Source organism: Sminthopsis crassicaudata, chromosome 1, assembly GCF_048593235.1.
Source record: "Sminthopsis crassicaudata isolate SCR6 chromosome 1, ASM4859323v1, whole genome shotgun sequence".
Classification (NCBI taxonomy): domain Eukaryota; kingdom Metazoa; phylum Chordata; class Mammalia; order Dasyuromorphia; family Dasyuridae; genus Sminthopsis; species Sminthopsis crassicaudata.
The window spans coordinates 755,418,325-755,562,503 of NC_133617.1; the positions used below are offsets into that span (position 1 = coordinate 755,418,325).

At 42.6% G+C, this 144,179-nt stretch overlaps 1 pseudogene; it reads left to right on the forward strand.

Annotated features, from left to right (window-relative positions):
• Window positions 1–37,713: 37,713 nt before the first annotated feature.
• LOC141551528 (heterogeneous nuclear ribonucleoprotein D-like) lies at window positions 37,714–101,123 on the forward strand (annotated as a pseudogene).
• The last annotated feature ends 43,056 nt before the right edge of the window (window positions 101,124–144,179 follow it).

The window sequence follows — 144,179 nt, forward strand, 5'->3', positions numbered from 1 at the left end:
TGAGGGCCCTTCCAGTTCTCTGATCATGAAGGTGAAAGGGCCAAGATGAGGATCTGAACCCTGATTTGAGAAGACTTCTCTAACTACTTCCCTACCTGAACTAGCTTTAATTATTTTCCTCTGTATTATCTCTAATAATGAACATTCTTATCAATAAATGAGATAATTTTTATCTGACATAAAATTACACACGCAATGCATTGTATACGCATGTTATATGCATATACAACATCGTGCTATTAACCAGGTAAAGTAATTAAACATATGTAAATGCAAACTCTTATTGGTTCTTGCTTTAAAAAGTTCCCTGGCAGTAGCAGAGCTCCTTTTCTGGCTTTCCTGGAGGTCAGGCTTCCACTTTCATCTCACCTAAGGAGCAGGAGCAGAAAATCGGAGCCATTGGAGAGTTGGGAGTCTTGACCATTGATGTCATGAACTAAAACCCCATCCAAATGAGTGCTGGTCCCACATAATTAGCACAGCCCTGGGTGACCACCTTGCTATGTATTCATTCGGGAGAGGGAGTGACCAAGGTCAGTTCAAAGCCCATTTGTCCTTGTTCGAATGCTGCCTTATCACTATCCACTAAATGTTTTGGCTTTTTCATCAGCAGCTGAAGCTGGGGCTGAGGCTTGATTTAGGTGAGTTCTGACAAGGGCGCCGTCGGGAGACAGCCTCAAAGAGCCCTGGTCCTCTCTGAAGATGCTGGGGGATCCATGGGAGCGAAGGAGAGGGACAATCGCATGACATTGTTGCTTCTTGAGACTTAAGGAGAGGTTTTCTTTTCCCTCAAGACAGTAAACATTTGTTTTCAAATGAGGGAGCCATTGGAAACAAGGACGATCTCAGGAGGACAGGGCTAGATGCAAGAGAATTTATGGAACAAAGGAGAGGACCCTGGGATTTTCAGCTGTGGGGGAATTTAATGATCTCTGTGTTCAACTTTTTAATTGGGCAGAAAGTATGAAGAAGTGCAATTGGAAAGACAGGGAAAAGACTGACTTTGAATGGTTTTTCATTTTCCTCTGAGATAGGAGGAAGGAAGAACAGCTGGTTATAGTGATATTTTGAGATGGAGCGGTTAATGTAGAGGACAATGCTATTTTGAGGTGCAGAGGAGGAAGGATGAAGGAATTCTCTCCAGATGGCCTCAGTTTTCCCAGAAAAGCAGGAGGTGGAGTTATTTTGAGCGCTCTCTCTCTCTCTCTCTCTCTCTCTCTCTCTCTCTCTCTCTCTCTCTCTCTCTCTCTCTCTCTATCTCTTTTTCTCCTCTCTCTGTCTCTCTCTCTCTGTCTCTGTCTCTGTCTATCTCTTTTTCTCCTCTCTCTGTCTGTGTCTCTCTGTGTCTCTTTTTCTGTCTCTCTCTCTGTGTCTTTCTGTTTCTGCCTCTGTCTCTCTATCTCCTTTTTTCCTCTCTGTCTGTCTCTCTCTTTTTCTTTTCTCTCTGTCTGTTTCTGCCTCTCTCTGTCTTTCTGTCTCTCTGTCTCTCTCTCTGTCTTTCATTCTCTCTCTCTCTCTTATACACACACACACACACACACACACACACACACACAATGTGTGGCATTTTAAGACACAGAAAGACTGATAAAAGGAGGAAAGGTGGGGTAGGTGAAGATGAGGGGATGAAGGCAGGTGAGTTTCAGACATGTAGAGAAGGTTTAGAGTGGTCAGGGAAGAGAGGGGCCAGCAGCCCTGAGCGAATGCCATGAGAGCCCAGCTGAGGACGAATCCCTTGGGGCACATAGCCAGCCCAGCTTGGACATCCTTGACTGTCTGTGGCCTTGGAGTAGGTACACAAAGGAGACGTGGGGGTGGACGTGGGATGCTCACGCCTGGGGTGGGACCACGGTAGACAGTCAAGGAAGTGAGGGGCTCACTGAAGGCTCAAGATGGGATATAGCCTTGGACATGCTAGGTGAGCATAAGAAACACAGTAGTTTCCTAGCAGTGAAGGAGGTCATGTTGGAACACAGCAGAGAGCGAGGGAAGAAAAAGCCTTGAGTTCAGCTGAGTTTGGGGAGAAGGAAGAAGACAGAGGTGGCAAGGTCAGAGAGCAGATCCTGAAAGGTGTCACCAGCAGAGGGTCAGGCCCGCTTCTGGCGCCAGGACCTGGGCAGATGTCCTAGAACCTCAGCTTCCCGCAGCAGCGGACATGGGCCTAACCTAGCGCCAGTCACCAGCCCTTTGGGGCAAATGGCTTCACCTCCTTTTATTTAATGTTAATACACCAAACTGAAGCAACAACAACAGGAAATGGGGCCCGGGAGCCTTGGCAAACTCTGCTTGAATCACATAAGAATTTGCAGAAAAATCGTGTGGGTTTTATTTTATTTCTTTGTTCAGGCATTTACAGTCATTCCTGACTCTGTGATTGCATTTTGGGCTTTCCTTGGTAGAGATATTGAAGCCATTGGCCATTTCCTTCTCCACCTCTCCCTATAGATGAGGAAACTGAGGCAATCAAGGTGAAGTGACTTGCCCAAGGACACACAGCTCGTAAGTGTTTGAGGTGAATCAGGAAGGTGAATCTTTCTGACTCTAGGCCTGATTCTCTCAGTTAAGACATCTAGCTGCTCTAAATGTTTTTTTTTTTTTAAATTGTATTATTGACTAGAATTTGAAAAGTGTCTATGTGAGGTTCTACCCATCCATTGGATACCACCCCTCCCACATTTATACCAGTCTATGATCTGGGACTAGAGACTTTGCTGTTCAGGCCCATTTTTAGCCTTTAAGGTCAGTTCCCTCTCCAAGATGTTCCAAGGGAAGTATGGGTGCTCCACAGGTAGGTTTTTGTTATCATAAGTTAGATCATTTAATCTATGAATATATATTAAATTAATATAATGACAATTGTAATGGTAGACTGATGGGAGTTCTAAACTTTCTAAGTTCATAAGGTTGTCACCTGGACAATCAATGGGACTGAGGGGAAAAGAAAGAGACAGTGACACAGGAACTGAGAAAAAGACACAGAGAGATTCAGAGACCGAGAGATGGTGTCCTTCATCCAAGGGCAATTCTGTTTCCTGAGTCCTTCCTAGATGGATTATTCTACCATTTGGATGACTGGCTCTGAAATAGCTTACTGTTTTTATCCATGTCTGTTTCCTTAGCCAATCATAATCTATTTTTGTTTAGTTTCTCTGTCTTTATCCAGTAATCAAAACATTTGATTTTTCTCCAATTGTTTGACTTGTTGGCACCTAGTTTATGCTTCTGATTGATTCAGTAGAGTTATCAGAGTCTTCTGGGATTAATTGGGGTGGAAGTGGGGCCCCACGCTTACACAGAAATAAACACAAATCAGATCTGTCAGAGCGGAAATGTCTCGATATTCTGTTAAAGTCCTAAGTTTTGATGTATTTCACCAAGAAATCTGCTACTTCTCTGGATTCCTAGTCTTCACACCGGTCATTGTTCAAGATTCTCTTTTGTTCTTCAGGATCTTTATGGTTCTTTCCAGCACCTCCCCTGGAAGGGTACTCCCTCATCCTTGCTCATACCACTTCCCACTCCCAATAGCTCTCATATGCAGGGCCATGCATCCAGCATATTGATATGGTAGACCTCTGTGGCAGAGCAAGTGCTTGGCCCTCAGGAAGACAGGAACAACTCGGCAGGCCCTGTTCTGTTCCTGTATGGAACTCCAGATAGAGAAGGGGGTAAAAGGTACATAGTCTTTGGGGTTAGAGTCAGGAGCAGTGTGGGGACCTAGTAGCCAGCTTCTGTGACCCATAGACTCTTCTTCTGGATAAGTTCCCTTCCTCATTGACCTCTCTTCAACAAGACTAAGATTTCCAATACTTTTTCTCCTCCTCTCCCAAGCCAATCCTAATTTCTGGAAAGATTATGAAGTCAGTCATATTTCATTGAGATCCAGTCATTCTCTTTCCAACAGAACAAATAAAATCAGACCAAAATCAAACCAGAAAGAAAGAAAGAAAAGAGGGAGGGAGGGAAAAAAAAGCAGGAAGGAAGGGAAGAAGGAAAAGAAAGGAAGGAAGGGGATAAAGAAGGAATAAAGGAAGGAAGAGAAAAGGAAGAAAGAAAAAAAGGAGAAGGAAGGGAGGGAGGAAAGGAGGAAGAGAGGAAGGAGGGAAAGAAGATATTTATGCCTTTGGAGAGTTCTGAAGTCTCCATGTGCTTGAAGCCCCTGCTTTTCTTCTGCTTTATCCTGGAAGAAGAGGGAGCAGAGGTCTCTTTTTTGCTTTCTGTTTTTCATTAATTGATTCCAATTTGCCCAGCTCTCAGAGGCCCCTGAAGATGCTGCCTGATTTTTCTCCAAATTGGGCCTTTTTTGAAGGGAATACATTTCTTGCATTTTGCAGCTAAGAACTCATTTCCTTCTCGCCTGTGGGTACCGAAGCTTCTTTGGCTCCTTTCTTGTTTGTTCTACAAAAGCTGACACACTCTCTTAGAACTAGGATTCTTGGGGCTGGAAAAGTTCTGATTCACCTTGAGAAACTAAATGGTAAAGACATTCAGAACCATGTTTTCACTAGCTTTGGACAAATCGTCCATAAGAGCTTAGTTTGCATGATGGGAATCTGGCCAAAGGTACCTGGAAAAGTCCCAATAGAACAAGGCCTTTCTCTGAGTACCCCCTGCAAAGTCAGACAAGGGGGAAGGGCTGACGAGCTCTGATCTTGACAGAAGGCTAGGCTTCTGCTTGGGTTCCCAAGGTAAAGGGGCCCACATTTCTTCTGTCCCTGTGAGGTCCTGGGCTGCCATGCTGCTCTTCTTCCTCTAGCCTTGGACTTCAGGGACATTCTCCTGTAGTGATGCCGACCTTCTGGCCTTGGCTCCAGGTGTGGCCATTGTTGGACTTGTGCAGAGCTGGATGTCCAATACCAAGAAACCATCCTCATGGACAAGGTGGAGTGGGCTGGCGTAGCCTTCGACCGTTGGGGTGTGGAGTAGAGAGGGCATCATAAATGCCCTTGGTGAGCTAGCCCAGTCATGATGAAGGAAAGTCACCCAAAAGGAGCTTCCTCAGAATACTCAATGAATCCCAGTGGTTCCTAAGGTTTGTCCTAATTAAGTTCTTGGTGCTTTATAGGTTGCTGCATTACCTCGCTTGAGTACATTGTCATGTGTAAGGATACTCTGACATCCAGCTGACCTGTTACTTTCAAATAGGGTCTTCATTTTAGGAATTCACTAGCCATATTTTATGAACTTACCTTGTATACCTATCTCCACAGCAGTGATCTCAACAAAGTGATGTGATCCTGGGAAGACAACTTAGCGAGATCTTGAAAGCTGTCCAAAGCCATGGGTCAATTCTACAACTTGTCCTACCTGACTTTAACATGTCTGCTAGGTCAAATTGGCTTTCTCGGCTAAGATCTTGAGTTAACCTTTTCTGTCTGCACTTTGTCCATTGGCACATGGATATCCAAGGCCTTTAGCTTGGCTCCTCTTGAAAAATGGGTTATCGGATACAGCAGTCCTCTCTAGTGATTGTTTTCTATATTATACCAGCTACTATCCTCTGTGGTATCTGGTTTGGAAGTTGTAAGGAAGAAGACCCCCTCCATCAAATGACCAATTCCTTTCTTTTTCTTTTTCATGTTATTGCTTCTGAGAACCCATCAGATATCCACTGACCACTTCATCACACCTGTGGGCACACCTCATCATGACATAATTCATGGACCCATTTCCTCAACTATTCCAACTTTCCTCACTCCTGTAATGCAAGAACTGCACAAGGATTGCAACCTGTACTAACTGAGAGGGTAAGTCATTATTGGGAGATGTCAGATCTCTTAGAGAATGATATTGGGTTGAGAAGATAGAACACAAATAACCATTGGGGAGTAGCTAGGTACTACAATGAATTTGTAAACAGAATCCTTGTTCACAAACTTAGTAACTATGTGGCTCTTGGTAAGTGATTTAACTTATGACTGCCTTGTTATTTCATCTGTAAATTTTTTTGTGTGGCTTTCCTTCTTTTACTTAAAGTAATTTTTTTTACAAATTACATTCATATATTTCAACATTCATCTTTGTAAGGTTTTGAATTTCAAATTTTTCTGCCTTCTTCCTTTCCCTCCATTGTCAATCTGATAGAGGTTTTATTTGTACAATCATATTATACATATTTCCAAATTATTCATGCTGTGAAAGAATACTCAGGACAAAAGGGAAAACCACAAGAAGGAAAACAAAAAAACAAAAAAATGAAAACACCATGCTACAATCTGCATTCAGACTCCATAGTTCTTTCTCTGGATGTGGTCAGCATTTTCCATCCTGAATCACTTGGAATTGCTTGGACAATCTCATTTTTGAGAAAAGCTAAGTCTATCATAGTTGATCATCATGCAATGTTGCTGTTAAAGTGTATAATGTTCTTCTGGTTCTGCTCCCTTCACCCACCATCAGTTCATGTAATTATTTCCAGGTTTTTCTGAAATCCACTTGCTCATCATTTCTTATAGCATAATAGTGTTTCATTCCATTCATACAGTACAACTTGTTCTGCCATTCTCCATTTTGATGGGTATCCCTTCAATTTCCAATTTTAAGTGACCACAAAAGAGCTCCTTTAAATATTTTTGTGCATATGGGTCCTTTTCCATTTTTAATGATCTCTTTGGGATACCAAATTAGTAGTGGTATTGCTGGATCAAAGGTTACACACAGTTTAATTGCTCTTAAGGCATAGTCCCAATTTGCCCTCTAGAGTAGTTGAATCTATTCACAATGCATTAGGGTCCTGACGTTCCCACATCTCTAATATATATAATTTTTCTTTTTTTGTCTAATATATCAAATTGGTAGTTATGGGATAGTACCTTAAGGTGGTTTTAATTTACATTTCTCTAATCAATAGTGATTTAGAGCATTTTTTTCCTTATCACTATAAATGGCTTAAATGTCTTCATCTGAAAACTACCTTATATATGCTTTGATCACTTATCAATTGGGGAATGACATATTCTTGTAAATTTGATTCAGATTTATATGCATGTATATATATATGTATATATATTTGAGAAATACTTTTATCAAAAACACTGGCTATAAAATTTGTTTCCCAGCTTTTTGCTTCTTTTCTAATGTTGGTTATATTGCTTTTGTTTGTGCAAAACCTTTTTCATTTAATGAAATCAAAATTTTGCATTATGCCTCTTGTTTGACTATAAATTCTTACCATTTCTAAAGATCTGACACATAAACTATTCCTTGTTTTCATAATTTGCTTATGTTATCACAACTTTATGTCTAAATTATGTAGTCATTCTGACCTTATTTTAGTATAAGGTGTGAGAAATTGGTCTATGCCTAGTTAATACTATGCTTTTTTCCAGCTTTCCCAGCTTTTTCAGTCAAATAGTGAGTTCTTATGCCAGAAGCTGGGATCTTTGGATTTTTATCTAACCTATTCCACTGATTCATCACTCTATTTCTTAGCTAGTGCCAAATGTTTTTGATGACTTTTGCTATATACTATAGTTTTAGATCTGGTAGTGGTAGGCATTTTCTTTTGCATTTTTTCATTACTTCCCATGATATTATTCCAGATGAATTTTGTGATGATTTTCTCTAGTTCTAAAAAGTAATTATGGTCATTTGATTGGTATGGAAATGAGTAAGTAGATTAATTTAGGTAGGATTATGATTTTTGATTATATTAGTTTGGCATTTTTCTAGTTTAGATCTAACTTTATTTGTGTAAAAAGCATTTTGTAATTTTGTTCATATGGTTTCAGGATTTTTCTTAGTAAGTAGACTCTGAAATATTTTATTTTGTGTGTGTGTGTGTATGTGTGTGTACATATATATTTTTTGGTTTTTGTTGTTGTTGAGGCAATTGGGATTAGGTGACTTGCCCAGGGTCACACAGTTAGGAATTATTAAGTGTCTGAGATAAGATTTGAACTCAGGTCCTCCTGACTTCAGGGCTGGTGCTCTATCCACTGCACCACCTAGCTGCTCTTTTTACATATCTTTTAAATAGAATTTCTCTTTCTATCTCTTGTAGCTAGGCTTTGTTGGTAATATATTGAAATGATGATTTATTTATGATGATTTGCATGATGATTATATTTATTAATTGCAAATTTGCTAAAGTTGTTGTTTCTAAAATTTTTAGTTAATTCTCTATGATGCTCTAAGTATATACTATCATTTCATTTGCAAAGAGTGATAATTTTTACCCTTATTGCCTATTTTAAGTAATTTGATTTCTTATTCTAATATTTCCAAAGCTTACATTTCTTATACAATATTGAATTGTAGTAATGATAATTGGCATCCTTACTTCTCTCCTTATCTTACTGATCACCCCTGATATTTCTATTTTATTCCTATTATATATATAATGTTTTCTACTTGTTTTGGAAAGATACTACATATTATTTTAAGGAAAACTCAATTTATTCCTATCTTCTCTATTGTTTTTTAATAGGAATGGATGCTATATTTTGTCAAAAAATTTCTCCATATCTATTGAAATAATTTGTTTTGTATTAATGTAATCCATTATGTTGATAGTTTTCCTAATATTGGACCAGCCCTACATTCTTGATATAAATCCCACCTAGTCATAGTGTAATCCTGGTAATAAATTGCTGTAATTTCTCTACTAATCTTTTATTTAAATCTTTTTGCATTGATATTCATTAAAGAAATTAATCTATAATTTTCTTTTTCTGTTTTGGCTATTCCTGGTTTAAAATTCAGCAACATATTTATGTCATAAAAAGAATTTGGTAGGACTCTTTCTTTATCTACTTTTCCAAATAGTTTATATAGTATTAGAATAAATTGTGTGTTTTTTAAATGCTTAGGAGAATTCATTTGTAAATCTATCTAGTCCTAAAGATTTTTTTTTTCCTAAGGGAGTTCATTGATGACTTATTTAATTTCTTTTTTTTTTTTTCTCCTAAGATTGGGTTAAGTATTTTATTTCTTTTTCTGTTAATCTGGAAAATTTATATTTTTGTAAATATTCATTCAATTCATTTAGATTGCCATATTTGTTAGCATACAGGTGGGTTATTATTATTTTAATTATTATTTAATTATTTTTTAAATTTCCCTTTCATTGCTGGTAAATTCACACTTTTTTTTCTGGATACTGATAATTTGGTTTCTTCATTCTTTTTTTAATATTCAAACTAACCAAAGTTCATCTATGTTATTAGTGGGTTTTTCTCACAAACTAAGTTAAAATATTCTTATTTTTAGTTTTATTAATTTCCCCTGTGATTTTCAGAATTTCTAATTTGGTATTTAATTTTTAATTTGTTCTTTTTCTAATACTTTTAGTTGCGTGCCCAATTCAGTGATCTCATCTTTCTTTATTTTATTCAAGGAAGCATTAAGTGTCATATAATTTTTCCTAAGTACTGCTTTGGTTGCATGTTATAAGGTTTGGTATGTTTTCTCATTATTGTCATTCTCTTGGATGAAATAATTGATTGCTTTTATGCTTTGTTGTTTGACCCACTCATCCTTTGAGATTTTTTATTTCCTCTTTGAGCCAAATAATGAGATTAAGGTTCCAAGAATGTTCATCTCCTCCATTCTTTATCTTTATTGTAATAGTCTTTTGTGCCTTTTCATATTATGTAACTTATTCTGCCTCCCTCTTTCCTCTTCTCCTACTATCATCCTTTTTTCCCCCATCCCTTAAGTTTTTTTTAAAATCATCACATCAATGTCATACCACACTCTCTGTTTATGCATTCTTCTTCTAACTGTCCTAATAGAGATACAGTTCTCAAAAGTTACAAGTATCTTCCTATATAGGAATGAAAACAGTTATACTTATTGAAAAACATGTTTGTTTTTTTCTTTCCTGTTTACCTTTTTATACTACTCTTGATTTTTGTATTTGAAGAGCAATTTTCTGTTCAGCTCTAGTCTTTTCATCAAGAAATGACATTTCATTGAATGTCCATTTTTTATCCAGAAAGATTATACTCAGTTTTGCTGGACAATTGATTCTTGGTTATAATCTGAGATCCTTTGGAGGAATTTGGATATAATATTCCAGAAGACAATCTTTTAAAGTAGAAGCTGCCAAATCCTGTGTTATCCTGACTATGGTGCCTTGATATTTGACTTATTTCTTTTTGACTGCTTGCAGTATTTTTTCATTGATCTGATGATTCCGGAATTTGGCTACAATGTTTGTAGTTTTTGTAGTTTTCATTTTGAGTTCTCTTTCAGGAGGTAATTGGTGGATTCTTTCAATGATTCTTTTACCCTCTAGTTCTAGAATATCAGGACAGTTTTCTTTGATAATTTCTTGAATGATGCTATTCAGGATCTTTTTTTTTTAATCACAGACTTCAGGTAGTCAAATGATTCTTAAAATATCTCTCCTGGATCTATTTTCCTTATTGATTTTTTATTTAATTATTTTACATTTTCTTCATTTTTTTTCATTCTTTTGATTTTGTTTGATTGATTCTTGATGTCTCAAATTCATTGTCTTTCACTTGCCTATTTCTAATTTTTAAGGAATTATTTTCTTTTATTAACATTTATGCCTCCTTTTTCAATTTGACCAATTCTACTTTTAAAGGACTTCATTTCTTCTGGGATTTAAAAAAACTGGCTTTTCTAGTTTTTGAGAAGTTGTTTCCTTCTGTCACTTTCTGTTTCCTTTTCCATGCTTTTTACATATTTGTCACAATTCTCCTGCATGACTCTCACTTCTTTTTCCAATTTTTCTTCTCTCTTACTGGATTCTTAAAATCCTTTTGAGCTCTTCTAAAGGAGTTTTTGGACTTGAGATCAATTCACATTCCTTTTTGAGGATTCACACATATGCATTTTGACAGTGTTGTCCTCTTTTGACTTTGTGTTTTGATTTTCCTTGTTGCCATGGTAGTTTTCTATGTTCAGGATTTTTCTGTATCTCATTCATTTTTAGCCTATTTCGTGACTTTTAAAATTGAGCTCTGTTCTTGGGGCATGTGGTACTCTGTCCCAAGCATCGCATGCTGGAGGAAAGGGGCTTGGTTACTGGCTTCCCATGGTGGGTCTTCACGTAGTTTTAGATTGGCCAAAGTCCTGGGCAGACCTGGCCTCTTGTTGCCTGGATTCCAAGGCTGGCAACTTGCTTTTTGCACTGGGGCTGAAAGCCTCACAGCTGGTCTATTATTGCTGCTGGCCTAAGATCCAGGATTGAATAGTCTAAGTTGTTGATGCTATATACTGTAGCTAAGAATGGTCCCACTGACTTACCCAAACAGGATGTTGGGATGCACTTCCCTTTTACTCAAGTAAGGCAGACTTTTCTTAAAGTCCTTTTATTTCAAGTTCAAAAATTACCTCACTCTACCTTTTTGTGGGTCCTGCTATTCCAAAATCCATTTAGAGGCTTGATTTAATGTTTTTGAGGAAAACTGGGGAAAGCTTGGGCATCTTCCTGATTTCTCTCTACTACCTTGATTTTTGATGTTCCTCATATGTAAAATTGAGATAATAATAGCACCCATATCCTAGGGTTGTTATTAGGGCAAAAATGAGATAATATCTGTAAAGTGCTTTGCAAATTTTAAAGCATTTCATAAATTCTGTCCATAATTGTTATTACTACTGTCACTATTGCTACCACCAATAGAGAAACAAGCAGACAAAAGTGATGCCAGGCCCCACCGAGATGATCTTCATCACTACAAGGACTGACAGATTTGATGTTCTATCACGGGGAATGAGTGGAGAAAAGGAGAGACTCCTCAGGTTTCAGGAAGGTTGGATGTTACCAAGACTGGCAGAAAGGGAAAGAATGTGATTAGAAACTGTTGGAAAACAGCCAAGAGGGCAGCCAGCATGACAAAGGGAACTTGATTTTATGCCTTAAGGCATCACTAAGGAAGAACTGGGGTTTTTGGTCAAGAGAAGAAAAAACTCAGAGAGATGTACCAAACATCTTCAAATGTCCAAATGAGCCACCATATGGAAAAGGGATTCTATTCATTTAATTGGCTCCAGCAGGCAGAATAAGAAAGGAGTAATGGGTTAATGGTGCAGAGAGAGAGAGAAAACCCAAAACAAACCTCCTCCAGTATCAGAACTAGACAACAACAGAACCAGATGGCCCATGTGCCAACCCTACTGTTGAGTATATTTTGCAGAGGGGGATGTTCTAAATGTTCAGAAAGGTCCTTTCCAACTCTGAAATACTCACCAATTGTCAATTATGTGCCCAAGAGCCCTGTCTTCTGGATTTTCAGCCTAGCTTCCACTACCATCCCCTAAGGGTCTAATTCCAATGGACAAAAGTGCCCACCATCCACATCTGCCACCAGCATCACCTGGCAACTAACTGACATCTTGGGACAGGTGGATCAGCCTGGCTAAAGCAGCTCAGCTGTGTCTTGAGGAAGAAACTGGAAGTGATCTCTGCCAAATGAGGAGCCCAGCTGTCAGCCCTGCATGGACCCCCACCTTCTCTGGAATCCTGGGAATGCAAAAAACCCTCCAGAAAAACTCCATTACCCATTCTGCTCGCTCTGCATCTGACCCAGCCACTCACAGCCACTCTTAGGGGCTTCACTCTCAGCAAAACAGGAGCCTGTCATTCCAGTTAACACCACGCTCATCTGATAATCAACTGCCCTTTCTAGGCAGACAAGCTCAGGCACCCCGGAACAGTAGCATCCCTTAGAACATACACTAGCTGACAACCTGTTAAGCAGCTTATCATACTGATAAAAATCCATCATTCTGCTTGTAAATATTGCCCAGGAAGTAATTTTTGTGGAAATAAGAGCTGACAACTGTATTTGTAGCCAATTTCTAGCTAAATTCTAAGTTAACAATGAGATTCAATAGCCAAAAAGGATCATATAGTATTTAATTTGAGAGACTCTAAAGGTACAGGACTAGCGAGACAACAGCTCTTCTCTGTATTAATCTCATATCATCTCTGGAGGAGGGCGATCACTCTAGGAACTATGCTGATCAATCAGAAAGCATCAAAGAAGGAGAATCTACTTGGAGAAGGGCCTTGATTTCATGCCCTGTGAAGACTGGCTGAAGAATTTAAAGATGCTTAGCTTGGAGAAGGGAATCTCAGGTGCGACAGGGACTTTAAGTATTCAGAGAGTCATCCAAAAGCAAAGGGGAGAGATTCATTTGGCTTGGCCCCAAGTGTAACTAGGAGTGATTGGTAGAGACTGTAAAGAAGGAAACCTTGGTGAGAGGTCATCAATCATTCAAAGGCATCTTTCCAAACACCTTGAATTGTGTAAGACTATAATGGAATGATTTAAATCTGAAAATTTCATCACTAAGGGCTTACCAAGAGACAGGACAGCCATTCATCAAGAGTGCTGCCAAGGAAATTCCTGATTGGGTACATGTAAATTGTGGACTCTCTGGGTCTATCCATGTCTGAGATCCCCCAAAATTATTGTATAGAGTTAGAAAAAATAAAATTCATCTGGAAGAACTAGAATTCTCCCCTCTGGGCTATGGTCATCCTCTTGTGAGAGGATCCAAGTCCTCGATAGCAATAAGATCTGCAGAGGGACAATAATTTGTTGTTAATTTTCTCCATTCTTTGGACATGGGATCTGTTTATGCATGACAATAGTAATAATAACTGCAGAATACATAAATTCTTTTCTCTGGGATCCCATTGCACTGAATTTAACAAATAATTATTCAATGGCAATAGCAAGAATGAAATTTAATTATATGAACAACAATAATTAGCAAAACAAAAACAAAAACAAAAAAAACAACCTCAGTAATTTAAATTAATTGTGGCAAAAGCTAACCTGAGGTCATAAAATTCCATCTAACATGTTTTGGACATACTTACATGTCTCTGTATATACACATCCATCTACCTACCTATCCATCACCTGTCATCTGTCTAGCCATCTTATTCATCTTCTTTATCTGTTCATTTATCTTCTTATTTACTTATGTATCTATTTTGTCTTTCTATCATTTTTCTATCTATATCTCCTTATCTGTCTATCCATATTACCACCTACCAATCCACTTTGTCTATATTTCTATTGCATATATATTTCATATTAAGCGAATCACTTAACCCCTCTGAACTTCAGATTTTCATTTTTAAACTGAGGATAATATCTGTCCCACCTACCTCCTATGGCAGATACATAGTTCATTGAAACAAGGATGTCCTTTATCACCATTATTATTCAACATTGTACTAGAAATGTTGGCTGTAGCAATAAGAAAAGAAAAAGAAATGAAAGGAATTAGAATAGGCAATGTGGATATAAAACAATCATTCTTTGCAGATGATATTATGATATACTTAAAGAACTCTAGAAAATTATCTAAAAACCTCCTTGAAACAATTAACAGCTTTATCAAAGCTGCAGAATACAAAATAAAACCACACAAATCATAAGTATTTACATATATTACTGACAAAGCCCACCAGTAAGAAATAGGAAGAGAAACACTGTTTAAAATAATTGTAGACAAAATAAAGTAGTTGGGGGGGTGGCTAGGTGGTGCAGTGGATAGAGCACCAGCCCTGAAGTCAGGAGGATTTGGGTTCAAATTTGATCTCAGATACTTAGCGCTTCCTAGCTGTGTGACCCTGAGCAATCCACTTAACCCCAATTGCCTCAGCAAAAACCAAAAACAAACAAACAAATAAAGTATTTGGGTATCTATTTGCCAAGACAAATACAGGAACTATATGAATTTGTACAGTTACAAAACACTTCTCACACAAATGAAGCCAGATTTAAACAATTGGAAAAATATCAATTGGTCCAGGTAAGCCAAGCTAATATAATAAAAATGACAATCTATCTAAGGTGATATTTGTTCAGTACCATACTAATCAAAATGCCAAAAATTATTTTATAGAGCTAGAAAAAATAAAATTGATCTGGAAGAACAAGAGGGCAAGGATATTAAAGGAATGAATGAAAAAAAAATACGAAGGAAGGTGGCCTACCTTACCAGACCTAAAATTGTATGATGAAGCAGCAATTATCAAAACCATTTGGTACTGGCTAAGAAATAGGGTGGTGGATCAGTGGAATAGGTTAAAGACTCATGACACAATACTCAATGACTATACTAATCTAGTAGTTGATAAATCCCAAAATGCCAACTTCTGAGATAAGAACTCACCATTTGACAAAAATTTCTGGAAAAACTGAAAAAAATATGTCAGAAATTTGGCATAGACCTACATCTCACACCCCATACCACAACAAGGTCAGAATGATTATATGATTTGAGCATAAAGAATGATACCACAGGTAAATTATCCCTTGCTCTCCTAATTTGCTTATCAGATCTTTGGAGAGGGAAGAATTTATGACTAAAAAAGAACTAGAGAACATTATAAAATGCAAAATGGACCACTTTGACATTAAATTAAAAAGGTTTTGCACAAACAAAACCAACACAAGCAAGATTAAAAGGGAAGTACAAAGAAAAGGGGAAAATTATGTAGCCAGTGTTTCTGATGAAGGTCTCATTTCTAAAATATATAAAGATCTTTGTCAAATTTATAAGAATGCGAGTCATTCTCCAATTGCTAATTGGCCAAAGGGATGTGAATAGACAATTTTCCGATGATGACATTCAAGCCATCTATACTCGTAAGAAAAAATGCTCTAGATCACTATTGATTAGAGAAATACAAATTAAACCCACAAACAAAACCAATGCCGGGATTAGAAGGGAAGCAGAAAATTGGGAAACAATTTTTACATCCAAGTTTTCTGATAAAAGCCATATTTCTAAAATAGAGAATTGACTCAAATTTATGAGAACATAAGCCATTCCCCAATTGATAAATAGTCAAAGGATATGAACAATTTCCACTTGAACAAATTAAAGTCATTTGTAGTGAAATGAAAAAAATACTCTAAAACACTATTGATTAAAGAAATACAAATTAAGACAATTCTGAGGTACCATTTTATAATTCTTAGATTGGATAAGATGATAGGAAAAGATAATGATGAATGTTGGAGGGATTGTGGAAGAACAGGAGTACTAATGCATTCTTGGCGGAGGTGTGAAATGATCCAACCATTCTGGAGAGCAATTTGAAACTATACCCACTGGGCTATCAAACTGTGCTTTCATTTTGACGCATCAGTGCCATTACTGGGTCTGTACCCAAAGGAAATCATAAAGGAGGGAAACGGACCCACAAGTACAAAAAATGTTCATAGCAGCTCTTTTTGTGGTAGCAAAGAAATGGAAAATGATAGATGCTCAACAATTGGGGAATGGCTGAATAAGTTATAGTATATGAAAGTAATGGAATATTGTTGCTCTATAAAAATGATGAACAAGTTGATTTTAGAAAGGCCTGGAAAGATTGAATGAACTGATGTTGAGTGAAACAAGCAGAATCAGGAATACAGTGTACACCATTAACAGCAAGATTGTGGGATGATCAACTATAAAAGACTGGTTCTTCTCAGCAGTTCAATGATCTAAAGCAATCCCAATAACATTTGGGTGGAAAATGCCAGCTGCATCCAGAGAGACAACTAAATGTAAATCATATGCTATGTTCACTTTTTTCCCTATTTTTTTCTTCTGTCATGGTTTTCCCTTTTGTTCTGATTGTCTTCCAACATGATTCATAAGGAAATGTGTAAAGAAATGAATTTATATATATAAAAATGAATTTACATATAGAACCAGAAAGATGCAAAAAATGTTTTACGTGTAACTGGGAAACAATAAAAACATTAAATAACAAAATAACAAAGAACATGTAGTTTACATCCACCCAATTAAGAATTTTTGACACTTGTTCACTGCAGTCTCTCCTAAGTATCTGTGAATGATACTGTAACAGAAGTATATTACTAGCATTTCTACACAAATCATGAGTATGATTGTTATTACTATTCTTTCCAGTGCTTACAGGAGCAAAAACCAGGCTGGCCCAACCCAGTGGATACAAATGCTTATTAGTAAATTGGCTCATCATTTTTGTTTTCTCTTTCCCCCAAATGCTTGAAAAACCATTTCATCTGTGAGCCAAACTCCCTTCTCCTCTCCACTAATAACAGTTGCATTTGGCTTATAGAACCTTTTTGTACAAGAGGACGTGAAGGTAAATCTCAGTCCTGCCATGATCATAAATTCCCAGGAGACATGACTGCAGCTTTCTTTCCTGTAGGGATTACTAAGTATTTTGAGCAGGTCTGTACTCTCCTCAAACCTGGTATAATATGAAGAGAATTGCAGCCCACTTTGAGAAATGGTAATGGGTTTCTGTGCCTGAGGTTTTGTGTGTAGCATGAATCATTTGATCAATATACTAAACCCCTCAGAATCTCAGATTGCTCACCTATAAAATGCCCAACTTGATCTACGTAGTCTTCAAGGACTCTTCCAATTTTCAACTTCTATCATTGTCTTATCCAAATTATTCCAAATTATATAGATTAGCAAATGGGGTGGAAGAAAAGCCAAAATTGCATTTAACTAACAGAACAATTCTCACCAAGAGAAGGGAGATACTACACAAATATAAAACAAAACCATTCCCATTTCATCCCAGCTGCATCCAGAAAAAGAACTATGGTGATTGAATGTAAATCAATACATGTTATGCTCACTTTTTTTCTTATTTTTTCTTCTGTCATGTTTTTTCCTTTTTGTTCTGATTTTTCTCTCACAACATGATTCATAAGGAAATGTGTAAAAAATGAATGTACATGCATAACCAGAAAAAATGCAAAAAAAGTTGTTTTACATGTAACTGGGAAACAATAAAAATATTAGATAAAATATAAAAAGAACATAATTCACAATCATTAAATAAGTCTACTTTACTATTTGTAAACACATAAAATTTCTTTACAGAATAAATTCCATAATTTAAAAAAATGTTTGGATTTCTGAGGTTTAACATGACTGAGCTGAATAAGTGCTTCCTTTAGTCCAAAATGCCCTTGTCCCATGGTAGAAAATACCGCCTCTGGTGGTGGTGGGACCTTCAAGCAGAGATTGGATGGCCACCTGTCAAGAGAGTTGTAGTGCTCATTCTCATGTGGATATGGGTGGCCCCAGATACCTGAGATTCCTTCTGAGATGCAATGATTCCCTGTTTCTGTAGTCTTTGTGAACAGACTTTTAAGGGAAACTCAGAAGGGTGATGAATGGAAACAAGAAGCCAGAAAGCAATATGGGAGATCTACTGGATTTGGGTAGTGCTAGCATTGGATCCTTAGAGTGCTGGGCAGGTCAGTGCTCCATTCTGCTTTAATCCTTTCCTTCCTAATTAGAAAGGGGAGAAAGGATGGGTTGCTTCTTTGTGTTTATACCCCTATTGCCTGACACAGTACCTAGGGAGGTATTTAATATGCTCTTTTTTACTCTATTGATTATAAGGATGTTAGGGAACTTTACTAAAGAAAACTAGTCCTCTAACATTTGGGACAATTCTTTATAAAATGGAATTGTTGACAATCCTAGCAGAAGAGGATTGGAAGGGCATAACTACAAGAGCTAGAGACATCTTTAGGGAATAATACTGGACTGGACTGGAATCAGGAATAGGTATAAGTGGCTTTCTTGTTATCTACAGAGATTTTTTTGTTTTTTTAAAAATAAACTTTTAAGAATCATGAAAGGCAAAATGGATAACTGCTTACATTAAATTAAAAAGGTTTTGCATAAACAAAATCAATAGAAATAAGATTAAAAGGGAAGTACAAAGTTGGGGAAAATCTTTACAGTCAGTGTTTCTGAAAAAGGTTTCATTTCTAAAATATATAAAGAACTGTGATAAATTTACAAGAATACACACTATTCCCCAATTGATAAGTGGTCAAAGGATATGAATAGACACTTTTCAGATGGCAAAATTAAAGCCATCCTGTAATGATATGAAAAAATGATCTAAATCACTATTGATTAGAGAAATCCAAAATAAAACAACTCTGAGCTACCATCTCACACCTCTTAGACTGGTTAAAATGACAGGAAAAAGAAAATGATAAATTTTGGAGGGGATGTGGGAAAAGTGGGACACTAATGCATTGTTGGTGGAGTTATAAAATGATCCAATCATTCTGGAAAGGAATCTGGAACTATGCCCAAAGGGCTACAAAACTGTGCAAACCTTTGATCCAGCAGTGTCACTACTGGGAGTATATTCCAAGGAAATCATAAAGAAGGGAAAAGGACTCATATGTACAAAAATGTTTGGAGCAGCTCTTGAGGCAACAACCAATTAGAAAAAGTGATCAAAAGTCTTACAGAAGAAAATGATTTTTGAAAATTAGAATTGGGTAAGGAGAAGCCAGTAAAGGTTTAAGAGACCAAGAAATAATAAAGAAAAATATAAAGAATGAAAAAATAGAAAAGAATATGAAACATTTTATAAGAAAAATGACAGCTCTAGAGAACAGATCAAAAAGAGGGAAAGGAGGAAAGGGGCAGCAGAAGTTAAGAGAGGTCAGGTTAAATAATAGCAAAGCAAATATAACTAAAGTAGAAGAATTAGCATGGATAGGAAATTCGATATATATATATATATATATATATATATATATATATATATATATATGTTTATGTATGCATGTATATATATATGTATATAAACACAATAAAATGACCAGGAATAGAATGTATTAGAAAGAAAGTAGATCTCAGACAAAACTCAAACTTAAAAATTCAATCAAGAAAGAAATCTACATTATATGTCAGCCATATTAATGTTACTTTATATGTATGTCTCTGCATGTATATGTACATATGTGTAGATGGATAGATATATTTCTCTATATATGTGTGTGCATGTATGGATGTATATATGTAGGTATCCGTATATATGTATATACATATGGGGGGAGTATATCTCTTTATATACACATGCATTCACACATATATGTATATGTGTATGCATACATAAATATATCTATGTTTAAATTGCTTGGGGGAGAGGGAAGGTATGAAAGGGGAGAAAAGACTAAAAGAAAAAAGTGCATAGCAGACAACAAAAGAAACTTACAAGGAAGCAAAGAAAAGATTAACAGTCGTGGATATATTGTTTTCTATTAAATATATGTGCTTTCCTGAAATAGAAATTTATTGTTACAAGTTTTGAATCTTTTCAGATGTTCTGCTGAACACATACTTTTTTCTGTCTTTTTTCCTTTTTTCTATTTTCTTTTTTGTTTTGTTTTATATTTGTTTAAATAAAATAGATAAATTAAATGACCAAGTATATGCAAAAGATCTTTTTCATGAGAAAAAAAAGGCTAAATGCTGGTGCTGATTCAGAGATTCATCAACAATGCACCAGCATGACTATCTTCCCACAATCTTTCCAACACTGATAATATCTATCTTTTGTCAGCATTATCAATTTGCCAAGTGTGAGGTGGGGCTTCAGAATTTTATTTGCACTTCTTTAATTCTTAGTGATTTAGAACATCCTTGCATGGAGCTGTTATTAATTTGCAATTCTGATTTTGGTAACTATTTGCTTATACGTTTGATCATTTTCATACTGAAGAATTTTTTTTGGTATTAAACATATCTACTAATTACTTCTGTATCTTTACACTAAACTCTTATCAGAGAAATTTTACATAAAGATTTTTCCCTTTAATCAACCGCTTCCCTCTTTATCTTAGGTGTATTGTTTTTCTGTGCAGAAGCTCTTCATATTCATTCAATCATAGTTATTCATTTTATCTTTTTAACTGTCTCTATCTCTTCTTTGGATAAGAATATATCTTCTACCCATAGCTAAGAGAATAAGATGATTCCTTTTCTTCTAATTTTTGTGGCATAGTCTTTAATACTAAGATTAAATTAATTTACTATTAAGATCAAATATCCACTTAGGATATATGATATATTACGGTGTAAAATGTTGGCCTAAGCCCATTTTCCCAGTTGTTTTTTTTAATCAAATATGAAAGTCTTTTCTAAGTCATTCATGTTTTCCAAGTTATCTAGCAATGGACTACTTGGTTTAATTATTTCCATTTCTCCCTTATCTAGTATGTTAAATTGATCTGCCTCTCTATTCTGTAACGACTACCAGATGTTTTTGATAAACACTTCTTTAGAATATAGTTTGAGACCTAGAAGTGCTATTTTCTTTGTTTCCCTATTTCTTTTCATCATTGTCCTTGATGTTCCAGAGCTTTTATTTTTCCAAATGAATTTTGTTCTTATCAAGTTCTATAAAATATCCTCTTGATAATTTAATTGGTCCAACATTAAAACTGTTCATTAAATTTGGTAGTATTTTCATTTACAACGTGTCATTGGCCCAACCAAGCCAAGAACATTGAAATTCTTCCAGCTATTTAAGTGGTTCTTTTTTCTTCAGAGGATATTTTGTATTTGAAACTATACAGATCTTTTGTATATGCTGGTAGACTTATTTTATATATTTTGTGGTTATTTGGAGGAGTAGATGGGATGTTTAGAAGGGACTAGCACTTCAGGTGTGAGGGCTGGCTGACTCCCTTTCAGGGCTGTTCATTCACTTTCGTTGTCCCCCTATCACCCAACTCTCACCTGTGGCTCCAGGTACATTTTTGAAGGTGTTCTATTTCTTCAATGTTCTCAATTTTGTTAGCTTATAATGGCCTAACAGCTAATGACTATTCTTTCTATTTTTTTGGCAAGGTTGCAATTATGCTTTGTTCATTTGCAATTTTATTGATTTTATTTTCTGTCATCTTTTGGATAATTACCAAAAGGTTTAACAAGTTAGTTAATCTTTTCAAAGAACCAACTTTTAATTTTAAATTTCATTTTTCTATATTTGCTTTTTGGTGGATGTCAAGTCAAGGTTTGTTGAGTATGGGGAGCATGTTTGTAGTCAGGATGATTGTGAGCTACTGAGCTGACGAGAGTTTCAAGATTGGTGATGGAGAGGGACGGCTAGAGCAGACTCTCTGGTAGAGGAGATGTGATGGAATGGGATTGTTTCTGAGGGTACATGGGTTTGCTTGAAGAAGAAAGACCAACTTTTTGATTGAATGGATGTAGGGGGAGTTGGGGACAAATGGCATCTGAGAGACATGAAATGAGAGGAGGAAGTCATGGGAAATGAATTCAAAATTTTGCTATAAACCATGAGTTGAGATTTTCTGCTGAGAGGGGAGGAGAAGAGTGAGTTGAAAGACTGCCTAGCAGCAGTGAGAGCCTAGGTAAGGTTCAGCAAAAATGAACGTGTATTGGACCCTATCTGAATGGTCATGTGATGTTTTTCTACCTCTGTTAAATAGTATATGTGAAAGAGTAAAGATGTAGAATGGTGTAAACACAAGGCTGAAGCTTGGTAGGGAGTAACTGGTGATGTGAGGCTATGTCCTCATGAGAAGGGGACAGTTAGAATTGAACTGCTTCGCAGAGGGTCCAGATGGGAAAAGAACACAGAGTGGCTAGCGCAGGAGTGATGGTGTGAGAGGAAGCAGAAGCGTTGGGGGAATGGAAGTCATGGTGTCGAGGGAGAGTTGGCTTTGGTAAGGGAAGGCAAAAGATTTGGAAGCACAATAGATTATGATCAGAAGAGGGAATTTGGGAGTTGTTGAGCATGCGTTGAGTGGTGAGCTAAGTGACATCATTCTGTTGTCTTTTATATCGTGACTATTCTCCAAAGACTGACTCTGGGAGCAAAAGTACAATAGCAGCTTTGACTGAATGTCCTAAGCCAACAGGACAGCATGGTGACAGATGGGAGGGACAGAAGTGGGAGTCTGTAAAATTCTCTTTGATTCTCTGCCACAGTGCAAATTCTCCAAGAACTTTTTCAAATGGTTTCCCTTTTGAAGCGCCCCTTTTGAGAGGTTGTTGATAAAGTCAGATGGTGTCTCCAACTTGGAGGGCGGGCTGATGAAGAGCTAAAGTTCCTGCCAAATGAGGACCAGTTAAAGGAACTGGAGACATTTAGCTTGTCAACACAAATCATGGAAGGCCAGGGTGCTTGTCCTCAATGGTGTCCTCGGCAAAAAGAATCAAATGTTTTCTGGGACTCGCACAAGAGAAAATATAAAAAAAATAAATAAATAGACAGGTAGGAAGAAAGAGAGATAGAGACAGAGACAGGCAGAGACAGAGATAGACACCGAGACAGAGGAAACAAAGATAGAGACAGACAGAAAGAAAGACAGAGACAGAAGGAGAGGGAGATAAAAAGAAACACCTAGAGACATAGACAGAAACTGAAAGACAGAAAAGACACACACACACACAGAAAGATAGAGATGGAGAGAGATAGAGAGAGATGAATAAACAAATGCATAAAAACCTATGAGTGAAAGGGAGAACTTGAAGAGGCAGAGTCTCCCAGTAGGAAACTTCCTACAATTGACTATGATTCCAAAGAGACTGTGCTGCCCCAAAGAAGCAAGTTCCTTCTACCTGGAGACCAAGAGGTGAAAGATGGATGAGTCCTTGTGGAGGATGTGACAAGGACCAGATGCACTCTGTGGTTTGTGAGAAGCCTTCTGGATAGGAAATCCAGTGATTCTTTCATACTAGAATATGTGGTTACATGGAGAGGGTCTTTGAGATTCCTGAGTCCTACTCCTATTTTATAGATGCATTGTCTTTGTTAGAGATGGGGTGTGTGTGTGTGTGTGTGTGTGTGTGTGTGTTTTCAAGCAGCTAGTTAGTGCAGGAGATAAGAGTGCAGAGCCTGGAGTTAAAAAGATTCTTTTTCCTGAGTTCAAATCTGGCTTCAGAGGCTTGCTAGCTGTATGACCCTGGGCAAGGCATTTAGCCATGCTAACCTCAGTTTCCTCGTCTGTAAAATGAGCTAGAGAAGGAAATAGCAAACCCATTGAGAAAACCCCAAATAAGGTCATAAAGAGTCAGACGTGCCCGAAACAACTGAACCACAGAATTTGTATATTCACACACATAAACACACATGTATATATGTATATATAGACAGATATATGTATATGTATACATAATTACATGTATACATATATGCATTTTTGCATACTCGCCTCTATTAATCCTTGTCTTTCTCAGCAACACCTACATATTTCTTTTTTGTTTTCCCTCAACTAGTCTCTAGTCACAAAAAGTTAGGTTAGATAACAAATCTATACTCCTTAGAGACTTTCTCAAATTTAGAAATGAATAAAATTCGGTATTTATTATTCTGGGAATAACAGTTTCCTTTTGAATAGGAAAGAAGTGGAAGTCTATTTAACTTCTCAAAAGCAATTCAATTTCCTTGTTGACTGTCAACCAAGCCAGGAATGAAATTGATCAATTCCCCCAAAATAATGAAAAGCATTGTCTAGGGATGCTCAAGGATCTATTTTAAGTTAAAGCCGGTGGGTAGACATATACTTCTCCCTAATGAAATTATAGCTAAATCCTGCTTTAGTGATCTTCCTGATTTTAATTTTATCTTCAGAAAAATATTTCAACATCTTCTCTCTATGATGTAATTGATATTCTACAAAGCCAACTCAGATCGGAAACTCCTGTATGGTCATTGGTCTCTTCCATCCTGACCAGGCAGCCAGATTGTGGGGGAAGGGAGACTAGAACTGCATTTATTTCCTCTCCTACCAAATCCATTGAGATAATTCAAGTTTTCTAGTTCTATTTACCACTCTCTTTCCTGAATACCACAAATATTGAAGTTTTTGCATTTGTGTGTTACCGATTTTTAAAAATATTCACACAGATACACATAATGGGGTCCCTAGCGATGTTTCTCCATTAACCATTTATTGGTTCTTAATTTTTTTAGAAGTAAAAGATCATAATACAGGAGCTGAACTTTCAGTGCTCTGTCTGGCTGCCATTTTGAGAAAGGAAGGGGGACGTTGTCCAGACAGGTGACACCTTAATGAGGGGGAGTAGAGAGGATTGTATATATTCATGACACGTATTAATATCACATGTACAAGAAATTACCATTCAAGTGTGGGTCATGATGGCATTGAGGGCTTCCTCCAAGCTGATATGCTATGATCTGGTGACTTTGAACCTCCATCTTCCGATGTTCAGCCCCAGGCTCTTCCGTTCAGGGGAGTCGGTTCCCAACTCTCTCCCCCAGTTTGTCACCTGTACCTTCCGGCTTGGGTTAATTTGATAAATGGGTCATTTACAAGTCTTTATTCAAATCACTGGTGGTCTAGATTGCATTTGTATACTTGAAATGCTTTTTCATCATTCTCAAGTTTCTCTCTGATTTAAAAAAATAAAGGTGTACTTTTGGGAAGAGAGGCAGTCATGAAGTCCAACCGATTCAGGTTCCAATCCTGTGTCTGACACCTTCCAGTTGTGGTTTCCCTTACAAAGTTATTAACCTGAGTGTCTCCAAGGAAATCTTATACTATAACTAACAGGCATTTGCCAGTTTACACCAAGAGATGTGGTTTCCACCCCAGGAATGCCTTATCCTAGAGAAATCTCGGATTTAGGATGTGCTACTCCCAGAAAGATATGTTCTTGGGGAAATGATAAGGAAATTATAATATTAGAAAAGGCAGAACTGGGTGGAGCTGAAAACCAAACATTGTAAATGGTGGCCCACCTGGGCTGTAGACACATGAGCACCAATGATGCCCCATTGAAATAAAACATAATATTGCACAAGTGTAAGACTGAGGGAAAAAAAAAAAAGGGTGACTCTAGTAGCAAGAATTGCTGACAAAATCTAAGCTGTTTGTGTGCAGCAGGTGGGCCCGTGGCTTGTCCAGAAACACAGTGGTTACCTGGGAGAATCTTCCTGCAGAATGTATGGGACAGAATAGACAAGAGGCACTGAGAGGAGCTGGGAAGGAACCACGATGCTCATTCATTCGGTAGCTCGAGGATTAACCAACAGTCATGCATTGACTGGACGTGTGGTACAAGACCAGAGTCAACCCCTTCTGCCCTCGGGGAATGTATGCAAGAAACCGTGCATGTAGACACGTGTGCAGGATGTAGGAGATGTGCTGGGGAGAGGAACAGTCAGCAGAGGGACACAAATAGCTCCATTTCTACAGTGTGCTTGGGGTGAGTTCATGGAAAATTGTTATTGAAAGTACTTACTTCTGAGGAACCTCAAAAGCTAATGTGTTGATGAGTCATCTCCCTTGATGCTGATAGGAGGATCAGTTTATACTAAATCTGCAAATCTCCCTGGGCCATAAACTTCACAGACACGTTAACTCAACGTGTCCCTATAGCCCCCTGTGTAACTCCCTCGGCTCTAAATCTCGGACACTCTGTAGCTTTGTCTGGTTGGCCACTACAATGAGTTTCAAGAAAAAAATAATAATGAGCTTTCCTTGGCTCTAATAATATTCTCCCGAGCCCCTTAGGAGGGTCCCTCCATTTGCTTTTAGACGTGTGGGCATATAAAAATGACGGGGGATTTTCTGAACTCTCTCTCCCTGGGGATTTTCTGACTGAGCTCTGCCCCATGTAGAGCCCAGAAAGATGTGCTCACTGGGACATTGATCTGTCTCCTGCCAGATGAACTGCTCCATCTCCCCAGTTAATGAGCTGTTCTCCCTCCCACCAAAGCATGGGGGAATTCAGTGAAGGAATGTTAAGCAGACAAATGAACATTAGCAGATTGTTTATGGTCATAATTGGATTCTTTCTCTTCCTCCACTTACTTTTCCTTGTCTTCACTCCTGTTTCTCTTTCCTTGTCTTAGCTGGGATTGTGAAGTCTAATTTGGTGGTACAGCCTTTAGTCTGTAACTAATAGAAATTAACTATGACTCCGAGGAGCTTTTCGAAGAGTGGATACAAAAATAGATTCCTGAACTTAGCCATGATCCGGGCTGGGAGAAAGGGAGAGATGGGATTTTAACCAACCTTTCCAATATCTCCTTTTTCAGCATATTTTAATCGTACATGTCCTTTCCACAAAGCGCACAGATGGTGCAATGAGGTTTTAATTAGATTTGGGGTTTGATGCAATTAGTTACAGTTGCAAATGGAAAGCCTAAAATTATTCCTCTCAACTCTCTGGACATCCGAAAAAGGGCTTCCCATCCAGTCGGCCCCATCGACCCACCCGTCCATCCTTCTAGCCACCCATTGGCAGCTCCAAGGTCAGGGGCCTCCTCCTGTTAGTTAGTGGAAGAGCTCAGCGCTTTGGTGGGGTGCATTTCCACCCAAGCATATGTCAGGAGCCCAGCAAGCAGCGTTTTCCAGCAGGTAACCTCTTCGAGCAGATGGTGTTGGAGGAAGAATTGACTGCCCCGAAAGGTAACTCAAAATCAGGGCTGTTTTCTGAGTTTGCCCTGAAGAAAGGGGGAGGTTCAGGCTGGCCACCCCCAGCCTCGCCTCTTTCCTAGGGACACCCCTGGGTTACCTTCTTCACTCTGAAATTTTCTATTCTGGCAACTAAAGCGCTCAGAACAAAGCTCTGAGGCTGAGGACTGAATGCCCATGGAGCAATAACCAAGGTGGGGGCATTGGGGCTCTGGCCCAGGCTCTGACAATTTAGGTGAGTTTCATGGCCACTGAGGAGCTTCTGGATAGTGATGGGAATGGAAGGAAGGCTTGAGATCAGTCCCAGGACAGGGAGCAGTGACCGAGGAGAAGATGGTCCCCCAAACTCCGTGTGTCCAGGCGCCTTCCTGGATCCCCGCTGGGCAGCTAAGTCTAGTTCCCTTGGCCGATGTCAGCATCCTCGGCCAAGGGAGAGGGCCATTTGGACCGCCTGGCATCCTAGGGAGCAGTTGGAGGAGATGCTGCTCCTCGATGTTGGCTGTAGAGACCCTCTGGGGGCAGAACTGTTTAGAGAAGGGGGCACCCCATTATCAGTACCAAGCTGGGCTTGTTTTCCAGATCCAAAATCCACTAAATCTTCCCCTTTCTCCCAGGCCTGGAGATTCTGGCTTCTCTGAGCTGAACTACCGAAATCTTCTTGGGCTGCAGACTTTGGCTGGTCCTCTCTTCTCTCTTGATTTTTATCTGACTGTCTCTAGAGCTCAGGAGGTGAGTTCTCCTCCTGGACTCTCTCAGGCCAAAGACATCTCCTGAAGGCCACAGCCTGCTCTGGGGCTGGCTCACCTCTCCCAGCCTCCTCCATTCCCATCTTCTCTCCTCACCTCTATTCCCTTGGGTCCCTTTTAGACTCTTAAGTCCTTGAGCTGCTGCTGGACCCTTCCCTGCCTGGAGGCTGTCCAGCAGTTGTAGCTGAGCTCTAAGATCAGGAGCTGCAGGGGTTGGGGTGGGAAGGGAGACCATGCTCCAGTCCCTGGACTGGGCAGAGGATCTCTCCAACTCATCTAGGAGCCTGGAAACGTTATTGGATGAATCCTGGTGTCAGTCAGGAAATTCACAGACCACAGTCCACTCCTCCATGGCTCTAACCCTCCTCCCCCCAACCAACCTGATTTAATTTTCAGTATCTCGGGCCCGATTGGCTCTTGGTGCTGAGCTTCAGGGAAATCTGTGAAGCTGGGAATGATGTTCTCCCAAGTGTCTGGAAGTAGAACGCCCAACGTCCATCTTTGTTTCCTAACCGCTCCAAGAACATGAGGTCGGCCTCCACTCCACGGGATCCAACAAATCCAATGGAAACGCGAGCGCCCATGACTCCTCAGCCAGTGGCTGGCGGACTGGCAGTACAATGGCCACACTTGTCCCGTTGTTTCCACGTGCCCAGGATGTGCCGCTGCCCCGTGCATGGGGGAGGAGCATTGGACGTGGGCAGCCAAGAGTTTGCCTAGCAAGGTTACAGCTGATTCAGGTGTTCCGTTGGCTAATGAACCGATTTGTAAAAGGGTCAGAGTTCCTTTGCACATCCAGCCTGGCATCTAACTCTTCCTTATTGGGCCCCAAGGACAAGAGGGATCCATCAGGTACAGAAAGCCAGATGTCTGCTCTGACACTTTGTCCTTCCCTACTACTTAGGAGGAAAGGTGTTAAATACCATTTTCCCTTATGCTAGCAGCACACCCCGACAGGATTTCTCTGGCAGAAAGGCCCTCCTTTTCCAAAGGCCTAGGTGCGGAATGTGAAATGGACTTTGAAAAGTAAGAGTACACGTGTTTCTGAGGCAAGCCCTACTTTGGCTGTTCAGACGAGTTCAGATGGTTACCTTCTCTCCGTGGGCCCAATGGCCTTCCCACAGATGGGGGCTTTTCTCTGTGGGCCCAACGGCCTTCCCACAGATGGGGGCTTTTCTCTGTGGCCTGAATGGCCTTCCCATGGATGGGGGCCTTCTCTCCGTGGGCCCAATGGCCTTCCCACGGATGGGGGCCTTCTCTCCGTGGGCCCAACGGCCTTCCCACAGATGGGGGCCTTCTCTCCGTGGGCCCAACGGCCTTCCCACAGATGGGGGCTTTTCTCTGTGGCCTGAATGGCCTTCCCATAGATGGGGGCCTTCTGTCTGTGGGCCGAATGGCCTTCCCACATGGGGCAAGCACAGTGCACACTGGGGTTTGGCCTCCCATACTGGCCTCCTCCTGGAGAGGATGCCTCTGCTGGACCAGCTCAGGGGCTGGAGTAGATGATACCAGAGAACAGAGGGAAAGGAGAAATGCCCAGGAAAAAGGGGCTGAAAAGGGGGCTCCCGGAGAGAAGCAGAGGGAAATGGGGGCAGTTAAGAAGGAAGAACAAAGAACAGAAGGACAAAAAGAGGAGAAGCAAGAGATGGAGCGAGAAGAGAAGCCCAGGATGGGAAGTGGGATGGAGCAGCAGCCGGGGTTACAGCCGAACATCTGGGCCAGAATAAAAGCTGACATTTCAAACTCCCCAAAGTGAATGGCTTTCTGCAGTGCCCAAGGTGGGTCCGTTCCAGGTCTGGGCGGTCCCACCTGGAGGATTCCCATTGGCCAGAGCTGGGGCTCGCCTCGGGTGTCTTTGGTGGGCAGAAGGGCTGATTCTGCTGCAGGAGACGGGACCCCCAGCCGGGAGAGGCCGCCCCTAACCCCCGGAGGAACAAGCTGCAGTGGACGGGTGTGGGACCTCCTCCCGGCACTCGGGATTGGCAGCCCCGGCCCAGGCCCATGCTCGGCCCCTGGACTGCCCCTTCCTCCTCCTTCCTGGCCCTTCTGCCCCCTTCCTGCGACGCTGGAGTTCCAAGACACTCCACTGACACCTGCTGGATTGCAGGGGTGTGTCAGTGGGCACCGATGGGGAGCCAGAGGCTGCTCAGGAGACCTTGGCGGCATCTGCTCCCTCCCTGCCCCCTTTACCGCCGAGGAAGAGATGGAGGGACTTGGCCAGGAGCTCGGGGGACCCCCTCGGTTACCTTTGGGCGCCCCTTGTCGGCCGCTGATTGCCCCTGGGGGTCCCCTCCCCCCCACCTCCGAGGCCGGACACCTTGTCGGGGAGCGAGCCTCCGGGTCCCCGCCAACCTCGGAGCACAACTGCTGCAGCTCAATTATTGGAGAATCTAAAAATAGCGGCGGCGGCGGCGGCGGCGGCGGGCGGACAGGAGGCGGCCACTCAGCCCAGGAGCGGCGGCCGTGCGCTCTTATTGCAGCCCGAACTCTTCCCGCTCCCCGCGCTTTCCGTGGACGCCAGCTTTCCCTTCCGCCACAACCGGCCGAGCGGCGGCTTCAAAAGGGCCCCGGCCCAACCCGCCCCGCGGGGACTCTCGGGGGCCGAGGGGTTTCCTGCTGGGAAATGCCGCCTCCGCCCTGTGGGCATCGTGCTGAAATGCGGCGCTCTGGGGGCGGAGCTGGCCGGGAGCGGCCCCCGGGGGGGGGCCCCAAGGAGGGGCTGCAGCCCGGGACCTCCGGCCCCCAGACCGCCGGCCGAACTCCCACTTCTCCAGCGTGCCCCCCGCCCGCCGGCCTGTCCCGGCCCCGCCCGCTGCCCGCTTGCCCACCTGCCCACCGTTGCTCCCGCCGCCCGCCGCCGCTGGGCTATTACTCCCGCCGCCACTAGGCTGCTGCTGCTCCCGCCAGCCGGCCGCCTCACGCTACAACTACCGCCCGCCGTCCCCGCTGGGCTGCTGCTCCCGCTGCCCACCCGCCTGCCTCCGCTGCTCGTGCCCGCCGCCCTCCTGCCGGCCGTCCCCGCCAGGCTGCTGCTCCCGCCCGCTGCCGGGCTACAATTACCGCCCGCCATCCCTGCCGGGCTGCTGCTCCTCCCCGCCACCCTCCTGCCAGCCACCGCTGCTCCCGCCTCCGCTGCTCCCGCCGCCCACCCGCCCTCCTCCGCTGCTCCCGCCCGCCACCCTCCCGGCCGCCACCAGGCTGCGGCTCCCGCCCGCTGCCGGGCTATAACTACCGCCCGTGTCCCTGCCGGGCTGCTGCTTTGGCCGCTGCCCGCCCGCCTCTGCTGCTCCCGCCCGCCACCCTCCTGCCGGCCGTCCCCGCCAGGCTGCTGCTCCCTCCTACTGCCAGGCTACAATTACCGCCCGCCGTCCCCGCCGGGCTGCTCCCGCCCGCCTCCGCTGCTTGTGCCCGCCACCCTCCCGGCCGCCACCAGGCTGCGGCTCCCGCCCGCTGCCGGGCTATAACTACCGCCCGCCGTCCCTGCCGGGCTGCTGCTTGTGGCCGCTGCCCTGCCGCCTCCGCTGCTCCCGCCCGGCGCCCGGCCGGTTCCAGCTCTCTTCTTTGGCGCAGGCCTAGGCAGGCAGGGCTCCTTCTTGGCAGGAGGGGACACTCAGAGTGGGGCCGCCGAGGCTCCGGCCGCCTCCCTGGGCCAGGGCTGACTGTGGAGGGAGATCTGGGGTCCGGATGCGCCCACGGCAGGGAAATCTGGCTTTCCAGGCTTCATAAGCAGACAAAGGGATGGGGGGGGGGGGTCACTGCGCCTGGTTTAATATCCACATCACAAAAAAGCCTCAACTATCCCACCGTTTTCCACAGACAACATGTAACGGGCAGCTGGGTGGTCCCGGAAAAGAGCGCTGAACCTAGAGCCAGGAAGGCCCGAGTTCAAATCCAGCCTCAGATATTTACTCACTGTGATTCTGGGCATGTGTTTACCTCCATTTCCTCATCTGTAAAATGGGCTGGAGAAAGGGCAGACCAGTATCTCAGCCACGAAAACCCCAAATGGCCCCACGAAGAGCTGTGCATGCCTGGAACATGACTTGACAACAAAACCCAAGGGAAGCCCAAGACCCCCCCACGCCAGGCCTGAGTCTCTGGTTCTGACCCAACCTGCTTCAAGCATCCTCTGGGGAAACAATTCCAGGCAAGAAGGGGCCCATCCCAACCGTTATTCAATCCACAAGAGTGTATTAGACATTTATAGCGTCCCAGGAACGCTCCTAAGCGTGGGACAAACGGAGAAAGAGCGAAGATAAGCCCTGACCTCAAATTGCTGATATGGTGAAGGAAGAAACACCGGCACAAGCACAAGTGTGCACGCTCATGCGGAGAGGAGAGAAAAGCAACGCTCCGAGGGGCGCCACAGAGTCATCATAGCACCAACCCCATGGAACGCTGGCAGAAGAGAAGGCTCTGGAGTGATCAAGTGTGGAGCACCAGGCAAGAGTGGGCTCTGCCAGGACAGATTCCCAAGGCGTCCAGAAGGCGCGCTTAACGGTGAAATGAAACAGGAGGGTCCGATTCAAGGGCTGCAACAAGAACTCAGAACTTGAGCTGACAAAAAGCAGCTTCCCCAAGTTGCTAAAAAGCCTTATTAACCAGCCAAGAAGTGCCAGGAAAAAGCACTCTGGGAAACAGAACTCAGGAAACCAAACACGAATTCAGTGCCACAAGGTTTAGAAACAGAGTCAAAAGACAGAAAATAGATGAAAACATGCCATAGGTATACATAATAATAACACGCATTTTGTAAAACCTTAATGCTAACAAAATGCTTTACATTTAGGATCTTATTTTATCTTCAGCCACATTGAGAAGGAGAAACTATGGCTATTCCCATTTTATTTTTCTGAAAGAGTTTTAAGAGGGGTCTGAGATTGACATTGAATTTGGGTTTCCCTGACTCAAAGTCCAGCACAAAATCCACTATACACCTAGCTACATGGAAGAAAGGAAGGTAGGAAGATTTATTAAGGGCATTCGCACTATTTGAAGAGCTTTACAAATATTATCGCACTTAAAACTCACACTTACAAGGCTCGCTCCATTAGGATCCTTTTACAGTTGAGGAAACTGAGGCAGACAAAAGTTAAATGACTTGCCCAAGGTCACCTAGATAGGACATATCTGAGACCTTATTGAACTCAGTTCTCTATCCACTGTCACCTAGATTCTATTTATATTTATCTATCTATATCTAAACATATAGAATTACAGCTATAGACATTATATATGTGTAGATAAATAGAAGTGTGTTTTGTTTCTATGTTGAAATATAATTTGTATTTATATTATATTTTAATATAATACTTATACCTATATTTCTACCTGGATATGTTGCTAAATCCAACTCTCTGTCTCTGTCATCTATCTCTGTCCTCTATCTCTCTCCATAATATAAAATAAAATGTGGAAGATCATGGAAAAGAGTATGAGGAAATAATAAAGATATTTAAGAATTATTTGGCTTTCCTTAAACTGTAATGAAAAAAGCAACTTCATGTTATGTTTCAAGAAATCATTGGAGAGAACTGTTTACAATGATTTGAACTGGAAGACCAAGTAAAAATAGATAGAATTCACAGGTCATCACCCAAAATAAACTACACATTTGACATGCCAAGAAAAGCAATCACCGAATTCCAGAGATTACAGGTCAAAAGAACAATATTACCGCTAACCAGAAATAGATCGATCATGTACTAATGGACCCTACTCAGAATCACACAGGATTATGCACAAATACCAAAAAAGAAAGACGGGAATAGAATATGATGTAACAAAGTACAAAAAGAGAATGACTACATCCAAGAATGACTTAGCCTGTGAAAAACTTACTTTTAGCATTGAAAAGAGGAAGCAACATTGTACCAATTTGAAAATGATGGAATGAGAATCCAGAGAAAAGTGAAAAAAAATTAAATGAATAACTTTAATAAAGGAGTAGAATAAAAAATAAGCCCCTAAAATGATCAGCATTTATATACATTGCTATCAAAACAACAAAGGGGAACAAGGATTTCCATTCATACTATTTATATAAAAAGTACAAAATGTTTGAAACTTGATCTACCAAGATATATTCAGGATTTATATGACTTTGCTTTTTATAAAAATAAAGACAAATAATTAGAAAGTCATTCATTATTTATCATTATCATCAATTTATCATGTTATGCACCAGCATAACAAAGATGGCAATACTATCTAAGGGAATTTACAAATTAGTGTCACAGCAATCACTTGGCTCAGAGATTACTTAAAAACTAGACAAATAATTACAGGATTCACCTTGGAGTTCAAAAACCTCAAAGGAATTTTTTAAAAAGTATGACAAAAACAGTTCAGAACATTTCAGAACTCAAACTCTAATCCAGAGCAGCAATCATCACAATTCCAAACAGAAAAGTTAGTTAACAGATCGATGTAAACAAGACTCAGGCATCCCTGAACAGAGTATCTTATTATTTGATAAACTCTAGAACACAAACTACTCAGAACTAAAGACTCCCTGCTTGACAATCATTTCTGGAAAACTGGAAAGTAATTTGGCAGAAAATAGGCTAAGAACAGCATCTCACACTGATACTACCATACACTTCAAATGGAAGTTTTCCTAAACGTAAAAGAAGGTCACAGAACTAAAGTGAGAGTGATACTATATTCAACTAAACAAGAAACTTGGTTGTCAATCAATAAGCATTTAGTAAGCACCTACTACATGCCAGGCATTGTGTCAAACACGGGAAATAAAAAGAAAGACAAAAGACAGTCTCTGACTTTGAGGAACGATCAATCTTAGAGCAACACGATATACAAACCACAAATAATATACAAACATAATAAATCTGAGATCAGCAACAAAGGAAAGACACCAGAATTAAGGGGAAATGGGAAGACATTCCTATAAAAGTGAAATTTGAGCTGGAACCTCAGAAAGATGGGAAAAAAGAACATTCCAGGCATGGGGGACAGCCAGGAAAATGCCTGGGGGAGAAAGGTGGATTATCTTCTGTGAAACAGCCAGGTAGAGCAATAGATAGAGAAGTAATGCTAGAATCAAGAAGATTTGAGTTGAACTCTGGCTTTGGACACTTTCTAGATGTGTTATACTGTGTAGGTCACTTAAGGCCTGTTTGTCTCAACATCCTCAATTATAAAATGGGAATAACAGGGTTAGGAGTAGGAGAAGTCAAGTTATGAATGGCTTAAAAGGCAAACTATTTTTGTTTGATCTTGGATGTGATAAAGAACCATTGGAGTTTACTGAATAGGGAGATGACATGGTGGGATTTACCATTTAGGAAGATCATTTTGACAACTGACTGGGAAATGGAGGGGAGACTTGAGTCGAGGAGACCAGGAGGCTATTACAAGAGATGATGAAGGTCTGTATAAGGATGGTGACAATGTGAGAGTAGAAAAGATGAGGGGCGGGAGGAGATGAGAGATATCACAAGGGGGGGAATTAACAGGATCTGGCAACAGAAGATGGAAAGCCAAGGATGACACTGAGCTTTCGAGCCTGTTGACTGGGCCAGGATGATGGTGTCCTCCATAGTAATAGGAAAGATAAGAATTGTGGAAAATTTCAGGGGATAGATCTATTTTTGACACATTGAGTTTAAGTTTTAACTAAAGTTCCACCTTTTATTGAAGCTTCCTCCAATCCCATAATTCTAATGCTTGCCCTCTGCTAAATATTTCCTGTTTATTCTGAACATACCTTCTTTGTTTGTTTATGCTTGTCTAAGCCCATTAGATTGTTAGCTCTTTGGAGGCAGGGGTGTCTTTTGCTTCTTCTGTATTCCCAGAGTTTATTTTATGTCTGGCACAGAATAGATACTTGAAGATTTGTTGATTAATTGAATATATCATTCGAACGTCCAGTTTGAAACACCCAATAGGCAGCTGGAAATAGATGTCTCAAGGCTAGAAGAAAAGGTAGGATTGGACAGAGAAATCTGCAAATCACCCTAATACAATTAGGGAATTAGAGGGAAAAGAAAGAGTGAGAACAGAGCCCAGGAGAATATTCACAGTGAGTAGCCATGACTTGCCTAAAAATACAGCAAAGGAAGCTGAGGAATGTTAAAATAGGCTAAAGGGAGAACCAAGAGATCAATGCCATAAAACATAGAGGGAGAGGAAGTGATAGATAAAAGGTGATTCAAGATCACACAGAGATCCAGAACAATGAAGAATGAATGGGAAAAGGTCGGCATTTGACAATTAAGAGATCATGAATAACTTTGTTAAGAGCTCTTTCAGGGTGAATGAGGAAGTTGTTGGCCAGACTGCAGACAGTTCAGAAGAGAATGGACGGGAAAGGTGATGGAGCAGCCTTGGATGGGAACGATGTGGGCACGTTTGTCGGCAGCAAGAGTCATAAAGTAAAAGACTCAAGAGTACATAATGAAAGATGAATAATTGTTACGGGCCAGAACTCTGAGCTTGAAACAAAAGATTCTTACAAGGTGCTAAGTCAGTGGAATTGATAGAGACCATAATTATCTACTTTAGCATGGTTCAGTATGATTGATTTAATCTTACAACAAATAATGGTTTCCTAGCGATATAATGATTGGTTTATACTCAGTGTGGAGCTTATAAGCAGGGCCTGAGAGCCACAGAGGAGAAGCTTTCAGAGGCAGAGAAGGTAAAGAACTGGAGGCAGGAGCTTAAGCTCTCAGAACCAAGGAGAGAAATTCAATTCGATCTTTGATCTTCCTGGTGGCTGGCCTGGCCTCCTGCATTCCCCCAAGAGGCCAAGGCCGGTCTGAGAGACTCTCCAGAAAGCTTCCCAGGCCTGGGAAGGAGATAATAAAGAATATTGACTATAAGAAAGCTAACTGGGCCCCAGGAAAGGAGACAAGACTTTGAAAGAGACAATAAAGGATTTGGACTTTAACCTCTGGCTACTCTTGTAGTGATTACTGAGCTGAAAAGAAGGCTGTTCCCAGAGACCCCAAGAAAACTGAATAGGGGAACATTATAAATTATAATAGTGTCTATTGAAGGAGCTATCAGCTATGATCATGGAGCCCAAGCAGGACTCTTCCAAAGAGCAGAAAATGAGAGAGGGACTGCAAGACCCAAGAAGGTTGTTTTTGAAGGGAGTGTGCTAATAGTCAATAATAAGGAGGCAGGAAATTCTTCTTGGAGAAGATAGAGTTTGAGCTAAATTTTGAAGGAAATCAAGGAATATAAGAATTGGAAGTGAGAAGGGAGTATATTCCAGGCATGGGGAAACAACCAGCCAGGGGAAAGCTCACAGGGAGAGCAGAATTTGAATCTGTACTCTCTGCAGTTAGGTGGTGATGGTACCATAGATAGACCCTTCCATCTGGAGTCAGGAAAACCTGATTTCAAATCTAGCCTCAGATACTTATAAGCTGTGTGACTCTGGGCAAGTCACTTCACTCTGCCTCAGTTTTCTCCTCTGTAAAATGAACTCGAGTAGGAAATGGCAAAAGCACTCCTCTGTCTTTGCCAAGGAAACCCCAAAGTCTATTGGGATTGCTTTGGATCATTGCGTCACTGAGAAGAACCAAGTGTTTCATAGTTGACCATCGCACATTCTTGCTGTTATGGTGTACGCTGTACTCCTGATTCTGCTTGTTTCACTCAGTATCGGTTCATGTGAATCTTTCCAGGCCTTTCTAAAATCAGCTTGTTCATCACTTTTTATAGGCATGATAGGGAAGTCTTAGCGCTTATTGAATAGGGATGATGACACGGTCAGTCTATACTTTAGGGAGGTCCCTTTGGTAGTGGTGTGGGGGATGGACTGGAGTGAGAACGACTTGGAGCAGGCAGACCTGCCAGTGGTGATTGCCATATCTGAGCAAGCTGTGCCAGTCATGGGTCTGCACCAGGGTGCAAGCTGGGTAAGCGAAGAAACACCTAAGACATAATAAAGGCAGAAACAAGACTTGGCAAGAATGAAACAAACATTGGGTGGCTAGGTAGTCTGCAGTGGATAGAATACTGGGTTTGGAATGAGGAAGAATCATCTTCGTGAGTTCAAATGTAACCCTAGACACTACAAGCTGTGAGACCCTGGGCAAGTCATTTCACCCTGTTTGCCTCAGTTTCCTCATCTTTAAAATGAGCTGGAAAAGGGCACGGCAAACCATGCCAGTATATTTGCCCAGAACACACCAAGTGGGATCATGGAGAGTTGGATAGGACTGAAACAACTGAACAAAAGCAACCGCAGGAGAGAAATTTGCCCTCATGGATCTCTGTGTATTGTAAAATGTGAGGAACTCCAACTTTATCAATTTAAAAAAATGGGATGGTATCAAGGAAAATGTACAGATACCTGTTTTAACAATCCAGTATATATGTATTACTGATGATAATCAATGATCGTGACAAAGATGCAAAAAAGGCCCACAAATAAGCTGCCAGCAAACTGACTTGTTAATTGCAGAGATGTAGTGGCTTAATAGTGGCTTAGGTTAATAAGTGTTAGGGTTAATAGTGGCTTAGTATGTGAACTTGACTCCAAATTCATCCAAGAACAGGTATTAGACTATTATGAGAAACAGCCTTGCAGAAGCAAGACTGTGACAGGGGAAAGTGATCATAAGGAGATGGATAACTCCTGCTCCCAAGCCCATCAGGATGCAATTCCCTCCTTTTGGTCAAGATGGCAGCAGGATAAGGCAGAGTCTTTCTTTAGTCCCTTCCTGAGCTCTTCAAGATTCAAGTCTCTTTGGGTGCTTTAGCTTTCAGCTTTGAGAGAGAAAGCGAGAGACACCAAGCCCGCTCTTGGAAGGGAGGACTAGGGCCTAGTGGGAGTTACCTTTGAGTGAGGTCTAAGACTCTCTCTTGCTTGGGCTGAGTCATCTCACTCCCAATGGGAAAGCTAATTCACCATTCATTCTGGTTGTTATTATTGTTGTCCATCGTTTTTCAGTCATGTTCGGCTCTTTGTGATCCTATTTGGCAATTTTTTTTTCAAAGATAGTGGGATTGTTTACTATTTCCTTCTCTAGCTCCTTTTACAGATGAGGAAACTGAGGTAAGCAGATTTAAGTGACTCATCCAGGGTCACACAACTAGTAGGTTTGAGGCCAGATTTAAACTCAAGTTTTACTGACTCCAGGTTTGGTACTCTATCCACTGAACTATCTAGTTGCACTCTATTCATTCCATATTGCCTGGCCTGCCTGTCTGTCTGTCTGTCTGTCTATCTATCTATCTATCTATTCATCCATCTATTCATCCATCTATCCCCCTAGGTAATAATAAGGGAAGGCAATTAGAAGGTACATCGAATTTGATCATATCCCCTTGCCTAATATTTAAGGAAGCCAAAAGATATCATTGTCTTTCTCTTTCCTTTTTCAGTTGACACTATTTTCCCACCAGGTGAATCATGGGAAACTGTAATCTAGGAAGAATTTAATCTTAGGCCCACCCAAAAAAGCAATGGGGAAGCACATGATGGACCCGAGAGGTGAGTTAATGACACTGGAGAAATATCAGAAAGGATGTCTTCAGAGAAACAGATGACAGGGAAAGAAGATGGGTTCTCAGCTAGCTAGTAGAGGTCATTGAAAACAGCACACGTGTTCTCTTGATGTACCTCCAATGTCAAAAATGGAGAGCGGTTACCAGAATGAGGTGGGTCTCTTGAGTTGACCTTATGAGAAGACATGAATAGGAGCCCCTAAGTCAAGTATGTCGGTATGACTTATCTACCTGGCAGAAAGAAAGGTTCATATTTTTTGCAGGTCATTTACTGTTGGGAATATTGAAAAAGGAGTCAGGCTTGTGGGAATAGGGATCATGACTGAAATTTGGGTCATTAAAATATTCCAGAAGTAACAAAATCATTTTTTAAAATGACAAGTTATCATTGAATATAAAGATTTACTCATGGGAGAGAGTTCAGGAACTCCAGAGGACAAACATAGTCATGGACACCATCCTTTGTCTAGGGTTTTACAACATCCAGCCTGAATGAAGGAAAGAATTTGAGATGGTCCAGAAAGATTTTCCTAACTCCAATGCAGTCTGACGTTGGAATTGTCTTCCATTATGGGGACAACAGGCAGAGCTCTGCAATTGCCAAAAGCAAACAAGCAACACGACTTCCCTTCTTGATCATTCATGCTTTTTGGGAGGAGGTTGTTTTATTTAATATTTTATTTTTTCCTCACATGTAAAAAGCAATTTTTAACTTTCACTTAAAGACTTTGAGTTCTGTGATCATTTTCTTTTTCTTTTTTTTTTTTTTTGATCATTTTATTTTTCAAAGAGCAGAGAGAACAACAAGGGAACTTTTATTCTGAAACTTTCTTAGAGACAAAGAGGAACTGACTGAGAATTGAAGGAAAGTTTGGGAAGCAGCCACTGTCACTGAGCATTCAAGATTTGTTAAATACCTACTATGGGTCAAGCGCTGCATTAAGCCCTGGAGCTAAAAAAGGGGCAACGACAGTCCTGCCCTTGAGGAGTTTAAGTCTAGTGGCCTGGGGCCTTCCCAGCCCCTCCAAACCCTTCTATCCCCAAAGTAAATCCACAAGTGAGATGCTTCTTGCCTCCCATCAAGTCCTCGGGTGCTAAGGGCTCCATCGGAGCAATCCCTCACTTGTTGCCGAGGCCTTTGTAAATCATTCTGTGACATTTGTAGCCAAACCACCATTTCTCAGTTGCTTCATTAATCACTGGATAGGCAAACAAGGCCCAAACCTGACTTAATATTGAACGGGAGCCAGACTCACACAGCCTATGGCTGGGTGCAGATTGAAGCAGCCCCCCACAACTAGGCCTCCCAGGCTTCCATGCCAGAGGCAGGCCCTCCAAGGGCCTAAGACCACCTCTATGTTAAGTGGGCCAGACATGATGTGATGTGATCCCTCTACCTGCATTTAGAAGGGCTCTCTATGGAGCACTTCATGCATCGTTACCCAGTTGTCTCATTGTTCAGCCATTGTTCAGTCAGTGACCCCATTGGGGGTTTTTTGGCAAAGATTCTGCAGTGACTTGCCATTTACTTTTCCAGCTCATTTTACAGATGAGGAACTCGGGCAAACAGGATTAAATGACTTGTCCAGGGTCACTGGGCCAGTAAGCTTCGGAGGTCAGATTTGAGCTCAGGAGGCCGAACCTTCCTGGCTCCAGCTCACTGCCCTCTGTGCCATTTTGCTGCCCCCTTAATCTCTTTCAAATGACTCTAGGACACAGAAGAGGCTGAGTTAGGTCACATGGCGCTAATCCTGATGTTTCTGGTGGTCCAAGATCCAGCAACCTGGGCAGGCCTTAGTGCTCCACACCCCTCTTCTGCACATGAGACCCTCAGGCTGGTTCGGACTTCCCTTTCAACTTGGAAAATGACCCACGGCTTGAATATGACCAGCACTACGCAGCTGTGTGTTTATTGATTAAAGCAAAGCAGCAGAGATAGAAAGACGCCAGATAGAGGGTTATTCCTCTTTTGTGTGTCTTTGACCTCTGATCATTTCCTTCTCGAAATCATACTTTTAAATGCATAAAGTTAAATCCAGAGGATCACGGAGAAAAGTGAAAGTTAGTGAAAATAAAGACATTTCCTCTCTTCTGAGTTCATAAAGCCCTCAAAATCTCTCCAATAGTCCCAGGTAAGAAGCCCCGGCCTGAAGGGCTTCCACAAGTGTACAGATACCCCCCCACTGGCATGAGAACAACCCAGCCGGGGACGGGGCTCAGCAGATCCCTGTCCTAGAACAGAAAATCCTTAGGGGGGAAGGGGCTGGGGTGGGGCTATCAGAGGCAACCATGTCTGAGCTCCCTAATGTTGGAAACAGTGACCCCCCCTCCTCTCTCCCTCCCTCCCCCCCACTCTGTCTCTCTCTCTATATCAAATATTACTATTGTCAAAGATAACTAAAAAAAAGACATTTAAAAATGCTACCCACTGAAAGGAGGAAATCTAAACCAACTGCTTGCTGGGATGGCATTATGGGTCCAAGCTCTTCCCTGCATTCTCCCTAATGGCGTTCACGTCTAAGGGGATGGAGTTGGAAGAGGAAAGGGGCACAGCCCGGCCTAAATAAGCAAGCAAATGAATGCCTGATAAATTCTAGGTCCTAATCCCTTTACGATGTTCCAGAACATCTGATGTAACTTGATCCAGTCCTACAGCAGTGGTGGGCAATGCGCTCTGAAGAGAGCTCGCTGGGAGTTAAGTAATCAGAGTCCTTTTGGCATTAAGCCTAAATGCAGTTGGCTGGCAACCTGATCCATACCACAGCTGTCTACAGGGGGCCTGGGGGATCAAAGAGATTTGGTGTAGGAGGCAGCCTGTGAGCCAGGCTTGGAGGGAGCTGGGGAGTGGGAGATGTGGAGCCATTGCCCGCTACTCTGCAGAGCCCCAGAATCTTAGAGGTGCGAGAGCAGCAGCAGCAGCCGCCACTTCATCCCACCCAGGCAGGAAACCAAAACAGAATTCCTGTAACACCCCGGCAGCAGGAGCCATGTAGCCCTGGCCTATAAATAGCCAAAACAGAGCTAGAATGTTCTGGAAGCTTTCCCCTCCCTTGTGTCACTAGAGTCTGGACTGGACCGTCACAGGACTCCTTCTGAGTGGGAAATTGTGCATTTCTGTGTTTACAGCCTGGGGCACCGTTGCTCTGACAGGGTGACAGGGAAGAGCAGAACAAAGTTAGGAACAGCAAGCTGGCTTCTGGGTCAGTCTGAAGTAAGGCTGGAAAGGCTGGGGAAAGTCGGTTTGCTCAGGCCTTAAATATCAGAATGAAGTTTTTGCATTTTATTTTAGATCCATAGGGAGCCTTTGAAGCCTTTGAGCCCCTGGGGGGGGAACCTAAACAGATCTGAGCTCTGAGGGACATTAATTTGGTCACTTGGTAGAGCATAGATTAAGGAGAGAATGGAGACTGGAAAGACTAGTTTTTGGAAGTGTTAAAGCAAAAGAAAGGGGACCCTCATAAGGGCATGGCGGAGAAAGAAGTCCAGAAAGTTAAGAGCAGGGACTAGAGAAGAAGACAGAAATAAATATGACTGACCTGAGACCTTCCTTAAAAAGAAAATCCTCAGAGGACTTGACCAATCATGGGATTATAGGAGTGGAGGGATCTTTCCACCCCAAGAAGGTTGTAGGAGCCTAGAGGCCTTCCAAAGTAAGTATGGGGTGGGGGCATCTTCCAGAGAGATGTATTGAGTTTTAGATGATGAGACGCTACCCAGGCAGTGAGTCCCAACAGGCAAATGATGATGTAAAAATAGAATTTAGAGTTTAGCATCTATAGGAATAATAATTGAATTTAGAAGAAGTGATGAGATTGTCAAGAGAGCAAGAAAAAGGGTCTAAGACCTCTATCTTAGGTCTAAAACCTAAGCCTTTGGAGATATCCAAATGCAGATATAAGGGTATGGATGATGGATGAGTACACGGGTCTTTTAAAAATGTTTTTTGCAGCACAACAGGCTGTTCGATCAGTAGGCACTCAAGCCTCAGCAAACTTCCTCAAGGAGGTAGAAAAAGAGGAAGACTCAGGGTTCTGGACTGACCAGTGAAGTACTATGTTTGGGTAGGCGCCAGTTTCATTTCTTTGTAAGTCCTCTTTCAGTTTTCAGGTGTGCTGGATCAAGAAAACATAGGTTTGCTCTCACTTTGGTGCAAAATTCCTATTTCAAAAAGTTTTGAAAAGTCATATCAGAAAAAGAAAAATCTTTCTCCATCTTGTTGTTCACATAGCTCAGAAGTCTAAGTAAATAAGTCTTAAAAACATGTTGATCAAGTGGCCTGAAAGTCCAAATCAATGAGTTTTAAAAGCGTCAAACAGAAAGAAGAACTGAGAGAAAGCAGTTTTTTAGGAAAGGAAGAGGAAGAAGAGGAAGAGGAAGACTAGGAAGAATGTGGTACTGCTGAAGCGCTTTCCTCATTCAGTACAGCAAAGGGTTTGAAGCAGTGGAGGGGAAGACGAGCTGACATACAGACAAAGATAAAGCCGGGGAGAGAAGTACATACATAAATGTCTACATCATACAGAGATGATATAGATGTACGTATAGAAGATACAGATACAGATGCTAGAGATGGAGACATAGAAGTAGATATTGACATAAATATTGATATAGGTATTAATCCAGATATAGATCTAGACATAGAAATCAATGCTGAAGTAGATGTAAATAATACATAGCTCTTCCTGCAGGGAGGAACCCGAGTAGGAGAAGAGGAGCTACTTGTCTCCAATGAATGATCAAATAGAGGCACAGATGTTGGCCACTGGGCAATCAGCACAGCAGAGATGGCTGATGACTTCAAGGGGCTTATGGGCACTTTTGTCAGTTGACCAGTTGAATAATAGAGAGGTCTGTTATCATCCTGGAGGGCTCACTTCCTACACATGACAGAGAAATGCTCCCAAGACTACTTAAGTGGCTACTTCTCCCTTTTGCTGTTTCAGAGTAATACTACCAGAGAGAGCCTCAAAAACACTGCTAGATATAGTTAAATCTTGGATAAGACATTCAGCATGACAAGGGCACAGGTGGTACTGTCATCAGTAATACCCATACAAGGAATGCAAAAGCGAAAAGCCAAATTGGGAAGGGAGCAGCTGGCTGGAAAGATGATAGCAGAAAGCGGGGTTTGAATTCCTGGAACATGGCTTGAAATATAAGAATGACAGGTTCCTGCCCAGAAATGGAAAGGAGAGAATACTTGCGAAAGCTCAGAAGAATTTATTTTCCTGGAATCCTGAAAATCTAATCAAAAGGACTTTAAATTGAAAAAGGATAGGGACTGAACACTCCCCCATACACACACCCTTCTATATCTGTTATAAAGTAGCTGCAATGAGGCTTGGGGACTACTTCAGAAATACAGACATTCACAAGAGACAGACTTCAAAAAAAGAACGCTGGACTGGAAATCATGGCCCCAAATGATTCTAGTTATATACAAATGTAAAACAATAACAGCATGAACCAAAGCTCTTTATACTATGAGGGGAAGTTAATTCAAATGTATCACAGAGACTTGGGGTGGGGATGGAATTCGTGATTGAATAACATTGGATATTACCCAGAAATACAGGCACAAGACAGGAGAAGCATGCTGAAAGGCATTTGGATGAAGGTCAATGTAGGGAGAAACAGAAGTCATTTTGTACTTGAGCATTCTATCAACCATTAGGGCAGAAAAAGTAGATTACGATCTCAGAATACTATCTAAACTAACCAGACATTATGTATTGATATTGGGAGATTTCCATTATTCATATATCTTCTATCTCTGTGTCTCTCTATCTTTGTCTCTGTCTCTCTCTGCAAGGAAAACAAAAGGTTTTTTTTTTTTGTTTGTTTTTGTTTTTGAAAGATGAGAGACACACATGCACACTCACAGAGAGAGAGAGAGAGAGAGAGAGAGAGAGAGAGAGAGAGAGAGAGAGAGAGAGAGAGAGAGAGACTGATTAGACAGAGATAGAAAGAGACTGGACAGAGAGAGACAGAGACAAACAGGGACAGAGACAGAAGGAGAAAGGGAAGAAGATAGAGATTGACTGTTCAGGAAGATGTAAAGGTGATAATTCACTATAGAGCAGCTCAAACGTTATTTTGCTTCCCTTTGCCAAATTGAAGGAGTTTTGAATCATAAAGGACAAAACAAAAATGGTTACCTGGAAATTCTGAATGCTGAGGTTCAAGTCCCCTAATCCAGGTGAGCTTCCTTTACCATCAGTAAAAGCTCTAAAGAGCTGGGATAGCTGAAATCATTATCAGGACTGTTCTAAATGACTTGAGAAGGGCGGCTTTCACTCTTTTCAAAAATTGTTGAGAACAGAATCTTCATAGTCGAATGCCATGAGCTTGACTTGGCTTTACAGATTCTTGAAACAACTGAACAGATGATAACAAATTTTTCAAAGAGGAAGCAGGGATCAGAAGGAACCAGTTCAAGCACAAGTGGTATCAGACTGATGATACTGGAGAGAGAGGGATAAAATAATCTAACAGGGGATTATCAGAGATTCAATTTGCCAAGACTCTTAGCAAATATTTGATAATATATTTATAATATTATTGTGTAAAAGGGAAAGAGATATAGACTAGAAGCAAGCACAATTGGTGGCTTCAGGGATGTCTGAATTACCAAATGACCAAACTCAAAGAGCTGTCAATGTCAACTTGGCGAGAAGTTTCTGGGGAAGTTGATCTCTGTTTGGCTCACAATGGGTAATGTATTTCATCAGTGACTTGGAGAAAGCCATAGTTATCATTTCTTACCAAATTTGTGGACGATGCAAAGTTGGGCAAAAGAGTTCACTAAAAGGCTCTGGACTTCAAAGGACCCTGAAAGAGTCAGACTTTGGACTGAATTGCATAAGATGAAATCTGAGAAGCATGAAGTGTGAAATTCTAGACTTATGATCAAGAAATCAACTTGATAAAGACGAACAGAAGGAAGCCTGCTTAGATGATTTTTTCTCGAGAAAACTCCGGAGATTTTAAGGGACTAAAAGTTCCTTATGGGTCAGCGGTGTGATATGCTACCAAAACTGCCACGATAACATGATTGTGAACTCCATTATGAGAGACATAGTTTCCAGGAATAAGGAAGCTACAGTGTACGTATGCTGTGGGGAAACAGAGGTAGAAATGGCTTTAAGAGTCTTTTTACATGTTCCTGGGAGAAAATGTCACAGTAAATATTATAAATATAAGTAAATATAAGATATGTTTAAAGTAATTAGTGTGGAGGGAGTGTGGTATGAGAGAGCAGCTTACCAGAAAAAGCATTGTATGAAAAGTTGAGGCTTTGCTGACTCTTGAATAAAACCCAGGATAGCCAAAGGCAGAGAAGAACATGGACAAAGATGTCACGGCAGGACAGAGGGATTGTAGAGCACTAACAGTGATGCACAAGCAGTCTGTAAACATCACCTGGGGCTGCACTGTGAAGGTTTAAATGCCAAACAGACTTTGCCATTTAACCCGGAGGCAACAGGGAGCCAGTGAAGCTTTTTGAGCAAGGAAATGGCAATGGTCAGCCCTGAGCTTCAATGTGGCAGCTGTGGAGAAGGGATTGGACCTAAGAGGAACTGGAGGCAGAGAAAACAGGAGACTATTGTGAGGATGTAAACTAGGCTGGCGACAGTGAGAATGGAGGGAAGGGGGTAGTTGTGAGAAATGTCATGGAGGCAACCCTGGCAAGATTCCTCATGGACTTGGAGATGGGCATTCATGAAGAGGAGCAGACTTCAGTGTTGGAAACGTGGGTGCTGGGAATCGTGGGCACAGCTCAGTGGGTGGATTATTGTCCCTTGTTCTTGAAGAGGACCAAAATGGCACGACTGTGTTAGAGTCCAGTGACAGTGTGACCAACTGTGGCTGGTCAGATGAGCTCGGAACGCTGCCACAGAGGAGACACAAATCATCTCCGTGAACATGTCTAATACAGAAGGAAATTAGGAAGAGGGGTGGGAGGAGAAGGGAGATAAGATAATGAATTCTATGTTTAGTGCTTTGATTTTGAAGTGCCTCTGAGTTGTCCAAATGGAAATGTCCAGTGAAAAAGTGGTGATATGGAACTGAGCTCAGAGGAGAGATTGAGGCTGGATATTTTAGATCTAGGAACATGAGAGACGGAAGGAGACAGAGTAACAGAGAGAAGGAGAGAAAACTTAGGGCAGAGCCTTAGGATGCACCCAAGGAACTGTATTACTATGGTAGAAATGCTACTGCTACTATTTTTATCTCTTCCTCATTAAAATCTGAGCTCCTTGAGAGCAGGAAGTGGTTTTATCTTCTTTTGTGTCCCTAGTACTTAACACAGTGCTCAGCACATGGCAGGTGCTTAATAAATGCTTATTGACTGAATGACTAAACACAGTTATTGATATAACAAAGGACCCTGAGAAGGAACAATTTGACAAGTAGGAGGACAAGGGAGAGAACAATTTCATTGGACAAACAGGGTGAAAGCTGGATTTTAAAAGGCTGAGAAATAAAGGAGAAGAAATGGAAGCTAGGAAGACCATTTTTTGGTTTTTTTGGTTTTTGATAGATTGATTTCATAGATTTCTTCCTCTGAAAACTACCTGCTAATATCCTTCAGCAATTTATCTATTTCAGAATGGTTCTTAATCTTATAAATTTGAATTAGTCCCCTATTATCTATGAAATAAGACTTTTACCACAAAAATTTCCTATGAAAATTTTTCTCACAGTTAGCTGCATCCCTACTGATTTTGTAATGCTGGAGAAACTGAGGCAAGACAGATTAGAGGTTTTTAAATCTTTTCATGGTGGAGAAGTTGGACTGGCAACCTAACAGGATCCATGTCTGACCCCAAGCTGACTGAATGGGTCTCTCATCTCACAGCATACAGCCATGAGCAAGTATTCCAGAGACTTTTATAGGGCTCCAGCAATCAGGGAAATAAAGGCAAGGGGGCAGGGCAGAGCGCTGGGTGAGTGAAAATTCCAAGAGGGACCATAACTTTTTAGTTCTGACAGGTTGGGGGTGAAAAAGGAAGGTTCACAAAGTCTGATAAGAAAGTGGTCTAGCAGGAGACATAAAGTCTGGGCCCAGGAGATAGAGAGTGCCATCTGGGTATTTGAGATAAGCCATCTGGAGTTTTATTACTCTTTGGAATGCCAGAGTGGATAGAGCTCTCCAGCCCTAATTATCTCAGTCCTAATGGCTAAGAAAGGGGGGGGTTGCCACCAGAGGCAGAACAATTCAGGGAAACTGAGGCAGGAAACTGAGGCATTACAATTTTAGCAGCATAGGTTTTGTTTCTTCAAAAATGTCTTAATGCATGTACTGGAAATAGCCCATTTTTTCTTTTCTGATTGTCTTTGTCTCTTTTTTGGACATGAATTACTCCCCATCCATATCACCCCAGAAAAGTAATTTCTTCCTTGTTTCTTTAAGGTTTTTCTGATCTCACATTTATGTACCAATTTGGAGTTTCTCTTGATATACAGTGTTTGAAATTGTTCTAGATCTAATTTCTGAGACTGCTTTCCAATTTTCCCAGCAGTCTCTCTCTCCCTGCCCTCAAAACCCTTCTAATTAGGAAGACAGAAAAGGCACATGAAAAGCTGAGTGAGGAGACAATAGTAAAAATGTCACCAAGGGCGAGTCCAGAGACTAGCGCAGAATTGTTCAGATTAAAGCACTCGGTGACACTTGACCCAGCAGACTGATGAGTCTGGGCAGTGAGTGAGCTGCAGCATTCAGGGATTTTAGCCAGCTCCAGTTAGAAAGGGTGGGCCCAGCCAAGCAGACTGTGCAGTATTTCACTTTCCTCCGCCCACTCAGAGCCTTACCTGGCACCATCCTATGGCCTTCGCTGCCTCAGAGCTGCCTGGCAAGCCAGCTACTTCTGGCTGGAGTGGACCTGCCTCCCAGCTCTGAACCTTCCCACCCTGGCTGCAGCTCAGAACCCCGCAGAACCTCAAAAAGGGTGTGAGCTTGGTGAAGGTGAATGCAAGCTAGCAAACCTCCAAAAGCAGGGAGGGGGAGGAGAGCTAAAGGCAGTTCAGCTCCCAACTCCCCCCAGTTTGTGATGCGGACCCTAGGGACTCTGCAGGCTGTTCTGTGCCACAGCGTGCCCAGAGAAGACAAAGGCAGCAGCCCCCCCTTCCCAAATTACCAAATTGGACCCTTCTCCTAAGCCCCCCTCCCCAGCATTCCAGTATCTGGAGTTCCTGGGGGCTTGAAAAGCTCTTATTCCAGAGTCTCCCATTCAGATGCAAATCCGAATGGGGTCCCAGAGGTCTACAGTTACACAGGAACTCTTTAATTGTCAGCCCCAGGGTGGCAATTAAAGGATTAGCAGCTAGCCGGCTGAGAGGCTGAATGGGGCCCAAGGGTAGGATCATTGAAGGGGGGGTTGGGAAGGAAGCTGGAGACTGGACTTCTCTGGCTTTCCTCAGGCCCCCAGACTGAGACTCCGGAGTTAAACCTGTGATTAAGACAAGTCTTTAACTTGGGAGGAGAAAGCAGAATAGGATGGGAGGAGAAACCTGCCCCTCTGCCCCCCAACCCTCACCTCCTACGGATGGACTCCAGGGCTGCAGCTGGAGGAGGGCCCTGAACACAGGTACCATGGACAGCTGCCGGGCAGGACTGTGGCCAAGCTAGCTTCGCATCTCAAACGTGGCCAATGAGAAAGCCGGGTTCTGAGAGGGGTGGGAGGGAAGAGGGAAGAACTGACCCCCTTCCCCCTTTCTGGCCAGGCCATGTGACTCTTAGCCTTTCTATGGTTGGCCCACTGTGGGCAGCGGTGCCCTGAGCCTCCCCTTTGCCTCACTGCAGCAATCAGAGCTCTCTGGGTCTTGAGGTTCTGAAAAGTTCTGGTCTCCATCACCCCAGGGCCACAAATTGGAAGCCCCTCAGGCGGGTCAGCCCAAGGAAGCAAGGGTGGGTAACTGCTCACTGTACTCTCCTCCCCTTCACAGATACCAGGGTTGAAGGAGTAGGATTCATTGGGGGAAGGGATGGGACTGAGGCTATGATTTCCTGGGCACAAGACCTCCAGAAGTGGGACGGGTGGGCCTACGTGAGGAGGGGGGAAAGAAGAGGCTCTGAGGCCCAGAGAGGTACTGGGTCTGAAGTCCAGGAGGGACTTGCAACCATATTGTGCTGACTCCCAGGCAGGCCTACTAGACCCCCCCCCCCCCCCCACACACACACACATAGGCCATATCCCTAAATCCATATATTGCTGTTTGCTCATTTTGGTAATATCTGACCCTCTCGGAGCTCATTTGGGGTTTTCTTGGGGAAGATCCTGCAGTGCTTTCCTTCTCCAGCCGATTCTACAGATGATTTCACTGAGGCAAATGGGTGAAAGGGGTGATGTGACTTGTCCAGCACTCGACCCACCTGATCTCCTGGGAGCCCCAGAACAGCTTTGTGAACCAGGTGCCACAGGTGTGAGTGTGGAGGAAGGTGAAACTTCAAAGGGTTAAAAGACTTCCCTGATGATTCCATTAAGATCTCCCTGCCTCCCCCTTCTCTCCACCCCCCTCCCAGCCATCCTACCTTCTGAAACCTAGATCCCTAAGCAGGTAGAATTTGGGCCTCAAGTGAGGAGCACGGGAGAAAGCCAGAACGTTCACAAGAAGCCAGGCGGCTCAAGAGGTGCTTTGAATTATGGACGTTTCTGGAAGGAGGTCATTTTTGTAACAATGCATCTGCAGGTACCTGTGCATTCATAAGAGGCGACAGCTATTGGACGTGACTTGGCAGCTGCAGGATTGGTTGGAGAGTGCTGCCGGAGGCTCCAGTATCCAGAAGGAAGACTTCCCCAGCGGCTCCAGCATCCAGAAGGAAGACTTCCCCAGCGGCTCCAGCATCCAGAAGTAAGACTTCCCCAGCGGCTCCAGCATCCAGAAGGAAGACTTCCCCAGCGGCTCCAGCATCCAGAAGTAAGATGTCCCCCTGGGCTATTTTGGTCCCAATCTAGACATTTGGTTATTACTGAGATTCACTATTTGATTTGGGCCCAAACCAGTCGCAGACATAACCTTTAGCATTAGATCCAAGATCTAATGATAATGACAACTAGCATTTATGTCATGCTTTATGGTTCGGGAAGTGCTGTGAAGATATTTCATTCAATCCTCCAAATCCTTGGGAGGCAGATTGTCTTTATGCCCATTTTACAGATGAGGGAAGTGGGCAAAAGGAAGTTAATGATTTGTCCAGGGTCAACCAGTTAAGTATCCAAAGCAGGATTGGGTGTTCTATCCACCAAAAGGGTCTGAGTACCTTCTTTTATTTTGGATTTGATTAGTTTTGGGGTAAACCAGTCATCCTGACTTACATATTCTTCCTCTCCACATCACATCATTTGCAGCAATTATTTCACCCACACCTTGAGCAGCTTCCAAAAACACTAAAGCTCCAAAAGCAAAGAGCAAAAGCCAGAGGCACCTGTTAGAATATGGAAACCAAGCTGCCCTCTTCATTCCCACTTCCCGTTGGTGATCCCCAGCATAAATGGTGGCAGAGCAAAGTCTTGAGTTTTCTGGAAAATGATCTGTCGGTCAAAGTTGTTCCTTCCTTAAAGACAAAGCCACAGCTTCACTGCTCCAGATGGAGCTATGGAAGGCTCAGCAGCGGGAGGTGAGAAAGAGGAGATGATAAAATCACGTTGTTTGCATGGCTTTAAAAAGGCAGAGAAGTCCTCACTCTTAGGTCCACCTTTTTATATGAGAACAATTTGTGTACCTGTCTAGTGCTTTTGTTGAGGGCGGTAGCCCCTTTGGTATTCTTTGTTTGATCTCCAGCTTCCTTTGGGACTTGGACCTTTGATACAAGATCTGGTCAAACTAGTCTGGGCTCTCGGAGCTGGCCGGGGTTTTACAGCTCCCATTTTAATCTGCTCAGATAGACCAAATGGCAGCAGGAAATTCCTTTTTGGGAAGAGACTTCTGTCTCTACTCAAAAGATAACAAGGGAATCCTTATCTTAATTTACATCACTCTCAGGAACCTCCCTACATCACTGCATAAAGAGAGAAGGGGATCTTCTCTTTGCAAATGGCCTTGTACCGAGCAGCCATTTTGCCCCCCGGCTCTCCGGTGTTTCCATTCTAATCAATAAAGACTATGTTTCCATACAGCAGTAAGTAGCAAATTCCTTTGCTGCCGACCCCGCCCTTGGTTACTTTGGGGAAGGAAGGAGAGAGAGAAAAGGAATTGACCCATCTCCGTTTACTCCTCATCATTTACTCCTCATCACTTTCACAAAGGAGGCAGGACTGGGAGATGGGTGACGGCCGCACCATTTTCTACCAGAGCTACCCCCTTCTCCTGCCCACCCCCAGTGGGACCAATGGCTAGACCTTTCTTACGGAATGCCAGGGCATTGGAGGCAGATTGCGCACCCCAGCACGAGTGCCAAGGGGCTCCGGCAGGCAGGGCACAGCTGTCTGTTTTCCTAGGCAGTCAGTCTCAAGAGGGCAGGGACGTGTCCTAAAAGGGATTGCCTTTGGGTTACTTGGACTCACGGTTCATCAGTCAGGTCCATTCTCTCCTCAGCCTGGTAAGAGATAAGCAAAAAGAGGGCAGAGGGATTTTCCTGGCAGGGGATTGTCTTCCTTAGAACCTGGAACCTTGTGACCAGACAGAGTTGGGACCCTCGGGAACGGGAGCCTGCTGAGTGGCAAGGACTCCGGCTGTTTGGGAAGAACTGGGCCCCCAGGGAGCAGGGTTGTGGGTGACCAGGGTGCCTGGCTGCTGAGCAGTAGCTGGTGCTCCTGAAGAACACCAAGCTTCCTTTAGTAGCTTAATGTTCCCAAACTCAAGAAGACGTATTCCACCTTATTGGTGAGTGCTAGTGCTCCCTGTGTCTCTCTCTGACTCATTTCTCTCTGTCTCTTTCTCCGTCTCTGTCTCTCTGTCTCTCCCTCTTCCCCCCACGTGTGTGTGTGTGTGTGTGTGTGTGTGTGTGTGTGTGTGTGTAGCTTAGTCTCACAGGAAGCTGCAAACAGATGGGACCCGTTACCTGGAAAGCTGCACTTGGGTTTATAATGAGCCGATGTCACTAACGGCTGAAGGGAATGAAGGTGGGGGGGAGGCTTGCCCAGGAATGTCTGGAGGAGTGGGAGTGGGCCAGGTGAGAGAGGGAGGGAGGAGACTGGGCCAAGTGGAAGCTTCAGGCCTGGTGCATTTGGAGGGGGCAGGGAGAGGGGGCCTCAGAGCTAGGACTCCCCTCATTGACTGGCCCTGATGGAGCCGCAAAAGCAGAACTGAGCCTGGAGCTAACCCCCCATGCTGCAGCCTTCCCTTGTGTCACCCACAAATAGTTCCGTATAATGGGGAGGAAGAAGAGCTTGGGTGCAAAGTGTTACCTGATGGTGCTCCTGGAGTTCCCATGGTTCCCATCACGTTTTCACTCAATTTTATAAACTGCTCCTGGGGCAGGGAAGGGTTGTCCACCCCTGTCACCCGTGCTTAGTCCTCACTCTTCAGCGCCCCCCCCCCCCAGGGCTGGACAGCTCCCTTGGCTCTGGGCTAGGAGCGCTGCTGTGGCCAGGGCTCCTACTGAGCGTCACCCCCGAATTAGTGTCCTGCTCTGCTGTTGCCATTTGGGCCTGGGGCATCCTCAGGAGCCCTGAGATACTGGAAGGCTGTGGCATTACTGGGGAGGCCAGGCCCCTCACCCCTTATCAGGCAGACCTCCTTTGGTGGGTACTGGAAACAAAGCTGGCATTGAAAACTGTGACGCCCGGTCAGAGGCCCAGCTATTATTAGCAGTAAACTTTTGGAGGGAGGGCTGGCTGCAGCAAGTGCTCTGGGCAGGTTGGTCCCTGGATGGGTCTCCATTGCCCTGGCTCTGCCCCAGCCCAGCCCGGGAGGGGCCAGCTTGAGATGGCCCACGGCTACAGGAGACTGAGCTCGGTCCTCCTCACAAAGGGCCCGCCTTCCTTCTGAGAACTCTTCCCGTTCACCTGGATTGCCGAGACTTGTTGGCCAATTATGATTCTTTTTATCCCAAGTCCTTAGCACAGTGTCTGGCATGCAGTAAGTCCTCTGACCTTGTAAATGAATGTGTGAGGACCCCATAGCCTGGGTCTTTCAGGTCAGATCTGGCCCATGGGAGAGGCTGGGCAGGATCACAGGTGCTGAGCCCAAAGAGCTCTTTGAGCCCTTTGACCCAATTTTCTTGTCTACTGAGAACCCAGAGCTGACGCTCCTCCCTGAGAGCCCCACAGATCTCAAGAAGCAGAGCCAGGTCTTCTGACTAAAGGTGGGATGCTCACTCACTGGTGCCCCTCCGCAGTGGGAGCTCCTCTTGTCCTTGGAGAGCCCTGCCTGGCCAGTCCCAGCAGCACAGAGGCTGCCAGAGGCCCACGAGCCAGGCAGGCTGGGATGGAGCGGACCTCTGGGTCAGGCCCTGACTGTAACCCCTAGCTCAGGGAGGTTAAGCAGCCCTGCTGGGGTCCCACACGGCAGCATCACAGCAGGGAAATGAACAGCATCCTACCAACAGCTCTGGAAGCCCAAGTTCTTGGTGCTCCTTACCTGGAATGTTCCACATGGAGACTTGTGGGACACAAAGCTCAGCATGGACCAGCTTTGTGGCTGAGCACAGGGAGAACGCCAATCCCACAGGCTCCTTATCTGGAAGATGGAGATCATTGGGATTGCTCTTCTTGCCTGACAGGGTTATTGTTTAAAAAAACACTTGCAAGATTATGATATGAGTGTGTATGGGGATGGAGATGGTGATGGTGGCAATGATGGTGATGGTGATGGTGATGATGGTGGTGATGGTGATGGTGGTGATGGTGATGATGATTATAATGGTGATAGTGATGGTGTTGATGATGGTAATGGTGGTGATTATGGTGATGATGATTATGATGGTGATAGGGTTGGTGATGGTGATAGTGATGGTGTTGATGATGGTAATGGTGGTGATTATGGTGATGATGATTATGATGGTGATAGGGTTGGTGATGGTGATAGTGATGGTGTTGATGATGGTAATGATGATGAAGGTGATGGTGGTGATGATGGTGTTGATGATGGTAAGAAAAGGAAATAGACCTGAGACACAGTACCAATAAAGCCTGGCACATGGAGAGCTGGGCTGCCAATCCGATGCCCACTAAATGTCAGAAGACCTAAAGGAGGTGTTAGAATGGAAGCTGTGTGAGAGAAGATCCTAGCCTTTTTCTGTCTTTGCATCGCCCGTGCTCAGTGCAGTATCTGGCACATTTGGCTGGCATGTTTTATCCTGCCTTTCTCATGCCTTGTTTGACATTCATAATCAGAGACTTGTCAATCAATCATGTCAAACATTAAATTTGTTGTTGCTCATATTAAGGAATCTTGCATGACTTTAACATATGCATGGGAGAACTCTTGATGGAGAAGATTTGAAGGGGCGATTTTTTTCAAATTATTATTTTTAGAATGAACAAATCAACACAATCCCACTGACATTTTTGATCATTTCTGTACCTTTCAAGTATTTATGGGAATATAACAATATGGTCTGCTGTTACCTATTATTTAGAAAAAAACTTGTGTTGCCCCTTATCATATATTTTTGTTAAGGACAAATTCTATATGTATGGAAATTATTTTTGAATATATTTAGGAGAAATGAAAATGTAGGCATATGAGCTGCTGATTGCCAATATCTCTTGGATTGTCTTTTTTTCTTAACAATAGCATCTATAAAGCCATCGGGTACCTTTCCTTCTTTTTGTATGTCTCCCGATTTGATGTCCCAATCCTCTCCTCATTGTGTTTCCCCCGACATGGTTTAGTTTCTTACTCTATCTCTGTTTCCTTAATACAATTGTTACTGCTATATCTAGGGTATCATAGACGGATAGAGTCCAAATTGCATTGATGGAAAACAATTGTTATTGAATTCTTAACCCATCTTTTCCATTATTCTTCCCGTTGTGGCCCCCTTCCGGTTTTGTCTTTAAATCCTCTAAAATGCTTTAAATGCATCATCTTTTGGAGTCCCAAACCAAGCATTCCATCAATTCATTTTTCCTATCTGTTGTTTCTTGCCATTATATAAAGTGTTACTGCTCACAATCTTCTCAAGCTGTTCCATAAATTTCCAGAAACACATTTATATTCTAAACCATGGAAGTCCTTGGCTACCATATCTGCTCCCTTGGAAGGAAGTTTAGGAGATTCTTGGTTGAGGTCCTTTTAACTACCTCGCTATAATTGCTTTCCACCACAAATTTCACATGGAAAAAACAGTCACTCAACAATCAGTAACTAATGGTCTATTATATACCAGATACTGTGCTAGGCAATAGGAATACACTGAGATGGGGCCTGCTCTACTAAATTATATTTCCTGTTTCCAGTGGATATAGAAACCAGCTTCACCAAATCAGCTTTGTTTCCCCAAGGTCTCTCTTCCCTTAGATAGCAACTTCTCCCAGGCTTCTAGTTTGATTTTTTAGCATTAGAATAGAATTAGAATTAGCAAAGAAGCTTCAGAATCTACCTCTGCCCCTCCCCTAACTTCCACCTCTCTGGCTGGCTCTCTGTCTCTGTCTGTTTCTCTGGCTCTCTCTGTCTTTGTCTCTCTGACTCTCTCTCTGTCTCTCTCTTTCTCTGCCTTCCCCCCCTCTCTTCCTTTCTCCCCACTCCTCCAATTTTGGGAAATAAAGGAAATAATTTTTAAAAATCCCTCCTTAAGACAAGGACAAATTGGTCCATGCTCATCAGTCCTTTGAGGAGGCCCAAATGGCGGCCAGGGTGGGGGCGCCATCCTGATGCCCCTTCCTGCTTCGGGTGCCCATATAATTAAGATACCTACGAAGTGCGCCCCAGCCAACGTGCCCCCAGCGGCTTAGACTTGGCTTCTGTTTTGTGGAGCTGGCGCTCTCAGTGCCCTGTGCACAGGGAGCAGGAGGAGCCCGACTCCCCCCTTTTCCCCCTTCCTTCCCCACCTCTGCAGCTCGCCTCCCATAGATAGCTCTTCCGGATGCACAGGGAATGGCCTTTCAGAGGCTGAGTCCTTCACAGCTGGTCCCACCTTGGTCCTCCACCAAGTGTCCCCAACATCTTCAGGGGCTCCCTCCTGCCTCCTGAGAAGGGGACTTCGGCTTCTTTGCCGGGCCTCCTGGCCTCCCACACTGGCCCCCTTTGCCCATTGCCCCCTCCCACATCCCCTGCTGCTGCAGCCCCCTGATTAGCCTCCTCCACAATTGCTGCTGAGGCCATCGCCCACCTTTGTGCTTGTCTGTGATGATTCTTGCCCCTCCTTGAGGAAGACCCTAATGACATCACATGTTCCTGCGTGTCCGGCATGGCCACAGACCCGGAGGAGCTTGCAGTGCTCAGCCACAGGCCGGCCACGGAGCCCACGGAGCTTTTGGGGTGGCTTCTCTAACTGTGCACAGCTCGTGTTTCTTCTGAGTGCCTGCATTGTGCTTTGCTGAGAGAGCCCAGCCCTTCTCTGATTGGGCACGCCGTGCTGGGTGGGCCAGGGCCAGGGTCTCCCATGTCCCGGAATCGATTCTAAAGTTCCTGAGAGTCTTTGAGAGTGAGGGACAGCCCCCCCCCCCCATGTCCTGGTGCCTTGCCTCAGAGAAGCTGGGGGGAAGATGAGACCCGATGGGGGAAATGCGGGCAGGGAGCAGAGGAGGCCGTGTCAGTGGTGGGATTGGTGATAAATCATCCCGCTCCATTGTTCCCCCACGAGGGTCCAGTGCGGTCTCTGTAGCTAACATGATCAGCAGTAACCTCCTAAAACTACAGAGAATCATGGTCTTTTGGACAACATCCTAATCCCCTCATTTTCAGAGAAGGAAATTGAGGCCCTGGAGCTTGTCCAGAAGCCTGGGTGCAGAGTGATCTCCCTGGGACTGAGAGCTCCACCCGCGGGCTCAGGCTCCTGACTTTGCTCGGGAGATCTGACATCCCAGACCACCCCCCCCCTGACTTCTGCTCCGGGCTGTCTGATTGGCCCTTCCAGGGCTCGGGAGGGCACAACAGTGGGAGGCAGCAAGCGGGCCTCTCAGTGGGCTGCCCAGGTGACCTGATCATCATTGCTCAGCCCCAGAATTCTGAAGGCTGCCTGGAAATTCTGTCGTCATGGCAACAGGCTCTGCAAGTCCCTGACGCCAGGCTCGGATTTCTCCTCCCCCCACCCTCCCTTCCCCTTTGGTTCCTGGAGTCAGTTGACAACTCTTTTACTGCTCCCCGGAGAAAAGCTGCCCCCACCTTGGGAAGCACTGTGTCTGATTAGCCGAGGATGCTGGTCTGAGCCTGGGGATCATGTGCTCGTGACCCTCTGGACCAGGCTCTGGGCCCCTGGAGAAGGTCCCCATTCCCGGAACAAGAAGAAATCCTCCCTGGGAGCACACTGGGCCTGCCAGCCCCGCCTGCCCCTCCACAGTGACGGTATCCCCAGCGTCCTTTCAACCTCTGCTTGTGGTCAGGGGACCGTCTGCTCCTGCCCCAGAGGACACGGCTAGTCAGAAGGGAGTTATCAGTGACTCCTCTGAGGGGGCATCCTTCACGGAGCATGAGCTTCCCCGGGGGAATAAAGTTGACTGGTCATCCTCCTCCTGCAGGGCCAATCCAGGGCCGCTCCATCAATAGTGTGGCCACAGGCCCCTTCCAGCTCCTGGTTTCTGGGGCGTCACAATTCCTTTAGTTTCCCCAGGAAGACTCCATGCCTTTCTAAACCATTCCATCCCATCTTTAATCATCCCAAACTGTCCTGTCTCATCCCATTCCATCCCAAACCTTCTCAAACCATCGCATCTTAGTTTATCTCCAACTGTGACAAAATATCCCATCCCATCTCATCCCATCTCATCCCATCCCATCCCATCTCATCCCATCTCATCCCATCTCATCCCATCTCATTCAGTCAACAAGAAACGAATGCCCAGCTCCATGTTAAACCCTGGGAATGGAAATTAAAAGAATAAACATTACCCCTGCCTTTAAGGAGTTTACATCCTACTGTGTGCAAATGGGGGAGGCAATATGTACAATAATTAGCAAATACATACAAAGGAACTCCAAAGGGGAGGAGGTTACAGAGTACCAGCAAGACTGGGGATCAAAGATTATTTTTTGGGGAAGAGGTACAACTGAACTGATCCTTTCAAGGAGCAATGAAGAAAGAGGGCTTTCTGGGACTCTGAAGACACAGAACAAGCTGGCCAGCTGACATGGAACATAGGGTATGTGAAAGGGAATCCTAAAGGCAATCAGGAGCCACTATAGTTTGGTGAGCAGGGGAAGGATGTAATCACACTATAAGCTCCTTGAAATCAGAGAATGGTCCATTTTTTTTCAATTTTGTTTTTCTTTTTGCCTCTGAATCTCCAGCCACTGGACATTGTATGCAGAAAGTGCGGACTGAATATTTGATAGGTCAGATTTCTCAAACTATATACAGAATGCTTATGTTTGAGCAGAATATTCTGGGTCCAGAATAAATGGTTGCTCAAGGCCAAATCAAGGGAGCCTGCACATGCCAGCCTCAAGTTCCTGCCCTTCTGGGTCCCACACCAGATACAGACCCTTCCTCCCAAGTACTTGCAGACCTCCTCTGAAATGCCTGGTGTAATGCTATATCTTAGTTTGTAAAAAAGCAGAACATTGTGATTATGAGCATTACAATCAACAGTGTTCCTGGAGGCAGGATTCCTGCTAGTCTTGAACAAGGAAACCCATGTGAATATTTCAAAATGTGGGTTGTATTACTATGAGCTTCCTCAGAGTCTCTTTTCCGGGAATGTGTATCTGTGCAATGTTGCTGATACTGTGCACATATTTTCTCAATTCATTTTGCATCGGTTCACACAAGTACTTTCAAGTTTGCCCGAAATCTTCCTGTTCATCCTTTCTTATTGCACCATAGTGTTCCATTACATTCACATCAGTTCTCCTTTGTTCTCTAGGAGGACCAAAATGACATCATTGTCAGCATCAAGTAAGAGTGTGTCCAGCCGTGGTTGGTCAGACTAATATGAGCTCAGAATGCTCAGCACGAGTGAGCCTTTGGGGTGGATTCTTTAATTCACACACCTCACATTTCTTTGGAGCTTCCTCAGTTCTGCTTTGCTTGTAGGTTACAGCAGATGAGGGCCGCCATGCTGGTGGTCTGGTGCCAGTGGGCAGTCTCCCACATTGCACAACTAATTCTGAAGTCCTAAAAGAGATTTTTGGGAGTGTCCTAGTATTGCTTTTTTTGACCATGATGTGACCACTTGCCCAGTGGGAGTTCTTCACAAAATGGCCTTCTTGGCAAGCATACGTTTGGCATTTGAACAATGTTGGCCAGCCTAACTGAGCTGAGCTCTGGGCAGGAGAGTGTGAGAAAGGACCAGCTACTTTATCCCATCAGGTAATCTTCAGGATCTTCCTAAGATAATTTAAATGGAAACAATTCCGTTTCCTGGCATAACACTGGCAGCTTCTCTGGGTTTCCCAGGCATATAACAAGGAGGTCAGCACAATGGCTTTGTAGACCTTCAGTCTGGTAGTCACCCTGATACCTTTCTTCTTCCACATCTCCCAAACACTGAGCAAGTACATGTGTCAATCTCATTATTAATGGGCACACCCCTGGGAAGTGGGATCTCTAGAAGAAAGAGACCAACCACTTTGTGCAAGTCTGCCTAATTTAAACCTAATGTATACACGGATCAAAAGATATAATCAGTACCATTTTACCATTTCTACTTTTCTCAAAGTCTTGTGGCAACAGGCAAGTGACAAAGTAACAGGCACAGATACGCTGAGTCCTGTAGCCATGATGCTTCCCACAGGAAGCTTAAGTCATAGGATCGGTTTTTCACTGGAAACAGCAGGTGGATTCATCAGTATGTCCCTCTCCTATTTTTCCTCCCATTGATTGAAATAATTCTATTTTGTTAAATGATTATTTTCCCCCTTGAAGTATTATGCTTAATTTCTCTGAGTAGGTGATTTTTGGTTTAGTCCCCACTTCTTTGCTTTTTGAAAGAGCATGGTTCAACTTCCAGTCCTTTAATGTTGCAAGTTCTGGTAATCCTGATTATGACTCCCCATTACTTGAATTGTTTCTTTCTGGTCATTTGTAGTATTTTTTCTTTGGCATGACAGTTTTGTAATTTGACAATAATGTTCCTTGGAGTTTTTCTTTGAGGATTTCTTTCCTGAAGTGATAAGTAGATTCTTTCAATGATTATTTTGCCCTCTGGTTCCAGGATATCAGGGAAGTTTTCCTCAATAATTTCTTGAAAGGTGCTGTCCAGCAGGAGATCATTATATACTTCAATAACAATACTATATAATGATCAATTCTGATGGACGTGGCCCTTTTCAACAATGAGAGGATCCAAATCAGTTCCAATAGAGCAGTAATGAACTGCACCAGCTACACCCAGCGAAAGAACTCTGGGAGATGACTATGAACCACTACATAGAAATCCCAATCCTTCTATTTTTGCCCACCTGCATTTTGGATTTCCTTCACAGTCTAATGGTACACAATTTCAAAGTCCGTTTCTTTTTGTGCAGCAAAACATCTGTTTGGTCATGTATGCATCTATTGTATTTAACATATACTTTAGCATATTTAACATGTCATTTAGCATATTTAACATGTTTAATGTCAACCTGCCATTTAGGGGAAGGGGTACGGGGAAGGGGAGGAAAAGTTGGAACAAAAGATTTTGCAATTGCCAATGCTGAAAAATTATCCATGCATATATCTTGTAAATAAAAAGCTATAATAAAAAAAAAAAAGAAAGAAAGGTGCTGTCCCAATGATTCTAACTTTGTATCTCCTGGATCTATTTTCTGGATTTTTCCACTTGGATATTTTACATTTTCTTCTATTTTTTCATTCTTCTGAATTTGCTTGATTTTTTGATGTCCCACAGAGCCATTAGCTTCCACTTGTCCAATTTTAATTTTTGAGGAGTTGTCTTCCTCTATTATTTTTTATACTTATTTTTCCAGTAGGTCAAATTTTTAAGCAGTTGTTTTCTTTTTCCAAGCTGTTGACATTTTTCTTCATAATTCTTTTGCATCACTCCCATTTATTTTCCCAATTTTTATACTTCCTTTCCTAAATGATTTTCAGCTCCCTTTTGAGCTCTTTCATGAGTTCTTTCTGGGCTTGAGACCACTTCCCATTTTTCTTTGGAGTTTTGTCAGGTAGGTGTTTTGACCTTGTTGTCTTCTTAAGTGTGTCTTGATCTTTCCTGTCACCACAATAACTTTCTATATAGTCAGAAACATTTTTTGTTGTATTTTGCTCTTTTTTTTTTTTTTTTTTTGCTTTTTCCATTTCTTTTCAATTCGAGTTCTGCTACCTGGTGGAAAGGGCACTGCCTTGGGCCTCTTGTAACATGGGCTGTAGCCCCAATATTTCCCTGAGATCCACAAGGGACCCTCACTGTTTAGTGCTGTGCTGAGGGGATGGTCTGAGGGGTGGCTGGCTCTGCTAGAAGCTTGAGGGGTCCAGCCGCTTACCTGGCCATGTGCTGAGGCCAGAGGGACATTTCTGTGTCTACACTGAAGGCTACACTGAGGCTTGGGAAGTCTGGCTGCCTATTTGCAGGGTGCTAGTGGCTATCTGTTGGCTTAGGCTCCTGTGGGGTTTGCCAGGGTTTAGGCTGAAGCACATGGAAGCTATGGGAGCTAGAGTCTGGACATTCCTCTGGCTATACTGAAGTGTGTTGAGATCCTGATGTTGGCTTTTGCCTGTTCCATTGCATTGGAGCTCAGGATTTCCCTCTGGTTCGTTGTGGTAGGGCTTGCTGCTGGCTTTCGGGGAAGTTTCCCATCCTGCCCTATGCTTCCCTTTGGTCCAAATAAGACATCTTTTGGGATGATCAAGTTTCTTGGACTAAAAGATCATTTCACCTCATCTTTTTACTGGTTCTGCTGTGCCAGGATTTGTTTAGGGACATGTTTTATGGTTTTTTTGGAGGTAAACATGGGAGAGTTATGGGGATTTACTGCTTACTCCACCATCTTGTCTTCCAGAAGTTCATTTCTTTGTTTTATAACTAGCAATTCTGAAACAATGTCAAGTACTTGAAATGGTTCTCCATAATTCATAGCAAAAGCTTAAGCAGTTTCTAACCCACCCAGGCCCTTCTCTTCTGCTCATCTCAGGAAAAAATTTTAGGGCAGTGACAAGACAAAGGTTAGAGGTCCTTGACTGATCTAATAATTGAATCCTCCTTCCCAATTCCATAGCCAAGATAGGTAAATGATAACACTAAGACAGAGAAGATGCTTTGATTATTTCAGTTAATGGGGGAATATCTTGTCAGGTCACCTTTGACCAGCTAGAAAGAAGAATCTTTCAAGAGAGTGGCCAAAGGAGGATTGAATGTTTTTTAGAGAAATGAGTCTATGGGATTCCCCAAAAGTTAAATAACTTGTTCTGTTTGATGAAGCAAAGCATTAAATGGGCTTGACCCTGAGCTACATAAGAACATTTTATTTCATCATGGAATTATTATGCCTATTGTTTGAAATATGAGAAATTATCAGAGCTCAGAGGACTCTCTTTCTATTTTTGAACCTATCTCTTTCTAAGCAAAAATGCTTAGGTTAGAATAATCTAAAATAATAGTGAAAATTGTTCCTTGAAAGCTTGTACCATGAAATGATGATGATAGCGATGATTTCTAGATTACTACTGTCTCATCATGACATCACACTGGAGCAGCATTTACCCATTTTGACAAGTCTAGGGAGATTTTTTTTTGCTGTCTCTTGTCTGAGAAGATGAAGACATTCTTCATCTTCCTCAAGGAGAAGAACCTGGAAGCCCACTGGAACCTCTAGAAGGCTTTGCATTTATGCCTTAATTTTTCTGCCTTGTTTTTTGTCAAACTTTTTGGTTTTATCAAAAGCAAAATACAAAATACAAATAAATGCCAAAGATGATTGTTGGTGCCCATCATTTGCTGTCTCATCAAGAAAATATGTCCTCAGGCTCCTGCAGTGAAGAATCCCCAATCAAATCTCATCCCCCCTTCATCTTCCAGATGATCACCTCACCACAGAATATTTAGAAGTGTCTGCATGGGCTTTTGTTTCCCCATAATTTCTGTGTGTATAAACTGAGAATTTCTTTCCCCTTCGGGGGGAAAGTTTTCAGTCAAGTCTTCTTTTGGTTTTCAGAAGGACCTTCGATGTTTGCCACCTTTAAGCAGCCATCGAGCCCTTCAGGAGTTGATGCTCTCCGATGGACAGCATCCCGTGTCTGCCTGTGGTTTCCAGGAGGAATCGTTCACATGAATCTGGTGACCTCAGATCGGACTTCATGGTATCATAGTGAGTGTACACGGCTCCCAGAATGAGGAACTCAGATGCAGCCAAGGCTGATGTTTCTATATTTAGCTTTGAAGATGCCCAACATTCTGCCCTCCTAACGTGTGTATTTGCTGTTGGAAGCAGCCTTAGCTGCACTAAAAACTTCATCTGAACAAAGGGAGGAGGACATCTTAGAGACGGGAGCTGAAGCCCAAGCAAACCATAATTTACATTTCAGAATATAAAGGCATTAGGGAAGCCTTCCTCCGAGGCGGGGGCCTTTGATTGTCACTTCAATAGCTCACTTCCAAGGAGGGGGCTGGCACTGAGAAACCTGCGTGCCTACATTTGGGCAATGACTGTGATTCCTGACTTCTGAGCTGCAGAAACCTCTTTTTCACACACACACACACACACACACACACACACACACACACACACACACACACCAGACAGAGACAGAGAGACAGAGAGAGACAGAGAGAGACAGAGAGACACACAGAGAGATACAGAGAGACAGACAGAGAGAGACAGGTACTGAGAGAACCGATGAGATATTCTTAGAAATTCTGAAAATCAAATACTATGTTTAAGGGTCATCCAATGCCATGTGATTTTCACTAATAATTTAGAACGGAACAATATTCCATATCCTGCTTTTCTAATTCCAAGGGTAAGGTTGCCACCATCCCTTCACACTCACACACAGACACACAAACATTAACAATAGATTAGAAGTGATAAAATCAGGAACTGTAACATTCCCTATAATTTCTCCAACCTATTGATCCACATGTAAAATTGGGAATATTCTTTCTTGTCCGTAGAGTCCCTGAAAAGCTATTTCAGTTTTGATCTTCTTCACGGGGCAGTATCCAATTTAAACCAAAGTTTATAAGTCCCCACTTATATATTTAATTCATTAGCAAAGCAGTTCAGGATCCATTGTTTCAAAAACATCACACATCTAATCAAACCATCTAATGAAACATCCTGGAAAAGTAGCAAAGCGATGAGCTCCTTTTGTACAGAGAGGGAGACCCTGGCCCCCACCTCCGTAGTGAGGGAGGGCACACACACAGAAAACACATATGGCCAAGCATACGGACGCTGAGAATACCTGCCACCTGAGTATACCCCAACCACTCACTGTTCTCCTACTACAGGCCTCCGGTGACATCATCATGGTGTTATCTGATATTCTCAATTTTCCACTGATCATATCATCCCTGATCAACATGACTTAATTAGTTCGGTTTCTGAGCATCATCTCTGCAGGGCCATTAGCTGCCTATCTCGGCTCCCATCGGCTCAGGCATAGTGATTAAAAAGCTTGTTCCTGACAAAGGTGAGCTGAAATCTCTTCTCATATTTAACCTCTGGGTTGATAAGTTATCATCACATGTAATCGGGGCAGCCACATAAAAAACAACAGGAGGGTCCCAGCCCAGGAATAACTCCCTGCTTTGCCTCTGCCTTAGACCATCCACTCTTATAGACGAATGCTTGGCTTAGGTTTAGAAAGTGCCATGTAGCTCTTATTTAATGCTTGTTATGGATTCTATGCTCCTTAAAACCAATTTCATGGATTTTTTCTAGGAAAGATAAAACAGAATAATGACAATGTCAGCCCCTCCTAAAAATATTTCCCCTTGGATGGAGCAAAAATAAAATGTTCTGTTGGCATTCAAACACCACGATAGCCTAGGCTCCCACTAGCTTTTAGGTCTTCCTACAACCTACTCTTTGGCGTGCAGTCTTTGATCCAGTGTCATGGGTCTCCGGGAACTAGATGCTCCATTTTTTGACTCCAGGAATTTCCTCTGACTGTCTCCAGTGCCTGAAATAATCTCCCTCTGTGCTCTGACGCTCTGACTTCTTTTTAGTCCCAGCTAAAATTCTACCTCCTATAGGAAGCCCTGCCCAACCCCTCCTAATTACAGTCTTCCCTTTGTTTTTGTTTTTTTCTATTCATTCTACATATAATTTGCTTTGATTATATTTGTATGCTGTCTCTCCCATTAGATTGTAAGTTCCCTGAGAGCAGAAACTCTCTTTTGCCTCTTTTTGTATCCCCAGTACTCAAAACAGTGCCTGGGACATACAGAGTGGGCGCTTAATAAATGCTGATTGATTGTCATTTGTTCTGTATCTGCCGAGGACATCCTAGCCTCTTGCCAGGGACATACATGATCCTTTTATGTAATCTTGAGCCAGTTACCTCACCTCTTCTACAAAACTAGGCCTTGAAGACCCAGAAATGGTTCAGAGATTGGCAGAAAATATAGACCATGTGTATCCACTCATATCTCCAGACCAAGATGAGCGACATCCTGGGTACTGCATGAATACATAGGGATGCCAAACTGGTAATTTGGGCAAGATCATGGAGAAAGGAAGACTGGGCATAAACACATCTTCTGGGCTTCGTGAGGGGAAATGATAAGATTTTGGAGACTACACACCAGCGATTTCTTCAGACCCAGCTAAATAAATCCATCACATTATTTAACACATATCTGCTGGTCTGAGAAAAGAGAAACAGCAGTCACCATAATGTAGCATGGCCTCCCCCAAAACAAATCATTCCAGATTATTTTTCTTCCCTTCACTTACAGGAATACTAGATTGGAAGATCAAGATGAATGACTTCAATATTGCTCAAAGCATCAGTAGATCTATGTGGACACTCCCTCCACTAGTGATATCACAACCCATCCATGTCTTATTATCTTGTGCAAATTGGTTCCTCCACAGAAAACCTGTTCAACATGCTGGAGAGTTTTCCTAGCTATTTTATGAGACAATTATTCTAGCGAAACTTGGACTGGATGCATTATGAGGAGAGCTAATTTGGTCAAGACTCTGGGAGCTGTAGTTCTTCCAAGCTAAGGAAATGCTGAAGCTGTTGTGATTGTGGAATTGGAGTGCTAAAATTTTATATTGTAAAAGAAAAATGTAAAACTCTGACAAAGAGAGAGAGAGAGAGAGAGGAGAGGAGAGAAAACAAAGGAAAGGAGATTTTTATTATTTCAGAGAAGAACAGAAGACCAGACCTTGTTTTTTTTTTTAAAGTGGATTCCTTTTTTTTTTTTATTAAAGCTGTTTATTTTCAAACTATTTGCATAGATAATTTTCAACATTCACCCTTGCAAAACCTTGTATTCCAAATATTTTTCCTTGCATTTTCCCTTCCCCACCCCTAGATAGCAAGTAATTCAATATGTTAAACATATGCAATTCTTCTATGCATAGTTCCACATTGATCATGCTGCACAAAAACAATCTGATCATAAAGAAAAAAATGAGAAAGAGAAATAAAAGCAAGCAAATAACAATAACAACAACAAAGGTGAAAATATGATGTTGTGATCCCCACTCGGTCTCCATAGTCTCTCTGCGGGTGCAGATGGCTCTCTCCATTGGGACTGATCTGAATCACCTTATTGCTGAAAAGAGCCACGTCCATCACACTTGATGATCACATAATCTTCTGTTGCCATGCACAATGATCTCCTGCTTCTGTTCCCTTCACTCAGCATCAGTTCCTGTAAGTCTCTCCAGGCCTTTCTGAAATCCTCCTTTTGGTCATTTCTTACAGAACAGTAACATTCATATATCACAGTTTATTCAGCCATTCCCCAGTGATGGGCAGCCACTCATTTTCCAATTTCTTGTCACTACAAAAAGAGCTGCCACAAACATTTTGGCACATATGGGTCCCTTTCTCTCCTGTAAGATCTCTTTGGGATTTAAGCCCAGTAGTAACACTGCTGGATCAAAGGGGATGCACAGTTTAATAGTTCTGTGAGCATAATTTCAAATTGCTTTCCAGAAAGGTTGGATCAGTTCACAACTTCACCAACAATGTATTAGTACAGGACACAACTTTGGAAGAAGAGAATGAATAAAAAACAATACAATCAAAACCTCAAGGAAAACAAAAAATTACGGTGCTTCAAAGAAATGTCGCAAAATTTTAAAGAGAATAAAAGAAATTAGAACTATGGAAGAGAGATTTGGGGGAAGGAAAACAAGCTTAACAAAAAAGGTATACATTCTTTTCCTTGTCATAAACTCTCCCCAAATCACATTGGATAAAATAAATTTATGGCTCCAACAGAATTTTTAAATAGAGTCAACTGAATAGGAAATAAAGGAAAATATAAGGTAACATATTTAAAAAGTGTCCTGGAAAACAGATCAAGAAAAGACAACTTGAGAATCACAGAATTTCCCAAATCCGTAACCTAAAACATCTCTTGGTAGGAAATTTCAAGAAACCATTCAATAATGTTTCCCAGACATATTAGAATAATAAGTCGATGTTAAAATAGATTGAATCCCTAAATCACCCCCTCAAAGAAACTTCCCAATTAAAATTATCAGGTATGCCAAAATCCAAAGTTTTACTGCAAACAGCCAGAAAGAAATAATCCAAATATTGAGGAGGCACAATCAGGATCACACAAAATTTAGCAGCTGTTGTTCTAAAAGATAAGAGAACATGTAGCACTACTGTCTTTCTACCCAGGTTACTTATACCTTCGGAATCCAATTCTTAACGTGCAACAAGAAAATTTACACACATATATTGTGTCTAGGTAATACTGTAACACATGTAAAATGTATGGGATTGCCTGTCATCGAGGGGAGGGAGTAGAGGGAGGGAGGGGAAAATTTGGAAAAATGAATACAAGGGATAATGTTGTAAAAAAATTACTCATGCATATATACTGTCAAAAAATTTATAATTATAAAATTAATAAAAAAGATAAAGGATATCTCAAAAGGATAAAGATAAAGATCTACAGCCAAGAATAATCTGACCAACAAAATACAATATAATCTCACAAGTGATAAAAAAAGTACCTTCTAGGAAATGGAGGACTTTCAAATATTCTGAATTAAAAAATAAACAGCATCAACAACAATAACAACCCAGAGTTGAAAAGGAACTTTAAAATACAATTATGGGAGTCATGGGAAAAATGTTTTAAAAAGATATACATAGGTGAACAAATAGAATAAATCTTATAAAGACAAACTATTTAGATTTTAGTGGAAAGAAAATGTCAAACAGATATTTTTTCAGAATCTTGATATCACAAGGCTTCATAGAGGTAGTCAATTGAAACAGAAAATGGATATACAGTTTATTTAGTTTGAACATGCTATAATAAAAAGGAAATAGATTGAGAAAAGAATACATGGGGGGAAATTTGAGGAGATATAAAGGAACTTGTTAACCCACATAAGCAAACTGTTCAAGTAGAATTATCTTTAAACATGGGGGAAAGACGAAATAGGAGCCACTTCAATTTTGCTTTTATGTAAACTGGTTAAAAGAAAACAGAACACACAGAAAAAGGAAAACATCCTATTCATCACAGACACAGACAAGAACAAGAAGAATGGAAGGATAGTCTAAGGGGGAGGATAGTTCAGGGAGATATTAGTCATAAGCAAAACAGGCCCTAAACATGGGAAAGGAATAGTGAAGAAAAAGTAAAAAGGGTTTTACTTTGAAATATGGAGGAAGTAAAGAGAATTATTTTTTTTTAAAGTATAAGAAAATAGAATGGAGGGAAATAATTAACTATCATAATTGTGTATGTTGATAGAATCAAGTCACCCATAAAATAGAAGAGATTAATAGAGTAGATTTTTTAAAAAAAATCCAACAATATATTGTTTACAAGATGCACCTGAAACAACAAGACTCACAGAGTAAAGGAGTGGGAGCAACATCTATTATACTTTGGCTGAACACACAAAAAAATAAAAGTAGAAATTCTGATTTCAGACAAGGAAAGGGCAGAAGTAAATCTAATTAAGAGAGATGAAGAAAGAAGAAAACTACATTATACTGGAAGCTAACATAGATTATGGCTTGATTTCAATACATAACATATATGCACCAAATGGCATAGCTTCTAAATACTTAAAGGATAGCCTAATGCAATGAAGGAAACATGTGTATTTAAGCTATAATAGTTGGTGATCTGAATTTATCCTGTAAATACTAGCTAAATCTAATTTTAAAAAACAGTAAGAGAGAAGTGAAGCACCCATGCAGCCTTTTATTTTAAAAAGTAGATAGGAGATCTTCTAGTCATTGAATAGAAACAGAAAAAAATATATATTTGTAAGTTATTTATGGCCCATTTACAAAAATTGATCATGTCTATGGCATAAAAATCTTTTAAAAATATACTTAAAACATAAATATTCTATCATATATTGACTAAAATGCAATAAAATTATATTTTTGAAAGAAACACTTCAAAAATCAATTTGAGACTAAATAAGATAATTTTAAATAACTAAAGTTAATGAACATCATGGAAATGATACACACTATTACTAAGGTTATAACAGTGAGACCAGCAAAATTTGGGGGATGGATCCAAAGGAGTCTTTGGTAGAAATTTGTCTCTCTAATCAATTATTAAAAGAAGAGATCAATGAATGGGGAATGCAATTAAAATACTAGTTAACAGATACATTTTAAAAATGAATTAAACATTGAAGTGAAAATCCTAAAAATAAAAAAGATTAAAAAATTTTTAAAATGTCTGTAAATGTGTATACATTCCATGAACTGATAGTGAGCAAAATCAAGTTTTTTTGTAGATTTTTTAGTGTCTCGGCCATAGAGTCAGATCCCCACCTGCCACCAAGGCAGGATTGGGTGAGCAGACAATTTCTAACCCTTTTTCACACATGGAGGTGAGCAGTGAGGTCCTAAAAGGCAGCTCAGACACTAAGGAGCTGCCGACTCCCTTGCTGGCTCAATGGCCTGGGCCACCTGTATGCAGAGCTACAGCTCCCCATGTCCCAGCACCTGCTGCTTCATCACTTGCCCACCACACAGGGCTTTGAGATCGGGAGAAATGGTAAAATGGTTCTGTCATGTCTTTTGATTCACAAGTCAATTGGATTTAAGTGAGGCAGAGCTGCTTGAAGCCATCAGCCTCACTCTCTTTCTTCTAGAACCTCCAGTGTCCAGTGGCAGGGAGGGTCAAGATCAATGGTGATGGCCCAAGATGCAGTGGATGACCTTTGGGATCTTAGATATCTTACCACGCTCTAAGCACTCCCAAGCACCTGCTTTGTCTGCCTTCATGGCCACTGGAGCAAACTGTTCCCATGTTGGAGCTTCTGTAGTGAATTAAGAGGGTGAAAACATACTGGGGCCAGGCGGAGAAGTCTGGATTATGGACTCTTCAAAGTTTATTGATCAGAGACACAAATATATATATATATATGTATATATATATATATGTATGTATATATATATATATGTATATATATATATACATATATATATATATACATATATATATATAGAGAGAGAGAGAGAGAGAGAGATACAGATATATATCTATCTATCTATCTGTATCAATATATATATCTGTATCTATCTATCTATCTATCTCTCTATATCTCAGGATCTATTGAGATATAAATGAGTAAGCCCCAGATGTTGGTTAATTCGACAGAGATGTAAATAGCTGAGATATACATCAGAGTCATTGTCTCCAGGATCTTTCTCCCAAATGCCTTTAGTCTCTATTGTGGGCTCTATTTCCTGTCTTAAATTCAAAGGTTTGCCTTTAATCCAAAGACCAGTGTTTTGCCTCAGTCACTAGATTATTAATTTATTGTATTGACAATTATATTGATATTATATTGTCTCTGCTATTGCAATAAGAATAGGGAGTTTTGGTGAGCCAAGTTACTGTAAGATTTAAGCCCTGGAATGGATTCTTACCTCCTGACCTTCCACATTCTCATCCATCCATTGCACCAGGGGAAGTCTTTACACTTAACTCACCATAGGGTTGCCTCAACCTGGTTTAGCCCATCTGCTGGAACTGGGTGTGGCCAGGTACACGCTGCTTGGAGCCACTGGGGAGAGTTAGGTGGGTCAGGTGGACACCAGGGGTGGGAAGTAGCCCCTGGGTTTGCCCCCACACTTTTTAGCCTGATGCTTTCAAACACTTTTAATGAGGACAAACAGAATCAAAGTCAGCTCCCACAATGATGACAAATGCTTTAACTTGAAAAGACTGCAAGCCAGAGGGGAAGCTCTTGGAGAGAGGGCTGGGGCAGGGTTTCTGTGTGCAGCCCCCCCAGCTGACCTGCAACAAAGGATGGATGAATTCTGAGCTAATTTTGGCCTCCCAGGTCTCCACTAGCAGCAGCACACCATCCAGGTGTGGGGCCATGGGTTACAGCAAATGGCCAAGTTTTGGATGCTGTGGACAAGGTCTCCAACCTGGCAGGATGCTTTCCAGGGATGTCCGTGGGGATAATGGGGTAGACACGTGCACTGCCAGAGCTGGCTCAGGGTTTGGGAGGCTCCGAGGGAAAGTTGGGGGAGGAGAGACATTGGGCTGACTACCAGGCCAAAGGACTACAGAGCCCTTGTGCTGACCTCATTGTCTTGTGCCTGTGAAACCTGTGAAACCACCAGCGCCAGGCCAGGGAAGCAAATCGCTGCCATTGGATTTGTCTCGGGGACACTCTGAAGATCCGGCAGGGAAAGGCACCCAGACTAAACTGCTGATGGGCTTGCGTGTGTCTGTGTGTGTTGCTCTGGAGCAGCTAGATGCTCAGGGGACAGAAAGCAGGCTTAGAGTCAGTAAGATCATAGTTCAAATCCAGCCTTAGTAAGCTACCTGGGTGATAGGCAAGTCATTTAACCCTGTTTGCCTCAGTTTCTTTATCTGTAAAATGAAATAGAGAAGAATATGTCTAACAATTAATTTGTCAAGAAAACCCCAAATATATGACTAAAAAATGACTGAACTACAGTAAACCATAATATGTAATGGAGATAAATGATAATGTTTTCCAATGAAGTGAAAACATGAGTGAAACAAAGATTTGCGTTGCCACCACTTCTATTTGATTTGGTACTAGAAATGCTAAATATAGCAATAAAATAAAATATAAATTGATTAAATATCACAGGTAAAGGAGAAATAAAATTATTAGTTAGTAGACGATATAATAGAATACTTAATAAACCTCAGAATCAATTTAAAAAGCAACTGAAATTATTAGTAACTGCCAAACTTTCAGGATATACAATCAATCACAACAATTCTTCAGCTTTTCTATATAATTCCAACAAAATCTGGAGGAAAATAATGGGGAAATACCACTTAATTTTATAGTAAGATGTGAAATGCTGGGAAGTATACCTACCAAGACACAAACAGGAACTATACAAGTACAAATAAAAAACACTGTTTATAGTAACAAAAGTCAATCCAAATCATTGAGAAAACATTAAGTACCAATAGGAAGTCCAAATAAGTGTAATAAAAATGGCAATACTACATGCTAGTGTATTTATTGAATGACATATCAAAGGATTACTTTCTAAATCTAGAAAAATATTAATGAAATTCATTAGAAAAAAGGTCAAAAAGCTCAGGTGAAATAATGAAAAGTGGGAATGAGAGGAACTAAGTGACAAATCTCAAGTGTACAATAAAATGGTAATTCTCTTAACTATTTGGTACTGGGTCAGAGGGGAAAAGAGAGATTTAGAAAAGGTGAGAAAAAGAAAGAATGAAATAGTTTAGAGGAAGCAGAGAACTCTGAGAAATGCCTTTGATTAAAAGGTGTGATGTGAAGGAGGAAAAGCAAAGGAGACTGAGAAGCAGTTAGGTAGAAGGAGAATAAGGAAAGAGGAAATGGAAGATAATGGAGAAGAAGGTGAGCAGAGAGATCAAGAAGAATGAGAGCTGAGAAAAGGCCTTTGGATTTGACTAATAAGAGATCTCTGGTAACTTTGGGGAGAGAGGTTTCAATGGGATGATGAGGATTGAAAGGGATTAAAGATCAAAGTCCTGCCGTAGATGGCCTTCTCAATGGAGTTTAGGTACAAAAGGGCTAGGGGAGATGCAAGGACTAAGTGAGGGATGCTTTATAGGGCATATTTGTAGGCAGTAGATAGAGAGAAATTTAAGAGAAATGGGGATGATAGAAGGGAAAGTCTGTTGGAAGAGAAGGGATAGTTTGGGATTACCCAGGCAGTATCCCTAAATGCCTCCCGACTCCCATCATATGATATAATATCAATATTATTTTTTAAATGACTAATTTTGAGGACTTCTGTAAACTAAGGAAGAAGAATTTAAAAAGAGAGATGGGGGTGGCTATAGATCTGACATGTTTTTGGCAAATGAGGTCACTGGCATGTTAATTTTATTTAATTGTTTTACTGATGGAAAAGGACAGGGAAGAAGACGGGGGTCACACCAGCAGCAGGTGCTAAAAAACCCTTTTCAGGAGACGGAATCAGAGTGACAGTGACTGGAGCCTTTTCCCTTCTCTCAGCAACAGCTCAGATAATTCTAGGCTGCAAGAGCATTCATGTAACTGTGAGAAAGCCCCGAACCTCTGGTGAATTCCCTCCGCTGACCTCCACCACTGTCGCTTCTGCTTTATGGCTTCTAGCAGTGGGTGGCCCGACTCATTGCTAAATGTTTCTCTGCTATTTTAAATGCCACTTTCTAGTTATTTGTGTTTTTAATGATAGTGTTCTGCTCAAAGATAAGATTATTTCAGTAGCATCCTGAGCTGGTGGTTTTGTTACAGAGAGCGTGATAAAGAGGGAGGGAAGCTATGGATAATTGTTTAAACCAAATTCTAATGACTGAGTAGCATCCTTTCTTATCTGGTGATAAAAAAGAATCACAATTGGACTCAGGGTATTATAAATTTTATTAATAATCTGAATTGGAAGCATTCTGATTTTGCAGACAAGAGAAGCCACAGGGAACCTATGCTTTTAGTCTAGGCCAAAAGAAAAATAATGACTATGGGGCTCCCAATCAGCAGAAAGCCTGGAAGAATAGGCTCGTTGGTCTCACTTCCAATTCAAAAGACAAGAGTCTGGAAATGGATGTTAGTGAGTGGAGACAGTCTGAGAATCATTTCCACTCCTTTCCCCTCAAGGAAGAAGGTACAATTTTTTTCCCACCAACAACCTTTGACAAAGCCATTTTCTAGGAAACACACTTTTTGGGAGGACTGAGGGGGAATCCCTGGGCTGTTCATCTCTGGACACGAGTCCCTATCTCTTCCAAGCAGGAATTTATTCCATGGCATCACTTATGCTACTTCTTGTGTGTAGGGCATTGTGGTCAATGTGGTACATCTGACTTGCACCCAAAATACCTCTTTCCACGACCCTGTGGGCCACTGACCACTTTCATTTGTTGGAGAATGGGGTACTCAACTTTCATATTGATATGTCTTTTTATTTTATTTTAGGGAATCTTTTCACAAATATCGCATGCTGTTTTATCAAGGATTGAATACTTTCAAGGACCCAGATTTGGTCACCATGAGTACTCCCATTACTAATGAAGATCATGACCACTAAAGTGGTTTTGTATTGCACTGATGGAAATGTTCCCCAGGAAGAGCAACAATACATACATCTATCTCATCAAAGGCTTGGAAGGAAAGCAGGTGCTCCCTGAGAGAAGATGGCTCAACAAACATAATGAAATATGATTGCCTTAACAAATGGTGCATACTATCCTTTCATCCAGTAATGTCACTGTGAGGTCTGTATCCCAAAGAGATTTTTTTTAAAAGAAGAAAAACTCTATTTACAAAAAAGATTTATAGCCGCTCTTTTTTTTGGTGGTGTCTAAGAATTGGAAATTCGGGGATGTTCATCATTTAGGGATATGATTGTGATGGAATAGTATGATGTTATAAGAAATGATGAGCAGAAGGATTTCAGAAAAAAAGCCTGGAAAGACACTTATGAACTGATAGGAAGTGAAGTAAATAGAACCAGGAGAACACTGTTCACAGTAACAGAAATATTGTATGATGAATTGTGAATGACTTAGCTATTCTCGGCAATGATCCAAGACAAGCCCCAAGGATTCTTAATAAAGTATCCATCTCCAGAGAAAGAAATGATCTTATTTGAATACATACCAATTCATACTGTTTTTCAATTTTTCTTTTTTCTTGGTCTGAGCTTTCTCCCACAAGATTACTAATATGGAAATGTTTAACACGCTTGTACATGTGTAATCTATATCAGATTGCTTACCGACTCAGGAGTGGGAGAGAAGAAAGAAAGATAGAATTCAAAACTCAAAATTAAAAAAAAAGTTAAGAGAAAAATAAAATACTTAAAATATAGGATGCATACAATGGAGGTATTTGAAGAGGAGGAGCAAGGTGGAAGAGGAAAAGGAAGTAAAGGAAGAAGAGGAGCTAGAGGAAGAGGAAGTGATAAGGAAATGAAAGAAGGAAAATTAGTTCAGCAAAATAGCCAAAATATCAACCAAGCATTGAACTATATGCAATGTTCCATGTTTATAGTCTCCCACCTCCATAAAGAAGGAAAGGAGGTACGTCTCTCATGTTCTCTTTAGGTACAACCTTGAACACTAGTATAATCTGACTTCTAACTTAATTTTTTGCTATTTTATCTAGATTATAATAATTGTATTTAGCTTTTTGCTTATGCTTATTTTATTTCCTATCAGTTCATATAAATCTTTCTAAATTCCTCTGGTAGATTTAAAGAACTAAAATTTATACAGTGCTTGAAGAACTATGGACAGAGGTTCACCACGTTAATGGAAGTAGCAACAAAAGAAATTCCAAAGAAAAAGAATACAAAAACAAAATGACTGCCTGATGAGGTTTTACAAATAGCTGAGAAGGCAAAGGGAAGGGAAAGATTTATCTAACTGAATGTGGAATTCCAGAGAATAGCAAAGAGAGATTTTCCTAAATGGTCAATGCAAAGAAATAGAAGAAAATAGTAGAATGGAAAGGACAAGAGTTCTCTTCAAGAAAATTAGAGATATCAAGGCAATTGTTTATGCAAAAATATGCATGATAAAAATAAAATGATAGAGACTTAACAGAAGTAAAAGAAAATAAGAGGTTGCCAAAATCCTCTATGGTATGGTTACTGATCAAGAGCCAGACATCCTGGAGAATGGAATCACAGGCCTTAGAAAGCAGTGCTAGCAATAAAACTAATGAAGGTGATGGAAGTCCAAGCGAGCTATTTAAAATCCTAAAAGATATTGCTATAAAAAGAAAGTGCCAGCAAATCGGAAACCCCAGTAATGACCTCTGCATAGGAAAAGATTAATTTACAACCTAAACTGTCCTAAAGAAGGGCAATATCAAAGTACATACAAATTAGTATTCCAAACAATTGTGCTCATTTCACACGCCAGCAAGGTTATATTGAATATTCTACAAGCGTAGCTTCAGCAAAATGTGAACAGAGAATTACCAGAAAAGCACTCTGGTTTTCAGAGAGGTGGAGGAACTAGAGACCAAATTGCCAACATTCACCGGATAATCAAGAAAGCTGAGGAGTTCCAGAAAGACATTACTTCTGCTTCATTGACTCCTTTTAGTGCAGTGTGGACAACAACAAAAAGTGGCAAATCGTCAAAGAGATGAGGGTATCAGATGATCTCATTTGTCTCCTAAGAACTTGTATGTAGTTCAAGAAGCCACATTTAGGACCAAACACGGAACAATTGATTGGTTTAAGATTGAGAAATGAGTTATAACAAGGCTGTTCATTGTCCCTTTTTCATTTAACTATATGAAGAGTATATTATGTGAAATGTCAGGCTCGATAAATCAAAGGCTTGAATTAAGATTGCTGGGAGAAATAGCAACATTTTCAGATCTTCAAGTGATATCACTGATGGTGGAAAGTGAAGAAAAAATTTTAAAAGCCTTTTGATGAGGGTGAAAAAGGAGAGTGTAAAAGCTGGCTTAAAGCTTAACATTAAAAGAAAAACAACTAAGTTCTTGGCAGCTTCTCCCATCACTTACTGGAAAATAGAGGAAGAAGAAATAGAAGCAGTGTCAGATTTTATGTTCTTGGGCTCAAAGATCACTGCAAATGATGACTGCAGCTACAAAATCAAAAGATGTTTGTTTCTTAGAAGAAAAGCTGTGGCGAATCTGGGCAGTATATTGAAAAGCAGACATCACCTTGCTGTCAAAGCTATGGTTTTTTGATAGGCAAAGCTATGGTTTTTCCAGGAGTGATGTATGATTCTGAGAGAGTTGAACTATACGGAAAACTGAGTGTCTCGGAATTGATGCTTCAAAATCATGGAGCTTGAGTCCTCTGTATGGCAGGGAGGTCAAAGCAGTCAACACTTAAAGAAATTAATTCAGATTATCTACTGAAAGGTCAGATGCTGAACCTGAAGCTTAATATGGTCATATAATAAAAAGACAAGACGCATTAGCAAAGACCTTGATTTTGGGAAAGATTGAAAGCAAAAGGAAAAGGGGATGGCAGAGGATGAGCTGAATAGATGGTGCCATGGAAGCAATGAGTGTAATCTTGAACAGACTTTGGGAGCCAGAGGAGGGTGGTCCTGGTGTGCTGTGGTCCATGGGATCACAAGAGTCAGAAACGAGCAAATGACAAACTGTGGCAATGACAAGAGTCAGAAATGACAAAAAAAACTGTGACAAGTTCTAGGGATGCAAAGAAAAATAAAACATGGCTCCTGTGTGCAAGAGGCTAACATTCAAATGGGGGCAAGGGAAGGCAACACGGTAATGACTAGGAACCTACACACTATATTCAGAGTAGATAAAAATTAATTGAAGATAATTGAAGGGGATTGGTCAGTGCTTTATATACTGGAAGGGAAGCTTCTCAGTGGCTTGTTCAAATTTAAGACGATTCCCAGCCTCTTGTAGCCAACACTTTTGTCAATGACAAATGGAGGACATGGCCATTACATTTTCATGGGGCATTAACCTCAGGGACAAAGAATAGATATTCAGAAATATTTAAGAGCTCAGAGCCAAAGATCCTGAGTGGAAAGGGACCTTAGTGGCAGCAAGTTCATAATAGATGAGGAAAATGGTTTAGGAATGTTAAGGGGTTTGTCCGGGACCATACAGCTCTTAGGTACTGAGACAGTCTTCCCGATTCAAAGCATAATGTCTCAATTATCCCACAGTGCTTCTTACTAGTTAAATCACTAATATTTTATTATGAATTATTTTATCAGTGTCTTCCTACTAGGAAGAAAATAGGGCTTTCAGAAGAGCCTCTTTGTGGGTGCACAAAGGGCACCAGAAGAAAGAAAACCCCATGCAAAGGGCTGGGTGGTGACTCTGGGGGTACGCCCCCCCCCAAGCCTGCCTGGTCTCCACAGCTTGGAGCTTATGAGGACACTGGCAGAGAGCTACCTGCCATCAGCTGGCAGAGTGGCGTGGCCTGAATTGCCATTATTTTTCCCTGCAGTGGAAGGAGGGGACACTCATTAGTGGCTGAGAGTTTTGAATGTCATTGGGATGTGTTTAGCTTTTGTTAAAAACAAAAACGAGCAGAGCCTGAAACATCCTAAAGCAGGCTCTGGGCTTTTGTCTCACATCCAGAGTAGGGAAAAATGCCAAGTGCTTATGAAGTCCTCATCACACCCCCTTTTCCCTGTGGATCTTGCATTCTTGTTTTTATCTTCGACATGCTCTAAAAATACCCAATAAAAGTCCTGTGGAGGGTGGAAAAAGGAGGAGAAGATGCGTTTTATCTTAGAGAATGCTGGACAAATTGGATGCAAAAGGTAGATGGAAAAGGAGGTCAATGCAGAACGATTCAAGGGAATTGGGATGATTTAACTCCAGGCCGAGGAGGCTGAGAAAGGTTTAGTTACATTATATGAAGAGATGATGGGGGAGATTGTAAAGATAGCTTAGTGACCGGACATCTCTCTCTGTACCAAGGAAAGGAAATGAGTCAAACGGCTGGGGCTGGGAATGGGCTAGATGAGGGAGAGTCCCCTGACTCCAGGGTCTCCCCACTGGGGGACAGAGTCAGGAAGCCTTTCTGTTACAGAAGACACACTTCTGGCTCCTCATAGCTTGTACAGGATTGTTCTGAAGGCAACCGAACTTTCATTCCCTATTACTGCTGTGTAAGAAATGATGAGCAGGATGCACGCAGAAAAGCCTAGAAAGTCATCCGTGAGCTCAAATAAAGTGAAATGTATTATACACAATAATAGCAATGTTCTGGGATGCTCAGCGGTGAATGACTTTGCCGTTCTCAGCAAATCCAATAATCCCAGACTTCTCTGAAGGACTTAGGATGAAAAACACCATCCATGCCCAGGGAAAGGACTGGTTGTACTTGAATACAGACTGAAACCCACGTTTTCCTTGAGGATTGGGTTTTGGGGGAGAGCTCTATGTTCTCTTTTGTAACGTGGCTTTTATGGAAATGTTTTGCATGATTTCATACGGGCCTTCTCAGTGTGGGAATTTGGGAGGAAAGGGGAAAATCTGGAACTCAAAATTTTAAACACGTATAAAAATTGTTTTACATGTAACTGGGGGAAATAAAAATATAAAAAAGGGAGAAAAGGTTCATTCTCAATTTCCTGATCCCACAGACTTACAAAGTCTCCCATCTGCTGTATTTGGCCCCACGGCTAATTGTGGATACATGTTTGCACGTGCATTTCCATGGATCCCTACGTGCACATATATGCATATGTGGTTTTACATGCACACGTGGATAGAACTCATCCTCCTTTTAAAACGTATCACCAGGTGCCAAAGGTTTCCCTCATGCAGACTTTCCCTTAGAATCCATAAGCATCCAGTGAAATATATTGTGCCTTAAGAAAAGAGAAAATGGAAGGTGGGTATAACCCGAAGTGCCCTACTCCCTCTGCCCCCCAGGCCAGGTGTGTCACATCTCATGGCCCCCCAGTTTCTTTGGCACCCTTAAGGGGTGGTGTGTGTGTTGGGGGGGTTAATGGGCTCTCTGTCACTGGCTCCTCTATAGAGGAAGCGGATGGGGGTCAAATTAGGGTTGGCTTCCATAACTTAAGAATCCGATTGGCTTTTGCAAAGGACTATTTACTGTAAAGGTATAACAATGAACATACATGGGGGCTAAAATCCTATCTTGTATCATTGAAAGCCTAGCTCAGTTTCTATATTCCTCAATCTCAAATTCCAAATTTAAATCTGCTTTTCTTATTTCAAATTAATTAATGCTTATTTAATGTTGCTAAGTGCTACTTTAAATGAATATTTAAAATGTTATCTTTTTAATATTTAATATTATACATATCTATAGATACAACACACTTTACAGAAACTCTTTCGGATCCTCCATCATTTTTAAAATCTGGCATGGCTGAGCCAGAGCTTCACTCCTTTGACTCCTGAGGGTGGGATGTCTCCGGATCTCTAAGGAATGATATCAGCTCATCATGAGTCATTTGTTCCATTCATATCATAGCTGGACCAAGACCTCGAGTTCTAGTCCCACCGTCCCATTTTAGAGATGAGGACTGAGGGTTCAGGTCTCTCTGAGATGAAGCTAAGAGCCAGCGTGGACTCAGAACCCCCCAGTAATCTGTGAAGCCTGGTGGAAATGCCATTACCAGCGAGAAGAAAACAAAGGCTCCCTGACCTCCCTAGTTCTCAACAAGCTTTGGGCCTGATTTCCTTGAGATCCAGCCTGAATTCCTTAGGGCCCAGGCATGGATTATGGGCTGGATTTGCATCCCTTTGGCCAGTCTTAAGGGTTCCTTTTGTACACAGACTGTGTCCAGGGAAGTACCTTCTGCCCTTGAAGATCATCTTGTCCAGAATCTCACAGCTCTCCAGTGGGACAGGGAGAATTTGAAGCCAGGGCTCCCTTAACTGTACTCTCTGTCTCTTTCTCTGACTCTGTCTCTGTCTCTCTGCCTGTGTGTCTATCTCTGTGTATCTCTGTGTCTCTCCTTTTTGACGGGCTGCCTTCAGTCCACCTCATCACAGACTGGACAATGTATCTAGGCAGAGGTCAGTGCCAGAGTCCCCTTTGGTTACTCTTCCTGAGAGCCATGAGAAGTCACCAAAATCACTTGTTCCTGGCTAAGAAATAGAGTGGTGGATCAGAGGAATGGGCCAGGGTCACAAGTCAATGGCTAGAGTAATCCAGTGTGTGACAAACCCAAGAGCCCAGCTTCTGGACAAAAACTTACTATCTGACAAAAATTGCAGGGAAAACTGCAGAAAATTGCAGAAACCAGGCACTGACTCACCTCTCACACGCTATACCAAGATAAGGTCAAAATGGGTTCATGATTTAGATATAAAGCAAATTAGTAGGGATAACCTGCCTGCAGATCAGTGGAGAAGGGAGGCATTTAAGGCTAAAGGAGAACTACAGAACATTATGAATGCAAAATGGATAATTTTGATTATGTTAAATTGAAAAGTTTTTGCACAAACAAAACCATGATTCAAAGAAAGCAGAAAGCTGGGAATAAATTTCAATAGCCAATATTTCTGATAAAGGCCTTATTTCTTAAATACATTGAAAATTGACTCAAATTTAAAAGAATATAAGTCATTCTTCAGTTGATAAAACAATCAAGGAACACGAACAGACAAGTTTCAGATGAAGAAATTAAAATCCTCTATACTCTAAAGAAAAATGCTCTAAATCACTATTGATGAGAGAAATGCAAATTAAGACAACCTTGAGGTTCCGGCTCACACCTCTCAGATTGGCTGAGATGACGGAAAAGATAATGATAAATGTTGGAGAAGATGTGGGAAGACTGGGTCACTGATACATTGTTGGTGGAGTGGTGAAATGATACAACTATTCTGGAGAGCGATTAGACACTACGCCCCCAAAGCTATAAAACTCGATATACCCTTTGATCTCCCTGGGTCTGGGCCTGTATCTCGAAAAGATAATAAAAAAGAGAAAAGGCTTGCCCACTGAGGGGATGCTAATTACTGGGGAGTGAAGGCAAGGGAATATTATTGTAAGGAATGGTGAGCCCGTTGATTTCAGAAAAGCCCAGAAAGACCCACAGGGACTGATGCTGAGTGAAGTGAGCAGAACCACGAGATCACGGTACTCAGTAAGAGCAAGATCATGTGATGATCAGCTGTGATAGACCTGGCACTGTTCAATAAGTCAGTGACTAGAGCAATTCCAAATGGAAAATGCCAGTTACATCCAGAGGCTCCATATGGATTTAAACATGTTATTGTCACCTTTTTAATTTTTTTGTTTCTCTCTCATGGAGTTTTCTTTTGCTTTTGATCTGATTTTTTCTGCACAACATAACAAATATGGAACTATGTTTAAAAGGATTGCACATATTTTACCTATGTTAGATTGTTTGCTGTCTTGGGGGGAGAGGAGAAGGGAGGGAGAAAAAACAGAGTTTCACAGAAATGAATGTTGAAGACGATCTTTACGTGTATTTGGAAAAATAAAATACTGTTTTCAGAAAGAGCAACCTCCAAGCGCTCATTTAATTTGTCGACTTTGGCTGCGGACGGCGGGATGACAACGCTTTCTGTGAATCTGAGGACAACCGGAGAAGGGACTGCTCGGCCCCACCAGGTTTCTGCAAAGGTCAACCTTCCCAACGCGTGCCGTTACAATGCTCAGAACAAGTCAGGCATTCAAACGTCCCTGCCTCCTCCGAGAACAGCTGTAATGAGGAAATAAAAGGCAACAGGAACCTATTATCTCAGATACAAAGATAATGGAATTACTGGGCTCCTCAGAGTTCAGGGTTCCAACCTTTGGGAATGGTACCTTTGAGTCAATAGTCACTGGAAGTGCTCCCGGCCACGGCCAGTTTTCTTTATTTATTCTGAAGGGGTTAAAAATAGCTATAAACATACACACACACACACACACACACACACACACACACGCACACACACGAGCACACATGTATAGTCTGTTTTAAATGTATGCACAGTTGTGTGTGTGTGTGTGTGTGTGTGTGTGTGTGTGTGTGTGTGTGTGTGTGTAGTTCCATAAATCTGGCTCAGGTTGTGGTCCTGAAGCCCCTAGCATCTATAAAACCCTGGAAAACTCTTCCCCCTTGGACCATTCCAGTCCCTGGGAAAGAAGTGGAGGAGAGAGGGTCTCGGCTCTGGCTGGCCACAGCAGAACGGTCGTGGGCTTTAAGGTCATGGCTGTGAGCCTGGGACCAGGCACCCACCCGAAGGTGTCCGGTCTGCAGTCCGGAGTTAGTTTTGCCTTCCCCAGGGAAGTAGCCGGGTGTCCAGGCCAGGTGGACTCGACCTGGGAGCTGCCTGCCCAACATTCCCAGTGTTTGCTGAGATCCAGCTCCGAGTCCTTTGAGATGTGAAATACAACCCAGGCAGAAGGGTGAGCAGCCTCCTTCTAAGCGCGCCCTCCGCCTGGCACACAGCAAGTGCTTAATAAGTGCTTATTGATTGTCCTGGGGAGAAAGAGAATTTATTTTAAAACACCAGAAAAATTAATAAAAAGTTGAGTTTTTTTTCCTTTTGAACCCTCCTTTTTTGTCCTAGGTACATTAATTTTGCCTCTATAGAAGCTTTTCAAAATTCTCTTTTTTATTTTTTTTCTAATTGTCATGAATTCATCTCCTACTTGGAGCTATGAAAGATGTGGGATCTGTTCCTCTTCCAGTTTTTTTTTAATAATATGATTTTTGATATTAAGGTCATGTATTGGTTTAGAGGGCAGCTGGGTGGGACTTAGGAAAGAACTAGGGCTGAGTTCACATTGGGCCTCTTACTAACTTATTAACTATATGCCCCTGAACCAGCCATGTCACCCTGTTTACCTCAGTTTCCTTATCTGTAAAATGAGCTGGAGAAGGCAATGGCAACCCCCCCCCAGTATCTCTGCCAAGAGAACCCCGAAGGGGTCCCGGAGAGTCACTGAAACGCCGGAGCCACAAAAGTGGGCTTGGAGCGTGTTGCGGAGTAGTGGAGGGCTTGGTCTCGGCCAGTTTCCAGCCGGCTGCTTCCCAGTTTTCCCGCAGTCTCATGCAGGGAGTTCTTTCCTCAGCCTGTGATGCTTTTGATTTTATGAAATACCAGGTTATTTATTAGTTTCCGCTTCTCCCACAGATCCACGTCCGTATTTTCAGCCGCCATCAGACCGTGTCAGTGACTGGACAGGGGGGCCCAGCTCCCTCGGCCTTTCTGGGCCCGGCCACTCGGCCGACAGCAGGAGCTTCGACGTCCACGTAGAAATGGATCCAAACGGCCTTTTTGAGGAGCAATCCAATCTTTCTGCTCCGTCCTTAATTCCTCTTTTAATGATTAATTTATACAAAGCAGAATGTAAACTCATTTTGAAAGTTTTCTGAAAATTAAGCCCAAGCCTCATCAGGGTAATTGTGTTCCCATCTTCTACTTAGGAATCAGTCTTCCCCAGCAGTATTGTGTTAGGATAATGAGACCATGCATATGCAGATTGCTCAAATCAAAAATGATGTTCCTGGACACATTAACCAGGAAATATTAGACGGAATGATCATTTGGCACAAGAACGAGCTGCATTTGTATCCAGGCAAATCATGCAAAAATGTCATCAGCAGAACCGGGGGCGCCTGTCAGCTTGGAGAAGGTGAGAGAGAAGCTGGACGGAGCTACAGGGGCTCGGGAGTTCATTGAATTTGGCTTTCTGAGAGGAAGAAGCGAGGCTCCATGGGAGCCCACATATGCCAGAGCAGGATCTCAGATCCCTCCCCTCAGATCACCCAATGCCCAAAGTCCCCCGGCTCTGCTTGGCCCAGGTGGTGCTTCCTGATGCCAGGAGGAGGCTAGGAGACCGGCCCCTTATTCACAGGGGACCCTTTGGGGAAAACGCCCTTTCAAACATACCGGCTCCTCCACCCCTGAAAAGAAGCGTTTTAGGAAGCAGGAACCCCAAGAGGGTTCAAACATCCAAGACTGAGAGAAAGGGAAAGGGGGAAAAAGGTGGAGAGAAGTGCCCAGAGACAGAGGGCAGAGGCTCCTGGGAAAACCAGAGAGACGTTGGCAGTAATGTCCAGCACATCACTGGACAGAGTAGAAAAAGGTGAAGGGTCAGGAGACAAAGCAGAGGCCGGCACTTCTGCGAGCAACAGACTCCCAGAAGTTCTCTGTCCCTCTGTCTCTTCTTTTCTCTTCTCTTTTCCTCTCTCTGTCTCTGTCTTTGTCTGTCTGTCTTGGTCTTTGTCTCTGTTTTTCTCTCAGTCTCTGTCTTGTCTCTTTCTGTCTCCTCTCTGTCTGTCTGTCTCTCCTTCTCTCTCTGTCTCTGTCTCTCTGTCTCTGTCTCCTCTTTGTCCCACCCCATTTGTCTTTAAGATTTTCCTTCTGCTTGGACATGGACGTCTTCTGCACATCTGTCACTCCTGCAGCCCAGCAGCTTAGCACAGATAGCTAGATGACCAGTCTTTCCTTCTCACTGATCTGGAATATTTCAAGGAGCTCTGGATCAAGTAGGAAGGCAGAGGGATAACCTGAAGAAGGGGGAAGGACCATACCTTGGGATATTTTTAAAAAATATATTATTATATTAAAGATATTACAAACGCTTGATTTTTTTGAAAAGCTCAGAATTGGAGGGGGATGATGGGAACTTTTCTGGCCAGCTCCATCTTATGCTGGTCTGGAAAGCAGAGCTTAAAAGGCATTTGAGATACGTGAAGCTCCTAGGATATGTCTCTTCATGTTTATCTTCTCCTTTCTCTATCAGATCCTCTGGGAAATTCCACGTGGGGTTCATAGAGAGAGACACAGAAAACTACAAAGAAAAGGAGAGGGAGAAGGAAAAGGAAGCACAGATAGGCACATAAGAGAGAGTCAGAGACAGAGACAGAGACAGAGACAGAGACAGAGACAGAGACAGAGACAGAGACAGGCAGAGACAGAGAGACAAGAGATAGAAACAGAGAGTCAGAGTCACCCGGAGAGTTAGAGAACCCAAATGATGAGAGACAGCATTTCTGTTTGGAGGCTTGATAAATGCGAGGTTTGTCTGCCTGGGTTTGCTCGGAGCCGTCCTGCTAGGGGTGGGTCTCAGCCACAGAGAGCAGTCATTCCCCTTGCTGGCCTGTATTGGGAGGTAGGGCGGATTCCTCTCCCTTTCCTCTGGTCACTGAGGGGGAGGAGGAGTAGATCGAGAGCCCGTCTCAGTCAGAAGGAGCTGTGTTCCAATCCTGCCCCTCACACATCCCTCCCAGGACTGACCAGGCCTTCCACCTCTCAGACCCTGCCACCAACCCGCTGCCCTTGTGCCCTGGGAACCGACCTTCTTCAGCCCTGGGTCGTTCCCTCACAGACCGCTCACTCTCTTCTGGGTCCCTGATACTCTAACTCTGTTCTAAGACGGGACACTGACATCTCCCCACAATACATTAAGGAAGCCAGGCGAGGCAGAGAGGGGATATCCCACTAGATACTGCTCCTATGGAGGCACCCTGAAAGCACCTTCCCCCTTGAGGCTGCCACAGCTCCTGTTCTAGTCCAGGGCTTCTGTCACTCAAGAGCCCTTTTCACATGAGAAATTTTCACATAACCCTGGCATATATAGGGGGTGTGTATGTGTTTGTGTGTGTGTTTGTGTATGTGTTTGTGTGTGTGTTTGTGTGTATGTGTTTGTGTGTGTGTGTTTGTGTGTGTGTTTGTGTATGTGTTCGTGTGTATGTGTGTGTTTGTGTGTGTATGTGTTTGTGTGTGTGTTCGTGTGTGTGTTTGTGTGTGTGTGTGTTTGTGTGTGTGTTTGTGTATGTGTTTGTGTATGTGTTTGTGTGTGTGTGTTTGTGTATGTGTTCGTGTGTATGTGTGTGTGTTTGTGTGTGTGTATGTGTTTGTGTGTGTGTGTGTGTTTGTGTATGTGTTTGTGTGTGTGTGTTTGTGTGTATGTGTGTATATGTGTGTGTATATATATATGCATATATTTGTGTATAAAAATCAAAATGTAATGAAAATGAATCATAATTTCCCGGCCCTCCCATTTAGTTACAAGATCCCACACAGGATCACAAAGCACAGTTCTAGAAGCTGGGACTCAGCCCATGGTCATGTGGTCCACCGTGACCCCCGATTGCTTCAGGACCAACTCCGTGGCCTGTATCCTGCCCTTGGGCACTTGGTCACAGGAACCTTTGTTGGGCTTTGCCCCCCATAGCATTTCTCTTTCCCAGATGTGATCCTTCAGGCGATTGTGCCAACTATCCCCGCCCCTTGCCTTGCCCCCGAAGGGCATGATCTGACCACCTGGGCCTTCATTTAGGTCGGTGATACGCTTGCCGGCCCAGACCAAAGGCGGATTCCCGAGGAGTGGCCCCGAGGACCGCTTCGCTGCCGACCACTCTCTGGGAGTGTCCGTGGGCCAGCTCTGGATCTCCCAGGCTGCAGCACTTCCCGAGGGCCTCCCCGGGTGTCAGGAGTTGTTAGGGTGACCCCGCTTGCAGCCTGCACCCCTTTCCCCGTGGGCAGCCAGGGCCCACTTTCCCCGCACACACCTCTCCTCCAGTCACATTTTTGCTTAGGAAAGACCGGGCCCAGGCACGAATTGCCCTCCCACTAGTGGCTCAGAGAGCTCAAAAGCTACCACTGGATCTGGCTCGTTCTGTTATCACTATTTCATTTCCAGAACCTCCGTTACCTTGCGTTTGGGGGGGGAAATGACCTTAACGCCCCATGGAAAGAAAGAGCTATGGCCGTGGCACCTCCCCCAAACCGTCCCTTGTTGGGAACTGCCCACCGCATGGTGGGCAGCAAACCAGCAGGTGGGGGAGAAGACGGGACCATCCATCCCCCAACTGAAAGAGCGTTTGAAAGGCAAGAGGGGTGGGGCCCAGCACCCCACATGGCTTCCCAGACAATTAATGGTGGGGAAGCATCTGTAACAAGTCCTGATTTATCTGGTCTCTGCTGCATTTGACTCATAATGGAATTGTTTTTTAAAGGACAGAGACTGCTCAGCTTCCAAATAATAAAATGCTATTTGTATATGCAAAACAGTTCAATTATTTAGTGCAATTAAGCTAATACCTCAGGAATCATTTGAAATAACATCTTTGTAAAGAAAGATCTTCAAGTGGAGTTTTTAATTAAGCATTTGCACAATAATCGTGTGCAAAATGAAAAAAACACCGCTAAATGAGGCTACCCAAGGAATCTGTCCTTTGCCCTGGTGCTCAGGGTCCAGCCATCCCCCACCCAGCGCTCCGGCTCTCCTCTGGGCAAGGCCCTCGGCTTTCCACCAAGGGGGGATGCCGGGGAGTGGGGCACTGGGGGGAGCTCAGCGCTGGTGTTCCCTTCAAGGAGGGGGGCACGCCTCTCTCTCTCCATCTGTTTGCTTTCTGAGTCATACCCGGGATGCTCTGGGATGCTCATCATCCTTTCCACCCAACAAAACAACCAGATAGCGCCCCTCCGGACGCCGAGAGCAATGGCAAAGTTCTGGTCGAGGTCTAGGCCCTTTGCATTCGCCTCCAGGAGGCTTTGCCTGCAGCCCCACTAACCTCCACAGGACCTCTGGGATGTGAGAAAGAAGGGCAGAGTTGTGTGGCAAAGGCTGCTGGGTGCCTGACCCAGAGCCGGGGGACCCCAGAAGAGAATCCTGCCCTCCTCAGCCCCACCAGGAGCTTTGGTGGCATTCCTCCGCCCTTCCCCGGCTGAGGTCTCCAAGGTTCTGTGGAGAAGACCGAGTCCTCAACCCTCTTCCTGGCCGGGCCCTGTTCCAGGCTGCTGAGTCTCATGTGGAAGCGATCCCCATAAACCCCACTGTCTCCCACCGGGCCAGCTTAAACAGAGCCTCCTGGAGCCTTCCCCTAGCCCTCCTCCTGTGGAGAGGGACGGGCCAGGAGGCAGAGGCCAGCAGGAGTGAAAAAAGACAGCTCCCATGCTCGCAGCCTCCTTGCTCTAGTCCCGTCTTCAAGCGACCTTCAAGAGGCCCAAGGGTGGAGAGAGGCAGCAGGTGGGCTAGGGCCCTGGGAAAGTGCCCTCCCTATCCGTTCCAATGAAGCAAGCTGTGCTATTGGAAAATTCAGCAAGCCTGCTAAGGGGTGCTATCAAGGGCCTGGACTGGAGGAAAAGGGCGGCCACAGCGTACACCTTGCACAGAAGCGACGCCGCAGCCGAGCTGGGACACAGCAGTCATTGCTTCCTTCTCCACTCGGATTCCCATGACCTCAATCCAACAGACATTCATTAAGCTCCTACTGTGTGCAAGGCACATAGTCATGCTAAGTGCTAGAGATGCAAAGACAAGATGAAAACAGTCCCCGTGCTGAAGAAGCTTCTGGTCGGGGGGGAAGAGGGTTAGGGTGAGCATTGGTACAAGGTGCTAAGTCAGTTACCTAATTGGGCTCGGCGCTTAGCAGTGCTCTAGCTCACTCATGTGCTTAGTACTTATTAGAGTTCCACAAGATTCCCACCTTTAAGAGAGCATATGCAAGGAGGAGCCCACCGAAGGGCAAGCCCGCTCTCACAGGAGGAGGCAGATTCATTCCCACTCCCGCCTTTGTGCAGGCTGGAGACATTCAGAGAGCTCTCGCAACCAAGGAGAGAGACGGGCCTCTAAGAAAGCTCACCGGGCCCAGGAAAAGAGGCAAGACTTTGAAGGAGACAATAAAGGATCTGCACTTTAACTCCTGGCCGCGTTTGAGGTGACTATTGAAACTGAACAGAAGCCAAGGCTGCCTCCAGAAGCCCCCTGAGAACCTGCTCCCAGAGAACATTATAATTTAGAGAAGAACATTACAAGGACAGGACTAGAGAACAGCTTTAAACTCCAGCTCAGCTCCGGGTGACCCGGGACTTCCCTGTGCCTCAGATTCCTTCTGTGAAAAATAAGGAGCTTGGACCAGCTGGGCCCTTCACCTCTTTCTGGGTCCTGGCCCTTTGGGTGCAAGGTCAGTGTGCATGAAATGCTCCAAAGGCCGATCTTAATGCATAAAATAGTTAAGTATTGAAGCACGTTCTGCTGACGCCCAGCCACATACATAATCGGGAGGCTCTCCAATGGAGGGCTGATTGCCGCCAGAGATGTTCCCTGCTGGGCTGGCCCGGGGGACGCATCCCAGCAGCCTCGGTTCCTTTTCTTGGATGGCCTACGGGTAACAGGTGGGCATCGCCCCTGCCCACAAGTCGCTTGTTCCACTGCTTGTGTTCTCCCAGTGGAGAAATCCCCCCCAGAATGGTGCGGTTGGTGAGGAACCTTCGCAGGCCTCCGGGACACGGGCTTGGAGGCTCCTGAGCCTCACAACTCGTGGCGAGCCTCCATGCTGCCCACCTGCCATTAGACCCTTCGAGCCGGGCGCTGGTCTCCAGGCCCTCTGGCTGGACTGGCGAGCCCGAGCCACGGGAAGCAGCCGCTTGGCAGGGCGAGCTTCATGGATGACTGGTACCAAAGCTGATTATGCAGATTGGCATCCCTGGGAAGAAATTAGGAAATTGACTCGGTGCCCCAGCTGTGGGACCGAAATTAGAAAACCAGCCGTAGTTTGGAAACTTTGAAAATCTGCCAAAGGAGAAAATTATAAGATTGATTCTATGAATGCTGGCATTCAGACTTAAACTACGCCACTAATGGGAATGGTGGAGAAAGATCCCCCTCCCCTCCCCCAGCAATTTCCCCTCTCCCTCTGCAAGCTGTCAAGGGAAGCTCTAGTACCGTGGGGAGGGGGCTGGGAGAAGACAACCGGCACTTGACTCCCTCTGGAAGGCTGAAAATGGGTCCTGATTGTCAAGGAAACAGCCAAAAGATCGCTTCAGATACTTCTTACACAGCTCTTCTGCACAGAGGTACCATGGGGCGGCCATAGATGCTGGTGGGGGGAGTAGGAGGAGAAGAAAGAGAGCAGGAGGAAGAAGAGGTGGAAGTGGGGAGGAAGAGGAGAGAAAGAGAGGGAAGAGGAAGAGCAGGAGGAAGAGGAAGGAGAGGAGGAGGAGAGAAAGAGAGGGAAGAGGAAGAACAGGAGTAAGAAGAAGGTGAGGAGGAGGAGAGAAAGAGAGGGAAGAGGAAGAGCAGGAGTAAGAAGAAGGTGAGGAGGAGGAGAGAAAGAGAGGGAAGAGGAAGAGCAGGAGTAAGAGGAAGGAGAGGAGGAAGACAAAAAGAGGGGGAAGAGGAAGAACAGGAGGAGGGGAAGAGAAGGGAGAGAAGGAGAGAAGGACTTCTGCAGAATAACTAGGAATTCTTACAAATCAGTGAAGTGGAGATGGGGCTTGGAGAAGGCCCAGAAGATAGTCTGCCCAAGTCACAGATGCTGTGCGGCTGGCAGGGGGGTGTCTGGCCTAGGAGGACAGAACGTTTTCAGCAGTCCTCCACCTCTCAAATCATTGGAAAGATTAGTGTGAGCTGATACAGAGTGAAGTGAGAACAGTCAAAAAACCACGTCTTGCGTAACAGCGACATTATGGAAACAAGCTATTCTGAAGACTTTGGGAAACTGATGAAGAAGGAAATGAGCTGAACCAGGGGAAAAACATAAAAGAAACAATCATGTTGTAAAGACCAACAACCTGGACAGGTGCTTGAATCTGATGGACCAACGCCATTCACCGTTCCTGAAGACTGAGAATAAAACCTGACAGGGAGGGGGTAACTTAGGAGCAGAAGAAGATCACCTGGGAGGGGGATCCGTGTGTTTATATATGCATATATATTTAACTACATATTACATTAGCCTATATGCACACATAAGGTACACATGTGTCTAAATGCATAGACATGAGCTCATAGATGTGTATATGTATCTACACAAAAGTACAAATGCACAGGCAGTTAGATGGCGCAGAGGATAGAGCGCTGGCTGGGAATCCGGAAGACCTCCTCTTCCTGAATTCAAATCTGACCTCAGAAATGTACTAGCTGCATGACCCTTGAATAGTCACTTCATCATGTCTGCCTCAGTTTCCTCATTTGGAAAAATGACCTGGAGAAGGAAATGGCGAACCACCCCAGTATGTTTGTCAACAAAACCCCAAATGAATTCATGAAGAGTCAGACATGACTGAAAAACAAGTCTACCACGAGACGTGAGCATCTGTGTACATATAGATAACATCTATGCAAAATATTACACACGTACATGCATGCATGTAATAATACTCTAGGCAGCCTATGAGTACATATATGAATGCAAGACACACGTTTAGCAATCTTTGTATGAACATGTGTACATGAGTAATGATACGGACATATGTTGGTCATGCAGTAAACTCATTTTTGCTATAGACATGTGTATGCACTTGTGTCATGCAATGAGAGATTTTGAATGCATGTGCATGTATGTTTATGTGTACACGTGTGTTGTAAATATGTGTATTACATGTATTCGAAAGCACAAGGGCAGCTAGGTGGAGCAATGGTTAGAGCATCAGGGCTGGAGTCAGCAAGACTCATCTTTGGAAATTCAAATCCAGCCTCAGACACTTCCCAGCTAGGTGGCCCTGGGCAAGTCATTTAACTCTGTTGCTTCAGTTTCCTCCCTGTTTACAGTCACCTGATAGTCTCAATATGGTTTTTGCCTTTGTTTGTTTTTATCAAAAGTATCTGTCCTGACAGCCTGGGTGAAAAGGAGAGGTGTCCCAGGAGAGAGAGCCAGGCCGAAGGAATGTTGGGGGTAAAGGGGCCAGCACTGGGGGAAGGCGCCCTGAATAGCCTGGGGTCACAGGAAGTCTCATTGCGAGAATCCCCATCTGGAAAATCCCAGGGCGCAGTCCCTCCTCTGCACTTCAGTGTTAGCCTCTGAATCAGTGCTTGCTCTGGTCATTGTAGGTCCCCGAGTGCAAAGATATTTAAAAGGTAGCATGGGGGAGGGGAGACAGATTTGGTTAAGGATCAGTCTGGACACTTTGATGGACAGGGGATGAACTGAGAGAGGAGAGATCTCCTGCAGTTCTGCAGGCTGAGGAAGAAGGGCCATCTGGCCTTCTCTCTTCCAGTCAGTATCAACCACAAAAGGACAGTTAAAAATAATAATAAATGTGTTCTTAATAAATCTGGGGATTTGTAATTGGTCAGGGTAATGCCGGCCATGGAGAGGGATTCAGAGGAGGACGATTCTCAGATTAGTTTGAACAAAACAAACTGGGGACCCTTGGTGCTGATTTAGAACAAGAATACGCAGGAACATGAGAACATAAAGGCAGATGCATTTAATGGAAGAAAAGGGAAACTTAGCAATTGTAATTCAAAATAGGAATGAATTTATTTTCCTAGAAAAAAAGGAAGAGAATGGAATAATATATTCGTTAAATAAATGATTGGAATAAATCTAAACCATACAAATAGAATCAGAGACAATGAAAGGACTCAACAAGGTAGGTCATCATTCGTGGGACTCCAAGTAAAGCAGGTGATGCAGACATGGTTTTAGAGAAAGCAACAAATAAATTTCAACCATATCAGAAGGATAAAGCACATTAAGAAATCATAGAAATCACAAGTAAGAAATCATAGACAATAAAAAAGTAGAATTGTGAAACAGGTATGCACAAAAGGCATATTGTTTGTGTTTTTATGAGAAAAGCAAGATAAATGTAAAAAAGATACTGGGCATTGCAACATAATATTCAGGAACATTAAAATTTCCCCTTCCAATATGGATAACTCAAACAGAAAAATGAATAAGAAGAAAAGTATCAAGTTGAGCAGACTATTCAAAACATTAGACTTGAATGTTATCACAAACTCCAAAAGGAAATAGTAAAGGAAAATAGTAAAGAAAAATTTCTTGGTATTCTCCCTTACCTTTATAAAAATATTATGTTCTAAGAATTAAAAAAGTCAAAATAAAATGGGAAAAAATAAAAAAAATTCTTAAAGGAACATAATATAATTAAACTAGCAATTGGAGAAGTCAATGGAAGTTCCATCCAACAATAAACATTTATATAGTGCCATCTATGTTTCAGACACTTTGCCAAGTGCTGGGGATACAAAAGGATGCAAAAGACCCTTCCTGCCCTCCAGAAGCCCACAGTCTAATGGGGGAGACAATATACAAACAGATATGTACAAAACAAAGCTATAGACAGGATAAAAAGGAAATCATTAACAGAATAACATACACAGACCAAAATAGATGGACACTGAATGATGATATACTCAATAGTGGGTGGAAAAGAACCATTTATAGAAATCATAAATAATTCAGTTAAGAAAAAATGATAAAAATGAGATAATATATCTTATGGAATATGGTCTAATACAGTCCAAATAGAAAAGAACCTTGAATTGGATAAATTATATAAAGACTCTAATATAAATATATTAGCAATTTTAAAAATTACAAAAGAAACATCTTGAAAATTAGAAAAATTAAATTTTAAAATGAGATTGTAGAGCTTATAAACAAAAGTAAGAAATTTTGAGAAGACTAAGATATTGATAAATCATTAATTCAAGAAAATAGTAAAATCAAATAACTAAGCACAAAAATGAACAAGGTGAATTCACAATGGAGAGAAAATCAAGAGGGCTATCAGACCCTACTATAATATATATAAGGCTGTCAATAAGCATAAGAATTCAAATAAAGGGAAAGGATATCTACACAAATACAAAATAACCAAATTAATAAAGCAAGAAGAGATCTTAAACATTCAAACAGAAAGTCAGTTAAGAAAGTCACAAACAAACTGCAACTCCTCCCAAAAACAGATTTCCTGGGCTAGATTTTACAATGTAATTCTATCAAAAATTTAAAGAACAATGAATACCAATGATAATAAAAGTATTTTCAAAAACAGACACAGAAATCTTTCTACCAAAATCCTTTAATGAGATGAATTTAATCTCAAGCTTAACTCAGAACGTACAAGGCAGAGCGTAAAAGCTGCCGACCATTTTGTCAAGTTTTATTGATACCTTTCTGGCATTCCTTCCTTATTATGCCTTTGTTCTTCTCTTCCCTAGAGATCTCTTTCTTGTAACTGATAATATTAGCAACAATTGTGATCATAATTAGAACTTTTAAAGAAAATCAGCACACTGATTAACTCTGACAACATACACAACACTCCACTTCCATGGTAGTCTATCTCTTCGATGGCAGTAGGGAGACACCTTTCATTTCTCTTTTCTGGGACTAAGTTTATAGTGATACCATAGAATATTTTTTAAGCTTTCCATCACTATGTGTTAGAAGATATACCTGGTGGTCTTGAGACCATTATGATAGTCTCTCCTTAAGTGATGCTGTAACTTAGAAAACATACTCATGAAAAATACTGACATTAATATTTTTGGAGGTTAGTCCCTTAAACATGTCAGCTATGTTCCTCAAATAATATTTTGCCTATCATTAGTTTGTTTTTCTCCCTGATGTGCAAGACCCCCAGATAATGCTTTGTCCTGATCCAAGATATGCAATTTGGCAGGTCCAAGGAGGCCATCCAAAGTCATAGTAAAAAGACTCACTCTTGGAAGGGTACTTTGGGGCACCCCCTTCCTCCTGCACTACCCCTTGCTCTTCCTGCTGATAGGAATCTGGTTTCTGTACTCCCCAAACACAGTGAGATCTCTATGTGAGTACACTGGGTTGCTTTTTCCTCTCTCCTCTCCCCCATTACCTGCAATAAAGCTTTGCATTGGCCTGACTCCCATCATTTTCCATGTGAGTCTCAACATCTAAACTCATCTGTTCCTCACCCTCATCTTTCCCCTTAGGTCTCTGCCTGGCTCACAGGCTATAGATATCAATGCTGACATAAACTGGATCCCAGAAAAAGACTTAACCTATTGGAAGCCACACCTGTACTGGGGGAGAAGAAAAACAAGGGTCAACAGGGAAAACTTTAGTTTTCCCATGAGGACTCCCTCATGTCAGGGGACAGTCTCAAATCATAGATATTGTTATTCTTTTTGATTTTTCTTTCATCATTGAATTGTTTTTCATAAATCTTCCCTCTCTTCCCTGAATTCTTTTATTTTTTTTTCATTTTTTGTTTTGTTTGATTGTTTGTTGATGCCTCATTGAGTCATTCAACCATTTTCCAACTTTAATTTTTAGTGATCTTTTTCTTCATTTAGCTTTTTTACTTTTTAAGGAGTTGTTTTGTTCATTGGATTTTTTTCTATTTTACCAATTCTATTTTTTAAGAAGTTGTTTTCTTCAGTATTTTTTTCCATTTCAGCAAATGTATCATTTAAGGAATTGTTTTCTTCAAACAATTTCTGTGTTTCCTTTTTCAAACTCTCCTGCAAAGCTCTCATTTCATTTCCCCATGTTTCTTCTAACTCTCTTTTAAGATCTCTTTTGAATTCTTCCAAGAATCTTTTGACTTGGAGACTAGTTCATATCCCCCTTTGAGGTTTCATTTGGAGGTATTTTGCCTTTAGTGTTCTCAAGGTTTGAGGTCTGTTCTTCCCTATCTCTATAATATGGTCAGACCTCTTTTTTTGTTTTTTTGCTCATTTTAAAAAGTTGAGGTCTGCTCCTAGGGCAAAGGGGAGTTTGTCCCAAGCTTCTGCTATATGGGAAACAAGGATTTCCTTCAGTGCTGAGGCTGCTGCTGCTGCTGCAGGCTTTCCCACTGTGCTTGCTGGGACTGGCCAAGTTCTGCCTGTTATGCTGGGGGTCAGAGGCTCACTATTTGCCTTTTACAATTGCCTTGGAGGTCTCACATCTAGATACACATTAATATTCACACTTAATGCACATTAAGAACCATTTCCAGGAGGTGAAGGGTCAAAGGAGATAGTTTTCTTAAAAAAAAAAACACTCATTTCTTTTTGTGCAATAGCATTCCATTACATGCAAACATCACACCTTTTTTAACCATTCCCCAACTGATAGACATCCCCTCAATTTCTGACATTTTGTCAGAGCTGCTATAAATATTTTTGGACATGCAGATCTTTTATCTTTTTCATGATCTCTTTGAGATAGAGACTTAGAAATGGTATTGCTGGATCAAAAGGTTTGCACAATTTGATTGTCCTTTGGACATAATTCCAAATTACTCTCCAGAGTGGCTGGATCAATTCACAACTCTACTAACGATGCATTAGTACCCCAATTTTTCTACATCCTCTCCAACATTTATCATTTTCCTTTCCTGTTATACTCACCAATCTGGTAGGTATTATGTGGTACTTCAGAATTGTTTTAATTTGCAATTGTAAATGACTTAGAGCATTTAAAAATTATTATAGCTTTTTATTTATAAGATATATGCATGGGTAATTTTTCAGCATTGAAATTGCAAAACCTTTTGTTCCAACTTTTCCCTTCCTTACTTAGAGCATTTTTATATGACGATGAATAGCTTTGATTTCTTAATTCCATTCACAGCCCCGGGTATTATTACTGTGTCTTTCCCTTCACTGTACTTTTTCATGTTTATCTTTCACTCTCTTTTGATCCTGTCTTCTTCAAAAAGGCTGTTTTGTTTCTGAGTTCTTCCTTCCTTAATCTGTTCTCAACTCTTATCAACCCTCCCCAATGTCTCTTGTACTTCTACTTCTCTATTTCTCTAATGTTTAAGATAAATGTCTATGCCCAACTAAGTGCATGAGTGTGTTTGTTTCTTCCTAACAGGTCATGTTATGTGAGAACATTTTCCCCAATCTCTCTCTCCTTTCCCGGTTCTCCAAGTACATCCCTCTTTTTTACCCTACATTCTTAAGTGAAGATAATATCAACATATAATCAATTCACACCTGTGCCCTCTGTCTATGTAGGCTACTTCTAAGTGCCACAATACTGGCAAAGTTCTTAGAAGTTACATGGATCATCTTCTCACAGAGTAAACAGTTTTAACTTTATTGAGTCCCTTATGATTACTCTTTTAGATCATGTTATACTTCCCTTGAGTCTTTGTTTCTGAATGTCATTTTTTCTTTTTTTTGGCTGAGACAATTGGGGTTAAGTGACTTGCCCAGGGTCACACAGCTAGGAAGTGTTAAGTTATCTGAGGCCAAATTTGAACTCAGGTCCTCCTGACTTCAGGGCTGATGCTCTATCCACTATACCACCTAGCTGCCCCACATCTGGATGCGAACTTTTTGGGTTTAGTTCTGGTGTTTTCATCAGGAATGTTTGGAGGTCCTCTGTTTCATTTAATATCCATTTCCTCCCAAAAGATTTCACTCAAGAAAGGATTCTGGGAAGATGGCACAGTAGGTTGGTAAATTTCAAGCTCTCCAAATTTCCCCACAAATAGAACAAACTTGCCTGGTGTTCTGCTGGACATATGACAATGTTCTCTTTTGTTTTGTATTCCTTTCCCATTTTTCTTTTTTAATTACTTTAAAAATAAAATAAACTTTTTTAAAAATGAAAAGAAATACTGCATTCAATTTTGTGGGGGCAGATTACTTTTGGTTATAATACTAGTTCCTTTATGAATTGAATATCATATCTCAAGCTCTCTGTTCCTCTAAAATGGAAGCCACTAGATTCTGTGTGGTGCTGTCTTAGCTCTATGGTATTTGAATTGTTTCTTTCTGACTGCTTTCAATATTTTCTCCTTGACTTGGGAAGCTCTGTAATTTGGCTAGAAGATTCCTGGGAGTTTTCATTTTGTGATCTCTTTCAGAAGGTGATTAGTGACTTCCTTTCCTTTCATTTTATCCTTTGGTTCCAGTTTTCTTTAAATACTTTCTTTGAAAATGATGCCCACTCTTCCACCACCATTTTAAATCCAGATCTATAAAATGAGCTGCTATTGTGACTCCCTCTTCGTGCCACCTGGCCCTAGCTGACTTCCCTGCAGGATGTGAAGGAGAACAGTAATATGGAGGAATTTGCCTAGTGCTCCAAAATCAATGCAAACAAGAACAAGCAGGACAGTGGTAACATGTTTATTGGAGGGCTCAGCTGGGATGTGAGCAAAAATAAGTTTCACTGAATACAAGTTTCATTTTGGAGAGATTATAGTCAGCACAATTAAAACAGATCTCATCATGAGAAGATCAAGGGGATTTAGATTGGTGCTTTTCAGAGATCCTGCCCACCAGTGTCATTAAGGTCTTGGAACTGAAAGAAAAACAAGCCAAAGATCGGGTTGATAGACCCTAAAAGGGCTAAAACTTTAGAAGGAAAGGAGCCTCCGCAAAAAAGCATTTGTTGGTGGACTGAGCCCAGATGCATCTGAAGAATAAATCAAATAATATTTTGGAGCATTTGGAGAGGCTGAAAATATTAAATTTTTTATGGACACAAAACAAATGAAATTAGATTTTGCTTTATCACATGTATAGATGAAGAACTAGTAAAAATGATTAGAAAACCGATATTCCCTGGATTGGTTCGGGAAGTATGAAATCAAAATTGTCCAGTCCAAATACAGGCAGCAACAGCAACAACAGAGAAAAGGGAAGAGTCCTGTAGCTGGCCAATGAGGTGGGATGAAGGGTCCTGGCTGAGGTCAGGGCCAAAACTGGAACTAAGGATTTAATGACTACTATGATCAAGGATATGGGAATTAAAATAGTACCTGTGGGGGTGATCAAAACTCTAGTGGCTATGGCAGATATTATACTGGCTGTAACTAAGGGAACTATGGCTATGGACTAGGTAGTCAACAAAGGCCATATGACAAAGCATCCCAGGGGGTGATAATTGCCAACTACATTAAAGAAGGACAAGGAGAAAATGGGTGCAGATGCTAGAGCAGCTTGCAGTATCCTGTAGTCTGATGACCTCAAAAGGAGGGTATTCTTCTATTTATCTAAGAGGAGTACTTTGTAAAGATTTTGGGTATAAAATACAATTGTATCCTATTATATATAGCAGTCAATTTAGTTTTCCCGTTTTGGCTTTGTCCTTTACCATCTGTACTATGTGGATTTGTATTTTTACAAGTTTTATTTGTCTAATTTAATGCTAAATGATTCTTAAAAATCACTCACTGGTTATAATAACTCATAAGAGAAACAAAAATGATAGTTAGGCTCTTATTGATCATGGCTTTCAGGTAGTTCAATAATTCTTAAATTATCATTCCTCAATATATTTTACAGGTTAGTTGTTTTTCCAATAAGATATTACACATTTTCTTCTATTTTTTCATTCTTTTGAGTTTATTTTATTGATTCCATATGCCTCATGGAATCATTAACTTCCACTTCCCAATTCTGTTTTTTTAAAGTTAATTTCAATAATGTTTTTATATAGTTTTTCATTTTACCCATTATGTTTTTAAAGAGTTTGTTTTCTTATATCTTATCCATTGAATCACATTATCTCTCAGTGTCATGGATATGAGGTCAACATCCTGAAAGGAAAATTTCAGCAAAGGTGGGAAGCTGACAGCACTGGAGAAAAGGTTTTTAAAGAAAGCCATTTGACAGACTGAAGTTTTTGGTCAGCTCAGGTCTAGTTCCCAGGCAGGAATATCTGGCTAGCGCCATGGGAAAGAAGAGGTCTTTACTAGCTGGGGGAGAGCCTCACTCACCAGCTAGATTAGGGTCTTAGCTGGAGTTTCTTGAGGCAAGTTGGTATAGCAGATAGGCCACTGAACTTGGAGTCAGGAAAACAGGGGATCATTCATTCAGTAATTTGAAACAATCCTTATCCTAGTTTCTATTAACAGCTCTTCAAATATTTGAAAATAGCCATCACATCTTTCCCAGAGCCTTCTCTTCTCCAAGATCAACATCTCCAATTCCTTCATCCAATCTTCAAGTTGTCGTTCATCATTCTGGTTCCTCTTCTCTGGATGCTCTCCAATTTGTCAATATTCTTTCTAAGAACCTCTTTTCTTCAGTGATTTTTGTCCCTTTTTTTTTTTTTTTTTTACAATTAGTCCAATTCTGTTACTTTTGTTGTTGTTAAGTACTAGTTTCTTCAGTATTTTTGTGCCTCTTTTATCCAAGCTGTTAATTCTCTTTGCTTAATTTTCTTTCATCTTTCATTTATTTTCCCAATTTTTCCTTTACCACTCTTATCTCGTTCTTTTACTCTTGAAATAATTCTTGCTGGTCTTAGGTCCTGTTAGCATTTTTCCTTGAGACTTTGCTTATAGCTACTTTTACATGGTTGTCTTTTTTCTGAATTTGTGTCTTGGTCTTCCCTAGCACTGTAGATTTTTCTGGTCAAGTTCTTTTTGTTGTTTGCTCATTTTTTCTAGCCTACTATTTAATGTTAAACTTTATGTTAAAGAAAAGCTCTGCTCACTTAGGGGTAGGAAGGCACTGCTTTCAAGTTCATGGTTTCTAGTTCTAGGGATCTGCAAGTTTTTGGTGCTTCTAAGGTTGTAATGCTTGGAGAAGAGTGGCCACTGTCCTCTTGTTCTGTGCTTTGGTCTTTACTCAGGAAGGGCTCCTGGCATCCTGCAGCTGTAAGTCCTGGTTCCACTTTTAGCTCTGGAACTGTAACAAGGTTTGCTGCTTACCTGTAGCTACAAGAGCTAACACTAACTCCTTGTCCTGGAGCTGTGACCCAGAACTGTGACTATCAGTACCAGCTGCACCTAGTGCCAGCAAAAAAAAGTCCTTGTAATATCTTTCTGACAATTATCTTGACCCCTTTATCATCTCTGCCTTGAGAGTTCCAAAAGCTATTGCTTCTGTGATAGCTGTCTCCGAGGCCCACTGTTAGTCCTCTTGCACTGCTCCAGTCTTGCATCCACTCCAGTGTTGTAGATCTCTCCTACGGATCTCCTAACTTGTCTCAGACTGGAAACATGTCTCCCTCTTACCTTTTGTTGACTTTCACTCCAAAATCTCATTGAAGTGTTCTTTTAAACTTGTTTGGAGGGGAATGTGGGGAGAGTTCAGCTGGGGCCCAACATGTTCTCTGCCACTTTGGCTCTGCCTTTGAATAAATAGTTTTCAAAAGTAGATTTGCCATGGATGACCCCAGGAAAACATATTTCAAAATTCTAAGGATGAAGTAAATGTAAATTTAAGCAACTCTGAGGTTTAACTTCAAAACTAACTCTTAATGTAGATGGCACAAGGAAGAAAGAATAGATGTTTAAGAGTTTGTGAGATATAGCACTGTTGAAGAAACGAAGTGGTCTGACCTCTCTTTGTATATCAGTTGTGGAATTATACAAAAAGGTGACTCAACTACTCATACTCAGCTACCCCACTATTGAGCATAGGCGTCAAGAAAGTTAATGACAGAAACAAATGTCCAGCTCTTTATGAAACAGACTACAACCTAAATGAATACCCATTGATCAAGAAATGGATAAAAATCAGTCATAAAACCATTGTAAAGTATGTCATCAAAATATTTTTGAAGCTAATTCAATAGACTCAGAAATACTGTGTGCATGCCAAGGCACCAAGTTGGTGATGGGGTTACAAAGAGAAAACTCGACCAATCTACGGTGTTTACTGATGGAGGAGGCTTTTTACTGAGTACCAGGGATGCAAAGACAAAAATGGAAGAGTCTTTCTTCTCCAGATACTCACATTCTATTGGAGGACATAATAGAATGCCACCCATAAAAGAATATGTACAAAACATATACCTATGTATACCAATATACCTACAAAACAGGTATAATATAGTTTCAGGAGGGAGAACACTAGCAATGGGGGGAATCGGGAAAAGCTTAATATAAAAGGTCAATATTGAGCTGATTCTTTTTTATTATTATATATATTTTTTATAATATTATCCCTTGTATTCACTTTTCCAAATTATCCCCCCCTCCCTCTACTCCCTCCCCCCGATGACAGGCAATCCCATACATTTTACATGTGTTTATATAACCTAGATACAATATATGTGTGTAAATCCCATTTTCTTGTTGCACAATAAGCATTAGATTCCGAAGGTATAAGTAACCTGGGCAGACAGATATTAGTGCTAACAATTTACATTCACTTCCCAGTGTTCCTTCTCTGGGTGTAGCTGTTTCTGTCCATCATTGATCAGCTGGAAGTGAGTTGGCTCTTCTCTATGTTGAAGATTTCCACTTCCATCAGAATACATCCTCATACAGTATTGTTGTTGAAGTGACAGTGATCTTCTGGTTCTGCTCATTTCACTCAGCATCAGTTGATGTAAGTCTCTCCAGGCCTCTCTGTATTCCTCCTGCTGGTCATTTCTTACAGAACAATAATATTCCATAACCTTCATATACCATAATTTACCCAACCATTCTCCAATTGATGGACATCCGTTCATTTTCCAGTTTCTAGCTACAACAAAAAGAGCTGCCACAAACATTTTGGCACATACAGGTCCCTTTTCCCTCTTTAGTATTTCTTTGGGATATAAGCCCAGTAGTAGCATTGCTGGGTCAAAGGGTATGCACAGTTTGATAACTTTTTGGGCATAATTCCAAATTGCTATTGAGCTGATTCTTGAAGAAAATAAGAAATTCTATGGGAAGAGGTGGGGAGGGGTAGAAACAATCAGAAGCCTCAAAGAGATTACATTCTTAAGTGGTGTAGAACAAGGAAGACAGAAAACCATTTGCAAATGCTGGCAGGATGCCCTGTTGAAACTTTAATAGATTAATCTTAATACAGACATAAGTCAGTGAAGAAGAAGTTGTGCATGTAGGGATCCATGGAAATGCACATGTGTACATGTGTTGGTGGTTGTGGATGTCCTCCTGATTGGCTTCATTTGATAATGATATTGTCAGGGATATTTTTTCCCAGTGGCTTGATAATTTTCCATTTCTCCATTATTTATGGATAAATGCTCTCAAAATTATTTCAAAATTTTTTTGCCTCCAGGGTGATCCTTTCTTCTTTGTACTCAATTCACTGCATCAGGTTTTCATTTTTTAATGTTCCCCACCACAATGATGAAATCACAGGTGCATAGCATCTCTCCCTCTGCCTCTCCCCCCACTGTGTGTGTCTCTCTCCTTCCTCTTTCCCTCCCCCCTTCTGTGTGCCTCTCTGTCTCTATTTCTCTTTCTCTGTCTCTCTCTCTCCTTCCCTCCCTTCCTCCCCCCATGTGTCTCTCTGTCTCTCTGTCTCTGTCTCTGTTTCTCTCCCTCTCCCTCTCCCTCCACCCCCCCCCAATCATTTCCTTATAGAGAACATCAGGGATTAAGCATCCAAATGTAATGCTTTAAGTGTCACCAATAAAGAAAGTAGGTTTCTTAAGAAATAGCAAGAGATTCTCTTCTCCATTTTGTCTTGTTGTTTTGTTTGTTACATTCCTTGCAGCTTCATCCCTAAATGCTCTTGGGATGATCCGGCATCATTGGGCCTCCTGCCAACCCATCTGAAGATTTGCTTTGGCTTCCACTGCTCTTTGATGTTTTATGAGACAGCATTACTCGTAATTTTCCACCAGCCTCTCCTGTAGTGTTTTGTAAATGTCTTTATGTTCAAATTGGAGATAGCATTGGCTGCTGTATCTCTCTGTTTGGCAAAGAGATCCTTGTCCTGCTAGACTTTGCTCTGGTTAGAACACACCTGCAATCAGTTATGGGCAATGCTTCTCAGGGAAAAAGCATTGACAATTTAGAACACAGAGACCAAGATGGTGAGGACTTTAGCTATACAAAACGAATATCTGCTGAAGGAACTAAGAATACTTGTATTGGAGAAGAGGATACATAGGTGGGACATAACAGCTGTCACTCTTTGAAGGGCTGTCACGTGAAAGAGAGATTAGATCTGGCTTACAAATCCAAACTAGGACAAAGAAGGAGAAGCTTCAGGGACATTTAGAGGTTGGACTACATGGCTGAGGAAGTACATCCAATCATTGATTGACTGAATTCCACGAATCATTTGTAGGTGAAGACAATTTCTGGACTCAGGGCTTTCTTGTTATTCTGGTTATTAGATTAGATTGTAAGTCCTCTGAGGACAGAGATTTTTTTCTACCTCTTTTTGTATCCTCACTCCTTTTCACAGTACCTGACATATCATCAGCAAGCAATAAACATTTATTGATTGATGACATAGGATAAACTTCTCTAGGAAGTAATACTGACCATCACTGGTATCTGTTCCTTTCTCCATTTCCCATATTTGGCATCAACTTTTAAATAGATCATATTGAAGGTGTTACAATTGTCTTGTGTCTTCTCATCTATGTCTTTCCTTCTAATTAGGTATTATTGTTGGCCTTTATTCTAACTAGTAAGTGTTATGAATATCCCCAATAGATGATTAAGAAATGATTCATCAAAAAATTTTAAAAAGAAATGATTCATTTATTATTAAGAAGAGACTATAGGTGGTTCAGTGGATCGAATGCTGAGCTTAAAGTCAGAAGCACCTGAATTCAAACCTTACCTCAAACATTTTATAGTTATGTGATCCTGTCATTTAAACTCTGATTGCTTGAGTAAATGCAGTCGTAAAAAGGAAGTAATACTAGCATCTTTTTCATAAGACTGTGAAGAACAAATGATGTAATTTTACAAATTTACAAGTACATCATTTGAAAAAAGGGTTTAGGCAGCATGCCTCAAACATAGTAAGCATTATGCAAATGCTTTTTCTCTTTAAGTCCCCTTCCCTCAGTGGATAGAGCACTGGACCTCGAGTCAGGATGACCTGGATTGAAATTTGTCCTCTGATATTTACTAACTTTCTGACCCTGAGCAGGTCACTTGATATTGACCTCAGTTTCCTTATCTATAAAATGGGGTTTTTAATTGAATCTACCTCTCAAGTTTTTAATGGGTAGGAGGTAATACTTGTAATGCATTTTGCAAACTTTAAGGGGTTATATAAAGGCTAGCTGTGATTATGATTAAATAGCTCCCTCTTCATTTACAATATTGTTAAATAAAATTTTTTAGGATGTGATTTGGTACTTGTCATGCTTAGTGTTTTCTGATTCTTTTCTGGATGAAAGTCTTCTGAGTTCAAAACAAGTCTTGGACTTCCTTTGTTTCTTAATATCGGAGCGCACTTTATCAATTATTATCTCCTTTCACTACTTTTACATTGGAACCACTTAACAACAGTGTAAATGTTGCGTTGATCTGCAGAATCATCTTGAATTATTTATGACTTTCTCTACTTCTTCAATCTCCAGATGATCTATGAGTTAACCATCCAACATGATGGTTTTTTAACTTAAGCTCATTTTGAGTTCTTCAAGGTAGATGATATGATCTGAAGGCGGAAGAAAACATAAAGGTCCTATCCTCTCATTTGACAGATCCACAAAGAGGGATTTGGATTGTCTCTTGACATACAGTAAGACACACGATCAATTCCTTAATTTTTTTCTTCAGGTAGAACTTACTCGCTATTTGGTTCAGCTCCTTTATGTATCCTCAGGTTTCATTTAAAGTAAGAATATTGTCACTTGTTTCACATTTTCAACAGTAACAAAGCCATCTGTATTTGGGCAAATCTCTCTCATGTAGGGCACCATCAGTTTAAAAAGTTTCTAGTTAGTTAGTTTAATACCCTTATCCCCCTTTCCATCACTGTACAGCTAGAGTCAGTTCCTGGAAAGTTTGTTTCCCAAACCTCATACCTGGCCTGTTTTCTTTTCTCTCATGACCCTCCTTCTCATTTAGGCTCTCATCACCTCTCACCTGGACTGTTTCATTAGCCTTCTAATTGATCTCTCTATCTAGTCTCTTCCTTCCCTTATACATCTTCCACATAGCTATTAACTTAATATGGCTAATGTCAAGAGGTTTCTGCAGATCCATATTTCCCTTAAGAGAAAATATAGGCTGCTCTCTTTGGTATTTCCCACCCTTCACCTCCAACCTATTGTAACAAGCTATTCTTCTCCACTTCATGGGGGCTTTGTATGACTAGCTCGCTCTGGGAGTAAATTAAGAGTCTCCTAATTGGTCTCAGAATGATTCATTGGCTGCAAGAGATCAATGCATCCTGGGTCACTTTCTTCCTCTCTGACTGCAAAGCCTGAGAGGTTTATTTCTGGCTCTGTCCTGAGAGGAATGTAGGGGAAAGAATGAGTGACGGTCTCACATGACCTCTAAGTGGTCAGAAGTCCATGACATTTAATGCACATGCCCTGCCTAGGCAAGTTAGAGCTTAGGTCTGAAACTGTCCCTTTTGTATTTATTATTTCCTCATCTGAAATCCCACAATGGCCTATCCTGCTTTGGCAGTGACCTTCTGACCTGGAAAGGTCAAGATGCCTTGGATCTTATGGTAGGGGAAGCTTCTGCACCAGAGAAGACAAAGTTCAAAAAGAAGAGGCTGGCCCAGGCTGGGCTGTTTTCCTGGAAAAGTTGGGAGAATAGTACCAAGCTGAGGGGAAATGTACCCAGTGAAGAATATTGTAAACTGCATTAAATTGTCACCCTCTCAGAAGACTGGAAGTCATTTTTCCAAGTTATCAGCTCTTGTTTTGTGTTTCGCACTCCTTTTATGTGTAGGAAAAAATGACCTCTCGTGAATGATTCCTATTAAAGAGTGAGGGTATTTTTATTTTTTCCTTGGCCTTAATGTAAACCTTAATCAGTTTTCCTGTGGCACTGTTTGACCTTGAACAAGCCAGAGAGAGAGTGGGAAGGAGCCTCTTCCCCTCTTCTTAGGGGCAGGCTCCTTCAGGATTGAACCTGGTCCAAACCATGTGCTTAGGTGGCACAGGACCCCAGCCCCTGTGGGCTCAGAGAGCTACATCTTCTTTCCTGGCCTTCCTTCCAAGCCATCCAGCTGTCCTAGGTTCCCTGGATGTGCCGTTGCCTTTCCCGCCTTCAGACTTTTCCCCAAGCTCTCCCCCATCCTTGGATGGTACTCCCTTTCCAGGTCCACTTCTTGGGTCTCCCACTCCTTTCAAGGCTCAGCTCCTCAATGAGTTTCCATTTCCCTCAGTTCTCACTTTTTTATACTGATCTTGCATCTGTTTACAAACACATTATAGAGGTGAATGCCTGTGGGAGGTAAAGGTTTTGAGAGGGGGGGCTGATTGTGTGTCCCCGAGGGGGCATTCGCTGTAGGCTTGGTGAGTGCATGATTAGTAAAGCGCTTGGCGCCCATTCACCGAGCCCTCAATATGGCAGGAGAGCATGATGAGCTCCTATGGAGGATGAGGAACTAAACTGGAAGATTATGACCTCCACTATTCCAAGGTCAATCAGCATCTCTAGTGGACTTGGAATCCAGGCTGCCTGCTTCTGGCTCCAACATCTCACCTTAGCATCTCACCTGCTCTGTGCCCTCTAGCACCCTTGGCACTGTCTCCCCAAAGACCCTAAACGTTGCCCTGTGCTCCTTCACTGCTCCCTCGGGGGACTTATGTCTTCCCCAGAGCTCAGCTCACTCTCTCCTCTAGTTAGAGGGTCTTGCAGTCAGGATCATTTGTGTTTTTTCCGTTGGTGTCCCCTTGCCCTTAGCAGAGTGTTTTGTACATAGTAAATGCCAAATATGTGTTTTTAAATTCCTTCCTTCCTTCCTTACTCCAAGATGTCTCTTTGTAAGTGAGAAGACAACCCAGCAACCTTTCCTAGCCAATAACTAATCTCTCCTCAGTTTGGGCTGCTGGTGGGATCTCAAAGAGGCTGTCTGCCTCCAAGCCCCGTGGGCCTAACTGGAGAGTGCCTGCAGCTCTGGGGACGGAAGGAGTCACCTTTCACTTCTGTGGTACAAGTCTCACATCCCACAAACAACAAGATTTGGTTCAATGGCCAGAAGAACAGCTCTGTGCTAGAACAGCCACGCTGGGGGCGGAAGCCTGTTCCAGTGACAAGCAGGCCTTCTTCTCCCCGTGGCTAGCTGCTACCCCTCTGGTCCATGGCCACGCTACCTCCTCCCCTCCCCTGCACTGGCAAGCCTCCACATGGCTAAACGCTGTCAAGATTTGGCCAGCTTGCTGAGGGCAACTCTTCCTTTAAAGAACCCCCCTGGAAGCAGCGTCTGTGCAGATGAGAACTGAGGTCTGATTCCAAAGATGGCATACAAGGGACCATCTAAAAGTTGCCCCCAATCCCCAAAAACCTCCGAAAGGAACACTCAGGCCACCTAATGCCCTAGATCCAGACATGTAGTGTCCACGACAAATTCTGCACCCTCAGACATAGTGGCCGCGGGCTGCTCACTCTGTAGACTTGTAGTCCAACCCGGTTTTCCTTATGTGGCTGGAGCAAAGGAGGGGATGAGCCCTTGGAACAGTCTGCTTCCTTCATTATACTTCCCAGACCGAGGGTACCGAATCGCAGGGACAACTGAAGAAGCGCTGGCAGGGATGCATGCGGGTCATTGTTTGGATAACAACGGTCTGGGTGATGAGCTGCAGTTCAAGCTGTTGCTTCCGGGGCTCTTGTGGTCGGGATCATCTTGTTCTCTCCTGGGATTTGGAGAAGGCTCCTTTGAGCTCAAAGCCCTGTGGTGGCTTAGATGACAAGGGACACTTTGGGATTTTCACTGGTACGGGGACCACCTCCGGGATAAGTGCCGGAAGTTCCTGTCCCAGTATTGGAAGGTATCGTGAGATGCTTTGGCCAGAGATCGTTCTCAGACGGTCCCTAGACCTTAGATGATGAGCAGTGGACACTTGGAGGCACCCTGCCATGCTGGCCCTTGGTGGACAGGTGCACTGTTCATGAATGAACCCTCCCTGTAGCTTCTCCAGCTGGGGAGCTCTTGGTCCAGCTAGGAACCCTTGGGTTCCCTAAAAGCCCAGAATCCTCATCAAGCCTCAGGGGCTGCTGGAAAAGACTTGGGGATAAAAAGAGCATCATAGGGCTCACTGAGCAGGTCTATTGGGGTACGCGTCCATCTCCAAAACCTGCAGCCGGAGGCTCAGTCTGGGGCACAGCTGCTCGGCACTCGGCTCTCTCCACAGAGATGTTTGTTCAACCCGATTTGTGGATGGAACAAAGGATTGAGGTTGGAGGGAAGATCATTAAGCAGGCTAAGGCTCCAAGTGCAGCCTCCACACTGTGCAGCCTTCATGGTCCCTTTCCTTGCTGCCGGGGCTCTTAAGGAATGGCAAATGCATACAAAGTGCCTGCTTAGCTGGCCCCAGTCAGGGAACTTTCAAGTTAAAGCAGTAAAACATTTGCTGACCCAGGGCACATAAATTACATCATTACCTAACGAACTGGGGCAGGATGCCTTGGAATGCCGAAGCCTTCGGAGGGGCGTGAGCCGTGCCCGTGATTACAGTGATTTAGACAGGAGCAGCTCGGGGCAGACAATATTAATTTAGGAGTGACTCATTATGCTCAGCACCAGTCTGGAATCTAATGAGCTGATTCCAATACATTCAATCCTCTGGGAAAGTGCAGAGATCTCAGCGATGGGCAGCATGGGGCCACAAAAGAAACGCTCCCCAAGAGCAAAGACATTTCAGGCAGGAAAAGAAAGCTCCTTCCCCTGTTGCTACTCCTCTCCCCCTGCCCCCACCAAGAAGGTACAATATAATAAAATCAAAACGAGAGCCAAGGTTTTGGAACTGCCAAATCGGAGGGAAGCAAGACAAGCCGGCTCCATTTGGAAATAGACTCCTTGGGGCTGGCAGATGCATTAGTTTTAATATTTCAAATTAAATGCAAGTGTAAATTCGTGAAGTATTCAAGAAAGAGGTGAATGAGTCAGAGAAGGGGAGGGGAAAGTACTGGCTTCTGGTTATTTTGGACTAGACGAGTGTTTGCCGTGAGGGACTATTTAACGAAGGGAATAGAAAATTCTGTGTTGTGAGAAGACCTCCAAAGGTCATCTTCTCTCTCTTCCTGCCTTAAAAGAGCTAACAATCCATGCTATTCTCAGATAGGGAGACCTCCTAGGCTTTCTTGTACTGCTTCAGTAACAAGAAATGTAGCTCTGGCCTTCACAAACACCCTCCGACATGAACATTCCTACAACAAAAGAACAGAAAAAGAAAAAAAACCTGCAGGGGAAATCTCAGTCCTTCAGCTTCTCTTAAATGTCGAGCCTATGGAGGCTCCAAGCGACCGCTCTCCAAGAATGGGTCTCCTTTGTTCATCTTGTGCTCTGACCTCCCCTGCTCCTTTGGGCGTTTTCTTTGGGTGCATCACGGATGTCCCTTTCTTTCTCCCTTTTTGGTGCTAGATCTACCACTAGTCCTTCTCTCTCCATCTCATAAATTTTCATTTCACCCTTTTTCAAAAAAAATAATTCTCCCTTGTAGCAAGTTAGGAGATTCAAGTGATATGAACCCTCACATTGGCCACTTGCAGACATGTTTATCTCGTTCTGTACCCTGAGTCCTTCATCTCTCTAATAGGAAGCTGGTAGCAGGGAAATTCATCCTGGGGCCTCTGGAATTGTGGCTGATCATTGACTGGACCAGGATTCTCCAGTCCCTCCAGGCGTCCATATTTATAATGCTGGTGCTTCTGTATCACCTGCCTCTCCAGGTACCGTTCACCTCACTCTGCCTTGGCTCACATAAGCCTTTCTGGGTTTGTTAAATCCATTCCTTCTATCATTTCTTACCCTGTGGTAATGATCCATTGCATGAAAAAGCCACACTTTTTTCACTCAATGTCCAATCCCAGAGCTCTAGCTCTTTGCTATACAAAATTATCATACCTGTACGCTTTTCCCTCTTTCTTTGATCTCAGTAGTGTACAGGCCAAATAATGCCATTAGTGGGCCCATGGGAACATTTAGACATTTGGGAGCGGAAGCCCTACTTCCAAATTGTTTTCCAGAATGGCCACACCAACAGACAGCCCAACCAATGATGCATGAGTGTGCCTGTTCTCCAATATTCCTTCTTAAATCTCCATTTTCTTTCTTTCTTTTTTTTAATCACCTTTGGCAACTGGATAGATGTGGAACAAAACCCCACAATTGTTTTAATTAGCATTTCTGTGATGATTATTAGTTGTTTCAAACATTTGCTTTCATGTGATTATTGATAGCTTGCCCTTCTGCCCTTGAGAACTGACTTTTTTAGGGAATTACTCTTGTTCTTCTACAGTTCCATCCATTTATTTTGTATCTTGTATATCAGAACTTTATCAGAGAAGCTTGCAGCAAATATTTTTCCCCAGTTAGCAATTTCCTCTTTAATCTTGACTGCATTTATCTTGTTTGTACAAAAGCCTTTCTAGTTTATGTATTCAGACCTGTGCATCTGATTCTCTGTGCTTCTTTCCATCTTGTGCAAGCTTGAGAATACTTCCCTTCTCTGTCATGATGAACAATGGAGCCTTTTCTGTTCCTTTGACTTGCCTTTGATGGGACCTTGTACATCCAATGGGAGTTTGCTGGATGAGATGGGGCTCTAAACCAAACTATTACCAGAGGGCTGTTCTCAAGAAGAGCTGAGTCCCCACCACAGGACCTGGGTCTTGGGGCTGGCTGGACCCACTTGTTTCTGGTATCCTCCTTAATCCCTTCCCCGACCAAGTGGGTGTTTTTAAACTTGTGCCTCCTAATTCTGATTTTCCCTGCTGTGTGGCCTCCTGGAAGGTCTGCTTCTGCTGAGTCCCCTTCTTTCCTGATTGATTTAAAATAACTTTATTTTAAATAAATAATTTTAATTTTAAAATTTAATTTAAAATATTTTAAATAAGGCAATAATTGCCCTTGACATTCTCGGTGCTCACTTCCTTCACATAAAGTAGCTTGCCTTTTCCCGAGTTCTAGAATAGAATTCTTTGGTAGCTGAATAAGCAAATGCACTCAGGGGATAATGGCGGTTTCTTTCAGTCCCCTGCTCTCACCATGAGCAATCTCTGCACCCCCAACCCTTCAGGTCTGTTTTGATTTCTGTTTGGGATGTTTGATAGCAATTCACAGTCTTGCTCTTTGTGGTTTGGTGGGTAGACTCTCAAGAATATTCTCCATTCTGTAGTTATGTCCAACAGAAATCGTCGAGCTCTTCCTCCTGTGTTTTGTTGGCAATATTTGGGAAGAAGGGTGATTTATGGGAACTGTATTTTGTATCAGGAGGCAGCTAAGCGAGAGTGCAAATATAGTCTCAAGCACTTACTAGCTGCCCACCCCCTTTCCCCCATGGCGAGTTCCTCCTGGGGCTTCCTTTTGGGAAGAGGAGCAGTGTTCCATGCCCTTTCTTATAACAGGTAGGCCTGGGCTCGGACACTTTCTAGTCCTGTGACCTCAGGCAAGTCTGCCTCAGTTTCCTCAACTGTAAAATAAGAAAAACAAAAGCACCTACCTTATAGGGTTATTGTAAGGATTAAATGAAATGATATTTGCAAAGTACTTTGCACAGTGCCCTGCACACAGTAGGTACTCTCTCTATGCTTATTCTTCCTCCCATCTTCCTTATAGACTTTCTGCCTCTCCAGACATTTCTGAATTCTAGCTGTCCTGCAGCTTAACTCCATCTCATGTGTTATCTGCCCCATGTGAAGGTAAGTTTCTTGAGGAAAGGGGCCATTCCTCCTCAGTGCTGAATTCAGTAACTGGAATCGAGTTAGAACTTAATAAACCTCTGTGGACTCTCCTACCTTGCCCTCATGCTCTAGCTACCATTTCTGGAACTAAACCAGTAATAATGGTAATATTACACAGATTTCTTTTACCCTGGATCTTACTACAAAGACCTCTACTAGGCTAAGGAGCAACATTGTCTCTTGGTTTTAAGGAAGTATTATTTTTCATATTAAAGGAAAAAAATTACTGTGGCTTTTAATATTTTAACAGAAAAGTATGTTTTTTGGTCAGTAGCTTTTGCTACATTTATTGAGATCATCTTGGGATTCTATGGTTTTTATTATTAATGTGACCTATTATGTTCCTACTTGCCTAACTGATCTTATATTCTTAATATATATACAATCTGGTAATAGCATATTTTTGTAGGCTGAGATAGCATCTTTGCTCCTATTTTATTCAATTTCTAAAATCAATATTTATTAACAATATTCTTCTACCATTTACTTTCATTGCTTTGTCTCTCCCTGGATTAGACATCAAGATTACATTTGCTTTATAGAAATTTGGTAAGTTTTCTTCTCTTGTTTCTATTTTTAGTAGTATCTATGATTTTGGAATAAATTTTCTTGGAAATAATTAATTGAAAATTTAATAAAACTCATTTGTAAATCTATGTAGTCCTTGTATTTCCCCTTTTGGAGGCATTCAAATATAGCTTTTTATTTGTCTGAGATTTATCCACTTGAATTTCTATTTTTTTTTTTTTGCTAATCTATGTGCATATTTGTAAATATATTTTATTTATGTTATGAGCTATATGATCAGCAGGATGATTTCAGAAAGACCTGGAGATATTTATATGAACTAATTCTCAGTGAAGTGAATAGAAACAAGAGAACATTATACACAGCAGCAACAAGATTATACACTGATCAATTCCAATGAACGTGACTCGTTTCAATAGTGAGGTGACTCAGGAGAATTCTAGTGGTGTTGTGAAGGAGAGAGCCATCTGCAGTCAGGGAATGGATTGTAGAGACTGAGTGTGGATCACAACATAGTATTTTCATTTCTTTGTTGTTGCTGTTGTTTGCTTGCATTTTGTTTTTTTCTCATTTTTTTTTCCTTTTTGACCGATTTTTTTTGTGTATCATGATAATTGTGGAAATATGTATAGAAAAACTGTACATGTTTAACATATATTGGATTACTTGCCATCTTGGGGAGGGGGTCAGGGGAAGAGAGGGAGAAAAACAATTTGGAACACAAGGTTGCAAGGGTAAATGTTGAAATCTATCTATGCATGTGTTTTGAAAATAAAAAGCTTTCTATAAAAAAAGTTATCAGTTTTATTGGCATACAAATCATTTCCAATGAATTCTTTCATTTCCTCTTTATTTGTTGTGAATGCTCATTTTGATATTAATAACTATATTTTCCTTATTCTTATCCAGATTCTCTAACAGTTTATCTTTTATTGGTTTAAAAAAACCTAGTTTTAATATGAGTCTATTTAAAAAAATTGTTATCATCTTTGGTTTTTAGGATTTCTATTACTGTATTTTTTCTTATTTTTAGGTTTTAAAAAATTGTTCAAGTCCGACTGTGTCACTCCAGCTTCTTACTAAATAAACCCTAGTGGCTCCCTATCATCTCCAGGATCAAATATAGAATTCATGGTTTAGCTTTTAAAGCCTTTTTATAACCTGGCTGTTTTCTACCTTTCCAGTCCTCTTACATCTTACTCTCCTCCACAGCACTCTTCAATCTAGTGACAAGGGCTGCCCGGTCGTTCCTTGCATGTCCTCCACTTCCCGATGAGATGCATTTTAATCGTCTACTCTACTTTCTGCAGTTCTTAGCCAAAATCTTATTTTTATTTATTTATTTTTGTTTTTTGTTTTTCCTGAGGCTGGGGTTAAGTGACTTGCCCAGGGTCACACAGCTAGGAAGTGTTAAGTGTCTGAGACCAGATTTGAACTCGGGTCCTCCTGAATTCAGGGCTGGTGCTCTATCCACTGCGCCACCCAGCTGCCCCCTCTTAGCCAAAATCTTACTCCCACAGTGATGCTTTCCTAGTGTCCCATGTTGTTAGTTCCTTTCCTCCGAGATTAAATTTAATTTATTCTTCATATACATTATCAACCCTCTCTTTAGCAAAAAAAAAAAAGTGGTAAGAGAAAAAAAATATAATGAACAGTAATGACTTCTAAGAGATGTGTATGTCTTCCACCCATGTTTTCCTCTCTTAAGATCATCAAAACAGAACAAATTTTCTTTCTTCTTTCTTCTCCTACTATGTAATCCCCACTTCCTCACAGAACTTTGAAGTTATTCAGATTTTAAAGGGATACTTTTATCTTCTCCATCTATTAGAATTTATGTAATTTTATAATCTGCAACATTATCCCTTCTAATTACTCAAGGGTATTACTTTTCTAATTTTCTCTTGACTTCTCTGTTTGAAATTGAAAATTTTTACTCAGCTGTGGCCTTTTCCTTAGAAATGTTTGGCAGTGAGTCTGGTAAGTCAATCAACATTTATTAAGCACCTACCATGGGCTAGACACAGTACCAAACAATGAGGGTACAAAGAAAGGCAAAAGACAGTTCTCACTCTCAAGGATCTAATCTAACAGGAGAGGAAACATTCAAGCAATGAAGGATGAACAACCTATATACAGGATCATGAGAAAACAATCGACATAGAGAAAGTATGAGGAGTATTGGGGACTGAGAGACATCCTACAGAAGGCAGAATTTTAGGTGGGACTTGGAAGAAGTCAGTGTGAAGATGAGGAAGGTCATTCCATGAATGGGATAGCCAGTGGAGGTGCCTGGAGTGAGAAGCTGGAGTGAATTGTTTGAGGAATGGCAAGGAAGTCAGTCACTGGATGGAGGAGAAATAAAACTGGAAAGGCGGAGGAGGGGAATGCTGTGAAGGACTCTGAATGGTAGAACATTTTGTAGCGGCTCTTGGAGGTTAGGGGCAGTCACTGGGGTATATTGAGGAGGTGATGATGTGGCTTGACCGCTTTGGGAAAATCCCTTTAGCAGCTAAATAAAGGCTGCAGTGGACTGGGGAGAGCCAAAGGGCAGAGAGTCCACCAGAACATACTGGACATGAGAGGTAGGCTCTGAACAAAGATGGTGACAAGGTCCAAGCAGAGAAGGGGATGTGCCCAAGAGAAGTTTCAAATGTGAAATGGACGGTCCTTGGCCACAGCCCAGGCTGGCTTGACAGAGATGCTGGAGTGGTTGACCATTTCTTTCTCCAGCCCATTGCACAGATGAGGAACCAAGACCAACAGGATGAAGTGACCTGTCTCTGAGGCCAGATTTGAATTCAGGTCTTCCTGACTCTGGGTTTGGCACTCTGACCACCATGTCACCAAGCTGCCCAGATTGGATGTGGAAGCAGAGTAAGAGGTAGTGGGGAGTCAATCTAGTCAACCGATAAATGTTTATTAAGTAACACCCATGGGTCAGACCCTGTGCTAAGCACTGAGGGATGTGGAAAAGAAGCAAAAGTCACTTCTTGCCCCCAAAGAATTGCAATTTAATGTGGAGAAATTATGCAAACAAAGTACTACATAAAGCAAGCTGTGAGTTTGGGAGAAATGGGGATGGGTTAACAAAGGGGAGGCACAAAAGGAAGGGTTGGGAAGGCTTCCAGTACAAGTGGAGACTTAAAGGAATCAGGGAGAAGGGAAGGCAGAGAAGTACACAGAGAGCATTCTGGGTAAGGAGGTCAGCCAGAGAAAAGGCTGGGAGCTGGGAGATGGATAGTATTGTTTGTCAAAAAGACAGGAGGCCGATGAAACTGGATTTAGGAGCATGTGGAGGGGTGAAAAGCATCAGATGATAGAAAGGAAGAAGGGAACTAAGTTATGGAGGTTTTCAATGCCAGAGGATTCTGCACTTGGTCCTGGAAATGAAAAGAAGCACTGGAATCTGTTGAGTTGAGCAAACAGGACTCGCACTTTAGAAAACTCACATTAATGGCTGAATGAAGGATGGGTTGGAGTGGGGAAAGAACTGAGGCAAGCAGACCCGTCAGCAGGTTAATCCTGGAGATGTGAGGTGAGGAGGAACTGCCCCAGAAGGGTGGCAATGTCAGGGAAAGAAGGGATGAAATAGGAGTGAAATGGAGTCAAGGACTCGAGGATGTGAGTCTGAGTGAATGGGAATATGGGGTGCTCTCTGCAGCAATAGGGAAATTGGGAAGGGGAAAGTCTTTTAGGGAAAGAAAATGATTTCTGTTTACTGAACATCCAACATGAGCTCTCTGAAAGATGCCCACTGAGCTTCCACCGTGAACTCTCTGAAAGGCGGTTGGAGATGGGAAATTAGAAGTCAGAAAAAATGTAGGTCTGGGCGAGTAGAGTTAAGAATCATCAGGAGAGGAAGGTAAACATGGGAGCTAATGAGATCACCTGGGGACATAGTACTGAAAAGAGAAGAGTATGAAGGGAAAGCCCTGTGAGATCCTCATGGTTAGTGGGTATGACTGGATGAAGATCCAGCAAAAGGGACTGAAGACAGAACAGATTACAGGGGGAAATCAGAAAAGAGGGGTGCCCCAAAAACCTGGAGAGAAGAAATTATCTCTAAAAATTGAATAGTATTTTATTTGTCCAGATGCATGCAAAGATCGTTTTCAATATTCACCTTTGAAAAATCTTGTATTACAAATTTTTCTCCTCTCCCCTTCTCCCCCCTTCCTAGGACAGCAAGCAATCTGAGAAAGGTTAAACATATGCGATTCTTCTACAGATTTCTATAAATGTCATGCTGCACAAGAAAAATCAAATTAAAAGGGGGGAAACAAGAGAAATAAAAAACATAAGCAAACAAAAAATAATAACAACAACAAAGTGAAAACTCTATGCTTTGATCGACATTCAGTCACCATAATTCTCTCTCTCTCTGGAGGAGAATGGCACTTTCCATCACAAGACTCTTGAAATTGCCTTGAATCACCTCATTGTTGAAAAAAGCCAAGTCCTTCACAGTTAATCATCACATAATCTTCTTGTTATTGTGGACAATGTTCTCGTGAGTCTGCTCATTAAGAGAAAAGATTAGCCAGGAAAAGGTGATCAGCAGTGTCAAAAATTAGAAACATCATAGAGAGCAAGGATTAAGAAAAAGCCATGGAATCTGACAATTAAGAGATTAATGGTAACTTTGGAGAGAAGAGTTTTAGTGAGGAAAATAATCAGAAAAGAGATCATAGGAGTTAAGAGGAAAGTAAGACAAGAGAAAGTGGAAGAACCCACTGTAGAAAGCCTTCTCCAAGACTCCAGTCACAAAACTCATGGCTGGAGAGTTGGCAGGAATGTTGGCATCAAAGAGTTTTTGGAGATTGCAGGAGACACGGGTGTATTAGCAGACAAGCAGCATTCTATCTAAGGTCTATTTTTGTTTCTGTGTATGCTTATATTCATTCTCATAAGGCATGGCTTTCTTTACTATAAGCCTTTGTTTCCCTTTTGAAATATTCAATCCAAAGATTTTCTCCCTTTTATAATATTTGCTATCAGTTCTTATATTATCCTCACTGTCATTTCTTGAAACTTGAATTCTTTTCTTCTAGCTTCTTATTGTATTATTATTTTTTTTTGGTTTCCATTCTTGGATCTCTCATTATGAGTTTTTTTTGGAAAGTTCCTTGTGGATTCTTTCTCTTTTCATCCAATGTAAATTGGAGTGCTTTCTACTTATGTTTCCTTGAAATATGGCACCCACATTGAAGTTTGGTTATAGTTTTCAGAAAATTCAATGATTCTTAAGCTATTTTTCCCTCATTTCTTTTCTTGGAAGGTTCTTTTTTTCTACTTCCTATTTTCCTTTATTTTTTTAGTCATTGGATTTTGTTTTAATATCTTATTTTCTCATATAATAGTTGAGTTAAATTTGATCATTTCTAAGTTTCATTAAGTCTGTTATTTAGGTAAATTTTTTCAACACCAAGTTCCAAACCAAGCATTCTTCTTCCAATACTTTCCTCCAGAGCCCTTATTTCATTTATGATTCCCTTTTCATTCTTGTTTTTTCTTGCAAGTACGACTGAAGTCTTTGGCCAAGACAGGTTTCCACTCTGACTTTCTGCTTGGAGTTGCTTTGGAGTTTCTTTCTTCTTTGAGGTTCATCTTCTAGCTGTCTTCTGAGCCACAATAGTCCTATAGAGTTTGGGTATTTATTTCTTTTGGTGTTTTCTCTTTTAAAGACTCCTTGATTTGAATTTTTGTGCAAGGTCCGGCTCTTCCCTCCCTTGCATTCTTGGATGATCAGACCCTGGGCTTATGCTGTTGACTTCCACTCTGTTCTCAGAGATCAGACTAGCTTCGATGGCCCTGATATTTGTAGTGAAATTGGTTGTACTTCTCCAGGGCACTTCAGAGGGTTCCATCTCCACTAAGCCATCCTAATCTTCATACAACTGGAGGAGTCTTTCTTTCCCCTTCTACTTCTTGAGAATGAGAGAGACAGAGACAGATAGAGGCAGACCCACAGAGAGAGAGGGGAGGGAGGGATAGAGACAGGCAAAGACAGAGACAGACAGACTTTCCCTGTTCTGAATACTACTTTTTATTTCAGGCTCAGGCACCTGAATTCATTCTGACTTTTCTATAAAAATATTTCCTTATGTACTCTTAGTATATAGTATATATGTACTTAGTATATAGCATATATACTAAGTATATATAGTGTATATGTAGTCTTAGTATATAGCTATTTTTTTCACTTATTTATTTACATATTTTTTAAATTTTTATATTTATTTATTTGGATTTAGATCTAGATTTCTTGATTTCTATTGCATCTGTACTCTTTTTGGAGATCATTGCTAGAGTATATTATGATCCTCTCTGACCTTTTCTGCTTCTATCTTAACCAAAATTGGTTCTGGTATTTGTAACATCATTGGGGTCAGGACATATTTCCTTTTCCCAGTCTTTTGTGCTTTGCTCTGCAGCTTCTGTCATTCCCTGAAATCCAGGGCAATTAAGAAATAACTCTGTCAAATCGAAATGTAGCTTGGGATGTCCTGGTTAAACTTAGGAAAGTGAAATGCAGCACTTTTCACGGAGTCAGAGTCAATTCAATCATCCCTCGCCACATTTATTAGAAATGTTTGGGAGGCTGAGATGGCTCCTCTCACTCCCAATGAGTGGTGCTCTCCTGGAGGGATGATGGGAGAAGACCACCACGTGGGAGCAACCTGGAGGAGGGATGAAGAGGGAAGCTGAGAAGGGGGCACAAGAAGGCTGGAGACCACTAGAAGTACATCCTTGCCTAAGAAACTTCACAGGCTCCTATACCAGGGTGAGCGAGAGGAAGACATGGCAGTGCCTGTGAAGAAGAGCGGGCAGCAGGAGACAGGACCTCTCTTCCACGGCAGGAACCACTGTGGGGAGCTTTCTCTCCCTGGGGGAGCCAGGGCTCTGGAAGATGCTGGGTCTCCATTAGGGCCCGGAGGACCAGGTTCAAACCCTGCCCCAGACACTTATGGTTTGCTTGATTTTATGATATACATGATCCTGCTCCCAAAACAACCACTGGGAACCTCACTTTCCTCATCAGTTGCACAGGGATGCTGGCGCTTCAGAAAGCACCGACATTCAAGATCAAGGCTGTGAGAAGAAGACCCGGCTCCCAGATGCACCTTTGAGACATCCTTCCTGCCTCTGGGTGTGACTGGGCAAATCACTTACCTGCCAGGGTTCTAGGATAATGACTACCTTGACAACAAATGACTGAAGGGGGACTGACCTGCATTAGCAGGAAGTTTGCTCTACAAAGGCTATTGAGGTTCAGTCCCTCTCCTATAAAAGTTCTAGTTATCTTTATGAGAATAATCTGGACCCGCCTTCAGGGCCCAGCCCAGTATTGGGTACGCAGGAGATGCTCTATTGGAAAACCTTTGTCAGGGGATTGCTACAGAGTGTCAGGGCTCCCCTCCTGGCCTTTGAGGAGCAGCCTGGAACAAGCTCGGTCAGCCACAGAGCTACAGGCCAGGGCTGGCCCAGGTTTCTGAGCAAAGGGGTCAGCATGTCTTACAGAGCTGTAGAAATGGGTTACCAAGGGAGATGCTTCATTTTCTCTTTCTTTTAACCAAGTTCTTTCCCCAGGTCTTCCCAGTGGGGAGCTAAGAGAAGTACACAAGCCATAAAAGAAACAGAAAATCTACCTTGCTTTAAGAACTAATTAGGGTGCAAAAAATGGTCAGAATATTTAGAAAGCATTATTTTTCATGTGGGTTTTTTTATAAAGGTCTCAAGTGTTCATCCACAGATATGTTATTGTCTTAAAGACAAGGTTCTGTCCAATGTTCTTGGCTCACCTTTCTCAGGACAAATAGAAAACATGTCCCTGTTCCCTCAGGAGCCTGTTGTTGGAGGTACGTCCCTGAGCTTGCGGGTCTTCTGGCACCAGAGATGGGACATTTGGGCAATCTGATGCACACGTTCATGGAGAACTCTTCTCGGCCCCCTCCCAAATACCCTTTTCAAGCTGGTCTTCTTTGGTAGGTGGTTAGTGTTTGATGAGCTGTGTCCCCTCCTTCCCGGTGTGCTCCTACTTATCATAGCCAGTCTCCCGGCAACACTTCCCTGTGCTAGGATCCCCGCAGCTCGTTTCCATGAGGTTTGGAACCTTCCTGTCTTTATTGCCTTCCCTTTCGAGATTTAGCCTTTATTAACTCAGATCCGCTCCATTATCAGAGATTGGTAAACGGCAGCAAAGTAAACAGGATGCAAACCACACCGTCCTGTCTCCGTAACCCGGACCAGTCGGTTCCATCGGTGCCGTTTGGTTCCTCTGCAGTGATCTGTCACTGAGGAGCAGTTTCAGGGCATTTCACAGTTGTAGGCCACTGTTTATTTCAGGTCTTATCATCAGTATGCACTTCTCACAGGGATAAATTAGTTCCTTTCATCTGTCATTATAGGAACAAAGCAGAAGCGTTTTTGGCAGCTCCACCGTCTGTAGACCATTGAGAACTGACCTGATTGCCTGGCGTCCTGGTCTCCCCACTTTCCCATTGGAAACTGCTGGGGAATTCATGGGGTTCCAGCTGGAAAACAGGAATGGGTTCACAGATGGGGATTATGTGGAGTTTGCTCTGCTCTCCAAAATTCAGCACATTTGGGCCTCACACCAGGTCCTCTAACTAGCATTAAAGGCTTTGTCCCTGACAGACAATTGTTCCAGGCCTTCAGTCTCTTCCTGTGGAAAGGGAGGCGTTTCAAGGAGGTCCTTTAAGGTCCCTCCAACTATTACCTTCTCCGACTACATTTTTCTCCTTCTCTGGGAACAGAGAGGAAAAGTTTACTGCTCAGCCAACAGAGAGTGATGGCCATGCGTTAGACAGGGTCCTATTACCCCAGAGAGGCAGGAAACTTGATAGATAGAGAGATAAATAGATAGATAGATAGATAGACAGACAGACAGACAGATAGATAGATAAATAGATATGTAGATAGATAGATAGATAGATAGATAAATAGATAGATAGATAGACAGATAAATAGATAGATAGATAGATAGACAGATAAATAGATAGATAGATAGATAGATAGACAGATAAATAGATAGATAGATAGATAGATAGATAGATAGATAGATAGATAGATAGGTGATAGATAGACAGACAGATAGATATATAGATAGATAGATGATGGATGGATAGATGGATGGATTAGATAGGTAGAGACAGAGATAGAGATATACATTCATGTCTACATGTGTGTTCCAACAGCAGGCTCTCAAGTTGAGAACGTTTTTTGAGGGGGAAGTCGAGTCTAGCAACTGATGATCCTGTGGGATGGTTGTACCTGCTGTGCCTGACGACAACGTGATAACTCAGCCTCCCTGGCTTGGGGTTCAGCTGATCTTTCTGCTCACCATTAAATGAGCAAAATTAAATAAATCAATGGACTCTTCTTCCTGTGAAGCAACACTTCAGGCTTTTCTTCTAAGAAAGAGCATCACCCAAGGGGCTAGAAGGATACAAAAGCCCTTGTGGCCTCCACGTTCAGAGGATCTTTGAATTCCAGTGGAGTTCTGTCCAACGCAGAGTTACAGAGACCCCGAGCTGGGCAAGCCCTGTTCTAGGCTCCGGATGGAGATGCAAAGATGAGGACTGCGTAACTAGACAGAAGTTTATTTGGAAAAGAAAGATCTGGGTGGGCAGGCTGAGAAGCAAATGTGGAATCAGGCCCCCAAAGGAGCCATGCACACCTTCTGACCCAGTGAGAACACTACCCCAAAGAGATCAAAGGAAGAAGAAAAGGGCGGGTGCGGACAGAAATACTTATCACACTATTTGGAGCAGAAAATGGTGTCATGTTGTGAGAAGGGAGTGCTTGATTCTAAAGTTAAAGCCCTTTTAGCACAAACACTCTTAGCCTGTAGAGAACTTTCTAGATCATTCACAACCCCAGAGCCAGAATTCCCCTGGGCTTTTCATGCTTTTCTCATCCTTAACTGGGGCCCCACAGGCTGAATCTCCACTCCAAGGCTCCTCTTAGGCTAACGTCCTCTTAGGCTATCCGGATTGGTTACTTCAGGTAAATTTAGGCTGTGTCTATCCCAATTTCTCAGCTCCTCCTCCAGGCCAATGGCTGGGCAGGTGGAAGTTCGTGAAGTTTTAGGGTTTGGACTACGGCCATGGCAGGTGGGAGCAGAGGCAGCTCCTCCAAGGTCAGTAGTCAGTCTGAGGTCAAAGGGGAAGGCTCTGTAGGAAGGAAGGAGCCTGCAGGTTCACAGACTCACATACATCACAGAATGAACACCTGCACAATCCACAATCCAGCCAGACTTGAGCTTCCTAGTATATATTAAAGTTTGTAGGAGTGGAGAGGGGGGAATCTAACCTCCTAGATTCTTCTCCTTTTTCTTTTTATTATTAAACAACAGATTTCTGTGTGGCAGGAAGGGTTTTCTTGATTACAATGGAACACACAAAGTTCTTAAAGACATCAGAAGAAGACCTTAGGCCTTTCCTGACATTTTTCGTAACTCATATTTATAAAGAAAGATTTTCAGCAGTAGCAAAGAGAAATGAAAATGCTGACCCCTGGGTTCTTGAATCTTCTGTGTTTCTTAGCAACCCAGGTTCACATAGCCAAAGCATCTCCTGAGCATCCCTCCCTGCAACGTTGTCCTCTCCCCAAGCTTCCCTCTGCTAGGTCTCTGGTTCTGCCCTCTAACCTTGTGGATCATATGTGTTTATTCATTTCCATCTCTGTGGACAGCAGACGCGTCGTTTGGGGACACGTGTAAACTGAGAGGGAGACTGGAAATTTGATTTGTTTTTTGTTGTTTTTTTTTTTTTGTTTGTTTGTTTAAGATTTTTTCCTATTTTGATTTGAATTTTGGTCCAATTCAGCCAAAGATCTCTAATCAGAAGTGGTCAGACAGGGAAGTGATCAATGATTTATGACAGGCCAAGCATTTGCCCAAGAGCTAGGGACACACAGACACACAAAGGTAAAAAACATGGCACTGCTCTCAAGGGCTTCCTATCCTAATAGGGAGACACCATTCAAGAAAGATAGAGAAGAGATGGTGGATGAGCCACCTCCTGGTTGATTTGTTCAGTGAAGAGAATTCATTTCCACGTTTTGGGTTTTTTCCATTCCAGCTCCAAGAGTCTCAGGAGAAGATGTCTGTGTTGTGTTTGCTCTTGACCTCTGGGATCTGACTTGTCCAGGCCCACTCTAAATAGCCAGCCCCAGGCACTCTTCCTGATTCCTCTTGATCATTTTCCCAGCTGCCCTCAGACACTTTCCCTTCCCCTTTCCAGATCTGGACCCACTTTCAGATCGATACTATCAGTGCTGCTGCACCTTCCCTGGGGTGCCATGATGATGGCATCCGGAGCCCTTCATGGGGACGACATCAGCTTCTACTGGGTGAATGGCTGGAGCCGAACAGGAGATCAGGGATCAGGCAAGTTCAATTAATTTCAAAGTGAGGAAATGCTTAAAAGCAGACATCGCAGTCTCCCCCAGAGGAGGGGTTAACATGCTGCGGCAAAAGCAGGGTTTATACACATCCAAGGGGCTGGACCCCAGCACAGTCATTCTTGGGCCTTGAGTAGCAGTTCTGATAGGTTTTGTTTCTTGGGATAAGAGGCATTTTGGGGTCCCATAGGAGCAGCTTTGTGATCATTCAGTGGGGTACAGGACCAGAGTTAATGTGATGGGAACAGGGCTACAGTCCCTGGCTCAGTTCACTTGGCAGTTACAAATAAGGGATTGTGAGCATGTCAAGAGACATGATGAATTGTCATCAAATCTCTAGAAAATAGGGGGAGTTCCAACAAATTTAAATTCCTTAAATCCCTCTGTGAACATCTGATGAAGGTCAAAGCAATGCACCTTGTCAGAAGGTGAGATCAGGCAAAGTGCAAAGGCTTGTTGCTGTGCCAAATTTGGGGTACAGCCTGCTCGCTGAACCTTAGCTCTGAGAAAGAGGGTGTCTCCAAATATCTTCACAAGAGTAAGCCAGGTACCAGGTCGGGTTAGTCCAACTGGTCTTAATTAAGCCTGCAGAGTCATGTGGGAGACGGGAAAGGGACCCAGAGACTGGGAATTGCTGGGGAATGCCCCTGGTTTTGGAGAAGTCCCCAGCTTCTGCCTGAGATAGCTTCTCTACTGGGAGGAGCCCATTGGCCATGGATTGCTGAGTTGTGCCGTGTGGTCCCACAGAAGCAGTCTAGGATCAGCCCCAAAGCAAGGCTGGGAGTCACTGAGGAGGCTCCCGGGACCTTCAGAGACCACACTGGAGACGGTGGGGAGAATGGTGGGCGTAGAGGTGGGCGGGATATATTCCCCAGATGAATAAAAGCTTCTAGAAGGTGGAGACCATCCCTTTTGTCACTTAACCCAGCTCTTGGCACAAAGTAGGTACCTAATAAAGGAGTTCTGCTTAATTGTTATTGACAGAAAAGATCAGAAAATCTTCAATTTCCAATCTTTCTAGCTCAGCTTTATCTAGAAAGCCCTTCAAGCCCAAAGCCAGGGCTCTAGGCTCTGTGTGATAGGATATGTCTAGTACAGCCTTGGAATAAGTCTGAAAGACAAGAGGAGAGTTACATCTCCTTGCCAGTCTAGTCGGAAGCAGGAGCATTGTCCATGATTGACCTGTGGAGAGGGAGGACCAGAAAGAGTGGGGCGGTGGCAAGACTGCTCAGGAGTGCCCAGGAAAAGGACTCATCTGGGGCCATCACCTCGTTGACAAAGGTCACGTAGCTCCTTCTTTCCGGAGTGCTTAACAAAGGGGGGTATGCCTTAGGATTCATCAAGCTTGGCTTGGGGGAGCAGACTCTAGGGATGGTGGATGGTTGTGGGAGGAGCTACTTCTTAGTATTTTCCTATAAGAGAAAGCTTAAAGATGACTTCCTCCTTTTAACCTTTCATTCCAAAGCTTCTTGAGAGCCCAGAAGGTGCTGTGTGTGTGTGTGTGTGTGTGTGTGTGTGTGTGTGTGTGAGTGAGTGTGTGTGTGTGTGTGTGTGTGTGTGTGTGTGTAAGTGTGTATGTGAGTATGAGTGAGTGTGTGAGTGTGTGTGTGTGTGTGGTGTGACTGTGAGTGTGTGAGTGTGTGTGTGTGTGTGTGTGTGTGTGTGTGTGTGTGTACATCAATGTGTTCTTTTCCTCCCCAAGTATAATTTTTGCAGGTGTCTTGTGGTAAAAGCCTCCTTAAGCAGACAGTGCTCAGCTACATGGCTCATGAAGATCACTCCTTGACCACGCTGGTCCTAGAGAGGAGGATGAGCCCTGGGCATGCTAGCCTTGCCAGCAGAGGGAAGAGAGGGACGTTGCTGTCCAGGAGCTCTGGGATCTGGATCCCTTTCAGGGAAGGGGAATTTCTGGGGGCCAGAAACTTCGTGGGAAGAGAAGACGGCGCACGGAGTCTGGTGCTGTGAGAAAACAGAAGAAGAGGCCAGGGCTGTCCTAGGAGGCAGCCCGGACCTGGCTGATGCAGATAGTGTCCACCTGAATGCAAAGTGGGATTGCTGCTCCAGAAGCCCAGAGTGGGTTTTCCTGGGTCAATATTCAAAATCCTTAGAAAGCCCTATGGAGTGAACGCTTAACTCCCCGGGACATTAAGGGGGTGCCCTAAATTCAGTTCCCTTACAAGAAACCCAAACTGCAGGATGGAATTTAGATTGGGGAATTTAGATGGAGGACTTTAGGATCCAGAGGAAAAGCAGAACCCTATGGAAAAGAAAAATAAATTAATTGCTTGCTTATGAAACCTTTCTGTAGTTTTACATTTTCCCTGGGTCAAAAAGGAGGGCCTAAGTCTGATCCCTTTGTCTGTCTCTGACATCTATCTCTGTGGCTATTGTCTCTCTCATTCTGTCTTTCATTCTTTCTCTTTTTCTCTCTCTCATTCCCTCTTTCTATCTCTTTCTCTCATTCTCTGTCTCGCTCATTCTCATTCTTTCATGCTTTTTCTTTCCCTCTCCTCATTCTCTTTTCCTATCTCTCATTTTCTCTCTCATTCTTTCTCTCTCTCATTCCCTTTCATTCTGTTTCTGTCTCTCACATTATCTCTTTCTCATTCTCTTTATCTCTCATTCTCTCTTTTCTCTCTTTCCCTCTCTCTGTCTGTTTCTCTCATTATATCTCTGTCTCTCTCACTCTCTCTCATTGTTTCATCTCTCATTCTCTATCACCCTCTCTCTCTTTCTTTTTTCTCTCTCATTCTTTCTGTCTCTTTCTCTCATTCTCTCTTTTTCTTTTTTCCTTCCCTCTCTTTCTCATTCTCTTTTTCTCTCTACCTCTCATTTTCTCTCTCATCCTCTCTCTCATTCCCTTTCATTCTCTCTGTTTCTGTCTCTTACATTATCTTTCTTATTCTCTTTTTCTCTCATTCTCTCTTTTCTCTCTCTCATTCCCTCTCTCATTCATTTTTCTCATTCTCTCTGTCTCTCATTTTTTCATTTCATCCTCTCTCTCACTCTCTTTTCTCTCTTTCCCTCTCTCTGTCTGTTTCTCTCATTCTCTTTCATTATTTCATCTCTCATTCTCTCTCATCCTCTCTCTCTTTTTCTTCTCTCTCATTCCCTCTCCCTGTCTCTCTCTGATCCCCCCTCTCACCTATCCATCTAGCTAGCTGATGGCAGCCACCAATGCATAATCTGAGTCCCCACCTGTCTTGAGAGCCAGATAGGAGTCGGGGGATTCTTTTGCCCTCCTCTGTAGAGTCATTGACATGACACATATTTGGGGAATTCCCACAGTGAAGCAATATGAGTCAAAGAATGGATGGATGGATGGATGGATGGATGAATAGATGGATGGATGGATGGATGGATGGATGGATGGATGGATGGAGCAAGAATTAAGGACTTACTATGTGCACAGCACTATGCTGATCTCTGGGGATACAAATAGAAAGTCAGAACCCTGCACTCTTGAAGCTCGTGTTCTAAAGAGGTACAACCACTGAAAATGTTTCTACTTCAGTTGCGATGGAAAGGTCCCAGAGTCTTAAGAGTACAGTGACAAAGTATATTTTAATCTCTTCTCTCATGATATTTCCACTGCTGCTATCATATCGTTTTCTGACATTGAATCCTGGACAGGGCCGAGAGCTCGTGACCAGAAGCCTCTTTCCTGGCTTTTGAGAGGCTGCAGCCCCTGTGAGTCTCCAGAGGGCAGCAGCTGAGGCACTGGGCTGGAAGCATGGGTATTCCCAAGGTTCTCCGACCGAGACCCCTCTGTCTGTGGAAGGGGGGTAGGACATTGGAACAGGGATGTTCTGGAGCTGGTGAGCCAGAACTTCCTTTCCAAGGTGACTTCCTCTAAGTCCCAGATTCCGTCCAAGTCTTCAGTCTTCCTCGTCCAAAGGCATCAGAAGGGAGCAGGGCGTCGAGCCACATGAACAGAAGGCTCTGGCCCGGTTCCCCAGTCCAAGAATCCGCAGCCCTCTCCAGCCTCAGGGAGGTACCATCATGGCAGACACCATCCCCACCGACGAGAGAATCGCCGACACTTCTGTGTGTCTGGGTCCGAGCCCCCCAATGCCAGCGAATGACATTTTGTTCTTTTGTGACTTTGAGAACAGTCATAACTTCAGTATCAAGCGTAGCTGGCAAAGGGGAAGAAGCCGCTGGAGACCCGGAAAGGGCTTCCACGTGGAAGGGCCCGCCCGGTGGCAGCTTTGAGTGCACACTCGCCCAGGCCCCGGGAGAAGGGATGATGCTCCTGGGCTGCCTTGGGAGGCTTCGCTGCTGTGGCAGGTTCCCCGACCAGGTGGCCACAAGTTCCCAGGCAAGGAGACTGGAGACAGAAGTCTTGACATGAGAAATTAATTTGGGACCAGGATGGGCTGCAGTCTTCATATGGAAGGGGGAGCATTCCGGCACCTGGGGCCGCAGGACTCCCCCGCCAGCCTGGGAATGTGCCGACGCCTCCTCCGCGCTCTGGTGCTTTTCCCTCACCAGCTGGAGAGAAGGCCCGAAATAGCACAGCCGTGACAGAATAATGAATCCCCTGATCTCCTCGGGCTGGCACATGCTGCGGGGAGCTCATTATCCCGGGGTGAATGGATGAGTGAGGGGCCGCGGCCGAGCACAGGGGCCAGGCCGGACGAGACCCTCGGCCGCTGCCGGAAGATGGATCGGTCAGTGAGGGCTGCGGGACGGACACCTCAGTGGGCTTCTCCATTGCTCTGCTGTGTCTAGGCTGATGTCACCTAATTTAAACCCCAAACAGCCCCTTAATGATTCCATCTCCTTAAGCCCTTTGCCCCCTAAAGCCCCCTGAGGCGGTATGTAGGGCAAGCATTATCCCACTTTCCAGGTGAGGAAACTGAGAGTCGGGAAGGGAAGTGGGCAGATGGCGGAGTTCCAATCCATCAAGTTCCTAAAGGAGGCTGCCTTTCACACCCAAGAAGTCACCAATGAGGCCCCTTGGTACTTGTGGCCACAGGACTGTTGTATGGGTATGGGGCAGAGAAGAGTTTCTGACTCTACCCATTGAATGGCTGCTGAATGGAAAGGCCATTCTTTTGTTTTGTTCTGCTTTACCTTCTGTGCTCACCAGCTTCTTTCCACAAGGGAACAAGCTACACGCTCAGCTTCCATAACTCCCAGAAGAGCCCCCAATGGTCCAGATGCTCCCCCTGTTGCCCCAGCCATCTTTCTGAGCTCTGGTTGCCCAAACCACCAGCCTGGAGAGGAGAGGACCCCGCCCCCACACCACAATAACAAGCCAAGGGAGAAACCCAAGGACCAAACCCAGGGGCTTCCCCTATCCCAGGCCCTCAGCCTCTGTCACTCTCCCCTGCACAGACTCCACTTACAGCATCTCCCTACCCACACCCACGGGCGCGCTTTCTTTTCTAGAAACAAAGGACTGCCATCTTGGCAGCCACAGAGTTATCATCCGTAGCTCTCCTAGCAACAAATGCCCCAATGGAAACACTGACCACCAGGATGAGGGAAGTCCCCTCCCCTGCTATTGCCCACGGTAGGACCAGCTGCTGACTCCCCACTCCCCAGATGACCTCAGACTCTAAACTGGGATGCTCAAGTCTGAGCTGGTGTTCTGGGCCACGTTGGTAGGTTTTCTATGTAAATGTAATGTAACCCCGCTCCTCTCGCTTCTTTACTGACTCTTTGCCTGACTCACCTGCCACCAAGATGGCTCTGCCCAATCTTCCCTCTTGCGCTTCTCGGGCCTGATTTGACAGGGGCAAAGAGCTCGAGCTCCTCATGGAGCATGAAGGACCACCATGTTGGCCAAGTGGCTCAAGAGGTTTCTGAAAAGGAATCCAACCCTTCAAGCCCCAGAATTAATCAGGGGTTGCTTATCCCAATTTGGGGATAGGACCAATCCATCCCTGAAGTCTCCCATTGTCTTTCACCACAATGCTCCTGCTTCTGCCCTCAGGGACTCCGCAAAACAAAACTAGTTCCACTTCTACAAGACATCCCTGCATCCTATTCTTCTCTCCTCTAAGTGAAATGCGTCTCCTACAGCGTGATCTCGAGTTGCTCATCATCCTGGTAGCCTTCCTCCTCTGGAGAAGTTTCTTATCTCCTGGGCAGATCAGAATCAGACAATACCCATCAACATTTTGTTCCCTGTGTGAATAAATGAGGGAACTAGAAGAAATGGCAACATTTTGCCATTTGTACTTTAAAAACAAATAAACACCTGCCATGTCTGAGCGTCCACCATGGCCACAATGATTTCTAAGAGAAATGGTTAACAGCATTCCCACAAGGACATTGATAATCCAGGGAGAGACAAGCCTTGTCTAACAAACAGGATTGAGAGCTCAAGAAATCTGCGGGTGCCGGGAGTGGCGCTCAGTCATTCTCACCTTGCCTGACTCTTGAGGACCCATCTTGGGGGTTTCCTTGGTGAAGATTCTGGAGTGGTTTCCATTTCCTTCTCCAGCTCATTTTGCAAACAATGGGACTGATACAAATAAAGTTAAGGCCTTGGGTCCCCCAGCTAAGAAGTGAAGCTAGATTTAGATTCAAGCCTTCCTGACTCCAGGTCTGGCGTTCTATCCACTGGGCCGCCGAGCTGTTCTAAGGAATCTGAAGGGATTGTTGAGTCCAATCATTTCCTCGTCGAGATGAGGGACCTGAAGCCTGGAAATGAAAACTCACTTGCCTGCTAAGTAGCAGAGTCCATTCACTGTAAATCTAGTGTTCCTGAAATCACGTGTCTGTTCACTCCTGCCAGCTTCTTAAACAGAAGATGAAACATTATTCCAGGGGGTAGCAGGATGAGTCCTAATTAGTATTAGTGGCAGATCAGGGACAAATGGTCACATCTCCGACCATGATAAATGCGTGGGCTGCTACTTAAGATTGTCAGCCTGAACGCAGGGAAAGACTTAGGACACTGTCCTTACTGGGCCATCCCTCATGTGCTGGGATGGGGGGTTGGCCTTTGCCCCATTGGGGAAGCAGGGAAATTTGTCTCTGGGATAGAAAGGGCATCGACAAGCTGGGGGAGGAGGGTAGACTAGGACAACCAGGGTGGTGAGAAGCCTCAAGGCTGTTGTGAGGGGCCTGCTCTGGGTCTTTGTCATTAGCTCAAGCCATTAGCCTCACTACTGAATAAAACAATTATGATAATGAATAATAATAATAATAATAATGAATAAAACAAGGAGCAGCGGGGAAAGATGTGAACATTCTGAGAATTAGGTCAGAAATAGCCCCTCATCCATCAGAGCAACTGAAAAAAAGTTGTGGGCTGCCTCAACACGTAGGCTTCCTCCTCTCCCGATGTGTCTAAGCGAAGGTCAGATGACCGGATGTTGGAGATGTTGAAGAAGGAAGACTTGGGGTCCGTCTGGATTCATTCGAGACTTCATTAAGCAGCCACGGTGTGCCAAGAATTGTGCTAGGGATTGCCTTGGATGGATTATGGGATATCCTCCAACAGGGATTACAGAGAGGCAATGGGCTTCATGGCTTTGCCTCAGTCTTCCAACTTCCAGAAAGACGGTAGGAGTGAGCTCACTTCTTTATTAACTCTCTCCCTGCCACCAAAATGGCTCTGCCCGATCCTCCCTCTTCTGCTTCTCGGGACCATCTGGCTCTGATCAGGGTCAATATCTGAAACACTTCCCTCAGCTGAATTTACTTTGGTCACTAAATATCCCATCCATGTCTTCCCTTCCAGCCTTCTGCTTCATGGATTCTATGAGAAGAAGCTCAACCCAATGGTCACTGCAGGAGCTTTGGCCTTGGCCGAGCATCAATCATCCTCCAACAAGTTGTCTTCCAGAGTGCATGAGAATGATGCAATATCCTTCCTTTCCAAAGACAGAAGACCAGAAGAAGTCTTGCTTAAAGAAAACAATCGCTATCTAACCAGCGCAATGACCAGTCACGACTCCAGAGGACAGAGTGTGAAGAAGGACACCGGTATCCTGACATACAAATGTTCCAGATCACACAGACGCTCCTGGAGAGGGCCAGTGGGGGAATATGTCATACTTCTCTAGGTTTACTATTTACTGTGATTTGCTATTGTTATTTCTAGTAGTTAATGAGCAGTAGGAGTGAGAGGGAGAAAAAGCCCATGCTTAATTCAAAAAATGGAATTTAAAAAATAAACAAAGAAAAAAAAATGAAAACTAGGATTCTCCAGTGATGGGGGAGAGGCTCCTGGTGTGTGTGTGAGCAGGCTGCAATGACACGTTACCCACGAGAAATTCTGCAGAAGTCACATAAAAGATAGCACTGAAGACATAAATAATCTCACAAGAAGAGGGCTGCATCACATGGAGAGACAGAAGGAGGAAGGCTGGCCACCCACCTTCTTCATTTGTGCCATCATCATGTCAGAAGCACATCTAACTATTTTCTGAAATTCAACTGAATGCAGTTCCACAAATGTTTATCATAGCCAGATGCTATGTGCAAGAATATCTTCTAGGGCCGGAGGACACAAAGCCAGAACACACACGTAACCTTCTCCATCCTCACACACACAATCTAGTTCTTTCCCCCAGAGGGTTTATGTTGTTTTGGGGGTAGGGGAGTAATAATATGCAAAATGATAATAAGTATAAGAAAATGGGAGAAGGGAAGATCTCCAATAACTCCTGGAATTAGAAAGATTTCCCAGTGGAGACGGCACTAAAGGTGGATCTGCAGGGAAGAGAGAGAGAATATGTGGAGAAGAGGAAGAAATGTGTTACAAGTATGGAGAACAGTCCATGGAAAAGGAGAGACTTCCTCATTCAGGGAACAAAGAGGACCGTTTGGCTGGAGGATAGAATCTATAAACTATATTTATGCTAAATAAATCTAGAAACATTGACAGGAACCAATTCTTAAATGATTTTCAATACATATCCAAAGAAATCCTGGGCAGATGGGAGAATAAAAAGTAGCTAGGAAAAGTATCTCCATCCCTTCCCACTCGCTGAGATTTTTAAAAATAATAATAAAAAATGCACTCAAATGGAAGAGAGAAAAAAAGCAAGGCCAGGAGAAAAATATTGAAAGAAGAAGGGAAATATATGGTTGTAGAGAAGAATATAATGGGAAGAAGATTTTAGGAGGAAGGAGATAAAAGGCAACAAATAATATCCTGCTCCCTTTGCAGAAGATTTTATTTATTTATTTAATGAAATAAAATAGCCATTTTCATAACATAACAAAAAAGATGATTGCATGTGAAACTACAAATCTTTGATATACAAATTGCTATTCCTTTTAAAATATATAATCCATTTGACATGTAACTTTTTTTCCTTTTCCCTTCCCTCCAAGAAATGGCTACCATTTGACACAAATGCGTGTGTGTAAAATTATTATATATATATATATATATTTCTATATATCACTTCTTTCTCTGGATTCAGAGAACATCTTCCTGCAGTAGATTTTATTGACTTCTGCTGACTTCTGAATAGTATGTTATGTGGATAAACATATATAGGGGTGTGTGTGTGTGTGTGTGTGTGTACGTACATATATATTTCTTAGCACTTCACAGCAGACTTATAAAAACTGATCCGGGTACTAAGATATTAATATAAATATAAATATAAACAGATAAAAAACAAACCCATTTCAAAAGATCCTGTCCCAATAAAATAATTAATTAAGGAAATATGAACAAAAGATGCAGATTTATATGGAAATTAGGCAGTAGCTTCCTGAATAATAAACAAGTGGAATGACAAATCAGGGGAAAATAAGTAATTATGTCAACTTCAGAAACCGCAATGAGAAATTTTCAATAGAATAAAATTGTATTAAGTGCTCAGCATGTGCCAGACAATCTTCTAAGCCCTAGACATAAAAAATAATAAGAAGAAATAGATCCTGCCCTCAAGGAGCTTATAATGTAATGAGGGAAGACAAGCCACTGAGGAAAACTGAAAATGGGAAGGCACTCTGGGGCCATGCTGTTCTGTGGAGTCAAAGCCAAGCAGAACAGCTGTTGGAAAGTGGAGCTGGCAAGAAGGGGATGAGCCTCTTTCAAAGGAAGTATAAAGTTAAAAGGAGTTTCATGCTCTGCCCTCTAGTCCTCCAATCAGAGGAGAGGCCACGGATATGAGCTAAGAAGTGTGAGGATCAAAACTTGAGTCATTTGTTGTGTGTAAGGGGTGCAGCCTTCAGAGGAAAATCTGCTATCAATATAGAAAAAGAAAGGCTCGTCAAGATGAACAGACATTTAAAACGACCAGAAAACAAGCACATTAATAGCACTAAACCAAGTACAAAATGAGAAATCCTGCAAATGACAGAAATCGCAAAAGTTTAAAATCTACTGGGTAGTTTGTAAACAAAGGCAAGCATTTTTAAAGACCAAAAAAACTGATAAATGATTAGCTAATATAATAAAGAAATATAAAGGAAAGCCAAATTGCCAAAATGAAAAAAAAAGTGGAAAAGGTAATTCATAATAAAGAGGTCACAAATTATAAGACACCACTACACAGAATTACCCGTCAGCAACACTGAGAAGCCAAAGGGGGTGGCTAGATACAAAATATAAGATACATTAATAAAGAAAAGTAGAAATATGTATCTTAAAATAATTCAATGTTAGAAGTATAAATTCAACAAACTATAAGTGAAATATTAAATGGAAAAACCCATTCTATATAAATAATAGAATGAATTATTTCAAATTTTTAAAGACAATGCCTACAACAAACAGTTTTTCAACACAAAAACAGAAGATTGCAAACATTGTTTTTATGAAACAAATATGCCTGAGTACCTAAATTCAATAGAGGAAAAGCTGCAAGACCTGAGTGTAAAACTAGCCTCAAACCCTCACTAGCTGCATGATTTGGACAAGACTCTTAAGCTCTGTCTGTTATAGTTTTATTATTTGTAAAGTAAGGATAATAAAAGGCACCTCCCTCTGAGAGCTCTCGTGAGGATGAAATGAGATACTTGTAAAGTGTTGTGTAAAGTTTAGTCCTGACATAAATGTGAGCTCTCATTAATTTGTTGTTTTCTTGATTCTGTTTATTTCGCATTTTATCAGTAGCTCTTTCCATGCTTTTCCAGGTTCACTATATTGCTCGTTTTTTATAGCACAGTCACATTTAGTTACATCCATGGGATTTGTTTAGCCATTCCACAACTTTGTTTCTAATTCATTTTTTATTGCAACAAGTGTTACCTTGAATGTTTTGGTGATTGTGGGACTTTGTTCTTATCAATGGCCTCCCAAATGGCTAATGCTAAGCTTAATACTTAGACTATACTTGGAAAAAAGGAGACAACAGAAGATAAATAGAGTGTCATGAAAGGAATGAATATGAGCGTGGACAGCCTTTGGAGCACGTGGAGGTCATGGAGGGTCAGATATGAAGGAACCAGAGAGTCTAGGATCTTAGCCATAGAATGTGAGTATTTTAGTCCCTTTTTTTCTTTTCCAGATGGTAATGTGGTTTCCTGGCGCCATTGCCCATCACACCCTCCTAGCACTTTCCTCTTTGTCTTCTTTGTCAATTTGGAGGGATATAACTTCAAAATTCAGAGTTGTTTTGATTTTCGTTTATGATTTGAAATATTTTTTTCATATGGATATTTATAGATAGCAACTAATCTTTAACTAGTCTGCTTATCTATTGAAATAGGGGAATGCTTATGGCATTTAGGGAGAATCTGAACCTCTGGCGTGAAGTTTGTCCAGCCCTTTTGAAGGATGCTCAGCTAACTCTGGGGTTCACCTTCACCCCAACTCTCACTCGTGGCTGTGACAGCAGTCACATCCCAGTAAATCATCTTGGAAGACATGCTAACCCAGGCTGAGGGTAACCCACGGGTCTCACTTGTCAGCCAGTTAAGAGAATACCTGCTGCAGGTGAAGACTTCCTGAGATAGGTAAGAACCATGTGTTCCAAGAGCTGTGAAGGCACTTCAGCGGGTGCTGTAAAGTGCTTAGAGCCCGGTCAGACATGGAAGTCACCACGGTCACCCACTGTCCTTGGGGGCCATTGATGGTCATCCTGATGTTTGCTTTGACACTGGACTTGGATGACTCTGGAAGAGAAGGTGAAGAAGCTATGACTGACAAGTCTGCCTCACTTAAATCCAGCTCATCCAAAAGCCAAGCCATCATCCCATGATGTCACTGATCTTCAAAAAAGGACAAACAACAATTACTATCTTGGAATGTGGCTTTTGATCAAATCAAACATTTAAGCAAAAAGTCAGTTCCTAAAGTAATCCAAACTGAGAAAGATCATGCATAAAAGAAGGGGAAAAGAGACAAGGAGGAAATGTGGGGGAGAAATAGAAAAAAATGGAGTGTAAGGAGTGGAGCAGACAGGGAAGAAGGGAGAAATGACCTATTTTCCTCAGGAGGGCTCCAGAGATAGAGGATCCTTCCAACATGGATGGAATTTCCAGGGTGAGGAAACTTCAGTGACAAGATAAAGTCTGGAGACCAAGGAATGAATCCTGGTGATATGTATATGTATGTGTATACTTAAATATGTATATATATACATATATAGGTATAAATATAAATATAAATATAAATATATATATATATGCAAAAGGTTAATCCCATAAATTTTAGATAAAGAATATGCGTTACAGAAATTTGGTACATAAATTCCCCCTTGGCCCTGCCCATTTGAACTCTTCCCTTCTTATTCTAGGTATGTTAATTTTGTTTGTTCAGGATTGATTCTGTTTCATGTAATAAGTTATCTATTTCATGTTCTGCAAATGCCTCTAGCATTGCTTTGGTTAAGAATGCAACTATCTATGACTATGAGGAGCAAATTATCTGCCTTTTCTATTTTTCTATGATCTTTAATATTAAGGTCATCTTTTTATTTATAATGCAGAATTAAATGTTATAAAGTTTTAGTTTGGGGCTAAATTCTACCAGATTTCTTTCCAGATTTACTAGAAGGTTCTTTTAGTTAAAAATGTTTAATGTCTTTCCTGAGTAATTTGTGATTTCCAGTTCATCAGATATTGAGTTATTGAATTCATTGTTTCTGATTCTCCCTGGCATAGTCTGTTCCATTGATTTACCTCAGTTGGTGATTCCATCAGCTGCTATGGATTCAATTATCTCTCTGTGCTGGAGTGAATTCTCCAGCCCTGACCTTTCCATCTCCCATCTCCCACTGTCTCTTGGACATCTCAACCAGGATGACTCTTAAAGCCAACATTTCCCAATCTGCAGTTGTACTTTCAAAGGAACCCCATCCTCCCAGACCCCCAGAGTTGCAACCTCAACTCCTTGCTCTCTCTTCTGCCATATACACGCCATTATCAAAGCCAGTTGGTTTACCTTCATAGTATTTCTACTATACACCTCCTTCTCCCCTTTGACCCTGTCACTATGTTGTTACAGTCCTTATTCCCTCACTCCTGCTTAGTCTGCCTGCTTAAGACTCTCCCACTGCCTCCACTCAGCTGGAAAAGAATGACCTGGCCACGTCACTCCCCTATTCCAAAAGTTCCCAAGGCTCTATCATTTCCAGATGAAACATCAGACCCCTTTTCTGGCATTTAACACTCTCCAGACTACCAACTTTCCAATCTTCCTCTGCCTTGCTCTCCCCCTTCCTCTAGGATCCAGAGGCACTGATTTCCTTGGTAGATCTCCTCCTCAGCACTCCATCTCCTTAACTGGCCATTTTCACAATGGACCACAATGACTGTGCCCTCTTCCTGGAATGCCCTCCTCCTCATCTCTGTGTATTGTCTCTTGGCTCCCTTACAGTCTCATCTAAAATCCCTTCCTAGTCACCCTTAAAGCCAGTCCCTTCCCTCAGGTGAATAGCGCTAGTTTATCCTGTTTCTAACTTGTTTCCAGAGTCCTTTGCCTGTTCTCTCTCCTTAGACGTTAAGCTCTCTGAGGGCAGGGACTGTCTTTTGCCGTTCTTTGCATCCCCAGTGACTAGCTCAGTTCCTGGGACACTGTAGATGTTTAATAAACACTTATTTACTGAATATTCTCTTTTGTTTTTCTCTAATATTGTTTTCCCCTCCTCCAATTAAGACTGCGTCTTTTCTTTCTATGTAAAGATAGTACTTTATACAGTTATTTTAAGTGGCTGGATAGAAAGCAACCTTATTTCCACTAGTTCTCTTCCCCTCAATCTTTAGTGCTCCCAAATTTGTTGTTGCTTTACTGAGTTTTTGAATTTTGCTTAACTTTTTAACTCTTTTTTTCTTCCTTTGATTTATTTATCTAATTCTCCCCTTGTTTTCTTTCAGTTAAGTAATCAAGCAAAATCCCCCCTCTCTCCTCCCCTTCAATTTATTAGCATTTTATTAATTTGCACTTTTTTCTTTTAAAAATGATTTATTTCCCTTACTCCCTGAGTTATCTTTCTTTATGTCTATTCCAGATTTTCATTCTTTGATTTGGAGCAGTTTTTTGTTTTTGTTTTTTTGTTTTGTTTTTTGTTTTTGCTGAGGAAATTGGGGTTAAGTGACTTGCCCAGGGTCACACAATAGGAAGTGTTAAGTGTCTGACGCCGGATTTGAACTCACGACCTGCTGACTTCACTTCGGGGCTGGTGCTCTATCCACTGCACCATCTAGCTGCCTCTAGCCATTATATTATTGCCTTTACATGGTGCTCCATAGGCCAGCTCTGTGCCCCTCCTCTCACCATCACCAAGGGATTGAATATTCTCCTTTCTCACTCCCACCTCCTAAATTTCCCTACTTCCTTGGAGACTTTCCCAGATCTTCCTCTCAATTTCTCAAACCTTTCCCTTTGCAATTACCCACTGCATCCTCTTTGAATCACAATTTAGAAGGGACTCAGCTCAGGGTCTCATTCTTCCCTGGCTATGCTCTGGGACCTCGCCAACTTTTCCACCATAACCAAAACTCCCCAGTCCTGTTCTCCACTTCCTTTGGGGATTATCTCCCTCCCCCCCCTTAGATCGAAGGCTGGAACTTTCTTTTCATGTTCTATCCCCAGAGTTTGGGTAGGGTTCCTGGTACACATTCCTGCCTCTCTGTCTTTCAAGGACCTAGTTATTATCTGCATGTTGTCTCCCCCACTGACCTTGGAATATAAACTTTGGGAGCTTTGGCTTTTTATCAGAACTCTTAGAACTGTGCTTGGTAAAGACTGAGGGCTTACTAAATGCTTGTGGATGGAGTGTTGGGGATGGATGGACTAGTCATGGGAATGAGAAGAACGTCCAGTACTTTGCAGGCAGCCTGGCATGGTGAAGGGAGTGAAGGAGGTGAGGGAAAGTGGACAAGTTAAACTTTCATCTCCAAGCCTTGATGGTCAGCAAGCCGTTCATCCTGCAATGGCTCGTAGCTTTTGTGAAGAATGGAGATGATTCCATCAGCTCTGAGGACGTGGCCAGTTGCAGATGAGACGTTCTAAATAACGGCTTTGTTCACCTCAGAGTGCTACCGACACCCCCGCTCCTGCTCTCGCCATCTGCTCGCTGCTTTGTGGGCCCCAGTGCTGTTGCTCCCCCCCCCCTCTCTCACACACACACACTCACACACACACACACACACACACACACACACACACACACATGCATGCTCACACACCCACACTCAGACCCCTCATGAGGGAGCTGTCTTTCTATGTGTGCAGGCTGTCACCTAGAAGATGAGCCCACCTTTCTCCACTTGGGCCCAGAGGCTAGAGCGAAAGCTAAGGGAGAGTCTCAAAGATGCAGGTTTTCTTTTGATGAAAGGGAAATGGACAACTTTTGAATAATGATGCCCAAAGTGGTCCAGAATAAGACAGGCTATGGCAAGAGAAAATATCCATCAAAAGCTAAGTCGTTTACATAAGTACAACAAGATGGACACCGGGACCCCATCCGACTCAGAGATCTGTGATCTGGAGGATTATTAAACTGCTACCTGTAAACCATATCCCAGAACCATGGATTCAAAGACTATTAAAGCCAGAAAGAATCTCTGAGATCAATATAAGGAACTCTCTACTTGTATAGAAGAGGAAACTGAGACCCCCCCAATAGTGTCTAGTCATTGGAAACAGACACTCAGGGAAGCAGTCTCCCAATCATAACAGTGACCTCGGGGGGCCTGGCCACCCTGATTGTGAGCTGCCAAGCATGGTGCCAAGTGGACCCTGAAGCAGAGTGGGGGGGCCAGGCCTGCTAAGCATTTCGGCTAATTGACCTCAAAAGGAATGAGATCTGGCTTAATGGATTTCCTAGGTAGGAAACAGTGACATTGCCATGGAGATCTGGCTCCACTGTCTCCCCAGTTAAATAAACACATGCACAAAATAACAAGACCAGCATCGTATTGTTGGAAAGTTGTTGAAAAGAAAGGTTAAAAAGTCAAAATTTTATCAATGCCTACAACTTTGGGGTTCCTGAAGGCCTGTTACAGGGTTATCTTCACTAGGATCCCAGATGTCAAGGTTCTTATTGGGAGAGGGAGGCAGTTTCCAGGGGATTTCTGAAGATAGAAGTATTTCTGTAAGCAACGGTTCTCAGATAAAACACATTTTTGTTCCTGGTCTCAGTCACCCCAGCAATCCCCAATATGAAGACTTGGGCGGCATCTGAAAATACGCCCACCTTTCATCTCAGGTCACCCAAAGGCGTCCGGTTCCAATGGCCTTTTTCCGGGCCCTGTTCTCCTTGACCTCTGCAGCCTCCGACACTATGGGTCACTCCTCTTTGATTCCTCTCTCCAGGTTTTCAGATCACTCCTCTCTCCTGGGACTTCTATGTCTGTCTCCTCCCTGTAAGTCTCCTTTGCCTGAACTTTTAGATTATATCCTTAACCAGGAGTGTTCCTCAGGGCTCTGGCTCCTCTTTTTCCTCCATTCTATTTCATTGGTGACCTTATCAGCTCCCATGGATTTAACCACCGTGTCAGAGGTGATTCTAAACCCTCTCTCACTTATCACTCCAACCTCACAATTCTAACTGACTTTCAAGCATCTCAGGCTGGAAGCCCCGGAGACATCTTGGTCAACAGCTCTCCTTCCAGAGAGGAAACAAATGCAGCCAAGTTTCTGAGAACTGATAGGCCATCCCTATGGAAGCGAAAGCCGAGAAGTTCACCCTTCTAGTCTAGCTTAGCACCCTTTCTTTCTAAAACGGGAAATGGCCAGTTCCCTGGTCCACATCACCTTTACCTACCAAGGATTAGATTGGGCTAGAAGCCTCGCTCTCACTTAGACATTTATTGTTGCTCCCTCATTAATGTCTGATTGCTCATCGGACCCCACTGATTAGCAGTTTATGAGGTCCTCTTCCAATCAGTTTTCTTCACCCCAGGATTATTTTTACCTCCCATTAAAATGGGTGGTTGATTCCCCATGCCCTTGAACGGTAGTGGGAACGTTCATAGAAATAACACTTATTCCAGGGGACGAGCTTGTTTCCCGTTACTCAAACACATCCCTGACTTCTAGATGAACACATGGCCAATGACAAAGCACCTTCCACCTGTGATCTCATCCAGCCCCTCGGAGGAAGCTGACACTTTACAGCTGCAGTCC